At 37.4% G+C, this 144,179-nt stretch overlaps 6 protein-coding genes across 15 annotated transcripts; 3 read left to right on the top strand and 3 right to left on the bottom strand.

Moving 5' to 3' along the window:
- The first annotated feature begins 37,290 nt into the window (after positions 1–37,290).
- fn1b (fibronectin 1b) lies at positions 37,291–74,193 on the top strand. 5 transcript variants are annotated; one of them, XM_053477210.1, is made up of 46 exons: positions 37,291–37,555; positions 39,736–39,861; positions 40,169–40,306; positions 40,887–41,018; positions 42,135–42,272; positions 42,640–42,795; positions 43,544–43,741; positions 44,096–44,278; positions 45,646–45,822; positions 46,478–46,630; positions 47,663–47,791; positions 48,097–48,237; positions 50,402–50,511; positions 51,809–51,977; positions 52,667–52,843; positions 56,372–56,500; positions 56,994–57,083; positions 57,185–57,379; positions 59,708–59,989; positions 60,100–60,366; positions 60,503–60,597; positions 61,153–61,321; positions 61,441–61,527; positions 62,093–62,284; positions 62,898–63,176; positions 64,578–64,766; positions 65,783–65,872; positions 65,963–66,229; positions 66,351–66,467; positions 66,640–66,813; positions 67,368–67,523; positions 67,648–67,764; positions 67,989–68,258; positions 68,351–68,538; positions 68,653–68,740; positions 69,620–69,799; positions 69,890–69,979; positions 70,091–70,279; positions 70,460–70,549; positions 71,226–71,665; positions 71,828–71,966; positions 72,102–72,272; positions 72,580–72,705; positions 72,984–73,090; positions 73,234–73,326; positions 73,435–74,193. In XM_053477210.1, exons 1-46 carry the CDS (start codon positions 37,423–37,425, stop codon positions 73,510–73,512), a joined length of 7,404 nt encoding a protein of 2,467 aa, XP_053333185.1. In that variant the 5' UTR covers positions 37,291–37,422; the 3' UTR covers positions 73,513–74,193. The 5 variants fall into 5 exon arrangements, with proteins under 5 accessions (XP_053333185.1, XP_053333188.1, XP_053333184.1 ...); XM_053477213.1 differs by having other exon boundaries at positions 42,640–42,810; positions 71,538–71,665; XM_053477209.1 differs by having other exon boundaries at positions 42,640–42,810.
- Positions 74,194–74,323: 130 nt separating this feature from the next.
- Positions 74,324–85,468, bottom strand: atic (5-aminoimidazole-4-carboxamide ribonucleotide formyltransferase/IMP cyclohydrolase). The gene is made up of 15 exons (XM_053477215.1): positions 85,353–85,468; positions 82,614–82,740; positions 82,355–82,498; positions 80,636–80,724; positions 80,364–80,515; positions 78,892–79,048; positions 78,607–78,732; positions 78,322–78,429; positions 78,124–78,209; positions 77,836–77,925; positions 77,077–77,202; positions 76,907–76,999; positions 76,568–76,750; positions 75,874–76,029; positions 74,324–75,531 (listed from the first exon to the last, which is right to left on the bottom strand). The coding sequence occupies exons 1-15, from the start codon at positions 85,366–85,368 to the stop codon at positions 75,412–75,414; spliced, it is 1,773 nt and encodes a 590-aa protein (XP_053333190.1). The 5' UTR covers positions 85,369–85,468; the 3' UTR covers positions 74,324–75,411.
- Positions 85,469–96,645: 11,177 nt separating this feature from the next.
- Positions 96,646–101,185, top strand: mnx2b (motor neuron and pancreas homeobox 2b). Its single transcript, XM_053477229.1, has 3 exons — positions 96,646–96,937; positions 99,501–99,661; positions 99,761–101,185. Exons 1-3 carry the CDS (start codon positions 96,646–96,648, stop codon positions 100,070–100,072), a joined length of 765 nt encoding a protein of 254 aa, XP_053333204.1. The 3' UTR covers positions 100,073–101,185.
- A 6,030-nt stretch (positions 101,186–107,215) lies between these two features.
- stk16 (serine/threonine kinase 16) lies at positions 107,216–119,571 on the bottom strand. The gene is made up of 8 exons (XM_053477228.1): positions 119,450–119,571; positions 116,467–116,586; positions 114,769–114,988; positions 113,663–113,796; positions 110,210–110,330; positions 110,022–110,117; positions 109,528–109,649; positions 107,216–108,829 (listed from the first exon to the last, which is right to left on the bottom strand). Exons 2-8 carry the CDS (start codon positions 116,550–116,552, stop codon positions 108,688–108,690), a joined length of 921 nt encoding a protein of 306 aa, XP_053333203.1. The 5' UTR covers positions 116,553–116,586; positions 119,450–119,571; the 3' UTR covers positions 107,216–108,687.
- Positions 119,572–121,170: 1,599 nt separating this feature from the next.
- tuba8l2 (tubulin, alpha 8 like 2) lies at positions 121,171–129,553 on the bottom strand. The gene is made up of 4 exons (XM_053477218.1): positions 129,445–129,553; positions 123,014–123,236; positions 122,657–122,805; positions 121,171–122,342 (listed from the first exon to the last, which is right to left on the bottom strand). Exons 1-4 carry the CDS (start codon positions 129,445–129,447, stop codon positions 121,368–121,370), a joined length of 1,350 nt encoding a protein of 449 aa, XP_053333193.1. The 5' UTR covers positions 129,448–129,553; the 3' UTR covers positions 121,171–121,367.
- A 7,190-nt stretch (positions 129,554–136,743) lies between these two features.
- On the top strand, positions 136,744–143,357 carry LOC128506662 (zinc finger protein RFP-like). 6 transcript variants are annotated; one of them, XM_053477219.1, is made up of 6 exons: positions 136,745–136,955; positions 137,133–137,240; positions 139,310–139,414; positions 139,822–140,279; positions 141,849–141,897; positions 141,981–143,357. In XM_053477219.1, exons 2-6 carry the CDS (start codon positions 137,210–137,212, stop codon positions 142,505–142,507), a joined length of 1,170 nt encoding a protein of 389 aa, XP_053333194.1. In that variant the 5' UTR covers positions 136,745–136,955; positions 137,133–137,209; the 3' UTR covers positions 142,508–143,357. The 6 variants fall into 6 exon arrangements, with proteins under 6 accessions (XP_053333196.1, XP_053333194.1, XP_053333200.1 ...); XM_053477221.1 differs by lacking the exon at positions 139,310–139,414 and having other exon boundaries at positions 136,744–136,955; XM_053477225.1 differs by lacking the exon at positions 137,133–137,240 and having other exon boundaries at positions 136,878–136,955.
- The last annotated feature ends 822 nt before the right edge of the window (positions 143,358–144,179 follow it).

Here is a 144,179-nt window from a genome sequence, read left to right as displayed (position 1 = left end):
TATTTCATGAAACATATCATTGGTATCATACCTACAGTACCTACTTTACTAAGCACTAACCCAACTCCATAATCACAGTGTGATATCTTTCGAATGTTGGAGGTTTAGGAAAGGGACGTATAAGTGCTACAAGAGAGATTAGCATGATTTTGTTCAAAAACGGCCGGAAAGCATTTAGCAGCAAACAGGAAAATTCTGAGATGCAATTAGTTCCCCAGGGATCAGGCATCTTTTAAAATAAACTCACCAATTATCTTTTTTTCCCCTCCTTTAATTCATCTTCTGGTCATGTAACAAGAATTTGGTTCACCAAAACATACAAATATGGTACTAGATCCATCCACCACCTATTGGTGGTTTATATTTCTAAAGTTGTGGCTTAAATATTGGAAATAAAACATATTAATATTAGTTGGTTATACAGTAATAATGTGGTCAAAGTTGCTTGATTGTGATCTTTTTAACCCAGTTTGTATGAAAGCAAGTAATTTTGTGCTAATTATCATTTAGATACTGTAATTCTGTCATAGATACAAATCCTTTGGAGCCTAACAACCTTATAATTAGTAATGCAATTTAAAATAATTAGATTGGAACATTTAAAGCACAATCGCAATGTCACCACACAACCTAGACCAATTTGCAATATAAAGGCCTATGCCAGTTTCATGAATTGTATTGATGCCTTTAAGAGGATCCAATGAAACAACAAGTAGACTGTTTATCTCCTTCACACTCTTTCCTGAAGATGAGGCTGCATTATCTTATCAGTATTGCATTTTCCGTTTTGGACAACAACAAGGCTAGGCTTATGCTACAAGTTTTCCTCATGTTTTTATTTTTTTAATCATGAAAGAAAGTGTTGGACTGATGTTCCAGTATTAGAAAATGTTGTGGGTGAACTCCCACTGGACACGAGGAGAATTAGCAAACGGGTAGAATTAGCAAGAGTTGTAGGAGTCATGTTTGTCCTGCTGGACATTACATTTCAACACATGCACAAATGCACGTACACATACTAACACAAGACCACAGTTACATTTTTTTCCCTTTCATTATTTTGGTCCTTACAGAAACTGTAGAGAGAAATTACAAAGTACACAACAGTATACAGTGCAGGGTCTCAGGAGCCTAAAATAAGCATATTAGTTGCAAAAGAAGGTTATTTTCTATCCCATGCTATTTTTGTTGTTCATACAGCTACCTGCCAGCTATTAGCTAGCGGCAATGGGTGTGAAATGCTGGTAGACTGGACGTTTGTTCTCCTACAGTAAGATTTTTCCGTAATCACAAAAACATCACTTTGTAAATCACGCCTTGTTTTTATCCAAACACGCATTTCACGCCAACTCACTGTAAAATTATAGTAATCATTGTAGAGTAAATCAAGATTAGCAGCTAATAGACTATCCAGCGAAGACACAAGAATCTGTCCACCTGTTTATAAGAATTATATTCGCATGAAATATTAAAGCTAAAAAGCGTATATTTGTTTTGCTAATATTGTTAACAAGCTTGCCTGTTGTTGCTATTTCACAAATATATACTTTCTATGAGACATAAAAAAATTTAGTTCCTATGACACAAATATTAATTTTCATAAAGTCTGCTGCTTCAGTGTTTTTAGATTCTTTTGTCAGACGTTACTATGGCATACTAAAGTATAATTACAAGCATTTCATAAGTGTCAAATGTTTTTATTGACAATTACAATAGATTTATGCAAAGAGTGTTGACATTTCTTATTCAAGACCTTTGCAACTTGCCCTGTCGTGTTGTCAATCAACCTCTGGGCCACATCCTAACTTGAATTTGTGGGTTTTTGTTTGTCCATATGCCTCTTGAGGATTAACCACAAGAACACAAAGAATGGTATGAAACATTCTCTGAGAACAACTTTTCTCAATGCCTTTTCCAGTATAAGGGAGCACCATGCCATAAGGCAAAAGTGATAACTAAGTGGCAATTTTGGGTCCATGGCCAGAAAACTCCCCAGAGTTGTGGTCAATCCTCAAGAGGTGGGTGGACAAACAAAACCCCACAAATTCTAACATTCTGACTTAATGTAATCATAAATAAAAGCATTTGACACTCATAAAATGCTTGTAATTATACATTAGTATATCACAGTAACAGCTGGCGAAAAGATCTAAAAACACTGAAACAGAAACTTTGTGAAAACTAATGCTAGTGTCATTCTCAAAACATTTGGCAACAGCTGTATGTCTGTACTGTTAGAACTAGTCAGAAAATCTGCATCTTCAGCATGTGTGCAATGAAATAAAAAAAAAAAAAAGATAAGGAAGCATTCAGATAGGTTTAGGCTGCTGAAACTGAAACATAGCCGATCTAAACCGAGATAATCAGAGATAGAGGCAGCTGACACAGGTAGGTACAAGTAATGTAGCTGCATACACGTACTATAGGTTTGGTTCAGAATCCCTGACCTGCACTCTGTATACAGCAAGCAGTGCTGAACCAAGGCCAGGAAGATAGTGAAGGACCTCAGCTACCCCAAAATTGGACTGTTCTCTCTGTTGCAAACGGGAAAGAGCTTCCACTTCCAGAAGGACAACACAGAGAGAATGAGGAGGAGCTTCTTCCCATAGGTCATTCGGACTCTGAATACAGACAACACCCTGGTTTAATCTTATATTTGCATGTTACATGTTAACTTGTTTCAACACAACTACCTCAGCTGTTACTGCTCACCTTGTTTGCACTGCTTGGACATATATTTTTGCACATGGACACTCTACCCTTTATGTCTTTACGTCTGACCCATCCTTATGCCATTTATAGTGTGCAATATAACATAATTACATAACCACATATCTCTATACATTTCTACTTTATATTTTCATTCGCACATATTTATTAGACTGGCTATTAGTATTTTTTATTCCTTTTATTCTTATTTGTATTTGCTCATATTATTCTTATTCATATTTTGCATACATCAGTTTTAGTTTAGTGCAGATTTTATTTAACTACCTTACAATTTATTTAAGATTCTCTGGTCCTTGGCAGTTGTGTAAGCATTTCACTGCAAGTTGTACTGTGTGTGATTGTTTTATGTGTCTAAAAAAATTTGAACTTGCAGATGTAATGTCCGAGCTGTCCGAGCTGTATAATTAATGAAGCAACAGAGAAGAATAGCATTTTAAATGACAAATAAATTAGGTGCCGTAGTGTGTGTGTGGTAAAATAGAGAATATGGCCAGTTTAACAATACATGGCACTGGGAATCAGTGGTATTAAAGTAAAATATACAGTAGAGGCCTGTGAGTGAATGAGTGCAAGGAGGAGTAATGAGAAGTGACAGGAGTAGTACAGTTTGTTCAAGACTCCACTGGCTTGCCAGTTCGTTCTTCAGTCGTCCAGTACTGTCTGCTAAACACTTCTTGTACTGGGTGAAATTGAGGTCAATGGTAATTTTGAGAGACTCCCTCAGACATTGTGTATGAAAGATATCCTGTAAGACTGGAAGCTTGTTGCCAATAATGTTCTCATCTGTCCTCAGAAGTCTCTGCAGGGTCTTGTGGTTCGCAAACGAAGCGACAGCCAAACCAGATGATTATGCACCCAGTCAGAATGCTATCAATAGTGCAACTGTAAAAGTTTGTTAGGATTTAGGGAGGGAGACCAAATTTTCTAAACCTTCAAAAGGTAATAGAGTTGCTGATTTCACCTCAAGTCAGGGCAAAGCTAGTTGCAAACCAAGAAACTTAACCCTTCTGAAGCCAGATTTTTGATTCTGTAAATTTTATAAAGTGTACACTGTTGGTCTTATGTAATACTGTGTAGCCAGGTACCTACATTGTACCCTAATATGCACCTCCCCAGAAATGTAACTACAAGTCGTATGAAGGTAAACCTCAACAGCTGAGATTGCTGCATCTGATAACATCTGGCTTCTACGCTTCCATTTTTAAAGTTTTTAAGAGTTAAATGAACATGGACCAATAGATTTGTCTTCACCACACTACAAAGACTGCCAGAGGGATACAAATTCTTGGTCAGTTTTAATTTGCCATTGACTCAGTGGTATAGAAACCCCACCAGCAGCTAGTGGTTTGGTGGAGTAATTGCAAAAGGACACACACACCAGCACATGAGATTAAATGCTTACAATGCCATAAACCACTTGCATAGCCTACGGCATAGGCTTTGCATAGACTTGACTAGAAGCATAAATCAAGCCTAACTCTTCACAGTGGTACCTATGTGGTATAAGGGGTGTGGCCCCTTTCCGTGTCTTCCTGAGTGCAAAATCATCTTCTTAGTTTTGGCAGATGTTGCTGTCATTGGTTTTATTGCTGTCGCATTTGGATAAAGCCCCAACCTTAGATCTGAAGGCTGTCTCATGTTCATTGGTGATGAGGCCTATAATGGTGGTGTTGTTTAACCAGATGACATTTGACCTGTTCATGGTAGCACAAAACAGGAAAGAAGGAGCTGAGAATGCATCCCTGTGGAGCTCCTATTTTTTGTTGGGGAAGAAATGCATTCATTATTTTTTACCAAGAAATGAATTCATTCATTTGCATCACCTAGGGTCTGCTTGTCAGAAAGTCCAGGATCCTAGATCATTGAGCTTAGTGAAGAGTTTTGCTGAAACTATGGTGTTAAAGGCAGAGCTGTGGTCGTAAACAGCATTGTTATATACAGCTTTGTGTTTATCTTATCCTGTGAGAGTAGTGTGCATTGTCTGTGGTATGAAAATTTATTACGGTCCATGCTGGCCATAAGGGAGGAACAAATGGGGGTTTTGACTAGCCCCTTTAAAGCATTTCATGAGTGTAGAGCTTAAAACTATAAAGTGCCAGTCATGCTGGGATCTGGCTGCAGAGATTTTAAAGACTGGTGGTTTGAAGCTTGTGGAAATTACAGTCACACTTAGGAAGAGATTAAGGATATCAGCAAAAACCTCCAGCAGATGACAGGTACATGGTTTGAGAACACAGCCAAGAACATCATCAGGACTTGATGCCTTGCTTGAGTTGAAGGATTTGATAACATCAGGCACAGAGATGGTTAATGTGCAGCTGTCATAATCCATCTGTTGTTTGACTGAAGGGAAGGTCTTGCTTGCCTCATACTAGAATAGAAAGGTAGTAAAGCAGATATCGCCCACAATAGATTTTCCCACTTAACTATAATAGAGTGAAACCATTCCAAATATTCATCATATTCGAGGGATTTTTTTCTAGGATTTTTGTGCACAATTATATTCCTGCAGCTTCTCTTTGCAGACTTTCTGGTTCCTTTAAGGCTGTATCCTTCTTTCTGTGATCTACCAGGACCACAGAGTTGCATGCTATAGTTTAAGTAGTAGTTTGGAGAATAACAATAATGTGAACACTGGCCATTTTGAAAGTAGGGAGTGGTAGAATTGGGGTATAAATCAACCGTGCCTAGTGTAAAACCATGCATAGTGTTCTGGGAATGTGAGACCCAGGGAAGAAAGGTTCTACAGAAGGAATATCAATAAATAGGAATATATCTGAGAATCTGGTTTCAAGCTCTGCCCTTGGTGGGTTGCTATATCCCTTACTACCCAGCCACTGCATGCAGTGCTGGTCCCAAGCCCAGTTAGGAAAATGGGAGGGTTGTGTCATGGAGGGGAATCATCTGTAAAACCTGTGCCAAGTTGTTGTGCAGATCACGTGATACCATGATGGAAGCAACTGAAATAAAGTATATAGTTCTGAGTTTAGTTCTGTTTTTGTAGTGTTGCATATACTATATTTAAGGCTCTGGAAATATTGTACCCTGGGTATACAAGCCAGTAATATGAAGGTATGCCTCACAATAAAACCACACCACATTATAGTTTTTATGAATTGCTTTCATGCATTAGTCAAATCTGAAGTCAAAACTTTTCACAGTCAGCAAAACAGCAGTCTATGTGGACCAAACTGTGACTCATTTTTCATAGTTTTCACACAAAATGCATTCAATGACCACATCTTCGAAAATGCATAAATTCTTGTTTCATGCCTTTCATACCAGCTGCAAAACAAAATATTTTCGGCACATTTTTCTTTTAATGCAAACACATTTTTGTCAAAACTGTTAAAAACAGAATGCTGATAAATTTTGGGCAGCTCTACAGTAACCATATGAAGAATTATAGAAAATCTTAGCAAAATATTTGCAACAAAATGAAAAAATATATAATTCCAAACACATTTAATTGTAATTTCAGCTGAAAGATTACCCAGGTGTCCTGGGTTTAGTCTTGTTGTCAACTGATAACTGATTAGCTATCAAAATGAATCAAACTGAAAGCTTAAGACAGCTTATAGTAGAACAGTGTATGTTTAAAGAGCATTTTGACATGTGAAGAGAACTCAATGGATTGGAACTAAACAGCTGTGTACCCTTAAGAAGGCTTCAATTTGCTAGGGAACATAAAATGGACTGAGGAGCATTGGAAAAACGTCATGTGGTCTGATGATTTACCCTGTTCTAGAGAGATGGGTACATCAAGGTAAGAAGAGTGGTGAATGACGTGACCTGAGGAAGTACCTACCTTACAACCCTGTGGGGGCAGTGTTATGATCTGGGGTTGCTTCTTTTGGTCAGGTCTAAATTCAGCAATGTTATGTATCAAAAAATGATGACCTGTTTGTAATGAATAACCACGTTTTTGCATCAACAGATTTTTTTTCTTTTCTGATGGATTCATTGGGCTTAAATTGTGAAAGAGTGGTTCTGAGCACTTGGGACAACATTTTCACACGTGGCTTAGCCACCACAGAAAATCATTGGAGTGCTGGACAAGGCTTTACTTCCGACTCTTCTATAATCAATTCATGCTTGTGGAGAGAAATTAAAACTCTGGATGGAAATAAATGTTGTGACATTGCATAAGGTGGCATGGTGGCTTAGTGGTTAGTGCTGTCGCCTTGCACCTCTAGGATCAGAGTATGATTCCCATTACGGGTCTGTGTGCATGGAGTTTGTACAGTACAGTATGTTTCCTCCCACAGTGCAAAGACATGCAGATTACTCTAATTGGTGATCGAGAATTGCCCATAGTTTGTAAATGCACAGGTGAATGCTGATCAGAGGTCCTACTACAGTCATATTGGTAATAAATACAATAGTCATGGTCTCTAGTTGGACTACTGAGGTTTCTAGATGAATGGATGGATTATGCATAAGCTTATCGAAACGATGCCATGGCTTTAATCAAAGCAAAATGGGGTCTAAAGAAGTGGTTTTGTTTGGTTGTTTATGTGTTATGAGTGACAGTGTACGCCTTCTAAATGAGACCTGTTGCCAGTTTTATGGTGAACAACCTTATTTTGGAACATGTACTGTATGAAGTGCTTTAGTGGTCTGAATACAGATCACTAAATCCCATTTCCTTTCATTATTGTTTATCTTTACAGTAAGACATTAAGCGACTGTATGATTATAACCCCTGCTACTGGATATCTTCTCCATCATCACGGAGCAGTTTGTGTCTGGCAGAATGAAAAAAAAAATGCTATCAGCTATTTAAGTTGGGGATTAAATTGTTAGTGATAAAGAATAAATGTAGGTCCTGAGGCAGAACAAGATGAGAACTGCTGATCTAAGGAATTTCTAAACAAACACACTTTTTTTAAAATCTATAAAACTTGGTGCTCCGCTTCCATTACTGTGTGGACAGTTTGTCTCATGTCCTTATATGTACCGCCTCACCAACACACACACACACACACACACACACACACACACACACACACACACACACACACACACACATCATTCATCATGATTAGAGTGACTCATAGGGGCAGCGTGTTCTTCTTCCACAGACTAGTTTAGGAGACATCATCACAGTGACTGAGTGTTTAATACACTCACTATATAAATATATATGTGTGTGTGTGTGTGGTGAGATCAGTTTGTGCAATTATGGCTATATGCTTCAGGAAGTGTTCCTGGGTCTGGGCTTGTGTGTGTGTGTGTGTGTGTGTGTGTGTGTGTGTGTGTGTGTGTGTGTGTGTGTGAGAGAGAGAGAGAGAGAGAGAGAGAGAGAGAGAGAGAGAGAAGAAACATTACCTCATAACTTTTGTCATGTAGAAAACATTTTGTTTTGGACACACACACACACACACACACACACACACTTATATGCTGATTAGGCAATTCAAAACACGCCACTAAACTAACATTAGCTGGCATAATAGTTAATTTACTGTGCATCATCCTTCCTTTATCTTTACAACTATTTTTTTTTGTTCTTGTTTTGTTAATTCATTTATGTTGCTTTTTTATTGTTCTTACTTTTTTGTTCACTCAATTATCCTTTTCCTTTTATTCTTTTCTTTATTTCTTTTTATCTATTGTATTCAGTCATTTGTTTATCGTTGTTTTATCATTTCTTCTTTCTTTATTTCTCTTTTCCAAATATTGCTTTTCCTATTCCTTCATATTTACCCTTTCCTCTCTTTATTCACATTTCCTTTCAACTTCCTTCCTTTTTTCATATTGTTCCACATATTCTTTTATGTTTGTACTTTTCAATTTTTTTTTCTTTGGTAACAACCTCAAGAAATGGACTATTGACCACCATAAGTAGATGCATCTGCTGCAAGGTCTGAAAGGTAAGAGTGAAAGGAGCCTAAAAATCCATTAACCAGAACCTTCAAGTGCCAAACACTCCAGGTCCAAGCAGGGTAGTCCCACATATCAAGTGACCTCCTGCAAAGCAGCAAAAGCTGTGGCACCAGTTTGATGAGTTTGAGAATCATCAATGTAACAGCAAAGGGTAAGGTGGAAGAACGACTCTTAAATCTGAGCACAATCATCACAAGTTTTGCGACTGAGAGGTTCGTCATACAGGACCCTAAGTTGAGCACCTATACCAGGATCCGTAGGGCAGATAAGCTCCATCAACTCCGAAACGAGCAGCAGATTCTGACGAAGCAGTTCAGGGGTGCAGCTGAGGAGGAGAAGCCACCTCTCATTGAGCTTTGGCAGGTATTCAGGAAGAAGCTCAGGACGCTTCACAGAGCAGAATGTTCTAGGAGACGTAGAGTTGAAAAATAGACAGGAAGAGAACCTAATTTGTAGCTGATCCATTTGGCTTCACAAAAAGTCTGTTGGGGACGAAGGGCAAGCAGACATTTGGATTGTCCTAAGGAAAAGGTAGATCACTTCCTGCACAACATCCTGAGTGATAGAGACATACAGACAGGGACAGAGAGACATAGCTAGTGCCACAGACAACCCTCTTGGAGGTACCAGCACCACTAGTGGAGTTCATTACTTCAGAACCCACCTGGCAAGAATTTCAAGAGGTGGTAAGAGCAGCCAGAGCTCTGCTCCAGGACCCATTCAAGTACCGTATAAGGTGTACAAGCACTGCCCACGACTCCTTCTAATTCTCTGGAAGATTCTCAGAGTGATTTTTCGAAGAAGGATCATTGCAGAACAGTGGGGGCAGATCGAGGGAGGAGGAGAATTCAACCAAAATGGAGCAGTTCCAATTCATCCCACTCCTCAGTGTGGAGGGCAAGATATAATTTTTTGCTAGAAGAATGACAGATGTCCTATGGAAAAATAAGTATATCAACACATCGGTACAGAAGAGCACCATTCCTGGAGTGGCAGGGTGCCTGGAACATACCTCACAGTCTGAAGATATCTCAGATCACTGTATTGTCTCAATTAAAGTGTGTCATAGTAATAATGTACGCACAGTGCAACGCTACCATGTTAAACGTATACTTGCATCAACTATAACACAAGCCTTATCGGTAATCTCACAGAGTTATCGACTTTGATTGGATCGCCGTCTGACCCCACAGAACTCGATCAAGCGACTAAGTATTAAGAGGCAACATTCCGCTATACCTTAAATAATATAGCTCCAGTTATAAGAAAAATGACTAGAGATAAGAAACTCGCTCCCTGGTATAATGACCATACACACACTTTAAAACAGACAGCTTGAAAATTAGAACGTAAATGGCGTCAAACTAAATTGTTAGAATGCCAAATAGCATGGAAGGAGAGCCTCCTGAATTATAAAAAAGCTTTTAGTCACTGCTAGATCAATGTATCTCTCCACTCTTATAGAAACTAACAAAAATAATCCTTAATGCCATAGCAAAATTAACTAGAAATAAGACCAATACAGAAATCTCAACAACATCATACAATAGAGAGGACTCTATTAGGCAAAAAGTTCTAAAAAAATATTAGGCAAAAAATTCAGGCTTTGAAACCAGACAATTTAATTGATGCAGATGATAAACTAACCACATCAGATCAGAACCTAGAATACTTCACTGAATATGTGTATGAAGTGTCTGAGTATGAATTAATTTCACTCATCCCTTTAGCAAAATCATCAACCTGTGAATTAGATCCTATACCAACCTCTCAAACAGATAGTACCAGCAATAACAGAACCCCTGTTAAAAATAAATAACTCTTCACTCTGCAGTGGTATGTTCTAAAATCGTTCCAAAATCTTTTAAATTAGCAGTTATTAACCACTAATTAGAAAACCTGACCTCAACAGGTCAGGTCAGTTCTCCAATTACAAGCCAATATCAAACCTCCCCTTTATCTCTAAGATTCTGGAAAAGATAGTAGCACAGCAGTTATTTTCATATCTTCAAAAAAATAGCATACACAAACTGTATCAGTAAGGATGTAGGCCTCATCACAGCTCAGAGACAGCATTTAAAGTAGTAAATGACTCCCTATTGGCCTCTGATCAGGGTTGCATTACTATGCTAGTGTTATTCGACTTCAGTGAAGCTTTTGACACCATTGATCATATTACTCTCCTTCACAAATTGGAAAATGTAGTAGTAATTGAGGGAATGTCCCTCTTCTGGCTCAGATCCTATTTGACTGATTGTTATCAGTTTGTAGATTTAAATGGTGATTATCTGCATGTTCTCAAGTGGAGTCTGGTGTTCCACAGGGTTCAGTTTTAGGCCCACTGCTTTTTTCTCTTTACATGCTTTGTCTGGGCAACATAATTCGTAAGCATGGTACTAGTTTTTTATTGTTATGCTGGTGACACACAGTTATACGTCTCAGCAAAACCAGATTAGAAAAACCAGCTTAATAAAGTTGAAACTTTAGATACCCTTTCTGTTCTATCAAGTGCAACAGTAAAAGATCTTGGTGGGATTATAGATTCCAACCTTTTATGTAAAGCACATGTAGATAATATTACCAGGATAGCATTCTTTCACCTCAGAAATATTGCCAAGATAAGTAATATACTGTCACTAAATGATGCGAAAAAACTAGTTCATGCTTTTATCACCTCTAGGCTGGACTATTGTAACGCCTTACTGTCTGGTTGTTCAATCAGGTGCAGGATTCTCACTAGAACCAGAAGATATGAGCACATCAGCACTATCTTATCCACACTGCATTGGCTACCTATAAAATTTTGCATAGATTTTAAAATACTACTTTTGACGTATAAAGCATTAAAAGGTCTTGCGCCATAGTATCTGAGTGAACTGCTAGTCTCAGTGTTTAAGTCTAGGCTAAAAACCTATTTATTTAGCCAAGCATTTTTGTAAATAGATTAGCCTTAGGTAAAGGAGCAGATTTGGGACTCATGGATGTAGAGTATTATGGTTAACTGGTATGTTTAGATGCTTTCTTCCCCACTATTATTGATCACTCAGGTTTGTTGACAGTAAAGTGATTGATTGCTTTACATCTCAGGTAGCCCTCATGTCAGTGTATCCTTCTGGCTCTCCCTTTCAGTTATGCTGCCATAATTAGTCCTGCTGGAGTCCCTGCTTGCACTCTGTGCTATACGTTTACCTTATACATTGTGTGACTATGACCATACCTAACTGTTATCTTTCCTTCTCTCCTCTCTCTTCCTCTCTCTGTCGAGCTACACATGTCACTCCTTAGCTGCCAGTTATTCAGACCCCCTCTGCACCTGGCTGAATCATCCTGGTGCCCCGCTTCTGGTTGGAGACCTCGTCGCATGGATTCCCTGTGTGGTCTTCATGGGATGCGTGTGGTGTCTGGGGACGGTTCCACTTTATCATGAAGACGGTCCTGGCCTCGGCTGATTCTCTAAGGACTTGCGACTACAGTTTTGCTTTGAGACTGGACTGGAATTTTCTAAAAGTCTACCTGAGCCTCCAATAACGAACTGGACTTCATTCAAACTTAAAGACATCAACTGTTTTATTTATCTGCCAGCCACCTAACACACAGAATGACTGCAGATCAATCCCTGCTATACCTTATCAACCAAATGAGGATGGGTTCCCTTTCGAGGCTGGTTCCTCTCAAGGTTTCTTCTATTTGCCATCCCTTGGTTTGCTCATCAGGGACAATTTTATCATTTTGATTTACACACATTCACATTTCATACAAACTTCCCAAATTTTTTTGGATTGTGTAAAGCTGCTTTGCGACAATGATAATTGTTTAAAGCAGTATACAAATGAAATTGAATTGAATTGAATTGAACTAGTGTAGCGTGTATGTCAGGAGCAATAAGATTTAGCTTCCGATCAGCAGCCTGGAGGAGGAGTTCAAGGTTTCTTATATAAGAGAGGCATTAGACTAACAAGGCTCTGAAGATTCCAGAGTGAGAGCCGCAAGTACTGAAATGCGAACAGGAAGGAAGTGGAGCACACAAGAGGGAGCTGGCAGAGTCTTGACTGAGACACAAGGCACTTGTGGGCACAGTGGCAACAGAGCAAGCAGGACTGGGAGCAATCCCAAAGCCAAAGTACAACAAAACTCAGGGCAAAAATAGATGCCACTTGGTCCTTGAGGAAGTCTGAGCAGGTATCGAGGAGGTGAGGACCAGCAGGGTGGTAAGCATATAGCAGCAGGGGGCATGGATGAGGTGGTAAGGTGCGCTGGAATAAAAGCTCACCTGGAGCGACATCTGGAAAGCAGAGTGACAGCGTATTAAATTCCTGGTCTAAGCTGTTTACAACGTGCTCTCCAGCCCAAACAACCAGCATGTCTGGTGCAAGAGTGAAATTCCAACTTTTCCACTCTGTTCCAGACAAGAGTCCCTGGAGCATATTCTGAGTAGCTGTCCATCTGCACTTGAAGAGAGTACCTACTTCTGATCAAGTCTTAAAGTATTGTGAAGAACAACAAATATGTTGGCAGCCAGAGGAGAATTGTCTTTGTAAGGTCTGGTGAGCAGACCTCGTTAAGACCCAATGTAGTTCTAACACCTACATCTTCCAAGCAAGTTCTTTTGTTGGAACTGACAGTCCTGCAGGAGGAGCGCATGGAAGAGGCAAATGAGCGCAAGTGGCTCAAGTACCAGGAGCTCATAGAGGACTGCCAGAAGAGGGGCTGGAAGGCTTGCTGTGAGCCTGTAGAAGTGGGACGCAGAGGTTTTGCTGCTCGCTCCCTGTGCAAGATCTTCGCCAGGCTTGGCATCACAGGAGCTGCAAAGAGGAGGGCCATTCATTCCATCACAGAAGCCGCAGAAAGAGCCTCAAGGTGGATTTAGATCAAGATATCGGCAAAGTGAGCCACTGCTGCAGAGACACAAGTCGAGGCATGATCAACCCTGGCTGGGTCATCTGAGAAAGGGTGTCTGATGTTGTGAGACCTGAAACACCCAATAATCTCAGAAAACAATGATGATGTGTCCCAGCCAGAGGTGGGTAGTAACGGGTTACATTTACTCCGTTACATTTATTTAAGTAACTTTTTGAATAAAATTTTGCTTCTATAAGTAGTTTTACTGCACCATACTTTTTACTTTTCCTTGAGTAGATTTGCGAAGAAGAAACGATGTTTCACTAATCAGACATATCAACAATAATCACATGACTCCATTTGACCAGTCATCTGCAATAACAATAACCACATGATCACACAAACTGGCTGCATAACAGGAAAAAAAAACTTTAGCCGTGGTAGACAGAGAATGAAAACATGAAAATGGCATAGACGTCTCCAACGCTACAACAGAAGAGGATGAACAACCCAGGCATCATATACAAAGCATGTTTTGCTTACAAACAGATAGACATTTCAGCATATAAAAACTCGACGTCTAACCTGAGGAAATATGTCGCGATAAGTTTAGCTGTTTTATTTAATGTCGCAATGTTAGCATATATAATTAGCAAATAGAGGTTAGCTAGAGGCTAAAAAATATAAGTATCTTACATTTGTTCTACCGGTTTATGGTAAAGTGAGGCCTCTTGTACCTGTTCTAATGGTATTTTCTATCTGCTGGGCCATTTGGAGGACAACTGAATATACAGTATAATCTTACACTGGAAATACACTGTTTAAACATACATTCAGTATGTTACCTACAGCAGGAATGTGTTTCAAAAACTTTATGTTGTGAAAAAATTTTCATTAGGAAATTTGTGTTTCTTGTTCCTTAATTTGCTATTTTGTAAAGATATTTATTTTTATACTTTATACACTTTTCTGTCATTGGTAATTTTTTTATGTTTTTATTTCCCATTTATCTGTTTTATATTCCTGCTCTTTCTTCCTTCCTTAATTCTTTCTTTCTTTTACTTTTTTCTTTTTTTTATCTTGCTTCGTATATCCATATATTTTCTCGTAGTTTCAAATATTTTTCGTGTTTCCTATTTCCTTATATTCTTTTCTTTTTTTTCCTTCTTTTTTGTTTCTTTCTTATAGTTCTTTTTGCATATTCTTTTATATTTTTTCATTTTTTCTCCCACTCATTTCTTTCATGCCCCTCTTCCTTTTTGATTTGTTCCTAAGTTCTGTTTCTTTCTTTCCTTCCCTTTTTTTTTGATATTCTATTTCAGTGTTCTTTCCAATAGTCTTCAAATATTTATTGAATCTTAAACATTTTCATATACGTTTTTTACTCTCCTCCCCACTTTTTTTCTTTGTAACTTTTTATTTGCACCTCTCCATGGGGATTTGCAGATGCAGTGGTTAGGATCATCAGTTGTATCAGTTCTATTGGCATGAATCTTGTGTGTGAAGCTGGAAAGACCCTATCTCTGTGAGACAATGACATCATGATGTAACATATCACTCATGTGATTAAATACACTCTCAGGTCCTCCTGCTCAACAAATTAAATGTGTGTTGGGGTTTAGTCTGTCTTTGAGGAAAAATATAAGGATGAGTGATAAGGGTTTTCTTACTGTAATTTTACACACAGCATCTCAGGTGGATGATGTCACTGTTCCTGGAAGTGTGGTGACAGGTGTGTGTGTGTGTGTGTGTGTGTGTGTGTGTGTGGTTGAACCCAGGAAATGACCCGTCAACATGTTCCGGCATTAGAGACACAGTGTGGTTTTCTGTTTTCCAGTCTGGGGCTTGTCCACTGCACATGCACAAAAATAATTTGTTCCACTGGGGTTCACTCCCACACCCCAGCATTAAATCCATTCATTACCAGACAGCATGCACTGGTGACTGATTTGAGATGTTTGTGTAGTGAGTTAAACCCATTTACCAGAAACTGGAGCACACGAGACTGAAACACTACCGGACTTTTGCCACAGGCATCAACAGATGGAAGAAAATGAACCATGTTTGAAAAAGGGGCTACATTCTCCCTGTCAATCAAACTGAATCTAGGGAATCTCTGAGCTAAGGTCTTTGGAAGCAGGCAGATAGCTCTTTCCACAAAATACAGTACAGTATGTTACACTGCCAACTGGAGTAGAATCGGCTTTGTGCGTGTGGCTTCTGAGAAAATCTAAACAGGGAGCAGATTAGTCCGCTTTATTAATATAATCTTAAAATTAAAGCTAAAGGTAACGGTTAAAGGTAATATACTTTCTGGAAATTCACACAATTTGATGAATCAGCAGTTTCCAGGTGAAACAGACACCACAAATACAGAAGTAGTTAGTTTTTGTTAATTTATGTTGTAATTTATGTTAGATCTCTCTGTCCTGTCTCTGCTAGCCAGTTAACTAGGCCTCTTGGTTAGCTAGTTTAGTGTCTCTGTTAATTTATGTTGTAAGTTTATGTTGCATGTAGCACCTTGGTCCTGGAGGAACGTTGTTTCGTTTCACTGTGTACTAACTGTATATGGTTGTAATGACAATAAAGCCTACTTGAACTTGAACTTGAACTTGAAGTATAGTGTATCTTCTGTAGAGAGCTTTGTGTATACATGTCACAAGGCAAGTAACTGGAATTTTGTTGATTTGTACCTGGACTTGCACCAGGCATTCCTGCTTCTTAAAATAAAAATAAAAAAACTAAGTTATATGTCAGTTTCAAAGTACAGGATATTTTCGTAGATATCTGGTAACTGTTGGTGAACTCAATGAAGTGAGTTCAGGGCTGGTTTTAAAGGGGTTTAATATTTTTTATTTCATTATTTTATTTATTTAATAATTTATTTTAAGAAAGTAGCGATATTAAATATTTTAATATAAGTTTTGCATCTAGTCCATATCTGAAAAGTAGGAATGTTGGGAAAACTGTTGCTTTTATTTCTTAGAAGAAAAGTAATAGTAAGCCATTCCCGCGGCGAAGAGTGCTCCGGTATAATAACCTGCATTAAATGTAAAAGTTTCTGTAATATTAAAAGTGAAATAATACAGACCTTACTAATTAACAATAAAAGCTACAGGGGTTGGACGATAAAACTGAAACACTGGCCAGTTTAGAGTTGGAGGTTATATGGCTAAATTTGACCAGCCTGGTGGCCAATCTTCATTGATTGCACATTCCACCCGTAAGTGTGTGGAGGTTTATGTAGCAGAGTAATAGCACAATTTTGCTTAAAATATTGCAATGCACACAACATTATGGGTGCCATATCAGAGTTAAAGTGAAACAAAAGTGAACAAATTGTTGGTGCGCATCTGTGACCAAGACAGCAAGTCTTTGTGATGTATCAAGAGCAAAATTAAATGTGCACCTCAAGTCTCCTGTTTCACCAAAACTGTTAGTCAGGAGCTCCACAGGGTCAATGTACATAGCCGGGCTGCTATAAGCAAACCTTTGGTCACTCGTGCCAATGCCAAAAACGTCGGTTTCAATGGTGCCAGCAGCGAAAATCTTGGGCTGTGGACAATGTGAAACATGTCTTGTTCCCTGATGAGTCCACCTTCACAGTCCTTCCCATATCAGAGAGATTTATGGTGTGGAGAAGAAGAAGCTACCACCTAGACTGTTGCATGTCCAGAGTGAAGCCTGGGGGTGGATCAGTGATGGTTTGGGCTGCAATATCATGGCATTCCCCAGGTCCAATACTTGTGCTAGATGGGTGCGTCACTGCCAAGGACTACAGAACCATTCTGGAGAACCATGTGCACCCAATGGTTCAAACATTGTATCCTAAAGACAGTGACGTATCAGGATGGTAATGCACCAATACACACAGCAAGACTGGTGACAGAGTGGGTTGATGAACATGAAAGTGAAGTTGAACATCTCCCATGGCCTGCACAGTTACCAGATCTAAATATAAATGAGCCACTTTGGGGTGTGTTTTGGAAGAGCGAGACAGGAAACATTTTTCTCCACCAGCATCACGTAGTGACCTGGCCCCTATTCTGCAAGAAGAATGGCTCAAATCCCTCTGGCCACTGTGCAGGACTTGTATCTGTCATTCCCAAGACGAATTGATGCTGTATTGGCTGCAAGAGGAGGACCTACAATTATTGTGGTCTAAAACCAGGCGTTTCAGTTTCATTGTAAAACCGCTAAAGTTAATTGATTTGCTTTAATTTGTGCTCCATTGAGTTCCTTTAGAAATTTAGTTAAACCTTAAATAAAACATTTACAATGTATGAAACAATGTGAAAAAGTCGTCCCTGAGGTACAGTAAAGGTGGCATGCATATCAGCAAAGAACGTTTAACGTGCAAGCATTTTTGCTTCTTCATTTTATTACATTCTTGATTTATTTATTTATTTTATGTTTTTATTACAGATGGTTACGTAATGTTCAAAAACATCAGGACCTCTTTAAATGTAACATTTCTTAAATGTACTGTACAAACAGATTTTGGTATTATTAAAAATGATCTTACTAACAAGTGAACAAACCAGAAGTAAACATTTTCTAGCTTGGTTAATCCTAATAGAAACAAACAGCACTAGGCTAACTGGTCACTTTTATCTGCAATTTAACTAATGTTTATAGTTAGCTACATTTATATGCGTTCATATGCTGCAGGCTGTTGATAATTAAACAGTAATATTAGTTTAGCCAATTTAGCTAGCAAAATTGATGCAGATTTCCTGGGTTGACCACACCACACAACCAACTTAACATGACCAGATGGAAACATCGGTAATGAAAGGCAAACCCAAACAAGTCTGTGCAGATGCTCTGAGCTCAAGCTACAGCTGCTGAGAAAACAACTAATTGGCCATGGCTCCATGAACAGACAGTGAGTCACACAGAAGATGATACAGATGATACAGATGATTCTGCTCTGATCTAGAAATCTATCCAAGTTTGTGACCTCAGTGTTTGTATCAGTTCTGTCTTTTGAAGTATCAGTACTGTTTAGGCTTGTTTGCAGTACCTACTGTACGTTGACTTCATATTGGTGTTAACCCTGGAACAGAACCCATGTCACTAATTTAAAGTGTTTAAACAAGGGGAATGTTTACTAGATGATCCCTTGGGGGCTTGAGAGGTTAATACAACAAGAATATAAACTTCAAAACCTAGATAATAAGATCTCGTACAGGAAGGGTGTAACTGTGATGCTACTGTGTTTCCTTGAAAACAACTAACAGAGCTGTTTCTACATACAGTAAGAATAATAGAGTTAAACCCTTCAATGAATTTCTATTTCAATCTAGCAGGCTAATTATCATTCTAGATCAATATTCTTATGTAAAAAAAAAAAGGTACTGCAATAAAATTATTATTAATAAAATAAATGCTTTTTTATTACATTTTCTTATGAGGAAACAAAATGCACAACTTTATAGTAATAATAACAATAATGATTACTTCGTGATTAATGTGCTAGCTTGGCCAGATAAATCAAAATATTAAACAAATTGTGGTGCATTCAAAATATCATTTGTAAAATTTAGATCAATAGCTGAAAGCTAGTTACACTTGTACTAAAGTTGCAGTAGGAAAATATCTAGTTAGCTAGCTCTTACTAGATAAAACTATAAGTAGCACATCCTCCATTTTCCACCCATGGACAAAAGACCATGGACACAATGGCCACTATGCTACTAGTTAACAAAGCAAATTCCCAAATAAACTCACATCCTAAAGATGTCTCCATTATTATTCTATATTTCTAATATTTCTTTTTGTTTCCTACAAAATTTTCAGCCACATCTGTTCCTGAACAAAATTTTCTGCCACATCTGTTCCTGAACAAAATTTTCTGCCACATCTGTTCCTGCATATTTTACATTTGCAAATGTGTAAGGCAACTTTAAGGTTAATGACTATGCTTCAAGCCACAAAGCTTTAATAAGCAGTAGCAAGAAATCATAATGGAAATATCTTAAATTGAACCAAATTCATAGTTTTTCTTATTATAAAAACTATATAAAATAATGGTATGATTATATCTATCTCTATATTACTATCTCTATTCAAGCTTGAAGTCACCTTAATGTATTGTTATAGAATTCTGCTAGGTATGTACTTTTATAACAGCAAAATTATATACTTTCAGTTTCAAAGTACATGTTTTTATGTAGATATCTGGTAACTGTTGGTGTTAGAGCATTGTTATTTTTTTGTGAAATTGAGAATTGGTAGGTTAGAAATGAAGGTAGTTTTTTTTGCTGACTCACTTTCATTTCATTATTTATTTATTTATTTAAGTAAAGATGTTGAATATTTTGATAAAGGTTTTGTAGGGATGCATGCCAAATTGAGGGAGATATGGCCATCTAGTCTATATCTGGAAAATATGAACGATAGGAAAATCGTCGCTCTAATGTCTTAGAAAAAAGTAATAGTGAGCTATTCCTGGCGCGAGGATTGTGCCAGTATGATCACATTAAATTGTTCCAAAATTCCAAGTTTTTTGGAATATTAAAAGTGCATTCATACAACCCCTACTAATTAACAATAAAAAGCTAGTAAATTTAATAGTTAAATTTTGTACTCTATTTAATTCTTCTATACATTTTGTTAAACCTTAAATAAAACATTTACTATGTATGAAACAATATGAAACAGTCGACCCTGGGGTAAAAATGGCATGCACCATTTCATCAGCAAAGAACGTTTGATGTGCAAATCACCTGATTGACTAATTCTCACTTTAATGAATCGGGCAAATAGATCAATTTGGGCTGCTGGTGTGAAAATTTCATTCAACCATATCCATGTATCCATGTACACTTTTTGTTGGATAAATACAGAAACTGATACTAATATTTTTTTTAATTGCTTGCAGGAGTACCATTTTCGCTCGTTCTCACACCTCTTTGCTAATAAGAGTAAGGAATTCAAGCTAATTGCACTAAATGATCCCTGCTACTCACTGCCATTTTCCACAAAAGTCCTACCATCAGTGCTGTGGGAAAATCTCCAGACTAAATTACCCGAGCGCTGACCGGGGAACTAGGCCATGGCCTATCCAGCCTTGCTCACTCTGTCGTTAATGAAGTGTGGTATTTCTCGTGGAAAAGTGCGACGGCCGTTTAAGGAGGCCTGAGAAATACTGTGTGGCAGGCTGATTTCCTTTCTTTCCCTCTACGCCAGCAGACTATTTTATTATGACTACGAGAAAAAGATCATATGAGGGAACAACCGTTCTTGGAGGGATCCGGGCTTAGCGATGGTATGAAGGAGAGTAAATATAGTGTGCCTGTGAAAGAACAAGATGACAACATGGAGGAGGAGATGAAAACATGGAATTGTCTCCGTTGTTGAATCACCTTGTTATGGGCTGGTCTTTGTCCAGCTGTACTATGGGTGTGTGTTGACCTAAGACAACCTTTTTCCACTTTTCACATTTTTTGTCTGCATTGCATTCACATTACTGTCTAGGGTTTATTATCCTAAGTAGATGTTTGCTTAATATATTTTTTTTAGCTCCTTTATGTCTGGTTGTCCGTCTGACTCGAAGAAATTCTAGGGTTTTAGTCATGCAGAAATTAGAGATCAGCATCACCTTGTACGGTACTCAAATGTGCAAATATGCAAGGGACGATGTAATGTGGTCAAGTCTGATTATAAACCAGGCTTTGGTATGCAAATGGCAGCATGCTTCCATCACTTGGCTGGGTTTGTGCGTTTAGCTTTCTTAACTAAGCAGACACAAGCGTCCTGATTCTGGCAAGATTTATTCGGGTTAAAATGGCCATCATTTGTGACCTTAAAGATAACGTTCATGTGGCTAATTACAGCGTAAAGCAACTGGTCTAGTTGCTTTTTTTCTTTTACCGTCTTATAAAAATGCCTCAAACTAGACAGTAAATTGTAAATCAGATTTTTAAAAGTGTTATTAAATCATAATTCAATTGTAATTGTAGTATATGTACTGTAGAATTTTTATTTAACTTACTTTTCTCTGGCAAGTTGATCTGTACATATGCTAGCTGCTAGCTGCTAGTCATGTTGATTTTAGCTTTGGAGAAAAGATGAGAATAAAACCTTATAGCTAACTCATAGTTAACATGAAATAGATATTGTATTTTCTGTAACTAATAGCACCAAAAACACATTAATACGCAGAAAATTAAAATCTTAATTAGCTTAGCTACTGATTACACATTGATTGTCCTTGCTAGAGCTTGCTAATTGGCAGGCTAGGGAAAAAGCTGCCATCAGATGATACATACAAAAGGAACATGCATTATTTCAATCAATTGTAAATAGATTCATACAGTATTCCTATTTTTGAAATAAATTACAGCTCTGTGCTAGTTACCTAAATGACATCCTACTGAAACCTAGCATGTTACAACTACAGTAACTATTAGCATTTCTTAATCTTATTTCTCTTTTCATTGTTGAAATGTTTCAAGATCTTTTTTTAAACAGAATTTTTATTTTATCAAGTCTTATTCTTTCATGTATATTCAGTTCAATTCCAGCTCTTTTTGTACAATTGACTGTCTTGCATTGACTTGATGGCATCTTACTCACAAGCAAACCATTAGAATAAAAAAAATCTATTATTATTATTATATACAAAATAAACAAACTATACGTTAAATAACTGTTTATGGTTTAAGGGAAAAAAGGGAAATGCTAACTAGCTATCGGTTCTAGTTTTTATTTTAAAATACTGCTTTTTTATACTGCTACATTTTCAATCGCATTACTTTTTTGAGCGAGTATTCCTTTAAAAAAAATTGCAGACATTTTCCAGCTGCTGGTCTGAACATCTGTGACGTGTAGGAGGAGAAAAATTACAGCATGTTTTATAAGTTGCGTTTAGCAAGGATGACTCGGGAAATTCTGGCTAATTCTTTGGCCAATTCTCAATGAATAGTCAGCCAGAATGCCTTAAAATCACAGCACCATCTTTGTTTCTGGGAAGCATGCTTTTGAAATTACCCTGTGTGTATAGGTGTGTGTGTGGGGGTGTGCTCTTGTTGGCTTGAGTATTGATTGTACACTTGGCCTGAGGTGAACAGTTCTCAGTTGAATTCCAGTTCATTCATGGGAGCTTCCTCGCCCGTTAAGTCAACTCTGAGTGGTCGCACACACTCGGCATCATGGTCTGGACGTCTGGACGTAGCCAAACACAGGAAGACCACAGTCGTCTGGGGCCTGTGCAAGAGAAAACAGAGTGTGTTATGTTACCAAAAAAAATGGGGGGGGGGGGGTGAAACACTGGTTTCTTCAAGAAGGCTGTGGCCAGCTAGCCAGATAGCAATTTTTTTTTGCTGACTCATCATCATCTTAAAAAAATCTATAATGCATGAAGTTGATATAATTCATAACTACAAAGCTGAAACCTTTTTGGTTCTAGTTCAATTTGCACTGTCACCTTCCACCTCCAGGGTCTGGGTTTGATTCCCAGCCAGGTTCATTTCCTCCCTCTATGTGCATGGAGTTTGCATGTTCTCCCTGTACTTGTTGGGTTTCCTCCGAGTATTCCGGTATCCTCCCACAGTCCAAAGACATGCAGATTAGGCTAAATAAGGTCCCCAAAATGTGTGAATGAGTGTGTGAGTGTGCATGTATATGTGTGTGCCCTGTGATGGATTGGCACCCTGTCCAGGGTGTACCCCACCTTGTGCCCTAAGTCTCCTGGCATAGGCGCCAGCACTCAACCCCACCCCCAAACTACAGGAGGAGGATTATATATGATACGATGGATTGGCACCCCATCCTGGGTGTACCCCGCCTTGTGTCCTAAGACTCCTGGGATAGTCTCCAGGCCTCCTGTATACAGGATAAAGTGGCCTAGACAATGAGTGAGTAAGTGAGTGAGATTGATGGATTTTTTTACCAAGCAAGTTAACACATTCAATCTTTTAAGTTGTGCGCAATGCTAGCGTTTTATAACTTACAAGTACAAGAAGTAGTAGATTGTGGCATTGTACAGTATATACACCAATATAGATGTAAACAATTTCAATCTGGGATTAATATAGTACTCTATCTAGTGTATATAGCTTTTAAAGGAAAAGGAAGATACATTTGCATTGTGCTATTTAAAAGTTGGCTAAAGAAATGTACCATACTGTATGTTCATCTATGGACGTTGTCAGCACAAACAGGTTGAATCAGATTTTTTTATAAACGACTTTAACTTGAAACATACAGTACAGAAAGGCATTCAGATCGTAAACTGACCATCTAGCCATATATGTTGGAAATGTCTCTGCATAGTCACCAGTTTCCATAGCTTTAGACCATAACAATTGGAAAATTAAGTTTTTACAATAGCATTTATCAAAAGCAGAGGTTTACTAGGCTGTATATTTAGAGTTGTTTAGGGTGTGATGTTAAGTCGCAAGCAGTTGCAAAAGGAATATAATACAGTATATTGTAGAAACACTTTGATGGCAATAACAACGTTTACATTTATTACATTTGGCAGACGCCCTTCTTCTTCTTCAGAGCAACTTACAGAAGCAACACCATAGCAAATGTGCAGACACCTCGACAAACAGAGCACTCAGGACAAACTCAATCCATTACTCTGTGTGTGTGTGTGTGTGTGTGTGTGTGTGTGGATGGGGGCTGGGGGAGCAGTGAAAGTTTCCAGACGCTGTTTAGACTTTCCTCTGGTATTGCCCTACACAGTAACACAGGCTAAGTCTGCTTTGTCTTTAATTTTAAGTAATTCCTGCTTGTGAACACACACACACACACACAAATATGTAGATATAAAATGAGAGTTTGGCTTGCTAATCGCCCAGTTAACCCCGTTTTCCCCATCATTTAAAAATGTAGACACAATACAACATGTGCAACTATTACAACTATATACAGACCAGTGGTGAGCCAAAAGTGAAATTCAATGCTTTAATGGCTGATATAACTATTAAAGAACCATAATTAAGATAAAATAACCATAATTAAGTTTTAATAAAAAAATTATTTTATATTTGTTATACAACAATAATTATTTAGAGTGAAGTCCATCATGCATCAAAACCTGCTGGATCTGGCAGGACATAGTGTCAAAAGGACATCTGCAGTACTCTGGTGTCCCTCTTTTGTCCCATGCATGCTTGATTGTTTCCTAAAGATCATGTACAGAAATTTTTCACAGAAGTAAAAGACCTGCCACAAATTTGTTACATACATTAACTTAACCATGGCTGATTCTAATTAGCACGACTCTGCAGCCAGATAGGTGAGAATATATTAGTGACATCACCTGTTTTGTGTACAGAGAGAACTATAAATCATACTGCATGTTGCCTTGATACCTTTGGCCATAGCTATACACTCTCTGCATCATAAAAAAATGGAAGCAATAGAAATCAGAGCGATGTTGAATAGTGAAAGTAAAAGCATTCCCACACACACATTTGCATTTACAATTACACCTAGGCATTTGGCCATATTTGGCATTTGGCTTATCCAGAGCGACTAACAAAAAGTGCTTTGAAGTTTCTGTCATTGGATAGATACTTACACTGGGTTACTAGGTTACTTACTAAGTGCCATCAATCAAATACAGTTTGTAAGGGTTTTTTTTATTATTTTTTATTTTTTTTAATAAAGAATAGGGGTGGGATTAGTCCAAGTACTAAAAAAAACACATCACACAGTGTGATGAAAACTCAGATGTTGTTTGGCCATAAGGAAACCACAGAAAAAAAGACTTAAATTTGCATTCATGACATTTTGCAGACATCCTTATCCAGAATAACTTTCACTAATCTCAGCACACATCTGAAGAGTTGAGTGGCAGTTTGGTGCTGCAGTGGGAGTTTTGAGCCTGTGACCTTTTGATCTGTAGCCTAATGGCTCAACCACTGATCTACCCCTGCCTAAATTGGTAGGGAGCATATGGGGAAATAAAAGTTATGTGGTATGATGAGTCCAGATTAAGCCTATTCCAGAGTGATGGATGTATCAGGATAAGAAGGGAAGCGCAAGAAGCCATGCATCCATCATGCATAGTGGCCACTGTACAAGCCTCAGAAGGAAGTAGGCAGTATAGTTTGGTTTAAAAATACACTCAACAAAATTATAAACGCAACACCTTTGTTTCTGCTCCGATTTCTCATGAGATAGACTTAAAGATCTAAAATTCATTCCAGATACACAATATTACCATTTCTCTCAAACATTGTTCACAAATCAGTCTAAATGTGTGATAGTGAGCACTTCTGCTTTGCTGAGATAATCCATCCCACCTCACAGGTGTGCCACATCAAGATGCTGATCTGACATCATGAGTAGTGCACAGGTGTACCTTATACTGCCCACAATAAAAGGCCACCCTGGAATGTGCAGTTTTTTGCTTTATTGGGGGTCTGGGGACTTGGAACCGGTCAGTATCTGGTGTGACCACCATTTGCCTCATGCAGTGCAACACATCTTCTTCGCATAGAGTTTATCAGATTGTCAATTGTGGCCTGTGGAATGTTGGTCCACTTCTCTTCAATGGCTGTGAGAAGTTGTTGGATATTAGTGGGAACTGGTACACGCTGTCGTATACGCCGGTCAAGCACATCCCAAACATGATATTTAATTCTAGCCTGTTTAGTTTTTTTCTTCTGTTTATTACTTGTTAATATTCATTTTTAAGGTCTTTTTAAAAAGTTTTTTTTTTGTACTTTGATTGACATTACCCATCCACCTAATAGCTTGTGGAAAAATCCAATAGGTCCTGTCTCACCTGGAGGCCGAACTTACCGTCTAGACAGAAATTCTTGGGTAATCCTTTCACTCAAATTAGTGACTCAGAAAGTAAACCATTTTATTCATAGGAACCAGCTTTTCTTTTCATTCATTTAATTATTTAAAACTCTTTTCCAAACAAATTTATCTGGAGCTCTGTGACGTGAGCTCATACGGTCAAAGTGCACAGTTGAACTGTAACCCGTTCTCTCTCTCTCTCTCACACACACACACACACACACACACACTAAAGTGGCTGTACTTAAAACAAACAAATATTGGCATATTAATCAGTCTGATTAGATACATTTAGAAAAAAAATGTTTAAAGGTCAACATTATCTCAAGAAAACAGAGTACACAAAATGTACACGCACATCTTCCAAGAATTCCTTTTGTTAAACTAAGGAGCATAACGTAGTTTAAAAAAGGAAAAATCCAAAAAAGCAAATAGAGAAAATGCAGGCCAAATTTAAAAGATTTTGTAAAATATGAGAAATATAAAATATTGCTAAGGAAAATCTAAAAATAATAATTTAAAAAAATGAATAAAGCTAAATTAAATCAGACACATTAAATAAAAACAGTATATTTAACAATTCTAATTAAAATAAATCATTAAAAATATGTATTACACATTATATGTTACATACTGTAGGCCTCTGTACTAAGTTAAAAAAAAAAAACGTGTTTCTAAGTTGTGTCAAAATTTGATTTATTGCCACTTACTGGTTTTTCAGTTTGTCATGGTGTGTCATGTGCCAAATATGAAAGGAAGCTCTTGTTTCTAAAACCCAAAAACAAATATAGCTAAGAAACGCCTCAGCACTAGCAGACGCAGCGTGGTCCCAACACACGTCCCTGACACCGTCCGGCGATTAAAATGGACGTCACCGCCTTGTCTTGACCTCACCGACACCGACACCTTACCGACAAACTGTCAACCTACACACACACACACACTCACTCATCACCCCAGCCATTGATCCAGAGCTAGCGGGGTGAGTTAGCATCACAGCCTGACACCTCGTTCAGCATTTCTGCAAACAGGAAGTCAGCTTTGTGAGAAATGTAACACCTTGCTGAAAATCTGACTGCGAGGTGGCAAAGTGCTGGTCTTTTAAAATAATTAGCAAGTAGATTAAAGGAGAAGAGTAAAAAAAAATAACTTCTGTCATGTCATGTGCTATCATTAGAAAAGCTTAGCAAAGAGTATTAGCAGGAATAACTGCTTAGCAAAACAATATTTAAAACGCAGTTGCTTGAAAAAGCTCAGTGAGGGAGGAAAAGTAAGGATTAGAAAGAAATACATTTTCTCTAAGTAACTGCCTTGATATTGCAATTTTAAAAAATGTCAAACAGAATGACCCCTTAAAGTATTACTGTATAATATATACTCACAAAGTTAGATAAACATATATATTATATTATATTATATTATATTATATTATATTATATTATATTATATTATATTATATTTTATATACACTGCCATTCAAAAGTTTATATTCTGAGACAATACTGTTGTTTTTTGTACTATGAAATAACACACATGGCATTAAGTAATTAAGCACGGAGATCAGCCTTTCTGGAACAGTTCCTGCAAGTGCATTTGTAAAACCCATCAAGCTCCATGATGAAACTGTCTCTCATAAAGACCTTCCCAGGAAAGCAAGACCAAAAAGTACCTCTGCTGCAGAGGAGAAGTTCATTTAGAGTCACCAGCCTCAGAAATCACTAATTAACAACCAGTACCTTAGATTAGAGCCGTTATGAAGGATTACAAAGCAGAAGTAACAGACAGAGAAGATTATTGCATATTTGGGCTAGTATAAGAGTTTTTGCAGATAGTTTAAAAGGTTAAACCTAAAAATATGCTGATCAGCTTTGATGTAATCAGTGATATTATTATTTCACAGTTCAAGTTTGAGTACCTTACGCCTTGTTTATGCTGTTTTACTTCTTTCGTCATCAGCCAAATACTCTCCTGGATTAAAGTAGATTATTAAGTACATCACATACAGGTAGCTGTCCATAACATCAATATTTTTATTTTATTATATGCTGATATGTTTGCTCTAATGACCCACTATTTCATAGTGGCGCTTCACATCACTACTTCTTATTAGCACCACAGTTTTAGAAAATATAAAAATCAAATTTAAATTTAAATCTTCCCACAAAAATTTTCTTGATTGTTTGAATATTCTTAAGTTTATATGAAATCAGGTTCAGAATAATAATTTAAAAAACATGATAGCTTAATTTTCTGTAATCCAACCAAAAATAGCTAACTATCTGAAAACTTTATCAAAGTTCTTTAATTTACAAACAAAATTATGTCATATCAAATCAGGTATTAAGTGGCACAGGTTGGTTTTTGTGAATTTTTTATGGATAGTAGAGAAATCCAAGTTTCATAATGAGGATGAGGGGTGCCTCTTGGTCATGGAATCCTCTTTTAAATATGCTAAAAATCATATTTTGAGGGGGGGGGCCTCATCATAAGAAACGAGCATTTGCCATATCCCAGGAAACAAACATGATACAGTAAAAAAACTTCAATGAATTCAAATGGAACTGAACCATGAATCCATGAATCTAAAACGAATATCGCCCAAAATTCCACTTAGTTAAATTTCTAGTAGTAGTTACAGTAGGTGTCTTTAGATTGATTCTACCACATTTTTCTTGGTTTTTATATTCTGATCTATTGGAAATTATTGGCCATTGCATGTTTATATGAGGGTGAGTCAAAAATTACCCACACTCTGGTTGTAGAATTTATTTTAATTAGATTTTAGAAAAGACAAATACATAATTTTCCGACCCAGGCTTTTTGTTTTTCGAATATACTACCACACACAAGTGAATCTTTATCCTTGTAGGGCTGCTTTCAGGGGACCAACCAAGTGAGAGTCAGCCTCATAGTGCTGAATCCATGTCTCTTAATGATTCTTTTTAAGAAACTTTCCCCTTCCTTAGAGTATCAGTGCAAAATTTTGTTTGCAGCTATCCAAACACTTCTGTTTGTGCTCGCCTGTGTGTGTGTGTGTTTTCAGCACCAGGTTCACCCTTAAACTATAAAAAAAATAATAATAATAAATCACTGTGCTTTTTTTTTTCATGCAAATCATATTATTTATTAGTATAAAATATATTATACTAGTTTCATCTAAATAATCTTAACCCCCAAATAATTTCAGCATCAGTTCACTGCACAAGTCACTGAATGCAAATATATTTAATCCAGTTGTCAAAATCTCCAAAAAATAAAACTAATAATAACGTGGATGAGGCAGGCTTAAGTCTGAACAGAAGCAGAAGACGTGGTCAAAATGTCATCAGCCACAGAGCTACTGTTGACTTGCCAGGCCAGCGGGGAGGAAATATCACTATGTGTGCTGCTATTTCAGAGCATGGTGTTCTAACTCATATTTCCCTTATGGGCCCATACACACAGCATCTCCTCACCTTCCTAGAGACCCTCTATAGGGCTCTCATCCCTGATAGGGGTCCAGTTCGAGATGATTCAGCCAAATATGTGATACTTTGAGTAATGTGAGTTTTCATCACTCAAACACCATCCGGCAATGGTTTTTGACCCATAACAGAATGTTGATGAAATTCCTCCCATCATATTCCCCATTCCTTAACCCAATTTTACTCATCATGGAAATGGAAGGTCTATGATCGCCAGCCACATACACAGATGTCCCTTCTGGCTGCTATGGATGCAGCATGTGAGGATATCACCGTGGAAGCATGCAGAGCCTGGATTAGATGCAATGTCATTCCGACAACATGACTAAACATTTTGACTTCACTGTATATAAACAATGACAAAAGGACTTGTCATTCTGATGGTGATGACATTTTCATTGACACAAACAACTTACTTTTGAGGGAATACCTAAGGATTTTGAGTAAAGTACATGCTTTCGCGAGAAATCCAATGCGTTCGAGAAATGCTCCAAAGCAACTGTGGTTTTAGTCTTTCAGTCTTTTATTTTAAGGTCACGAGCAGTTGTCTAAGCATTTCACTGCATATCGTACTGTGTATGAATGTGTATGTCACTAATAAAATTTGAATTTGAAAAACGAAAAAATTTAATAACTTGTTTCATGGATGTTCAACAACATTAAATGTAACAATAAAAGAATGTAATTAAATATGCCATCATTTAGTAATAAATAAAAATAGTTATTGGAAAATTGCACTAAATTAAGATTAAAAAGACATCAAAGTGCTGTTATTGGACAATGATCATGGTAAAAACAGTAACTACGTTTCATTACACCATCCTGTTATTGATTGTTTTTCTATAACTATATGGCACTAAGATTTTCATTCAAGTTCAGCTGTTATATACATATACTATAAATCTAATGACAATAAAAGAACTTGCAAAAATAAAACAAGCTAATAACAAATAAATTCATCATAAGATGTTATATAAGTGACAAGATGCCAAAAAAAGGATCATGATGAGAAAGAATGCATCGTACTGCCGTGTTAAGTCTAGGAGGTGGTGTATAATTTAACCAAAGATTTCAAATCATTTCATTCAGTCATGACCTGGTCACACCTAACAAGAGTCATGCTGGGTCAGCAGACAGAGATAAAAAGAGAGATGGAGAGAGAGAGTTAGAGAGAGAGGTGTTTCTATGCTCCACTTCACTGTGGTTTTAACAGTCCTATGTGAATTCAGCTGGGAAACAGAGATGAGAGTGCACTACTGGTGCACTGCACTTTTTTGCTGACAGTGTAAATCATATTTCTATTAATATACAACTGCATATTTGTTCATAGCAACTGAGGTAAGAAGACTAAAAGACAAACCAATAAATGTGTGAAAAATTCTAATCTGTGTGATAGATTCAAGTGTTACAGGAAAAAACTTGTAGCCATGCACGTTGCCATCAATGGATGGGTGAATGGAGGGACAGTTAGATGCACTGGTGGACAGACTGAGAGATGAATAGATGGAAGGCAAAATAAGCAAAAAAATTGTTAGATGGATAAACCAGACACATGGACATTAAGTGACTATAGTTGGACAAATTAGTAGTAAACACACAGATGGGTGGATGGATGACTAGATGGATAAACCAATAGAGAGGCAGGCATAGATGGACGGAAATTGAAGTACAGGTGGACAAAGCATGTATGGGTGGGTGGTTGGATGGAGAGATGGACAGTTGTATAGACAGATGGACAGAGAGCCAAATAAATAGGACATACGGATATACAGTACAAAGATATATAGATTGATCATAGGAATGAACAGATGGATATACAGAAAGCTGCTCTGTATGCTATGGTTGGACAGAAATGGATGGATGGATGGATGGATGGAGAAGATGGATTGGATAGTGTAATATGTAAACAGACATAAATGGAATTAACTCTGATCGACAAGTGGAGGATGGATAGATGGATGGATGGATGGATGGAAGGATGGATGGATGGATGAATGAGAGTCATTAGGATAGACCAGTACATGAAATGATGGGAGGGATAAACAGAAAGATGTTGTGCAATGTATTGTTCGACAGATTAGTGGACAGAGACATGGGTGGATGGCTGACTAGATGAATAGTCTGAAAAAGATGATGGACAAAAATGATAGATAGATAGATAGATAGATAGATAGATAGATAGATAGATAGATAGATAGATGTCAAGTTATTTAAACTTTTTATAATAACTGAATATTTATTAATAAATCATTTATAATTTATAATATTTAAACTGATATTAAAAGAAGGAAATTTGATGGCCAAAAACAGTAGATAGGTGGATGTAAGGATAGACAAACCAATATAAAAAATACGTTTGGTTAAATACTTTTATCCATTTAAGTGTGTGTAGGTGGATGGATGGATGGATGGATGGATGGATGGATGGATAGATAGATAGATAGATAGATAGATAGATAGATAGATAGATAGATAGATAGATAGATAGATAGATAGATAGATAGATAGATAGATAGAAAGATAGAAAGATAGACACAAATGGATGACTGGATGTAGAAAGAAATGGATGAATTAGACAATGGGTTAAGTAAAGGAATGAGTTCTCTAACCTTTTTAAAATCATGTACATTTTAGTAGGACTTTTTCTTTAACACTTGTGCATACATCATCCTCCCAACATCTCATTTCTCAAATGTAGTGGTTTTCCCACACTTGATTAGCAGGAAACAAATCAGGGGAGCACTTCGGAAACCAGACTTAACAATTACAGACAAAACCACTGTTTAATCATGTCACTGTGGCAACAGTCAGGTAGATTTAAAGCCAGAGGGATGTTTTATTAATGTAGTACGAGAATCAAAGTACTGCAGTCAGACAGCGGTAAAAAGTGAAAACCCAATTCTTTAAAAGAACTTACCACATTGTCTAGTCAAACAAAGCTCTACAATTAGAGGGCAAAAAAGCAGGCAAAACATTTGCTGGTCCCTGACTTCCTGCTTGCAGAGGATGTCTGTAATGCAAACATGAAAGGAACATTTTAAAGCTCTTTAATATCAATTGTCCACGTACATGTCACATCTTATTTAAATGCAGACACACATAAAATTCACCATATTTGCTGTATATACATCACTTAATAGAGTTGATGTTGTTAGACTTTGGGCTGCTCCTATTGAGGGGTCACCACAGCAGACCATTCGATCTGCACAACTGGACCTACAGTACCACTGAGCCAACAATGCACGCACAAAGAGAACTTTTGTAAAATATTCAACTCTAGTATAGCCATTATGCTAATGGAATAAAGTTTTAGCTGTGAAACTAATTATTTTCTCAGCAAAGCTGGTCCGGAAGTGTATTTGCCAAAGTCTTTTCTTGGGTTCCCTTCTTGAAGTTCAGGACAAAGTAATAGAAGCCATTGTCATTGGCTGACACTGGAGACTCCTTAAATAAATGTTAAATAAACTTCAACATATAAACAATTCTAATTATTAAAACTCACTCACTCAGTCATTTACTCATCTTCTACACTGTTAATCCTGTATTCAGGGTCACGGGGGGCCTGGAGCCTATCCCAGGAGACTTAGGACACGAGGCAGGGTACACCCTGGACAGGGTGTCAGTCCATTGGTGAGAACACCAATTAACCTAACCTACATGTCTTTGGACTGTGGGAGGAAACCGGAGTACCCGGAGGAAACCCACCAAGTACGGAGAGAACATGCAAACTCCATGCCCACAGAGAGGAGGGGAATAGAGCCTGGCCAGGAATCGAATCCGGACCCTGGAGGTGCAAGGCAACAGTGCTAACCACTACACCACCGTGCCACCATTATTAAAACAATTATAATAATTAAAAAAGAAAAATAAATTATCATGTAATTTCGACCAGCATGCCATTTCTGCGTGCTTGAGGATAAGGAAAGCGATGGTGTGTGCTTCCTATGTCTGGATCCACTTCAGTGTTCTTAATACCTCCGCCACTTGTTTTGCTTTATTGCTGGAAAATGTGGCACGCTCTTGGCAGACCCAGCCTTTTTTCCCTCCTTCTTGGCCAGCAAACGACTTGGTGAAGCATATAAAACAAAAAGAAATGTCTTTACAATTCCAATAGGAATGAGAGGGGAGCTGTGTTCCTGGAACTGTTGTCCATCTGGATGAGTCAGAAAGACGGTGAGAAAGACAGAAAGACAGACAAACAAGATCTTGTTCATGGCTGGAAGTAGTATGAGTAGTAGTGGAATATTTTCTTAATATTACTGCATTGCATTATACTGGGACAACTAAAAAGTATCAATTTGTCGTTGAACAACAAAATATTGTAGGACAATATAATTAATTAATGACCTCATTTGGTCATATTAATTTATGTTTAATGTATACTTCAACTGAAGATTTAGTTCTAAATGAATGTAGTGCCACCATAATAATAGCTAATTAGTAAAGATCATTTAGTTCCACAGATCCTCTTACAAAGTGTCTCATTTGGTCAGAAACACGTCTGTGGGTAACTTGTGATGTCACTAGTTGATTAGCCTGAAATATGTGCAGGCGTCTCAGACATACCCGTAACAACCATACATCAATCAGAAACTGGTTAAAATGGTTGTCTGCTGATGCAAAATTCACATCGCAAATCTGGAGTTGGAAGTAGCATGTGCAACACATTTAGTTTATTCAGCATTCATCAGAATAAACACCACAAAGTCGAGACTGTAACAGTGTGCCTCGAATGGCCTTTGAACCTGTAAATATGTAAGTGTACAGGTCCGTCATTCTAAGAGGGACATGAATCAGAGGCAAACACCCACACACACAAACACCCACGTGACAGGCAGTGACTAACACGTCCCCAGACAGGTGAACTCATCAAAGTGGAAATCATATAATAAGATAAATGGCTTCTAGGAAATACATGTGTGATTTAGTGGTACTGTGCATACACACACACACACACACACACACACACACACACACAGTCGCACACACACTGGCATGAATACATCTGCTCATACTCATGTTTCAGGGTTTTTTTTTTTTCACTCTCTAGTCTCCTTTATCTCTTTTAAACATTTCGTAACCGTTTTTTGGAAGCATAGAGGTTAATAACCAAACAAAATGTCATGCTAAGAGCTCTAATTATGTATAAAAGTGAATTTGTTTAGAGTTTGACATAAAGACAGAGAGACAAGATGAGTCCTCCTCTCGGGACGGTGAACTTTTCCACTCGACTTTTGATGGAGCGCAGGAGTTCGCTGACAGACGCGAGCTTATCCTTTCCAAAAACCTAATATCCTCAGAGAAACAGCGCGTATCCGAGGCCATGCTAATGGGCTCAGACACATCATTTATCATCTCAGTAAAGATTTACTCGGATTTGCTCGACTGTGCCGTACTGACGTGCTATTTTGTGTCATGTAGACGTAGAGTGACGATCTGAAATAAGGAAGGCGTAAGGGAACGTGTTTTGAAACACATGAAACGTTACGTATTAATCAACGTTTACACAAATGAAGTAATCATGAAGTAATTACTTTAATAAAATTTGTTGATTTAATTTATAAGCTTTTTAGCACTTTTTTATAATAAATTCAACATACAACTATCCATTGCTTGCATTGGCATTGTATATGATTTTATGAGAATTAAAGTTAAAGATTAAAGATTTTATGAAGCCTTCCTGCAGTCAGGTTGAGCTCAGACCTTAACTAAGGATAATGAGATTTTAATAATGTTAATTTGGTGGGTTAATGATTAATATCTTATATTCATAGAACTATATAATAAATAGTGCAGTTAGGTTGAGAATGTCCCATCAGGGCATTATATACATGCCACTTTGTTAGGTACACCTGCTCAACTAAATGTTAAGACAAATAAATAATAACCAATCACATGGCAGCATTTAGGCAGGTAGATGAGGTCCAGACAATGTCTTGTTGGTGCCAGAGGTTGGCATCAACAACTGGTTAGACTGGTTACATCTAGTTACACCCAAGGTGTCCCAAGAAGCATCTCTGAACCTTGAAGCAGATGGGGTACAAGCAGCAGAAGCTGAACCACAGAAGACTGAAGCTACAATTCACATGGGCCCACCAAAAGGGGAAAAAAACATTGCAGTTTTTTCCAATTTTGGTGGGCTCATGTGTAAGGCTCACCAAAATTGGAAGGCCGTTTTCCATTTCCATTTCACATTAGCATATCTTCTGTTTCACTGGGCCGATTGTGACGAAACAAAGCCTACTGTACATGTTACCTCAAGCTCATAAATTTTCATTTCATTTTTCTCATTAGTTTTTATGTGATGCATGCACAAACAAACAGACAGACAAAAATTCCAAAAACATCTTTGTGTTCTAGTGCTCATCTTACGTCCCTGCAAATATTTTTTCCGCAACTCTCTTCAATGTACAGACATGCCAACTTTACAGTTTTATTTTAAGTATATATATAATATTATATACACTACCAGTCAAAAGTTTGGGGTCACTTTCTAACTCCATGATGGTTCCTGATTTTTATTTCTTTCTACATTGTAAAGGAATGCTGAAGGCGTCCAAAAAAATGCATTAATCTCCTTTGAACAGTTGATTTTGAGATGTTTCTGCTACTTCTGCTCTGTAAAGACTTCATAACGCCTCTAATCTGAGGTGATGTTAATTGGTCATTTTTCAGGCTGATAACTCTAAATGAACTTCTCGTCTGTGGCAGAGGTAGGTTTTGGTCTCCAGTTTCCAGTTGAGAGCCAGTTTCATTATGGTGCTTGACGGATTTTGCAAATGCACTTGACAATAATGTTCTTGCAAGAACTATTACAGAAAGGCTGACCTCTGTGTCTTAAAATAACAACTAACTGTTGTTTTTGTTGTTGTTACATAATGACCTAATTCCATATGTGTTATTTTATAGTTTGGAAATCCCCAGTATTGTTGTAGAATGTAGAAAATAAATCACTAAACAAAAGCAAAGAAATTTGCAAGTGACCCCAAACTTTGAACGGTAGTGTATATATAAATATTATAAGCATAATACTGTACATTAATAATACTTTAGTTGCTTTAATTGAGAGTAAACAACTTGCCTATGTACTGTATATGATGAGAGATACAGTATGATCTCAAAAGGTCAACATGTCTTTCAGAAGGCCCAGGTCCAGCGGGATATGACTTTTTGTCACTTTTTTTTTTTTTTTTAAATGCAGTAAATAATTTTCTTAACAGTAAAATGGGGATTTTTAAGGGGAATTGTCACTGTCGTCCTCCACCCTCAGATTGATCAAATGAAAGTTAGAAATTCCTTTCGATCAAATTAGATCATAAAACTGTGGGGGTCTGTTTACTTACTGGTTCAAAACAATGCTTTTATTCAACAGTGTGTGTGTGTGTTAATCTTTTCTCCATGTGCCTGTAACAGCCAGCTGAGTCATTTATGGTCATGGTGGGTACAGAAGATACTCTCGCGCTCGAAGAAGAAAAGAAAAAAGGCCACCAATCAGAGAGCATGGTCCGATAAACCCCGCCCCTTTACAGTAGAGCGCGCAGGTTTGTGGAGTATAAAAGCCGGACCCGAGGCTCTCCGAGCGCACGGTGCTGCTTGGACGTGTCAGGAGCGCAGCCCGCCCAAAGAATACACACCAAGATTTTTTTTTTCCACGTTAAATAAAAGTCCATAAATAGTTTGTATTATACATTAGATTTTTTTTTTAATTAGTATTTTTCTGTGCGCGAATATGAGGCGGTTGGTGCTGCTGGCGCTGTGCGCGTGCAGCGCGGTGGTGTGTGTGCCGAAGACCGGCAGGAATAAGCGACAGGGGCAACAACAGGTGGTCACCCTACCGGAGGAGCTAGCGTACACACACCAAGGTGAGGGTCCAAACGGACAGACTGGAGAGTGTTTCCAGTTAAATATGTGCAATAAATGCCGTTTAAAAAGTCTAAAAACTTAATGCAATATTATAAATACTGTAGGTGTTATACTGAACATATGGACACATCTCCAGCATTTATAACATTGGAATACCATTTAAAGTCTGAAAACCTAATGCAGCAAATCTACCTTTCTTTAAACATTCTGTAATGTTTTGCAGTATATTTAACAGTTGCACTGTTAATAATATATGATTTGTTTGATGTGCTAATATACATGTATCTCTGTGTGTGTGCGCGCGCTTATCTGTTATATGTACTGTTATGAAAGACCAAAATTATAGCTATAATGCATAATGCATATATATATATATATATATATATATATATATATATATATATATATATATATGTTTTTCACCTATTTTATTTGTGTGTGTGTGTGTGTGTGTGTGTGTGTGTGGTACTATGTATATGTGTTAATATGAAACACCAACCATGCAGCTACAACACTTTAAAGTTGCTTAAAGTAGCATGTCCCTCAATCAGGACATGTTTTATGTTTGATTTGTTTACTGTAGTTTAGCTAATTATGTTCTTTAAAAGTTATAAAACTAATTCATGTAGATGTTTTATTTTATGTAACATTGTTAAGGCACAAAATCTAATTTTATTGCTAAACAGTTATGCAACAGCCAGGGTGGGTATTTGGACAATAAGTTAGGGTTTCTGTTTGTCAAAAGTAATAAAAATTAAATTTTATAAATTCAAAATAAACAGCATTTTTGGTTTTAGAATGTCATTTTATCTTGGTAAAATATCTAGGTAATTGTGTACAATACCAGAGACTGGTCATATTTGCACATTGAATTATGACTTCTTTCACCCCCAAATTAAACACAAATGCTTGATTTAAACAATATTGTTTAGCTACAACATTTCATTTAAGGGTAATAAAATGCTATTGCACCTAAAATATATTCTTTATATTAACATTAAACAGCATTGTTTAGCTACAGAATGTCATTTTTTCATGAATAATGTGTAAAATAACAAGGAGAGTCCATCTATACACAGTAATTTATGACATATGTTGCTCAAAATCGTTAAAGCTCATTTTATTCCAAAGAAAAATGCCAATATTTGCTACCCAAAATATCACTGTGTGGATACAAATCTTATTTTATTCATAAACAGTTGTGTAACAACAGGGTCGAGTCAGTATTTGCACACTATTTTGTAACTAATGTTACTCAAAGACAGTCCTACTTAACCCCCTCAAAAATCAATACCAGTTCTTGTTGTAAACAACATTGTATAGAAAAAATTTTTTGAAAACTTTGCTACTTGCACCTTGACATGAAAACGCTAATTCAATTAATTTATAATGAAATTTCTTTGCCAGCTATTTTTATTATTGAATTTTATTGGGTTTATTTTGTTGCTGCAGCCCTACTGTAATTTACACAATTTGAAAGCTAATCAAACATACACCACATGAAACTTTGTAGAGAAAAGTTACATGCTAAAGGTACAAAAGTGCACTTTAAATGTTTATATGAGTTTATGTGCTTAACACTTTTTGAATTGTTCTTGAAATTTTGACTTATATTGCAGGAAAAATTAAGCGTTATTGGGATTAAAACAGTTTGTAGGCAAGACTTTACTCAATTAGGTACCACAAATCTCATAGATACACTTGATACCCATGGTAGGATCTCTTTCAGACATCAGTTTTCCTCTCCTCTAAACAACTCTTAATCTGTATTTCATTAACATGTACAAAGCTGCACAAAAGCACTCAGAACTCATTATTTTTAATGCTGATAAAATTTGCTAAACAGACACTTCTATATGATTGCTGACTCCTGGGATAGATGAATAGGTGACTAGTGACTAGTGTCAGTCATAAATCAGTCATGAAGTTAGCAATATAGCAATATCAATATCTTTGCACTAAAACATAAAATGTAACTCATTAGAAAATCTAATACTTAATTGGAAGTGGGCCCGCACATAAACAATAACTTAATTGATTTACAAGCTGTTACAGAAAAACAGTCCAAGCTTGGACCATGTTCTGATTCCTGATCACCTATAAAGTTGGCAATGAAATAAAAAACTAGTGACTAGTTTCAATCCTCAGTGGCTTATGGGTAATTTTCTTTTTCACTCAGCTGGCTGTACGGAAAATGGGCGTTTTTACAAAGTCAATGAACAATGGGAACGACCCTACATGGGCAGCACTTTACTGTGTACGTGCAAAGGATCGTCCGGCGTCCAGTGTGAATCCAAACCTACAGGTGATAATAAAAACAACACTTTCTTTATGTTGCTTTGAATACAATCCTTTTGGAATTACACTGAACATGAACACATGGACTCAGATCAGTTCTATCAGTTCTAACTGATCAGTCTATCAGTTTCTTTTTGTGTTAAAAAATAATGTTATTTAAAGTAACATATGTAGCTTTAGTGGCAGCCATTTTAAATATGTATATTTTTATTGATGGTGCTATTGTAGTTGCATTACCTTAGCAAATAAATAAGTTAAACAAGGTAAACTGTGTTCCATATATTCCTTTAACCATGCTGTTTCTGTTCATTTAGCTGAAGAGATGTGCTTCGATAAATTCAACGCTAGGTCGTACCGCGTGGGCGAGACGTACGAGCGGCCAAAGGACGGGATGATCTGGGACTGCACCTGCATTGGCTCAGGTCGAGGCAAAATCAGCTGCAGTATCGCAAGTGAGTCAAGTTTGTGGCAAATAAATGAAAGATTCGTATTTAAAACAATACTATCGCAAAATGAAATGAATGAAATCAACCGAAACAGCCGAATGGTTGTTTTCACAATGCCTGTATACATAGTAATGTAAAAACATTATTTTACAAGCTAGACTTAGAGTAAACAGTCTAACTTGAGCTAGCTATATATCACACAGAGTAAACTAGACTTATAAAAAACAGAATAACATGAACTAGCATTTAAAAAAAAAGTCTAAATTATGACCTAGTATTAAATCTAACAGTATAACCAGTGAACAGGCTTAACTTTGAACTAGCCAGTACAACTTGCCTTATTATAATACTATTCTGATTAACATAAAATACCATGAAGAAACCAGGCTAACTTATGAATTACATTAAAGTAAACATGCTAACTTACAAACTATTTATTGTTCATTAGTCTGTAAACACACTAATCCATAAATCATTAATATTATTATTATAATAATTTAGTTTTACATTAAAAGTTTTTAGTTACATGTTGAAGGAGTTTTTGGTCTGTCTCATGACATGGTGTCTTGTTTCATCTTTGCGACAGATCGTTGTCATGAAGGAGGTCACTCATACAGAATCGGCGAAACCTGGACTCGACCCCACGACACAGGCGACTACATGCTCGAGTGTGTGTGCCTCGGAAACGGAAAGGGAGAGTGGACCTGCAAACCCATTGGTAAGCATTTAAGAAATATCTCAGGTCAAAGGTCAACATGGTCTGACTGGACAGATACTGTTATCATCAAACTTTAATTATCACTGGGATAATGTAAGGAAATGTGAAACACTTACCTGCAACTAGACAATCTCTCTCTCTCTCTCTCTTTCTTTCTCTTTCATGCTCTCCCTCTCTCTTTTTCTCTCTCTCTCCTTTATGTATAGACTGATATAGTAGTGTTGAGAATTTAGGATTCCACTAAAGCAGGGATAATGTTTAATCTCAGAGCAAATACTGAGAGGACAGTGGTCAGCATCAACAGTAAAACAACCACAAACAAACCCACTAACCTTGTGGGTGGAAAATAAATGCTTTATTGAGAATTTTTATACAGAATTTAAAATATAATAGATATATAATATTATGTTTATGTTAACATTGAGTTAAATTAATAAAAAGAAACATGTTTAATTATATACTTATATTACTATATAAAGTACTATATATGTACTTTATACTCAATTATATACCTATTATATAACTAATATAATTGTTTTATTAATATTGCCCAAATACTAAAATATATAGATATTATATATAGTCCAAATAATTTCTAAATGTTTACATAATTAGCATTTATGTACTTTTATGTATTTATTCAATTAGAGTGAAGTCTAAAGAATAAATTGGGCCTTTTAATAGGTCTCAAAAATACAATCCCCATCAAATAAAACTTTAGACCAAATCAAATCAACTGTGAAAACAATTTGTACTTGTGATTGGCATTAAAAATTCTTTTTGACATGGCGATTCGATCTTATCTAGCCCAGTTTACCTGACTTCACCCTATTTTTATTAAACTTGGAAAAATTATATTTGGAGCGTTTCGGGAATTTTATGTTTTTATTTATTGTTATACATCATGCAATAATTTGGCATGAAACATTTTTTTCGTTCAAATTTTAAACTTGATTTTTTTTTTTATTAAACTTGTGTAACTTGACATGTGTAACCATATGCTTTAGATCATAATATTACCAGTGTATCACAACATACACTATGAATTTATTTCTCACTAATATGTCAGTATTAAGACACAATGATTAATCTAAGTTACTTGTGTTAATTTTCCAGCCGAGCGCTGCTACGACACGTCATTGGGCACGTCCTATGTGGTGGGGCAGACATGGGAGAAACCTTACCAGGGCTGGATGATCGTCGACTGCACCTGTCTGGGCGAAGGCAACGGACGCATCACCTGCACCTCCAGGAGTGAGTGATGCATCACAACTTATTTTTGAATAATAATAATAATAATAATAATAATAATAATAATTATTATTATTATTATTATTATTATTATTTATAATAATAAATTGTAGAGTGAGCTTTATAGTCAGTAACTACAGTATTTAGATATACAAATGTATTAGGAAATTACAAGCTACTGTATCTATACTGACACACTCTTGCCTATCACAATTGACTGACGGCAAACATACAGTATATTTAAATAAGGATTTGTTATTGATATTACTTTTTTCTTTTAATTTCACAGACATATTTGCAATTCAATAGGATAAATGAGTAAAGAGCATCGGTAATAATGATAAAAATTTTATTATCATGAATGTTTTAGATCGTTGTAATGACCAGGATAAGAGAAAGTCGTACCGCATCGGAGAGACATGGACTAAAGTAGACTCACAAGGCCGCACGCAGCAGTGTTTATGTACAGGAAACGGCCGCGGCGAATGGAAGTGCGAGATGCACTCGTCTGCGCATACCACCCTGGGTGAGTGCGATACAGGTAACATAGTGATTTATCAAAATCTTTCTATCACAATCATTTCCTCATTAATCCCTCAACAGTGTGCTCATTGACTTAACATACACTGTATTAACGATCATGACATTCATTTTTCATAGCATTAGGAGCTTAAGAAATGGGGACTTATTAGCATTTTGCTTCTTTAAACAACGCAAGAATTTCGATTTTATAATTGTACTTTGGAATTAAACAAATTTAAACTAAATGCAAAGTAAGTGCATTGTTTTAGTATTTGGTATGGAATGAGTTGTTTAATCATTTAATAAATATTGTAAACGAATTTAATTATTAAAAAGCTAAATTATAAAATGGTTGGTAATATAGATAATATGATTTTAGATATATAAAATAACAAAATAATTTTTCAAAATTGACTTAAAATGTTCGTCACACATGGGTTTTCAAATTTTGGAAAAAATATCTTATATCTAATGTCTAAAATTTCTAAATATCTGATTAAATAAACAAAAAATTAATTTAAGTTTACTTTATAATTGTGAAATAATGTTGATTTTTTTAAATTTATATTTCATAAACTTAACATTTCTTCCAAGCCTAATGCATGTACAAATTATTTACAGAAAATGTTACTTTCATATTTTCTCCCCTGATTCCTATTAATTTATTGTTGTTAATTCACCTTTTATGGTGTAGCTCTACAGTGCATCGCTAATATTCTCTGGCTTTATACCCCGCCTTTATTCACTGACAGGTTCAGGCTCAGCCTTGTCTACTGAGGTCAAACCCGTCACTCACCAGCTGACCATTGTGCCCGAGCTGCCCGAGATCGGTGCGTGTCAAACCAGATCTGGCACCGTCTACTACAACGGCATGCGCTGGGTCCAAACGCAGGGCAGCCAGCAGATGATCTGCACCTGCATTAATGGAGGCATCAGCTGTGAAGAATGGGGTACGCATACATTTTAGCTTCCCCTTAATCATCATAACTCATTTATGTCACAGAAACAACAACAATTTTCCTTTTTTGGCTGAATTTCACTATATAACATAACTTTTACAGAGATGATGTTTAAGTCGCTTTGAAATGAGAATAACAAGGGGAAATAAAAGTATTTGAGAAATGGAGCAGTAAACACTAAAAACCTCTTTTAACCTCAGCCAGAAGCTTGAATGATGTTCTGATGTAGAGAAATTCACTGAAGTTTTATGACTTGCTGTTATGGAAGCTTCAACATTGGCTCACATTTTGAATTCCTCCAATTCTTCTGTGTGTGTGTGTGTGTGTGTGTGTGTGTGTGTGCAGACGGCCAGGCACATGTATACGGCGGGAACTCTAACGGCCAGCCGTGTGTGTTTCCCTTTGTGTATGGTGGAAAAACACACTACTCATGCATCTCTGAAGGCCGATCTGATGGGCAGCTGTGGTGCAGCACCACCTCCAGCTACGACACGGATAGCCAGTACTCGTTCTGTACTCAGAGGAATTGTAAGTAAAGCTTTGATTTAACATTTAAACATCTATTAAACTAAAACTAACCTCAACTTGGAGCTGTGGGTTCGATGCCCTAGACTTGATTCAAGACTGAATGATTGGGATTTAAGACGTTAGGTTAGGGATTTAATCCAAACTTGTACTGTTTAGTATTGCACTAAAAATTGTTCTGTTTTTAACCCAAAACCAATTTAAATAAGTACATAGTTGTTTGGGATTTAAATCTTCATAGGGTTTGGGTTAAAGTTACAGCTTTGTTATTGTAGATAAGAATTACTAATGTTTATCTAAGCTGTTTAATCAAAACAGCAAGAACAAGTTTTGGAAATATGTCTTAAATCACAACTGTGAGCACCTAGATTGAAAGGTGAGTAACTGGATTGCACCTAAACTCCCAGCATTGGAATGCTACCCAAACTCTTGATTTAAACCAAGGTCATGGATACTGTAGGTATAATGGATGTAAGGATCATAGTTTTGTGATTGGATCTAAATCTTTGGAGTTTTGGATCGAGTCCATGGACCATAAGATTAAATCTTTAATTGTAGCTCTGGGATTGTACCTAAAGTCCTTTCAGTTAAATTGGAGTAAAAGCCTGTGATTTGGGATTGGATCTAAAATCCCCACTGGGGAGATGGACTCAAAGTCCCAGTTTTGGGACTAGATCTAAAGTACCAACTTTAGGATTGGATCTGAACATGTAATTTTATCGCAGAAAAAATGCTGAACCAATTTTTATTTGCATTAAATGAAAGGTGCTAGGTCTTCCACAAGGTCTTTGAGATTTTTGAGATTCAACCCACATCTCATTTTGTCCCCAAGATCATATCTTTGGAATTGAACCTAAAGTCCTATCCTAAGAACAGATTAAAAAAAAAACCCAAATAACAATTATCATTAGAGCTGTAAACACTTAATTTTTGGAAAGGTTCCATTTTCTTAATTTGTTTTATATCAATGCAGCCAGAATAGGTTAAATGTAAAATATGTGTGTTATTAAATCATTAGAATTGGTAAATAGCCTTTTTTTTTTAAATGAGCTAGTTCTGTCACATGTGCTACCCAGAAACACCACCATTTTGGAAATGAGGTCAAGGGGAAATAAATTCATAGATCGTCACTTTACTGCACCAGGATGTTCATTAAATGTCACTTAGGGACTTCATGACTTAAAGTTAAGGGAAAAGCTGAATAAGAAACTTTTCAGAACATTTAAAGCGTTTATGACACCAGGGTCTCCATGGGTACTTATGGGCTACAATCAAAAGCCACTTTTGGTGCCAGTAGGGCTCTGATCGCTAAGAGACGAGGACTTGCTTGAAGCAGCTGTTTTATATGAGGATTTATACTCTGCCTGCAGTGATGGTGACGACTCGCGGTGGAAACTCTAACGGTGCACTGTGCCAGTTTCCCTTCCTGTACAACGGTCGTAATTACACGGACTGCACAGCCGACGGCCGCCGCGATGGGATGAAGTGGTGTGGCACGACGTCAAACTACGATGATGAACGACGCTACGGATTCTGTCCCATGGCTGGTACGTAGAGACCACACTACCAGTCCACTGCTGTTTTTTCATTAATTATGGGGTAACAGTATACGCTAATGACTGACTAAACATAGTTTACCTGCACAAATACAGTATATTTGATTTGGACTGGTTTTAACTACGCACTATAACAAGCATGCTGGAACAGAGTTGGTCGGCCAGAGGCTTGCACTGAATCATCCTTTTTGTCTGAATCTCTGCCATGAGGTTTGGTTTTATAGACGCGGATAGCTTTTTTATGAAGCCAGCCATGCCGGAGTCCAGGACGTCAAAACCCAAGTGCAGTATTTAATGGTCATTATGTCATTATGAGGGGGAGTCTTTATAAGCGCATAATAATAATTGGCTATAACTAGTCACTGATTTGTATATATCCTGGCTAGAGCTACGTAATCCACCCTTTTTTAAAGAGAACATGCTAAGATTTTGACACCACACACACACACACACACACTCAGGTTTGATTGAAAGCAAATTAAACCTTGACTGTATTTTACCTAAATCCTTGATAAACCTAAGACTGACTATACACCAGACTAATGCCTAATAAGACTTAAACTCAGACTCAGAGACACATTAATCTTTGAGATATACGTAGGACTTCCTGTCCTCGGATTTCACTGTATTTTCTTGTGTTCTCCAGATCATGAGGAAGTCTGCACAGTAAACGACGTCATGTACCGCATTAATGATGAGTGGGACAAGCGCCATGACACCATGGGTCACATGATGCGCTGCAAGTGTTTGGGTAACGGCCGGGGAGAGTGGAGCTGCGTCGCCCACTCACAGCTTCGAGGTGCAAACCCAGACAGATTCTGTAGCTATCATAAATTCCAATTTCATAATTCCATTAGTATTTGTAGCTACCTTAACACAAATGGTATATATGACTCAATCATCCTGCGTCTAACTAATTCTATCTAATACATGTATAATCTAACATATTATTTTAAAGCTATTTTAAACATAAACATTTTCTTTAGTTTTTTATAACCATAACTATGGCTACTGTAACCAAACTTCATATATATTTCTATAACTGTAGCTACCATAACCTGAATTGCAAAACCCATTCTTCATAATTTAAAAAACAATTATTGTATTGTATACAACTCTGTATGTATTTCCATAACTATAGCTTTAAACGTACAACAAACTTTGAATTTATTTCCATAGCTATAGCTACCATAAGTCGAACATTCTAAATATCCCACTAACAGTAGCTACTTTAACCTAAACTTCATAACAATCTTTATCAATATAGTTTCTGCAGCTCAATGTTTATAATTATTTCTTGATGCCTTCCATACCTGAAACTTTTACTTACTATAGCTACCAACCTTGGTGTTTGTTTTTTATAACTAGAGATTCTGTAACTCAGTCTTTTGTATTTACTTTTATACCCATAGCTTCCATAGCCCAAACTTCATGTTTATTTTATAGCATTAGCTACATCATATTATTTTATATAACTCTATCTACCATACCCTAAAATTCATATTATTTTATTAATATAGCTTCTGTACCTCAAATTTTATACATATTTCTAAAACTATAGGCTCCAAAATCCAAACTGTGTATTTCTGTCTGTAACTGTGGTTTCCCGTAACCAGAATGTTGCATCTTTATTTCTATAACCATAGTTTCCATTACCTAATCTTTGTATTTAATTCAACAGCTAACATTAATCATATGAATCAATTAATAAGCTACATAAACTCATAGGTCTGGATTGTTCTGTAGATATTTCAAATCAAACGTTAATCACAACAATGAAAAAACTGTTTTGCACATCAAGAAACCATGACATCATGTTTTTGTTCATTAGATCAGTGCATCGTAGACACACTCACATATGAAGTTGGCCAGACATTTGACAAGCGCCACAAAGAGGGCTACATGATGAACTGCACGTGTTTCGGTCAGGGCCGTGGCCGATGGAAATGCGACGCTATCGGTAATATACACTTTCTCCACATGTGTTTTTTTTTTTTTGTGTGTGTTTAAAGTCTGATGACATTTTTATACAGATTATAGTTTTCTGGGTTGAAAAAGTGCCTCTTTAATTTTTTATTTTTTTTTTAACTAACAATCTAGAGAATAAAAGCTCACAGCTGTCTGGACTTAGACAGGAGGTGAAGTTTAGAGCTTCTCTGGAAATGAAGCCAGCAAGCCAGATGTTTCCCAGCCAGTTTGACAGCTCGAAAAAAAAAAAGAAGAACATCTGCACTTTAGTAATATAAATATTTTCTTCGCCACCAGATCAGTGCCAAGAAGCTGAGACGAAAGTGTTTTATCAGATCGGAGAGACATGGGATAAAGTGAGCCACGGCGTCCAATATCGGTGCACATGTTACGGAAACTCTATCGGAGAACATGCCTGCGAGCCTCTCCGGGCCAGGGGTGAGTTACAATGTGTACCATAAAAAAAAAATCAATATCATCTAAAACAAATAAAAGTCCAATTCATTGAAAGGTCAATGGTACGAGAGTTTTTAAAGCAAAGTTAGGAGTTTTGCACAGATGATTAAGATTTGTCTTTTTAAGATGTGTTAGATTTTTTTATCGCGTTTTTGCTATTCTGTGACAGCAAACACACACACACACACAAACACATACATTTATACTGCAAGAGTGAGTGCTTTCATTTCAGTGCAGTGGAGTATATTAGATCACATAGCAGCTTGTCAGTCTTGCTCTTCCTAAACGACGGCTGTAACTTGGTGTATTTAATCACTGAAGGCAAAGACCAGAGTTTGACACTTCAAAACAGAAAGTCAGAGTTTTCTTCAATATTCCTGAGGCAGTGTGCTTCACGGGAAGCTTGATTCAGAGAGCAGGGCAAATATTTTCTTGGGGTTAAAGACTGGAAAATGTTACGTAAACATGTTTGATCAACAGTTTGGACCTTAGTCAGGTGTTGACGCTGTCAAGCCGCATCCGATCATTAGTCTGTCGTACATAAAAAGGTTCCGTTGATTAATCATCCTTTTTTTTAAGCTCTCCTTCCCAAAATTCCTTCTTACAGTTAAGCACTTTGAAGTGTGGCTGCTTCTTTCTTCACATCTTTCTCCTTTGCTCAGAGTTGTGTTAAGAGAACACTTCCACCCTTCTTATTGATTGAGCAGATCTAAAGATAATTTAAGATTGGTTTATTCAACAAAGTAGACTTTGTCCAGACTTAGACTTGCTTTGAAGTGTCTGAAAAAGGCGTTATCCACTTAAAAGTCACTTTTTTCCTCTCCATTTTTTTGCTTTTAAAGTTAAATCAAGTTATTTTAGTTACTTTGCCAAAGTATTTGCCAAAAAAGTAATTATTTGTGATAAAAAAAAAATAAATGATAAAGAAGGAGCCATGCAAAATGAAGTGGGAAAGAGTGGATAGGTGACAATGGAATAGAAGAGCAGGTTAGGATGAAATAAATAAATAAAATAATTTTTTAAATAAAAATAAGAATTAAGTAAGAAATAGTATTTAAAAAAATAAATAATGATGGAAGTAAATAAAGAAAGAGACCAGAAAGAGGGAAAGAATGAAAGGAAAAAAATCTGTTGCCTGATTAAAAATGGGGAGAGTTTTTTTTTTTTTATTTACAAACAAATGTAGCAGGGGATTATATAGAGAAATAAAAGGAGTTTTTACTCTTATAACTATTCTGTTATTCTGGCCCAAGTCTCTGTTTGACTTGAACACCCCTTGTTAAAAAAAAAAGAAAAGCAAGAAATTAATTTTGACTGAAGTTTGGATGAATAAAACAAAGAAGGAAAGAAAGGGGTGTATTAAATAGAGCAGTAAAAAATAAAGATAAAAACGTGAATTTTATGACATAAAGTAAGTCAGAGCAGAATTGTATGTTCATGTAAACCTGTGTGCTGCATTTGCTTGCCGTACCCTGTGCTGTACTTCGCTGAGGCGAGGCTCACAGGCATACAGAGACGCTGGCGGTGTGTAAAGTGAGTGTGTAAAGCGAGTGTGTCCGAGCTCTTCAGAGTCTACAGTATGTAGTCTATCTAGGCTTTTAGATTATGTTTATATTTACAGGCTGAAACGCCCCCGTCTGCTCGGACACAGGGGTGTGTGTGTGTTGTAAATGACTTATAAGTGCATCAGGCTAAGGTGAGATGACTTTGAGTCTTTATTTACCACCTGCAGGGCAAAGTGTTTTAATCCATATACTGTTGGGGCTCCTAAGGAAATTCTTGTGCAGCATATTACATAAATGAAGGTCTATATAAAATTGAAATAAGCATTGTATAATTACATGTGTAAAAGAAGGTACTGACAACTGCAAATTAAATACAAATAATAAAAATAAAATCAATGTGCAAATAATAAAAAATATATAAAAAAGTTAATTTACATATAAAAACAAAACAAAATGTTAAAATTTAACACAAAAGTATAAAAATGACATAAATATATCTTTTAATATAAAAATAATCTATAAACATATCCAGATTCTTTAGATTAAATTAGATCTAGGTCCAGTTTAAATCTGTATTTAAGACATACGGCTAGGTTTGCTGTACCCTGATAGTAACCCTACTGATATCTTTATCCCACTAGTTCCAGTACGCGTGACCATCACGGAGACAGGAAACCAGCCCAACCAGCCCATCCAGTGGAACCCACCAGCCTCTGCCCACATTACTCAGTACATCCTCAAGTGGAGAGTGGTAGGTTCACACTAACATGTTTTTTAGGGTGGTATACCTCAGGGCTAGATAATGGGGTGGTTCTTGTTCTATAGTTTGCACATATAAATGGTGCATTATGAACCGCTACGTTTAAAAGAGTTGTGATGTATATGAGATATGCTAGCAAGTTGGTTTTAAATGACCTGCATAAGCTACATTAGCTACATCGGTTAACGTGCATTGAGGGTTGTATGTTTGGAATAAAAGCCTGATAAAAAAGGTTACATTTAATGAAATTTATTAACAAGCCCATGTGATCCAATTCAACCTTAGAAACTACAGACAGTGATGTATTTGTAGTTACACAACTGAGCTGTGGGATCCATCAGGCGTCTGCATTAGGATTGCATTCTTCTTTCTATTTGTAAATTTGCAGTTTAGAAGAAAAACACTCAAGTCTGATTGGTAAATCTGTACTTTTGCTCAAACTGAACAGGGAACATTTGGCTTGTGTACACAAACCTGCGGAAAAGATATTTGCACGAAGGTACACGAGTGGAGGACACAACGTTTAGTCACAAGCAAACACGCATACAGTCCTTGAACTTCACACACAGTTAGGCATTTGGATATTTCACTAGAGAAAAAGAGGATTTTGCATGTGTAGAAGTTGGTTATTTAAACCAATGATGTCTGTCCTTGTATTCAGTGTGAAGTGATGTAGGCAACGAGTGTTTAGAAACTTTCAGCTGTGCTGATTTTAATTTAAGTTAGTATTATTATGTTTGCTGAAGTACCAAGAAGTAACAAGTTGTTAGAGAACTATAAAAGTGATAAATTCACGAACAAAGAAAAAGGTAAAAAGAATGGATATTGGTTAAAAAGAAAAAAAGAATGGTAGGATAGGGATAAAAGAAGAAGGTAAGAAGAAAAGAAAAAATGTGATAAAGAAAAGGAAATAAACAGGATGGGGTTAAGAAAGAAAGAGAGGAGAAGAGGAATGTAAGAACTTGGCTAAAAGAAAAAAGAGAGGCATACTGGGGTTTAAGAAAGAAAAAAGAGAGATAGGATGGTGTTAAGAAAGGAAGAGAGTCAGTAGGCAGTTAGGAAAGTAAGAAAGAAAAAGAACTGATGTGGTGACAGATGAAGGGTATAAGAGGTAGGATGGGGTTAAGAAAATAGCAGTCAAGTATGAAAGAAAAGTTAAAAGGCAGTGGAAGTAAAAAAAAACAGTAGGAAAAAGTGCAGAAAAGTAAAAAAAAAAAAAAAAAAGCGAAGAGTGAAGTAAAAACTTCCAAGCCACTTCTAACAAATCTCATGCTGTTATTTTTAACAGAAAAACACACGGACCCCATGGAGGGAGGTCGTTATTCCGGGTCACATCAACTCCTACACCATTGCAGGCCTCAAACCGGGCCTGACCTACGAGGGCCAGCTCATTAGCATCCTGAGCTACGGTCAGAGAGAAGTGACCAGCTTCGACTTCACCACAATCCACGGCTCGTGTACGTCCTCTCATCTTATACAAGCAGTGTAGCATACAAGCTTATGCTTAAACTAACATAATTGTAAAAAAAAACATATCTTGTAGTAATTAAAAAGCTAACCCTTAAGTTAGCATTACATTAAATGGGCTAATGCTAACCCTAAATATTATAGAAAAGAATCTAAACACTCAAACTAGTGTTACAAGAAAAGGCTAAATCCAAAACTAGTATTATAGGAAAGAAGCTATCTTTTAAACTAAAACTATTGGAAAAGATTAAACCATCAAATTAACGTTATAGTAAACAAGTTAACCCTCAAATGAGCGTTATAGTACACAGGATAATGCTCAAACTAGCGTTGCAGTACACAAGCTAGCCCTTAAACTAGCATTATAAAGAAATAAGCTAACATTAAAACTACAGTAGCAGTACAGGGAACAATCTAATCTCCAAACTAGCATTGCAAAAAAGTAGCTCTCAGGCTAGAATTATCAGAAACAAGCTAACCTTCAAGCTAGCAGTATAGGAAACAAGTTAACCCTAAAATTAGCATTATATTAAAACAAGCTAACATTCAAATTAGCATAAAAGAAAATAAGCTAATATCAGGAATAATATTATAGTTGAACTTTCAAACCACAAACTAGCATGTCTGTAAACACGCTAGCATGTTAACGAGCTTTTCCATTTTATTTGTTCATTTGCAGTGGTTCCAACAGAGGGCGTGACCAATCTGCCCACGCGAGTACTCGACACGTCTGAATCCGTCACCGAGATCACTTCCAGCAGTTTTGTCGTTTCCTGGACGTCAGCGTCTGAGACCATCTCTGGATTCAGAGTGCTGTATGAACTCTCTGAGGATGGAGCCGAGCCCACGGTGATCGGTAACCATCACGCTTTCAAAGTCAAAAGATTAACGCAATACAAACAAATAGTGTTATAGTTAACACACAAGCTAGAATTATAGTAACTGGCTAACATGCGAACTAGCACTGTTTACACAAATAAACAAAATGTTTAGGAATAAATGTTAATGATTCCCTGACACAATTTTTTACACATTTATTAGTGGTGCTTGCAAAGCATCACTACTATTCTCTTGCAAACTTATTATTAGTGGTGCTTGCAAAGCATCACTACTATTCTCTTGCAAACTTATTATTCTTTATCTTATTCTTCTTCTTCCGTATGAAAGTTCGGCGCGTAACTAGTCCCGCACCGTTTGTCGTAGACCCATGAATGAGGTGTCAAATCGTGCGGCCTATACGGGAATGGGGTGCTATGACTTTTCTAAGGGGTGGGTGGTTAATTGCCCCCGCAGGGGGCAATTAACCGCCCCGAAAAGTCCCATAGACTTAACATTGAGGCCAACTTTGACGGATTGTAGCACAGAGAGTGAATTTTGTAGAGACGTCAGATTTACCACATTTGAAGAGGTTTGCAGCCTGTGTCAGAAGATACCCGGCACAGGGGGATAAGTTCGACCCCCGGGGCAAGAGAGGTCCCCAAAGTTGCCCCATAGAATTTGAATGGGGAATTTGGTGACTTTGCCCATTGACTTATAATGGCAATTTAAAAAAATTATTAGTGCCGCACCGTTCGTCGTAGACCCATGAATGAAGTGTCAACCCGTGCGGCTTATTCGGGAGTAGGGTGCTTTGACTGTTTGAAGGGGTGGGTGGTTAATTGCCCCCGCAGGGGGCAATTAACCACCCACAGACTTAACACTGACAACAAATTTGACTGAGTCCCGCACCGTTCGTCGTAGACACATGAATGAGGTGTCAAACCGTGCGGCTTACTCGGGAGTAGGGGGCCCTGACTGTTTGAAGGGGTGGGTGGTTAATTGCCCCCGCAGGGGGCAATTAACCACCCACAGACTTAACATTGAGACCAACTTTGACCGAGTACCATGAGTAAGGTGTCAAACTGTGCGGCCCATTTTCGGGAACAGGGTGCTGTGACTTTTCTGAGGGGTGGGTGGTTAATTGCCCCCGCAGGGGGCAATTAACCGCCCACAGACTTAACACTGAGAACAACTTTGACTGAGTCTTGCACCGTTTGTCGTAGACCCATGAATGAGGTGTCAAACCGTGCGGCTTATTCGGGAGTAGGCTGCTTTGACTGTTTGAAGGGGTGGGTGGTTAATTGCCCCCGCAGGGGGCAATTAACCACCCACAGACTTAACATTGAGACCAACTTTGACTGAGTCCCATGACTGAGGTGTCAAACCGTGCGGCCCATCTTCGGGAACGGGGTGCTGTGACTTTTCTAAGGGGTGGGTGGTTAATTGCCCCCGCAGGGGGCAATTATCCACACACACACTTAACATTGATTTAACTGTGGAACCGACTGTCGTAGAGACACTCTTTTGCATATATCATCATGCTCATAAGCCACGCCCCCTAGCACCCTCATTAGCATGCTGTTAGCATGATGCTAACGCGATTAGCATTTTGCTAGCATGATGCTAACAAAATTAGCATCTTGCTAGCGGTATGCTAATTTCATCAGCACATCGCTAGCATGATGCTAACGCTATTAGCATGTCGCTAGCATTATGCTAACTTTTCGCTAATAACGTATAGAATGTTCCTAGCATCATGCTAGTGTAATTAGCACAATGTTTAGCTGATTAGCATGGTGCTAGCTTGATGCTAGCTATATTAGCATGTTGCTATCAAGATCCCATTGTCGTGGAGATATGGAGGGCCAGAGTTTCGCCACGGCAAGCACCACTCACATTTTCTTCAGGAAATGTACCTCTCTAGTTCTTTATCTTATTCTTCTTCTTCCGTATGAAAGTTCGGCGCGTAACTAGTCCCGCACCGTTTGTCGTAGACCCATGAATGAGGTGTCAAATCGTGCGGCCTATACGGGAATGGGGTGCTATGACTTTTCTAAGGGGTGGGTGGTTAATTGCCCCCGCAGGGGGCAATTAACCGCCCCGAAAAGTCCCATAGACTTAACATTGAGGCCAACTTTGACGGATTGTAGCGCAGAGAGTGAATTTTGTAGAGACGTCAGATTTACCACATTTGAAGAGGTTTGCAGCCTGTGTCAGAAGATACCCGGCATAGGGGGATAAGTTCGACCCCCGGGGCAAGAGAGGTCCCCAAAGTTGCCCCATAGAATTTGAATGGGGAATTTGGTGACTTTGCCCATTGACTTATAATGGGAATTTAAAAAAATTATTAGTGCCGCACCGTTCGTCGTAGACCCATGAATGAGGTGTCAACCCGTGCGGCTTATTCGGGAGTAGGGTGCTTTGACTGTTTGAAGGGGTGGGTGGTTAATTGCCCCCGCAGGGGGCAATTAACCACCCACAGACTTAACACTGACAACAACTTTGACTGAGTCCCGCACCGTTCGTCGTAGACCCACGAATGAGGTGTCAAACCGTGCGGCTTATTCGGGAGTAGGGTGCTGTGACTGTTTGAAGGGGTGGGTGGTTAATTGCCCCCGCAGGGGGCAATTAACCACCCACAGACTTAACATTGAGACCAAGTTTGACCGAGTACCATGAGTGAGGTGTCAAACTGTGCGGCCCATTTTCGGGAACAGGGTGCTGTGACTTTTCTGAGGGGTGGGTGGTTAATTGCCCCCGCAGGGGGCAATTAACCGCCCACAGACTTAACACTGAGAACAACTTTGAATGAGTCTTGCACCGTTCGTCGTGGACCCATGAATGAGGTGTCAAACCGTGCGGCTTATTCGGGAGTAGGGTGCTCTGACTGTTTGAAGGGGTGGGTGGTTAATTGCCCCCGCAGGGGGCAATTAACCACCCACAGACTTAACATTGAGACCAACTTTGACTGAGTCCCATAAGTGAGGTGTCAAACCGTGCGGCCCATCTTCGGGAACGGGGTGCTGTGACTTTTCTAAGGGGTGGGTGGTTAATTGCCCCCGCAGGGGGCAATTAACCACCTACAGACTTAACATTGATTCAACTGTGGATCTGACTGTCGTAGAGACACTCTTTTGCATGTATCATCATGCTCATAAGCCACGCCCCCTAGCACCCTCATTAGCATGCTGTTAGCATGATGCTAACGCGATTAGCATTTTGCTAGCATGATGCTAACAAAATTAGCATCTTGCTAGCGTTATGCTAATTTCATCAGCACATCGCTAGCATGAAGCTAACGCTATTAGCATGTCGCTAGCATTATGCTAACTTTTCGCTAATCACATGTATAGAATGTTCCTAGCATCATGCTAGTGTAATTAGCACGATGTTCAGCTGATTAGCATGGTGCTAGCTTGATGCTAGCTATATTAGCATGTTGCTATCAAGATCCCATTGTCGTAGAGATTTGGAGGGCCAGAGTTTCGCCACGGCAAGCACCACTCACATTTTCTTCAGGAAATGTACCTCTCTAGTTTTTTGTTGTTGTTGTTGTTTTTTTCAGACCTCCCGCGCACCGCCACATCAGTGAACATTGACAAGCTCCTGCCAGGCCGAACGTACCAGGTTCAAGTTTTTGAAGTCGAGCCAGAAGGAGAGACTAACCTCATCCTGACCACCACTCAGACCACTGGTACGGAACGAATATCTAGCTGACATTTAGACCACTTTCCACTGGAGGTGGATTTACTTTAGATTTTAAAAAAATATTGCCAAAACTACCTACTGGCATGAATATTACTAGACTATCTGTTAGCTGATTCACTAACTACTTTGTAAGCTGTTTAAAACAAATTTTCAAATCTTCAGGTCTGGGAAGTTTCCTGTGCATGAACCCAAAATTTTGTTGTTATGTTTCCTGAGCTCCTTAGTTATCACGTTTGCCTTAATGGCCATCATGCTGGAAAAGACATTGGTAAAAAAAAAAGTGTTCTTGGGTGTTTGGGAAAATTTGCTCTAAGAAGATGTTTTTGTCACATTCTTGATTTATGGTCGTGTTCTTAGGCAAAATTGTAAGTAAGCCCAGTCCATTGGTTGAGAAGAAACCCCACACAATAATGGTGTCAGGATGCTTTTACTGTTGGCACGACACAGGACTAATGGTATACATGTTTTGTGATCCTCAGCTCCTGATACTCCAACCGGTCACAGAGTTACGGATGTCGGGGAAACGTCCATCGTGATCTCCTGGACCAAACCTCAAGCGCCGATCACCAGTATGTTCCAGACTTACAAGTTACGCCGCTATTCAGTACGTCTGGATTTCTTGACTGAGATCTTTTCTACCCTGTGTGTGTGTGTGTGTGTGTGTGTGTAGGTTACCGTGTGGTGTACACCCCATCTATTGAAGGCAGCAGCACCGAGCTCATCCTGCCCGAGACGGTAACCACTGTGACCCTGGCTGACCTGCAGCCCGGACAGTCGTATAACGTTAGCATCTTCGCCGTGGAGGGAAACCTGGAGAGCGAACCGGTAGTGCTACAGGTGCACACAGCTGGAGAGTCGCGGCCTGGTGAGACACAAACACAAGCCCACGTGGTAAAGGTGCAATAGGCAACATAGGGCAAGAGGTCCAGAACAGTTGGATGGTTGGAGCTTAATCATATTTAAATAGTTTTTTTCTCCTTGAGCTCTTCCCCTCATTTCCACTCATGTATTTTTGTTTGTTTTGCTTTATTTTTTATCTTCTATTTTTGCCATTCTTTCTTTTGCCACGGAACACTATTGGTCTTTGTGTTCTTTCTACACGTTTTTCATTCGTGGTAGTTTTGTTTGCTTCATCTACATTTTCTCTTTCTGATTTATTCATCTTCTTTCTTTCTTCTGTCCCTGGTTTCCTTCATTTTTTCAATTAATATGCATTCTTTCTTTTACCCATTTTTTCTTTTTTTTTTTTTCCTTTTATTTCCTTACTTCCTTTCTTTCACTCCAGACTATTTCTTTTGCATACTTTATACATTCACAATTTTTTTATTCATTTCATTTGCTTTTTTTTGTTTGTACTTTTCTTTAATTTTCCTACTTTTTATATTCCTTTCTGTCACTTTATTTTTTCTTTTATTTTGCCATTTCTCCTTTCTTTCATTCCTTCCACTTTTCTTCCTTTTTCTTACTTTTTTTCATGCATTTCTTAATTAATTGATTTCTGCCACTTTTTGTCGGTTAAATTTTCTAGTTTTTTGGGTTTTGATTTTATTTTTTGTTTATTATTTATTTTACTATTGCTGTAACAAAAATTTATCTTTTTTTATTTATTACTTTTTACTTTCCTCACACTTTGTCCTAATCCTTATAATATTTTTTTGAATTATTAAATTTTTTTATTTACTTTTTCTCTTCTTTCTCTCACTTGATTAGGTTTTTTTTCATTTGTTCCTTTCTTACACTCTTTTCTGTACCATAATGCATTTCTCTGCACAGGTTTTCTGAGCTACATACTGTAATACACACAGTGCTTATGAAGCATGATTGTGTTTTACACACACACACACCCACACGCACACACAAACACACACACACACACACACTTTAAGGCTATTTGTTACTAATAGGAAAGAAATTCCTTTGAAGCCGAGCTCTATTAAAGCAGCGTCCTGCTCCAGGGTTCGGTTTACATGCAGGAACATTCATAAGAGGAAATCCCCAGATCCTGAGCTTCTGCCTCGGAAAACATGATGTAACCTCGGTATAAACCGCTTTTAAATCCCACAACAATCACTGCTTATTTCCTTTAAGGCATAACAGTTTTCTCCCAGCATGCACTGGGCTAACATACGCTCTTAGCCAGGTTTCCGTGTGTGTGTGTGTGTGTGTATGTGTGTGTGTATGTGTATGTATGTGTGTCCTACCGTGTTCATTTTTTTATGTTTTCTTTTTTTGATAATCCTGCCAACTGGCAATTTTGCACTTACACACACCAGACACACACACACACACACACACACACACACACACTTGCAGAGCACACCTCTGCAAGCAAAGCAGCCTCCCTGTTCGTAATTCTTCCTCACGTAGAATGAATCTGTGTGTTTGCGTTGTGTTGGAGAAACTGGAGAGAGACTCCTCTGGCTAAACAGGGTGCTAACTGGACATTATGAGATTTAAACTTTTAATAACTATGAGATTCAAACTTCCATGCTTTGATTTAATTTTATTCATTTACTTGTTTATAATTTAATTCTTTATTTTTATCCTTTCTTTCTTTGTTTCTTTCATCTTTTCTTTCATTTTTTCTTTCCCTCCCTGTCTTCATACTTGCTTTCTTGTTTTTGTATATAAAATATATTTAAAAACAATATTTTACTCCGTTCTTTCTTTCTTTCTTTCTTTCTTTCTTTCTTTTTCTTTTACATTTATTTCCTTAAACATCTTTACTTTCCTTTCTCCTTTCTATTCATTAATTCATTCATTTTCATTGCATTTTTGCTTTGATTCCTCACTTTTTTCTTTGAAGTCTTTTATTTTATGAGACTTTCAGTTTATCATTTATTTTTATTCTTTTTTGTTCTTGTTTATTTTTTACATATTTTTCTTTACAACTCTTACTTTCTTTTCTATTCGTACATTTCTTACTTTTTTCTTTTTACTCCCTTTCCCTGTATTCTTTTTTTGCTTTTTTTTGTTTTTTGTATTTCGTTTTTACTCACTTCTTTTTGTTCCCTTCTTTCTTTCCCGTGTTTTCATCGGATAAAGTCCGTGCGGTACATCCTGCATACTGTGACACATAACATATAAACTTTGAGAAAAAAAGTTTATTCCTCTTTAATGTGATGTTTAATCTGTGAGTTATTTGGATCATTTCAGTCCATCGTAATATGACCTTATGTGACTCCGCCCTCAGAGGAAGTCCAGGCACCGACCGAGCTGCAGTTCTATGAGGTCAGCGATGTGAAGATCACCATCACGTGGACAGGGCCACCCAGCGAGGTGTCGGGCTACCGCGTGACCTATGAACCTGTGGGCTCTGACGGCCGTGCAACGCAAAGGCCACTAGTGCTTCCCACTACCTCCAACGCCTACTCTGAGATCACACACCTTCAGCCTGGCACCTTGTACCGCTTCTACATCTACTCTCTGTACGGCGGATCTGAGAGCCAGCCGCTGGTGGGAGAGAGGTCTACCTGTGAGTCCACACGTATTTGTAAACAGTATTAATCCAAGCAACATGCAATAAACTATTAATTTATTATTTAGCTGGCCACATTGTTAACCTTTGCCCTCTTGTTTCTTTAGTACCTGATGCTCCTACAGACCTGCGCTTCTCAGAAGTTACAGAAGACAGCATTGTGGTGATGTGGTCCTCCCCGCAGTCCCAGATCACCGGTTATCGGCTCTTCGTAACCGCAGAGGACTCCACCCCTCCGAAGCAGCTGAGGGTCCGACCTGAAGAGACGCAGTACACCATCCAGGACCTGCAACCGGACACGCTGTACACCATCTCACTGCACTCGGAGCAGGGCACCACACTGAGCGAGGGCATCTCTGGGACCGCCACCACCTGTGAGTTTACAGTAAAACTGCAACAAAACCAAGGAGAAGCTGTGTAGCTAGCTATTCTGCTCACTTACTGTACAATGTTGTGTAAATTACTCAATCGTTGCGTTACAAACATGCCTCGTGTTTCTGTATGACTTAGCTGTGCCATTCGGTAACGCTCCCCGTTTCTCCACGGACGTCACCGACACCTCCATCATCATCTCCTGGACGCCTGTTCCGCGCTTCAGCTACAGGGTAAACACACGACGTTACAGTAATTATTGTGTGATTTTTTTTGTTGTTGTTGGTGAAATTGTTAATATTTTTTGATTTCGTTGTTTCTGGTTGTCTAGCCACAGCGTTCTCACGACGTTAACCAGTGTTTCTTTCAGTCTTTCTGAATTCTTACAGTAGAAAAGGTGGAAATCATGCAGGTTTGGCTAGCAACTGATGCTAAATGTAATTTTAGTTGTCCAAAGTTGTTGTCTTTTTACAAAGATTCACAAAAATTTTGTGAATGATAATTTTTTATCATTCGTTGACATTGAATTTTCTGTCATTGTCTCCTTGTTGCCTAGCAACAGTGCTCTCACATCTTCAACCACTTTTGCTGTTCCTGTTATTCTCAGAATAATAGAAATCATGAGGGTTTGGCTGGTGAATAACGCTAAATGTAGTTACGGTTTTTTCAACACATCTGAGGAAAACGTGGACATTCTCTACACTTTCGTCTTCCTATCACTGTGTCTTCACACTGTCTATACAGTGTTACTGTTATAACTATAACCACTTTTTTGTCTTTTATATCAGATGTCGGTGAAACCGAGTCAAGGTGGCGAGGCTCCCAGGGTCGTGACCTCCGATTCAGGAAGCATCTACATCAGGGGCCTGACCCCCGGAGTGGAGTACACCTACAGCCTGCAGCCGTTATTCAACAACCGCAAACAGGGCAACCCCATCACGCACAAAGTCGTTACACGTAAGAACCCCAAAACAGTGGGAGGTCTAGGACCAACACACAGAAATGTGTAGGTGTGTATGTGTGTGTGTCACGGGGGAATATTAACAGGACTCTTTGTGTTCTTGTTTGTTTTGTAGCGCTGTCTCCACCGAGTCATCTCAATCTGGTGTCCAACCCCGACACGGGCGACCTCAACGTACGCTGGCGCGAGACCCCCACCCCTGGTAAATAATGAGTCTGTGTGTGTGTTAGTGTTACTGTGAATGTTGCAAACACTGGTTTGTTGTGGAAATGGTGAGAACTTTTTTGTTTAAAATGCATTTTTTTTTTTTTTTACAGATTATGACTTTTTAGATTTTTATTTTTATAGTAAAGTTTTGATTTTAAAAACATGATTAGATTCATATATAGGTTTTAGCAACGTTTGAGGAATCTATTTAAAACATTTTTTAAAATGTTTTTTTTTACCTTTAACCAATTATTATATTATTATTCTTGATCCATATACATTTTTGTAAATTATTTGAATTAGGATTTTTTTCACTTTCTTTCCACTTCTTTAACATTTTTAATTCATAATTTTTCATTTTATCTATGCAATTTTTTTCTTGTTATTCTCATTTTGTTGGATTTCTCTCTCTATTTTTATTTTTTTATTTTTATTTTATTTACAAAAATTTTCATTATATTTAAAAAAAAATAATAGATGTATAAAATATAGAAATACTTAAATATATTTCTTATTATCCTGTTTATTTCCCTCCTTCTCTCGCTCTACCCCATCCCCAGACATCTCAGGTTACCGGGTGACATGTACACCCACCTTGGGGCAGCGTGGGAATTCCTTGGAGGAGTTTGTGCCAGGCGGGCAGACATCATGCACGTTGGAGAACTTGATCCCTGGTGTTGAGTACAACGTCAGCGTCTTCGCCGTTAAAAACCACATGGAGAGCGAACCCATCTCCTCCGTGATCAGACAAGGTAACCACCGCTGCAGAGTTTAATTGAGTAAATAGTTTAGCTAGAAATAGCTTGGAATTTTAGCATAAATTTTGTATATAATATAAATGATTTGTTTCCATTGGGAAGTTAGTTTCACTTTTCTTAACTTTTACCCTACAAATGCCCGTATTAATATCTAAAACGTGGAAAAAGAAACAAGTTTGTGGATCAAGTCATCTCTCTACGACTGAACGATAATGCCAAAATATCCGATCTAAAATGGCGAGAACTCAACAGGCATTTTTTCTTCTCTAACCCTTATCGTTTCCATCTTGGCTTCGAATATCATTGCTAATTTATAGCTAAAAGAAAATCTAGCGTGGTCAATCAATTCTGGTATCTGTCTGTAATTCTGGCTGCCTCCATATATCGTACAATTTAAGAATTAATTGCTGGTCAGTTGTTCATCTCATGTAATCCATATTTCTAGCTATAATTTGTGCATCGCTTGTTGAATTTTGTTGCATGTCATATTGATTTAATGCTGTGCATTCAGTTTTAACTTCCTCCATTGATCAAATTTCTAACCACGCATGATCACAATCTGTTTGTTTTTTTCCTCTGCTCGCGTCCCTAAACAAACTCGCTCCAGACATGCCGAAGGTGAAAGACCTCGGTTATGTCAACGTGACCGACACCACCATCGGGATTCACTGGACGCCTATAAACCACCCCGCCGTTATGGGGTACCGCATCACGGTAATGGCCGCCGGAGAGAGTTTGCCCATCTTAGAGGATTCACTGGATTCCTCCACCAATTATTATACGGTTCGAGGACTGGAGCCTGGTGTCGACTACCACATCAGCGTCATCGTACTAACGGAGGACAACGAGAGCGAGCCAACAACCATCACGCAGCAAACACAAGCTGGTGAATTGATTTTACGTGCTAAGCGGCTGTACAGCGGGAACACTCGGTTCATTTGGTTTAAAAAATGCTAAATGAGTGTCAGAATTTAATGTAGAATATGCACACTGCATTAGTGGATTAGATGTTTGAAATAAAACAGTATAAAGTTAGTACATTTGTAATTTAGATTAAACAATTTAAACTTATTCCAAAACACAACAACAAATAAATAGCAACAAAAAATATATAAATAAAAATAATTGATTGATGATTAATGATCATAAAAATAATAATTTTAAATTATTAGGTTTAATCCGTAAATAATTTTTTCTATATATATTTAAAAGTAAGAACTTAAGCAATTTAATAAATAAAAAACAAAACTTTGTTTAATATAGAAATACATTTAAATATATAAATAGTAGGTAGAAATAATTTTAAGCTTCCTTGTATTTTTAAAACATTTTCAGCCCAAAAAAATCTTAAAATACTAATATGATATAAACATTTAATTATATAATAATTTTTTTTAAAATTAAACTTAACATAAAAGTGCACACATTGGCTTAGTGGATAGCACTATCACCCTGCACCTGCAGGGGCTGAGTTCAAATCCCGCCTCAGATCTGTGTGCATGTTCTTCCTTCCTTCCACAGTCGAGTGACATGCAGATTAGGCTAATTGGCATTACCCAAATTGTCCTTACTGTGTGTGTAAGTGTGTGTATGTGGAATTGTGTGTGTGCCCTGCGATGGATTGGCACTCCATCCGGGGTGTACCGCACCTCAAGTCTGCTGGGAAAGGCTCCAGGCCCCCCGCCAGCCCGTATACAGGATAAAGAGGTATAGACGATAAGTGAGTGATAAAAAATTGGTTTGATGTAAAATGAAAATTAAAGAGTATCCATTAATAATTGCAAAATGCAGATAGAATTTTCAGAAACAATCACTAACTTTTAGTTTGAGATCAAATTAGATCTTTAAAAAAATATTTTATGTCATCAAATTATTTTTTTAACAGCTAAATTTTTACATAGTAAATATTTATGCATAAAAGTAAACACATACATTCATGCAAAAAGTTAACGATTATGCATCATTTATTCATCTGCATCATATTTGTATGCATTCTAATTTCCCAAGTATGAAAAGAAATGGAATTATTAACCCATATGTATTAGTATTTAATCAAGCTCCAAAGTGCAGTTACATGTTATGTATTAGTGCTCACTTAACTTAGCACATAAATACATAATATCTGTCTGGTTTGTAGTAATTGTTTGTGTATTTCTTGAGCTGAAAATGAAGATTAGTTTACCAAACTTGCACTTCTAATATGTGTATAACTGTATGTGTGTGTGTGTGTGTGTGTGTGTGTGTGTGTGTGTGTGTTGTGCCCCCTGTACATGACCCTTTTTTTTAGGCATTCCGGCTCCAACAAATCTGAACTTTGGTGAGGTCGGTCCGGACTCGATGCGTCTCTCATGGACCCGCCCCTCAGTCCGCCAATCAGAGATCAGCCGTTTTGTGATTCGCTATCACCCAAGCAACAATGACGACAATATACAAGAAGTTAATGTGGGCGGAGCCACCACCACCTACCTCCTCCAAAGTATAATAATTTTCCTGTTTGTATAATAATAATAATATTAATATATTAATAATATAATATATTATTATGTGTATCATTTTTTGTTTATTAAAAATATAATTTTAGATTTTATTTTAAAGAAAATTCCATGTTTTTATATACAATAACAATTCTTTTACAGACAAAATAAATACAATGTATAAACTAAATATTAAAATTCTAATTATATTATAATAAAAAATTATTATATAAAATTATAATTATAATATATTTTTTAAAAATGTATTATATATATATACTAAATAAGATTAATGTAAATAATTTCATAGTTCTCTAAAAATTTTTAACAAAATATAGTAGAACATAATTTAGTTTGAGCAAATAATAATACACTAGTATAGCCAAACATTAATTAGAAAAAGTGCGTACCTGATCATAATACAATATCAATATTTTTTAAAATAAATAATAAAATGTAGAATTTTTTTTACATAACATTTAACATAAACTGAGTAGGATGTAATAATAAATTAATTAGAGAAATAGCAGTATGTTTGTTATGTATAGTTTTAGCAAATGTTTGTGAAAATAGATAAAGATCAATAAAGAATGTATACATCATTATAATATGATAAGTAACATTTGCATATATATTTTAATTACATTACTATTCGTAATGTATAATGTAAAAAAACAAAACGTGTATTTTTACCATTTTTATTATTTTATTATGTGATGTGTGACTTCTGTGTAACCAGGCAGATGTTTTACATTAATGGAAATGCATATTATACTGTACATAAACAAACAAACAAACAAATAAATAAATACGGTTAATATATTTCGAATATAGAGAATAGATTTAGATCCACATAAATACAGTGAATTTAATCAACAACAAATAATCAGCTTATATGTTAGTTTACAGTATACTGTATGTCAGATTGTAATAATAATAATAATATTGTGCTGGATGTTCATCACATTGTGGATTTATTGTACAGTTTCGTGATCTTTTCCCTTCTCGCTTCGTGTAGACCTGCTTCCCGTCACTGAGTACGTGGTGAGCGTGTTGTGTGTATACGGTGAGAGAGAGAGCACCCCGGTCACGGGCAGACAGACCACCAGTAAGTCTCTATATTTTCAAGGCAGTTTTAATCATTAAAATATTTACTCCTAACTGAGTTAACGTGCGCTGATCTTCATCCCTCGCGCAGCACTCGACTCTCCCAGCGGCCTCGTCTTCTCCGATGTGTCCACCAACGGGTTCACGGCACACTGGCAGCCCCCGCGTGCGCAGATCACAGGCTACCGCTTGGTGTACATGAAGGCCAGCGGGGGGCGCCGTCAGGAGGAGCGTCTGCCACCGAGCCGCACACGTTACGCCCTGAACAACCTGGAGCCTAACACACTGTACACACTGTACATCTACGCCCTCAGCGGCCGCCAGGAGAGTCAACCTCTCACTGGCACACAGTCTACCAGTGAGCAAACACTCATCCTATATATATAAATATAAAAAATATCGCATAAGATTGAGGTGGACTAGTATTGGCAAGTTATAACTTTTTTTTAAATGTTATATAATGTTTGTAATGTTTCTAGTCTCAGATGCTCCCACTGACCTGGAGGTGACCTCATCCAGCCCGAACAGCATCACCCTGACATGGGAAGCTCCTGCCATTCCAGTGCGCTACTACAGGATCCAACACGGACAGACCGGTGTGTATTCGTGTAGTTCACAACGTCTTGTAGGAAATTGGGATTAAACGAAATCGCATCCCAGAATTAGGAGGAAATAATACTAATCAAGGAACATAAATAACAGTGATCATCAAATGATTTAAACAGCTGAATTTTTACATAGTAAACATTTATGCATAAAAATCCACAGGTGAAGGCAGCCCTGGGCAGGAGTTCACTGTGCCTGGCACAGATACATCGGCCACCATTCAGGGACTGCAGCCGGGCACCGATTACACCATCACCATCTACGCAGTGACCGGCAGAGGAGACAGTCCAGCGTCCAGCACACCGACCGTCATCACACACCGCACCGGCAGCCAGCGTGAGTTAATGAATAATACTAAACAAGAAACGCCATTACCACTAGCAATATAAATAACCCATATTACCGATATAGGAAAGGGTTTATAATACATAATACTGATCCAGGAACAGAGCACAAGCAGAATAATGTGACGGTGTTCAAGTCAAACTGGGACATTTTGCCTCATGAGCACAAGAATTAATTTCTTAAAAGTGTTTGATGTTTACAGAAGAACAGTACGGTGATGAATCTCTCTATCTCTAACTGTACACACAATTATTCATAACCACCTGCTTTTCCGGGAGGTACAGAGAGAGCTTTCCCCCTTAATCAGCACAGAGAATCCCAAATCTGCAGTGAATTAAAGGACCGTTTTGACACAAATGGGCAGAATGTCTGAGAAAACATTCTTGCTTGATGTTGTCCCTGCACTAGCGAAACTCTGCGATACTCTCAGATAAATGTGTCAGGGAAGAAGAGGATAATATAGAATAATCTTTATTCAAAGAAATGGCTTGGCACGTTCTTAATAACAAAAAATCAGTTATGTCTCTTTGTCTCTTTTCTTCCAGGTGTTCCAACTCCAAAAGAAATAGATGTAACTGATATTCAGGACCAGACCATGTGGGTGCGCTGGACCCCCGCCAGAGGCCCAATCACTGGCTACAGAGTCACCGGGAGGCCCAAAAATGGAGCGGGACCCGATTTTACCAAGAATGTGGGACCTGGTGAGTCGCGCTGGATACACCGCAAAATACTTTAAAAAGTATTGAACAGTACAAAGAAATGTACAGTAACAATTATTTAGGAAACTTGCAGTTTTCAAAAAAAAGTCCTTCTGTTTGTTATCAGATCAGACAGAGATGAAAATAACAGGTCTGGTGCCGACAGTCGAGTATGTAATCAGTGTCTTTGCCATCGGCCGTGACGGAGATACCACACCAGTGGTGCAGAGAGCGACTGCAAAGTGTGAGTAAACTACATTAGTGCTCTTTCTGGCCAATAACCCAGAAAGCTTTAGGTACATTAGTGGTAATATCGACAACTACAAATGCTCCAAAAATGTTTGGCTCAGATATAGTTGTTAATTAGGATACCACTAGCTTGGACTAACCGAAATCATCACATATCCAGGAATAGTATCACATTCAGTTCGGCCCTTTACCTTATCATTCCCCTGTTCTGTTCTTTAGCACCAGATATTCCCAGCGATCTGACGTTCTCTGATGTGGACAGCAACTCTTTGCGCGTGTCCTGGCAGCCTCCGCAGGGTCGTGTCACCTCGTACCGTGTCTTCTACTCAAGCCCAGAGACAGAAGAACGCGAGTGGACGCCAGCTCCGAGCCGGAACGATAACAACGTACTTCTTCAGCAACTGAGACCCGGAACTGAATACAGCGTCAAAGTGGTCGCCACTACCGACCGCGGCGCCACCGCACAGTTGGCGGGAACACACACCACCCGTAAGAGACACAAATATTGTCATTAGGTTAACTTTTTTAAAAATGCACTTCCTTAAAAAACAATATTTTTGTATCTACCCGACCCTGTACAGCTGTTCCCGCCCCCTCCAACATTCAGTTCGGAGACGTGGGCCCCTCGTCCTTCGTGGTGCTCTGGAGGGCACCAAACGTCAGGTTGAACGGCTATCGTGTTCTCGTGACGCCGAAAAACAACATTGCAGAGCCAAAAGAATTTAATGTCGCGCCTAATGCCATGCAGGTCACCGTCACTGGACTCCTGGTAAAATCATTATTTTTTATTATTATTACTACTTTAATCTACCTAACAACCTGCTTCGAAGTGGCTCTACTTGTTTACTTGTTGCTATAAGTGTTTACTCTTTTTCGTCTCCAGGTGTCCACGGTGTACGAGGTACATGTGTATGCCCTGAAAGATTCCGTTAGCAGCCTGCCACTTATTGGAGAGATCACTACAACTGAAGGTGAAGATGTAGACTACTGGTTATTATTAATAAAACCGGGGTCCAAATCATACTTGCCAATCTTGAGAATCATAAATAACAATAAACAGCTCGGCTACAGCAGCGTGCTTTATTAATCCGACATAACTGTAGATTTCAACCAACATCTCTGCTTGACTTATGTGACTTGTCTGGAAGAGGGGAATGTGTAAAATTTTCATGAATCACGAGAAATGCAGGAGAATTTGGACTGTGGGAGGAAATCGAGAGAAGGTAATGAAAAACGGAACTCTCCCGGGAAAATTGGGAGTGTTAGACCAAGCACGGTCCAAGCACTGGTTTGCAGTTAGACTTTAAGTTTGGCAGCTTCCTCTTTAAAGTAAATAAATAAATACATAAATATCAATTTCATGATTTCAGAATCAGGGAAATTTCAGTTTTTCGAGTTGTAGCTCCCCCTAGTGGAAATGTTTCCTGAACCCTTTTACATGTTAAACATTATATCGACATGCTGTGAGGTGTGCACTCGTAGCAATTTGAAGTGAACCCAGTAATACAAACATGGGTGACAAACATGCAGTAGGGTTAGGTGTGTTGATTAGTCAAGCCCATACACAAAGCCTACATGCATGCCCTTAACCAGAGCGACATATGTTTTTATCCTATTATACATTCGAGCAGTTATGAGTTAAGTGTCAAGAGTCAAGGGCTTTACAGTGACAACTTGGTGGTGGTGAGGTTTGAACTTGAAACCTTCTGCTCAGCATTCCAATGCCTTAACCATTGAGCTACACCTACCTGTAGAAAGACAGAAAGAAAACAACCAATGGGAAATGACGAGGGGACATTGGCAAGGGTAGACCATTTTAACCGTCATCCTGTGTCTGATTGGCTTGGCAGACATCAGCCCTCCCCGGCGCACTCGCATCAGCGAAGTCAAGGACACAAGCATTACACTCTCCTGGCGCGTCAAGATCGAGCCAATAACAGGTTTCTTGATTGAGGCTAAGCCTGTATCAGGAAACTATCCAACCATCAGGATGGAGATTCCAGCTGATCAGCGCACTGCCACGATAACAGGTAAAGTTTTGCTCATCAGGGGTTTAAAGGGGTGACTGGAGGTGTAAATAACAAGTATTCAATGTCCAAACTGTTTTTTTTGTGTATTAGGTCTTCAGCCTGATACTGCTTACATCATCAACATGTACACATTGAACGGAGACCGACGTAGCGCACCCTTCACCCTCAACACCAACACAAGTACTCTTCTAAAAAAATCTTAACTTCATTATTTAAGTTTTTGAAACCCAAACATTTTAGCATTATTGTATTTGTTCTGTGTTCTCACATGATCTTTTTTTTCCCCCACAGTTGGTTCGTCTCTCCAGCCTCCCACCAACCTCCAGTTCCTAGCTCTGACGCCAAATTCCATCTCCTTCAACTGGCAGCCACCCACAAGCCACATAACAGGATATTTCATCACTTACGAGGAAGAAAATGGCAACCCACGTGAGCTCACGCCGCGCCCACACGCCGGCGTCAACTACGCCACCATCTTAGGTACACTGACTCAACATGGTTTTACCAGCACCTAAACAGACAAGATGTATAATGCAACATCTTTATGCTAAATACTACTTGTACTTTTAATATTCCCACACTCTTTCCCACAAAGAGTGTGTGTGTTGATGTGATGGAGATGTTGTCTTGTCAGTGTATTCACTCTTGATGTGATTGTAGGTCTGAAACCAGACACCGTGTACATCATTAAGATCATCGCTCTGCAGAACTCACTGAGAAGTCCAGCTCTGGTGGGCAAAGCCAGAACACGTAAGCGCGCACACACACACACACATATTCCATTGTGTCCTATTTGTAATAAAGGTGTACTCCTTCAAAACACTCTTTTTGTTGCTCAGTGGTAGGAGCAGACAAAAAGAAGTTTTGAGCCGCTAGCATGGTGACTGTTAGCCTCTGCATTATGGCCGGCTCTGTTCCGTTACAGCTAGCAATCACGTCTACTGTGATGCTAATCATTCTGTGTTTGCTACTTCATGTGCAATGCTGTTTATTTTTTCAGCTTAAAGATTTGTTGCGCCTTTACATTGAGGCGAGCTGCAGGAACTGATGCTTACGATCCAAAAAGGAGAAACTTCTAAAGCTTTGCTCCTTTCAAAGTTTAACAGTTTCACTGAGAAAAATATTAAAGTAATAAATAGTGTTCATATTCTGATTTTGTCCTCATTGTATTAAATGGCAGAATGTTCCATAAGATCTCACGACATACTTCCTGTGTGTCACTAAATTGAGAATAAATAAAAAAAATAAAAATAAAAGACTTACACATTACAGTATTTTTTAACAATATATACAGTATCCCATTTTATGGCATTTCTTGAACCATTCTTTTCTCCTTGGATGGATCTCTGCTAGCCATTAGCCGCTGTCTTACTGTATCTCTTCATTTATATTCCCGCTTTGCTACTAATGGCTTTTCTGCTCTCAGAGGAAACGGTGCTGTTTCCGCTGCCTGTACATCCGCGCCCCAACAACCGCGGCCCCTTGGACGTGCCTGAGACGGACGTGAACGTGGCGGGTCCTACAGTCCAGCCAATTCCAGGTCACAATGGCCAGGGCATGGAGTACACCGAATACAACAACCAGCCAACTCTGCCTCACAGCGGGCAACAACCACGTCCCGGGCATTACGTCCCGGGCCAAACTCTCATCTACCTGCCCGCCCCGGGGCCAGATGGCTCACGGGTGCCCAAGGTTGTGCAGGTGAGCGACAAAAATGCTCACAGTGTCCTTTTTCCAGAAAATGAGACGGGGGCGCCTCAGGAGGCTCAGACTCAGACTACTGTCAGCTGGCAGCCCTTTAGGCAGAGCCAGTCTTACCTTGTGACCTGCCATCCAGTCACACATCGTGATGAGAAGATGTTCCAGGTGAGCAAGCCAATAAGAATTTCTGGTTGTATGTGATGTACAATTAAAAGAAATTTTTCTGATTAATCAACTTGGACATGTTCTGCATGAGCTAAAAAAGAATCATAGGCTTTTGGGTGTTACGAGTATTTGCACCAATGTGTCGAACTCGTTCGGTTGCAGATTCAACTTCCTGCCACCTCCACCAGCGCCACGTTGATCGGCCTCACGTCCGGTGCTTCATATCGCGTCCTCGTCGAGGCTCTAAAGGACGCACTCAAGTACAAAATCGTTGACGAGGTCATCACCGCCGGTAACACAGGTAAAAAAAACCTAAATAATACAAAATTTCTGTTAAATATGTCACTGTTTGAAATCCCTTATTCTTTTGTGTTAATTAAACTTTTTATTTTAAATGTCAAATTATATGAAATGATAGATGAAGTTTCTCTATCAGATCCAGCACGAGTTCCAGGAGTTTCAGACAGCGATGATTCCTGCCACGACACTTTATCTGGTACTCGTCACAACATCGGGGATGAGTGGGAGCGTATGTCCGAGACCGGCTTCAAGCTGTGGTGCAGGTGCCTGGGTCTGGGCAGTGGCCATTTCCGATGCGACTCCTCCAGTATGTACATTAATTCACATCAAAATAAGATAAAATTATGCTAAAAACATATAAAAATAATTTATTACAAAGATTTTAGACAAAAGTAAAAAAAAAATTAAATCCAAATCATGCTTTCTTTATACATGCAAATTAGAAAACCCTTCGAATTTCCTTTTTTTAGCATACAGAAACTTGATTGGCTCCTATATATTGTCATTTTATCACATTTTTAACGATTCAAGATGTCCTGTTGCATCCAGAGCCAAAGTCGAAAAAGTAGTGTTACGTTTGTTTTGTGTGACATTGCCTTTCTTCTAACACACAGAGTGGTGCCATGACAACGGCAACAACTACCGCATTGGCGAGCGCTGGGAGAGACAGGCGGAAAACGGTCACATGATGAGCTGCACCTGCCTCGGCAACGGCAAGGGAGAGTTCAAATGCGAGCCACGTGAGTGACAGATTCTTTCAAAAACACTTACATTGTGATAAGTGCATTAGATAAAATTTGTATTATTGCAGGGGAAGCTTTCTAATGGTTAGTTGTGTTGGACATTTTTATTTGCGCTGACAAATGGATTTGTTGCTGCATGTTAAGGAGAATGTCTATAAAAAGACTAACAGAAGTTTTTCTTAACAGCTTAGTAGACCACATCTTGATGCATTAAATTAATTTCAAGTAAACACCAAATAAGCAATCTTGATTGAATGCTTCTCTTTTGCCTACAGACGAGTCGACGTGTTACGATGATGGAAAGACGTACCAGGTGGGAAACCAGTGGCAGAAAGAGTATCTCGGAGCGATCTGTACCTGCACATGTTACGGAGGACAGCAGGTGCGCATATTTCTTAGCACCCTGTACTGCATTACTACAATTGTGTTTTTGTCTCTCGATATTCAACAATACTACAATTGTTTGATACAGTAGGTCTACATTCTCATTAATGTCTGTATTTGTGTGTGTAATCTCTGAATCAGGGTTGGCGTTGTGAAAACTGCAAAAAGCCAGGAACAGAGATCAACACTCAACTGCTGAGGCCGGTCCGTTACGGAGACGGCACCGCCAGAGTGGTGAGTTCTGGATTTTCTTCTTTTTTTTTCCACTTCAGGACAAAGATGGCTGATTTGTTTTCTATCGCATTATACTGTATATAACACCAGGCATTCGTTTCATTCCAGAATATCCACTGCCCAATCGAGTGCCTCCGGCCGGATATCCTAGCCGACGCTGTAGCCAATCCCAACAGGAGAGAGTGAAGTGATTCGTGACTTTACCTTTCCCCCCTTCCTGCCAAAACCTTGTACCTGTTAACATGGCTCTGATCTAAGACGCAACATCTGTGAGACGAACACCTCCCTAGTGCCTTAAAGCCTTCCTACTGGTTACTGCAATCACCGCTGCTGCTTCTCCGGCCAATCAGAAAAACCCACATGACACCATAGTGATGCCATAGTGATTTCTATTGCTTTTAATTGGTTGTGCTGCCGTCCAGGCATCTGATTGGCTTTGATCTCGTCTTTTGTAAACAAAGATGATAAAACATTTAATACATAGAATGTTATACAGTTTAAGGATAAATAAAATGAATCAAATGTTATTTAAATAAATAAATAAAAAACCCTGAACAAAGAATTTTAAAAATCAAGCACTGATTTGTGAGAATGTTGGCTTTTAGCAAACTGAGCTTTTTTAATTGTTTTTTTTTTCCCTTCTTTTTTTCTTTCATATGGCACGAGTTTACTCAGAGCCAGCACTGTTTTTTAGATCAACAAATGATTTTGTCCTGATTTGTCTAATGCTTTGTGATTTATTTATCAATTTGGCCCTACGAGTGTTTTCATTAAATGCAGTAAAGAAAGTAATTTTGTACTGTTGGTGCCAAAGTCATCACTACTGTCAAATTCCCATTTTTAATAAAGTTTTAAAATGAACCAAAATATCTGTGTTTTATTTAATAAACATCCAAGTAAATGTACTTAAATATATATGAATTTCCAGGGCATTTTAGCCTGAAGCTAATTAGTAGTTTAGTATGCCAAGTAACAAGCTTATATACACCACAGGCCAGTTAATAAATTTTAATACAACCAACAACTGCCAACTTATGAACAAATGTATATTAGAGACAAACAGCTAACAAACCAGCTAATTATAAGAAATGCCACCTTAAACACCAGCTACTGTAATACAGGCTAAAAATTACCAGAGAGAGTTTGGTCACTAGCTAGCTCGTAAAGAAGCCAAAATAGACAACAAATCTGCTAATGTGACTTCACAGCAAAATACCAAGCTAAAAGAAAAAAACATCAGCTTATGAAAAAAGAAAAAAACTAATTTAGGCAATACAATCATGGGTAAAATCATGAGAATCACTAGCTAACAAGCAAGCTAACATAGCTAATAAACCCACTAACACCTAAGCTAACAGACAACAGCTTAACATAAGACTTGTGAAATATTTCACCATGCTAAAATATATTGAAAAAATGGCCAATCTTGAGAGTAGGCAGTTATTTACCAATCAGAGACAACTCATCTAACAATAAGGCTAACAAGAAATCAGCTCATCACCAAGCTACTTGTTTAAAAAAAAAAATGGCCATCTAATTACCAAACTAGCACAGACAACAAATTAAGCTAATTATTTGGTTAGCTAAATATACCTAATTCTAGCTACTCAGTGAATTTTAAAATAATATTTTAATTACTTTGCGTCATCATTCAAGCTTTTGAGATTTTGGGGTAGGCAGTATGATGCTAGCTAGCTAAATAGCAAGCCATTATTTTCCAAATTTTTTCAAGAAAAAAAATTATATTTTTTGAGCACATATTTTAATCTCCTTTATTTCAGACAGCTTCCACAGGCAGTATAAGGGAATGTGATGAAGTTGTAGTGTTCAGTAACCGTACATTTAGAGCATGACTTGTACCATTTAATACAGTGTAAACTACAGTCATTTAAGGTGAAATAGTACAACATTTTAAGCTGTTATTAGCTACAGTAAAAATGGAATGTTTAAAGAGCACAAAAGCAGAAAAAAAAACTAAACAGCATGCTAATCTGCTTAGCAAAAGAAAGGCAGTAATGTAAGAGGTGGTGCAAGGTCTTGGTCTAAGAACTCAGGAACTGGAAAGCTGGCGAGTAACCAGCGTGTTCAATGATGGAAGAGGCGAAGGTTGGTGTGCACCAGAGTGATTCCCAGCTCGTTACAGGCGTTGATGACAACCTCATCAGCAGTGGAGCCTGACGGAGCGGCGATGTACTCGACACCGCTCTGAAACATGTACAGAAAGCCATGAATATACATCCAACGAGGACGATAACCACCTAGCTCTTAACTCCCTAGCTAGCTTTATGGCTATTTACAGTTACAGCTTTTTAATGTAAACTCTAACAAGCTAAACCTTTTTCTTATTTTGTGGAGCGTAAAAGCGTTTTATGTTTACTAACTTTAGTGCAAAGTCAGCCATTTAGAGAACCTTAGCTTAGCTAGCCTTTTGTCCTCATGTTCAAACCCCAGTTTAATGCTAGCCCGCTATAAATTTTTACTACCGTGTGTTTGATGTTCTCTCTCTCTCTTTTTTTACAATTTATTAAAGTAAAACTGAGTCTGTACCCGCTTTGCTCGGTCGATGTTGTCTCTGAAGGGGAAGAAAGCATCTGAGCTGAGGGCAACGGCCTGCAGAGACCCGAGCCATTGCTTTCTGTCAGATTCGCTCAAAGGTTCAGGAATCTCCTCAAACAGAGCCTTCCACACGGCCAGATCAGGACCCTGACAAACACAGACAAATATCCCAGTTGGCAATGAACTAGCATGAATTGAGCAAGTTAGCGATATACATGTTAAATTCTATGCTATTTGTTTTGTTACGAGTGAAAAAAGACAGTATTAAAAAAAAAAAAATCCTTTCTCTATAATTTTGTAGTCAGTCAATTTGATTTACAAGTAAACATCTTTTAGAAAAAGTCTAATTATGCTACTTTCCCTCAGGTCCGCTAAGCAAAACCTCAAACAATACAAATCCATTTGATTAGCATCCTAGTAAAAATCTTTCGTAGCTAGTCTTTTATTTCCTAGACCACACTAGCTTTTTACTTATTCCATGAGCAAAAATGTAGAAAACAGCTAAACTGTAACTGCTTTAAACGAATATAAACTGACGATAAAATGGTAAACGGATAAATTGTTAGCCTAGTTTTTGTTTAAATAATAATAAAAAAAACATGTAGCTTTAAAAACACTAAAGAAAAAGGTGCCACCAGTTGGTTATTGCTCTGAATAACTTGCTTAACTATCATTACACACTCACCTCTCCGATGGTACTGCTGACATACTGGTCAATAGCATTAGCGATCTCGGCACGTTTAACGTTGGCGCGGAATTTCATGCCCAGAACTTTCGGGTGGCGACGCAGCCACCAGTTATCGGCCTTGTCGCCTGCCAGGCGAGTGCAGTGGATCCGAGACTGCTGACCCGCACCAATGCCGATTACCTGATCACACACACACACACACACACACAATTCCACAAAGACATACCGATATCAGACATTTAGAACTGAGGACTGTGGTCGTAAATTGAAATATGCATTATACACACATTATTACATGGATAATGCCAAAAAATATGTAGAGAGTGCTGCCCTCACCTGGCCATCCTTGGCATAACACACAGAGTTGGACTGCGTGTACTTCACGGCGATGCTGGCTACAATCAGGTCGCGCACGGCCGTCTCGGACAGCTAATAAAAACAGAAGCAATTTTTTAAAAACGGCCCCCCCACACAGTCAGGACCGATCATGTTGCGTGTCCACTCACGGTGCCGCTAGAGACAACATTGCTGAAGAGCTGCTTATCGATAACGCCGTTGTTCCTCTTCTGCTTCATGTGCAGCCCGAAAAGAATTCTCACCTCCTGTTCGTCGGGCTCATAGTCGGGATCCATCTGATGAGAAATGCATTTTTAAAAAAATTCAAGCGCATAAGGGGAAGTTAGATGCATGAGGGACGTTCAGGTCAAACCGGGGACTTTTTGATTGTGCATTTCTCTATATAATTCCTTGCTACACTAATTCCCCTTATTCCTGCATATCACTAGTGCTTGAATACCATCAAGCATGAAAAAGTTTAAAGGCCCAAACAGGTGGAAATGTCTTGGAGCGAGATCAGGACTGTACGGGGGACGTGGCAATAACTCCCAGACGAGTTCCTGTAATGTGCAAGTGGTGTTGGTGAACGATTGCACGTACAGTTCCCACAGACAGATGCGTCTCTTTTGTATGAATCGGTGAAAAGTTATCCGTTGATTTTCATGGATCAGGCGTTCAACTCACCAAATGTTCACGGAAACGACGGCAATGGGCTCCGAGCCACCTCGGCTGGGATCGTCATTTAAAGAAAGCATGTCCTCTAAAACGTTTGCACTCATCATCGTACTGTGCTTGAAGTCTTCTAAAAATGTCAAATTGCTTTTATCCCCTCATGCACCAGAAATGCCATTACAAGTCCCGGTTTGACTCGAACACCCCTCATAGTATTAGCTGTAACGTGTCAGTGTGTTAGGTAATGTGTGTATTACCTGAAGCACGCAATAATTTCCATTCTTCTTTTTGCTGAGGATACGGAGAGCCTCGGGGTCATAACCTGGAGCGATAATCCCGTCTGAGACCTAGCAGTAGAACGTCCAGAGATTAAACTACATGATTAAAATAATAAAAATTAAATTTAAACATCATAATAGGTGTGAGATTAGCATCCAGGCAAAAGATTCCAGCTGTCAGAGACTGGCTAAGTGATTAGCACTGGCACTGGTGACAAACCAAACAACAAAACTGGTACAATTAACAGCTATTACACACACACACACCTCTCTGGAGATGATCTTAGCAGTGGGAACGTCACAGGGGTCGGAAAGTGCAATGAAATCCCCGAATGAGGACATCCTGTCCGCTCCTGAGAGAAATATCCGAGCCATTACACACTTCATGATCAATAATGAGAACATTTATAAGATCAGTGAAAGGTTAATCCAGATGTTGAGTGTGTGAAGTGTGCTGTACTGTACCTCTGGCACGAGCGTAGGCCATAGCGAGGGGTGTAAGATCTTTCAGGATGTCGTGCACCATACACACTTTAGCCTCCTCCTCGCTAAGTGCAACACCCACAGCCGCACCTGAAACACACACACACACACAGCAGCAAAACTGTTAATCCCATCACAATCATAGTTGTCTATATGTAAGTGGATGATCATATGGCCGAAAAAATACCTTCATTAAAATTTGTGGATTATAAAGAAGTGCGTGTGTTTAAGAGAGAGAGAGAGAGAGAGAGAGAGACAGACACTTACCAGCAGGACTGACGTGTTTGAAGGACGCAGCAGCAGGCATTTGCAGTGCACTCTTCAGCTCCTTAACCAGCTGCCATGCGTTCAGCGCGTCACACAGATTAATAAAGCCCGGAGCTCCGTTTAGCACTAAAACACACACACAAACCACACACACATCATACACATAAAGATTACAGCAGCAATAAAGAATAATTTATTTAGATCAATGCAGATAATAAGGAAGCTTGTGTCGTGTGTGTGTGTGTGTGTGTGTGTGTGTGTGTGTGTGTGTGTGTGTGTATTAACCCTTTATGGGCAGGGCGGGCCTCAGTGTGTAAATCTGCGCAGGACTCTGGTGTGGGTTCATGCCGTAACGCAGCGACAGCTGAGACACTCCACTGCTGAACTCGCGCCGGAAATAATCCGCGATCGCATCGTCGTACTGAGCGGTGTGTGTGAACGCCTGGAGAAGAAAACACACACAAAATCACCAAAGCAGACAAATGCAGATATACCACAGACTTGTACATATTACTTTACACTACAAGACGTTGTTCTGTACCAGCAGCTCTGACCGCAGTGCAGCTGCCGATCACAGGAACGGAAACTTAGTTTTAAACTTTGACTACTCTGGCGTTTCTATACCAGCTGGCGATGCTCTGTATAAACAGATTTTTTAAATTGTTCCTTACCGTTATTGAGCTTCCGCATGTGATGTCATGAAATCAGGCCGCCCTAATCCCACCCACTTCCAAATTGCCTTGAACCGCTCATGTTGTGTTTTTCAAGCTACACTGGTATCTAACGTCTTACAGAAGTCTGAATCCCAAATCCCTCTGATTAAGGGCACTTGATCTGGAACAAGGGATCGTACATACTTTCCATCTTACATTATTTGAGATTGAACCCCGGAACGGTTTAGTTAGCTATTGATCAGAAAACGTGAACAAGGACAAGGGTTCGAGTAATCCGGTAGGCAATCAGGTAATATCACTGTTATATTTTTGCCTGCGAAATACACCTCGAACATAGTTATCACGGTAACCCGAACCCTAGGTTAGATTTCTGAATTTATTAATAATTAAAATATTAAATAATTGAAAATATTGCATTAAAGGTCACATGTATTTGCTGTTTGTCTTCCGGCAGGTTAATGCCAGCAGTCACGCGTCTGCAAAAGATCAATAGCGGCCTTTATGGTGAAATCACATTCCTGCGCTTGATTGAGTTTCTTTGCTGATTGCACATGAAGGGTCAGGAAGCCAAGCGCGAGGCAAACAGAACACACACTGATAAAAAGGTCCGATTTCCTCCAAGTGGACTTTAACACTTAAGCAATCGCAGAGGACACCGGGGTCCGAAACCGGGGTCTGAACGCATGACGAAAGTGTTTAATCAGCCCGCTAAAACCTACAGAAGTGCCCAATCTGAAACTGAGACTAGGTTCTTACACAACTCTACATATCTGATCAGGCTGAAAACCTTAATCTTCAGGCAAGAGTTTGACTTTTGGACTTGAAAACGCATTCAAACAAAAACAGAACGAAGAATCCCTCACTGATCTGACGATTCGATGCCTCTTCAGATTCACTCACTGGCCAGATTTCAGCACAACATGTTCAGAGCAACAACAACTAACATATTGCGCAATAAAGTAATATTCACAAACTAGATAATTAAAAACAAAAAAAGTGGGTGGTGGCTAGTAATTAGAGCCCTCCAGTGAAGCGACCATCATGGGGGCGGGGTTTATAGAACAACAATCAATCATCGCTCACCTTAAGAGCAAGAGTTTGGCGCATCTGGACTGACGTGTCCTTCTCGCTCGAAGCCTCCATCTCCTTCGCCACCTGTTCGTAATCAGCCGGGTCGCAGACCACCGTCACTCGGGCGTGGTTCTTAGCCGCGGCACGGAGAAGAGTAACGCCACCTGCACAGGAAGTGGGTCATCATCTCACAGGAAGGCATCCGTCAAAAAAACGAACAAATTACCCCACCTTAAAAAGAAGTTACAATAATGATAATTTAAAAGGGTTGCAGTCCTGCTCACCAATGTCAATCTGCTCCACTGCTTCAGCCACAGTCACATTCGGTGAAGCGACAGTCTTTACAAAAGGATAAAGGTTACACACGACCACTCTGAAGGGAAATAAAAAAGCAAATGTAAAAGGAAAAACATGTATATACATTCGAAAGAAATTCTTGACAGAAATTCCTTTATAGTGATTAACAAATAAATAAATATATAAAAATGTATTTTCCATGAATACAACTCATCTCTCTCCTCAAAATACAGTAGGGCTAAAACAACTCCTCGAACTCTACTACAAAAAAATGATCGAGGCAAAATCTTCTGACCCGAAGCTTCTTTTAATTCATTTTAAAAGCTTGCGTTATGTTTTTGCGCGATTATTTGTTTGGCGTGACACGGCGCGCTTCCAGATGCAAGCCGCCACTAAACACCGACGAAGAAGAAGCGCTTACGTCCTCCACAAAGCGGAAGGAGACGCAAACAGTTAGTGTGTATTGATTTGAGGGAGCGTTCTGTTGCGGCTGCAAAATGTAAAGGAGGGATAAAATTATCAATAGAAGACGAAACCAGCAAGAGAAAACCACAGAAATGATCAGTAAAGGCTTACGTTATGTCTGAGATGTAGATTGAAACTTTTAGTCCTGAAAGTTAAGTTGCACAACGTAGTCTTTCTGTTTAACTATTTTTAGTGTGTGTGTGTGTGTGTTATGCGCTAAAATGCCCACCTGCCACGGATTGCCCCCCCATAATCTCTATCAAACATATTAGGACACCACAATCAAAAATTCATATTATATCAAATATATTATTACTATTATATTGAAAAATAATTAATAAAAAATGTATTAATACAAATTAAGGAACATAATACAAATTCTCATATAATGTTTATTTTGTGGCACGTTTATTTTGCAGGGGTTTGTCATGTAATACAAAAATGTTTGCACTAAACAAATATTGTTTATGATGAAAAATTACAAAAATTATCATAAAATAAGCAATAAAAATATATACATGTATATGAAAAAAATATATAATTTATATATTTTTTCCCTATACAACATGTCTTGCATCAAATGCGTTTGGTGCAATTTGTAATTCATAAACCTATAAATTTATAAAATATAATATTTGATAGGGAAAATGTAGGGGCATTTTAGCGCATAACAGTGTGCCTTAGTTTTTTTTATACTTAAATTCATTTAAAATACTTTTTTTTTTTTTTTTTTGCATCTGAAAAAAGGCTTTAAAATAAGAATGTTTGGCTGTAACTTTGAGCTATTCCTCGTATTGTGAATAATGACAATGTTTATTTTTGATAACATGCTGTATGCATTTAAAAAATAAAAGATGACTTTCCTAATAGAAAACCAATTAATCTTTGTTTCTCTTATACATTTTATATTGCTGTTTAATTAAGCAAACGTACATTTTATCCGATTACGATTAATTGATTAAATTTTTTTGGTAAAGTACTCGATTACTAAAATATTTGATAGCTACAGCCCTAAACTACAGTATGTTGAACTTATGCCGAGTATGTTATAACTTATACAGTATGTTGAACTTATGATCATGTGATGTGTCACATGATGTTACGGCAGGGAGACGTTCATTATTTACCCACCAAATCCTGTCGTCAAAAAGACTTCTTTTAACGCAAAAGCTTTACAATTAATTAGTATGTAGCCAGCGTGCAATGGCAGTTTAGCACAATTACGCAGACCTTCACCTCACCTCACGAGACTAAAGCCCAGCTTTTCCATGTCGGCCTGGTCAGACGGAGTGTTTCTGGCCAGGATTCCTCCATGAACGGCGGGGTGGAGAGTTTTAACTCGACCGCCGAGCATCTCTGGGAAACCCGTGAGCTCGGACACGTCTCTGAAAACACACAGGAGCAAAGGACGCGTCATTTATATTCATAGGTTACACAAAAAGCAATAAATAAATAAATAAATAAATAAATCAGTGTCCTGAGTCCTGCAGAGTTACCCACCTCACTGAGAGTCCGGCGTCTCGCAGAGCCTTAGCCGTGCCACCCGACGCGACCAGCGACAACCCGGTGGACACGAGCCGCTTCGCAAAGTCCAGCAGCCCGGTCTTATCGGACACACTCAGTAAAGCTGAGACACACAGATTGGAGGAATGTTATCGCTCAAAAGTTTATATTTTGCAATTTGACCAGTAACACTGTAAGACTTAGTTAATGCAGTAGCTACCAGTTGGTATCTGAAGAAGAATAATCACTAGAAAAACACCAGTGTCGTACTCAAGGACAAGGATTCCTGGCCCTAACTCACTACAAACATTTCAATAAATAAATTCTCATTTATAAGGAAGCCTCTCCTTCGTCATAAAAAGAAACGGACATGAAAAAGCATTTTAAGATCAATTATGTACTTGAGTTTATTTTACCGTGTCGGTCCAATTTCTTTGCTAATATCAAACTAACATCAAGTCCACTCGCTAACACAATAGACTTGCCAGCTAGTTAGTTTCTAGCTGCTTTCCAGTTTAGCGCCCCTAGTGGACATAACACCATAGACATTTCAAAACTGCATCCAAAAGGGTGATACACGTTGTATTTAAAGAAACTTATGAAATGCAAAGTTCGCTTGTTTGACACACCTTCAGTCACTTATGTAGAGAATCTGCAGAGACTTAATTAGATGCCCAAAAGAAATTATTTATAAACACTAGGGGGACAACGATTAATGAAAAATGTTAACAAAAGAAATCAATAATTAAATTAGTTGGAAAATACTTAAATTGTTAATTAGTTGATTCTAGTGAAAACTGAACGCTCTGACGTGTCGGCGTAGGCGTACTGGAGTGAAGTGAGTAACATCGCAATGACGAACACCTTCACACATAAAAATCTCCTAAGAGCGGGAATGTTTCTCTGAACTTGAGCAAAACTGCTGCTAGAATCAGTCAGAAACCTGTGCTGGTGGGGGCGTGGCCGAGCACCGCCTTGTGAAGGATGTGAGAGTTGGGTAAGCGGGAGAGAATTCACACCTGAAAAGAATGTGGATAATTACTGACTGTGTTGCTGTGAGTCGGATTGTTGTTCCAGTTATGATCCATTTTAGATGGAATTCTCTCGCGCTCTCTCACACACACGCCACATTATCCTTAGGTGTGTGCGGTTTTTCTCCCCCACTTACCTCACCGTCAAGCCCCTCACATGGCACTTCGATTGACCCCGCCCCCCACCACTTGGCCACACCCTTTTACCAGAGACTTAAGCTGCGTTCCATTACAAAGTGTACTTCACAGGGTGCTCCCTACTCCATTTGCAGGCAATGTTGGTAAAGCGAACTTCCCTAATCAAAATTCCACCACCTTGCGAAGTCGCCTGCACAGACGTCACTTACTCTGTGCGTTACCATGGTAACATAAGCACCTTGGATACCTGCCGCTGCTGTGGAAAATTCACACTGCGGACATTAAATATTGAATATATTTATAAACAAAAACTGATTATTTAACATTAGATTATATTAAGCATTATACACATTTCAATAGCATATGTTTTATAAAAAATTTATCAATAATAATAGATTAAAAATATACTGAGATTTCTTTTTTATTATTACTTTCACTATATTACACAACAGATTTCTTGATTAAATAAAAAAGTAAATTATTGTGCCTTATTGATATGATGTCATCCTTAATTTAATAATAATAATAATAAGTGTATAAATCCTTTGTTGGGCTCCATTTTTCAAGCTTATGGAAAATTTTTCATTGCTTTCATGGTGAAGTGAAGACCTGTTGTTCAGTTGTTTCCTACACTATTCGCAGTTCCCACTGAACATGGCTGAACATCCTGTGAAGTGTACTTCGCAAGGTACTTTAGGCCGATCGTAACGCACTTAGAATTTCAGTTTCAACTCCCTTAATTACCATCCACCATCTTCAAGATGTAATTAATAGTTATATTCTATAACTGCTACTTTGCTTTTCCTGGTTTTAGTTTTTGTTTCATTAGGAAAGTTCATAAAATATTTAAATGAAGTATTCATCTTTATAATTTTGATCGTTTGCTTGTAATATGTGAATGTTGACCGGAGGTCCTACCACAGTCATTTAAGAAGAGGGGGGGGGGGAGAGGGGGGGGGAAAGGGGGGGGGGGTTGGGGTGAAACTTAGGGGTAGTAACTACAATGGTCACCTGCAGGGCCACAAGTTGGACTACAGAGGTTCGTAGATGGATGCATTATTTATAAGTAACTGCTAAAAACAAGCACTTATGTACATTTAAAAGTAGCAAATTATAGATTTAAGTTATTTATTTATTAAATTTTGTTGAATTTCTTCCTCCATCTAATTCCTTGTGTGACAATAAACCTGCTTCTGATTTGATTCACACTTTGTCTCACTGTCTTTTCACTTGGGTTACAGGTATAAATTCATTAGTTTTCATACCTTCTGATCTAAACAAAAACAACAACAAGTTTCCACCTTAAACAATAAATAACAGTCACTGTGTCTGCACGCGCGCACTCACTTTCACCTAATTCAAAATGCCACATTGTAACAACATTCAAAGAAAAACATCAAAGCCGACATGTTCCCTCATTACCTCCTGGTGGCCTGGTGAGCACTAACCAGCATCATGGTGCACAGAAAAAATATATTAAACTCCAAAAACCCCTAAAATCCTGCAGACATGAACAGGAGAAAAGCTCGTGCCTGATCAATAAAGTGACTCTAAAAGTGATAGTTACCGAGTTCAGTGGACATGGTGCTGAGATCCGGTGTTTAACCTGCAGAAAGGGTGAGACGACGTGAACTTGGTCAGGGCTGAGCAGCACAAACCGCGCAAACTAAAAACACGTGGATGTAAAAGTCAGATCCGCCGAAAGGTCTTCTGGGAAATGGATTTCATCACTTGTCTTGTTTTTTTTTTTTTATCAAATGTTCTTGTTTGCATGAATGGTCACAAGATGGAGCCAATGGGTTGGAAAGGTGTACACGTCAGTGCAAAGACAGCTCGAGTTATTGAAGTGTCCGACAGATGGCGCCCTTGTTATAATAAATCAGTAAATAGCATTAACAGTGGGTTAGACTGAGAAAGAAAGGAAGATAGAACACTGGATTAAAAAAGAAAGAAAGAACACTGGATTTTGGAAAGAAAAGTCAGGAGGGATGGAAGAGCACTTGGTTAAGAAAGAAAGAAATAAATAACGAACGAAAGAACTAATGAACAAACACTGGATTAAGAGAAAAAAGAAAGAAAGAAAGAAAGAAAGAAAGAAAGAAAGAAAGAACATTGGATGAGGATAGAAAGAGATGAAGAACACTGTGTTGAAAGGAAAGAAAGAAAGAAAGAAAGAAAGAACAAATGAACGAATGAACTAATGAATAAACACTGGGTTAAAGAAAGAAAGAAAAAAAGAAAGGAAAAAAGAAAGAAAGAAAGAAAGAACATTGGATGAGGATAGAAAGAGATGAAGAACACTGTGTTGAAAGAAAGAAAGAAAGAAAGAAAGAAAGAAAGAAAGAAAGAAAGAAAGAAAGAACAAATGAACGAATTAACTAATGAATAAACACTGGGTTAAAGAAAGAAAGAAAAAAGAAAGGAAAAAGGAAAGAAAGAAAGAAAGAAAGAAAGAAAGAAAGAAAGAACATTGGATGAGGATTGAAAAAAGAAGAACACTGTTAAAAAGAAATAAAGTAAGAAAGAAAGAAAGAAAGAAAGGAAAAAAGAAAGAAAGAAAGAAAGAAAGAAAAAAGAAAGAAAGAAAGAAAATTGGATGAGTATAGAAAGAGACGAAGAACACTGTGTTAAAAAGTAAAAAAAAAAAAAAAAAGAAAGAAAGAAAGAAAGAACAAATGAATGAATGAACTAATGAATAAACACTAGGTTAAAGAAAGAAAGAAAGGAAAAAAGAAAGAAGAAAGAAAGAAAGAAAGAAAGAAAGAAAGAAAGAAAGAAAGAACATTGGATGAGGATAGAAAGAGACGAAGAACACTGTGTTAAAAGGAAAGAAAGAAAGAAAAAAAGAAAGAAAGAAAGAAAGAAAGAAAGAACAAATGAACGAATGGACTAATGAATAAACACTAGGTTAAAGAAAGAAAGAAAGAAAGAAAGAAAGAAAGAAAGTAAAAAAAGAAAGAAGAAAGAAAGAAAGAAAGAAAGAAAGAAAGAACATTGGATGAGGATAGAAAGAGACGAAGAACACTGTGTTAAAAGGAAAGAAAGAAAGAAAGAAAGAAAGAAAGAAAGAAAGAACAAATGAACGAATTAACTAATGAATAAACACTGGGTTAAAGAAAGAAAGAAAGGAAAAAAGAAAGAAGAAAGAAAAAAGAAAGAAAGAAAGAAACCCCCTGTCACACAGAACCTCACAAACATTCACTCACACCTAGTTAAAGTCCACCATCTTTATTTTAATTAATTTTCTTAACTGATTAGAAGGTCCCGAGTCCAATCAAAAGCTGCTACTAACATTTAATGTTCCATCAATATAAAGAAGAGAATATTAGTGTATTGTGCTTAATTATGTAACAGTATGTGAACAAATAAGCTGAAGAAGTTGTTTGTTGATTGTATGATTTCAACCATACGTTGAAAGATAATAGCTCTGTCCCACTAGTTTCTGTTTTTTATTTGTTTTATTTATTTTTGTTGCTTTAATTAGGCTATTAAACTTCTTGTGTGATTTTTATGTTGTTCTTATTTTGCCTCTATGAAATCTTACTGACAGTCTTATCTGCCTGCAGTAGTAATAGTAATAGTTTTTATAGTAACCCTGTTATTAACTGCATTGTCACACTCTTACTGTATATGTGTGCACGTGACATAAAATATTGCTCCAAAGAAAGCCACTGTGCAATTTGAACCCTAACCAAATACATACAAAAAAATAATAATTAACAGCTTATTAGGATTGTAAATGTCCATATTTGTGAATCATCTTTAACAAACATTTTACCCAGTGCTGTCTATCTGAAGTGTTATTGAAAGTGAAACATTTTTAGACTTTGTTTCATATGTGTAAAACAATTCATTAGATGATAGTTCAGTAGTTCAGTTAAAATGCTGAACAAGCATAAGGCCAGCTCTCTCTCTCTCTCTCTCTCTCTCTCTCTCCTTCTCATTTATACATTTTGTTTTTGGAAACTTGTCCCCTTTTGTTAATTTAATTAAAGTGCACAAGCAACCTGTGTAAACTACGCTCTCAGAGGCGATTAAAGTGGGGCAAGCTAGGAAGGTGAGCGCCGTTCCTGCCAGTTACACCTGATTTCATCGATTTCATTGATTTGTAACAGCTCTCGGGCTAATTTCATCTTTTAAAGGTGAACCCATAGTAGCAGGGTAACGACTGCCTCCTCCCTACTGCAGGCTTAATATTTTCCCGTCTACCTATTTATATTTTGCCAAGTGATTAGATAAAAGTGCAGCAACAATAAGTCTTATTTGGGGATGGGGAAGGTGAGAGAATCAATAACTTTTTATTTGCTTGCAGGTCGGAAAAGGTGGGTAGTTACAGACGCTCTTAAACGCATCATGGCTCTGTTCAGACGAGGACAGGAAAAAATGCTGAGGTGAGCAAGACAGTGTGCGTAAACTATATCTCGCTCACACACAAACACGTCCAGCAAGCCATAAAAAATTATACGGATTGTAATAGTTGATGGATGAACTTCGAATGAATCTGTCATGGAGTGTTAATCATGGAGCGTTAAAGAGCCCGAAAACTTCAGAATCATCCAGGTGACTTTGGGAAAGACGTGAGAAACCAAAATGAAAATTGAGATCAAATAGGGACAAATTGGACAACGCTATAAATCTATACATTTCTTACATTTGTAAACTGTACATCCATAAGTTTTGTTTTTGAAATGCTGCTTTCTGACAGCATCTATTGTTTAAATAAAAGTTAATTAAAGAAGAGAAAAGGGAAAATGAAACTTTATATGTAAAACATTGCAAGCAATCGATTATATATCTATTTATTATTTAAATTGATAATAAAGAATGAAAAGTTTACTGCAGATTTGTATCAAGAATGAGTTCTAATAAATAAATATGAAAAATGTCTAAAATATCTAAAAAAAAAATTTTTTTACTGCTCCAAAAATATCTAGCTATATACAAACATTTTTTGGGAATATCTCCACCTGCACAAATAACATGTTTGGAATTATTCTGTGCTCTGTAAACAACTTTACAAATACTGATAGCCACATAATGTTTTTATAAAACATCTTCGCTCAGCATTTTCAAAAATATTTTTCCATATTTCTTTAATTATTCATGCAAGCTAAAACAACTTTTTATAATACGTCTCTGTCTTTGTGAACAATATTTAAAATATTTATTCAATCTAGCAGCTTTTTAAAACATATCTCATGGACTCATGAACGTAGAGTATTATGGTGAACTGGTATGGTTGGATCCTGTCTTCCCCACTCTTATTCATCACTCAGGTTTGTTGACGGTGAGGTGATTGGTTGCTTTACATCCCAGTTCCCCCTCATGTTTGTTTTTCCTTCTGGCTTTCCCCTTTAGTTATGATGTCAAAGTTTGCACTCTGCTCTAAATATACATTCACCTGTCTGACTCGTCCTTGTGCCCCGCTTCTGGCTGAAGATCTTGTCGCAAGGAGGCCTCATGTGGTGACTGGGGACAATTCCATTTTTCCATGAAGACGGTCCTGGCCTTGGCTGATTCAGACAGTTGTTCTCTGAGGACTTGTCACTGCAGTTGCTAAATAGTTCTAAACTAATCTGTAACAGAGCCAACAATACTGAAAGCAAACTCCATATTGACTTAAACATGTTTCTTCTTATACTGAACTTCCAGCTGCCCAACACACAGTATGACTGCAAACAATTTCCTGCTATCTGTTATCACCCAAATAAGGATGGGTTTCCTGTTGAGTCTGGTTCCTCTCAAGGTTTCTCTCTACTGCCATCTCGGGGAGTTTTCACCTCAGCACCATCATCCTCGGCTTGTTCATCAAGAACATTCAAAACGTTATAATTTATTTAAATTTCCTTACACTTATTGAATATTTTTTATTCTATAAAGCTGCTGTTAGAGAATGATCATTGTTAAAAGTGCTAGATAAATAAAACTAAATTTAATGGAAAATCTCCAGCCAAGTTTTGTTTGTTTTTGACATTATTTTGTGAACATAAAATCTTTTCAAAACACTATCGCAATCCACACAATCATAATTGTAAAAAAATATCCATATGTGACAGCAGTGTTTAAATTAAAATTATCCCTGTCCATGCAAACTCTTACTAATTTACTTCAGTTTAATAAGCATTACATCATGATCAGGGTTGCCATGCTTCTCTTCTCTGTTCCCCATGTATCACAAGTCAGGAACACATTCTGGATGTTCAGGCGCCTCCTGATACATACAGTATTTACCCCTTACGCAATTTGTATTAGCCAATCCACTACTGGAATTTATTACAAAGAGGGCCAGAGGCACCTCCCGGTGCTATTACCATAAATTTGGGAATTCTAGTATTTAGTTAAAAATTGACAGAAAACTGTTTTGCTATTTAAAATGTTTATGTGGCTGTTGGTTAAAATATAGCTACACTCACACAACTTTTACAGGCCGTGGTTGCGAAATGCTAGCTGTTTAAACATTGCTTAGAGAAAATTTCAAACAAGTACGTAAAATAGTTAGATACAGTATTACAAACTTTTTGGTACAGTAGGTCTGTATGTGTGTTGGAATGTGTGTTTTAAATAATTTACTGTTAAGAAAACATGTTACTTAAAATAAAGATATAAGCGCTGGCTACAGTCACACTTGTTGTTGTTTGCTAACTGATAGCCATTAGGGTTCAATCCCAATTAAAAAAATAAACTTAGCAAGACGCACTTGTTAACTACTAGATATTTAGTTGTAAACTTGATATTGAGCTAATATTGAATTAACTATTTATGACATTTAAATTAAATTTAAATCTGATTGACGCCATCGCTAAACACTATCTCTCAATTTGCAAACTTGAAAAAAAGGAAATTAACTGAATGAAAATTGTGATAAAAAGCAATCAATATACAGCATGTATCTACTTAATTTGTGATGTTACCAGTCCCTGCTTCAACCTTGCTCATCTTAAGGTAGCTCTAATGTATTAGCAGCAGGCTAATAACTCTGTGTGCTCGCAGCAAAAGGTGCTGTATTTATCCCCTGGCCTGAAGTGATTAGGTTTAATTTGGTAGATCAGGACTTCATTAGAGAAGATTAGGTGTGAGGATGAATGGGGAGGGAAAGAATTAGCTGATTGCAGTGTGTGTGTGTGTGTGTGTGTGTGAGAGAGAGAGAGAGGGAGAGAGAGAGAGAGAGAGAGAGAGAGAGAGGAAGTGAGAGAGAGTGGAGGAGGAAGACGTGGATAAATACAGTAGATAGATCATGACGGTAAAACCACATCAGGTTTCTGCTGTAGTGTCAGAATCTTGTTCTTGGTTCTCGAATTGATCTTCTACTGCTGTAGCTCTTTCACTGCAATCGTCGACATGCTGTACTGTCTGAGATGCTTTTCTGCTCAACACAGTTGTAAAGAGTATTTATCTGAGATTTTTCTCTCCCGTTAACTCAAACCATAAACTCATACCATATCAACTATATACACCCTTTTGTATATGTTGTATATACAGTACAATATATGTGTTTTGGTGCTTTAATGGCTGTTTAATACATTACGAAATAAAAAAAACTGTTTACAAAAACAAATAAATGTTTACAAAGACACATAGTTTACTGAAACAAACTATATGAGAACAGCCTGTTTATCGGTACAAACTGAGGATGAACACTTTACAGGCGGAAACCTATTTGTCAAAACAGATTGTTTATAATTTGCTGTACATGTTAAAACAATTACAAGAACAGTTTTCATACAAGAACAAACTGCATACAATAATCTCCTCTCTAAAAGTTAAAATTGTTTGCAAAAACAAACTATTTATACTGTAAGAACTAATTGTTTATGAAAAGAAATTCTTTAAGACCACAAAACTTTCAAAAAGAAACTTTAAAACAATCTTCTAACAAATAGTTTACAGGAACAAACTTCATGAGAACGAATTGTTTACAAGAACAAACGATTTATCAGTGCAATCTGTTAACAGGGATAAACTGTTTACGGAGCAACATGTTTGTAAAAAAAAAAAAAACTGTTTAAAGAAACTATTTATGAGAACTAACTTTTCAAACCACAAACTTTACATGAAGAAACTAGTTTACAGAAATAATCCCTTTAAATAAGAATAAATTATTTATTTAAAAAAAAAACAGTTAACAACAATTTTTTTATGATAACATACTGTTAAGTATTGTTTACAAGGACAAACTCTATGAGGATAAACTGTTTACAGAAACAACTGTTCACGACAACGGACTGTTAATAAGACAAAAATTTTTACTTGAAGAAATAGTTTAGAAGAACAAAAATGTTTACAATGATTTACATCAGACCAAACTGTAAATTAGAAAACAATCTTTTTTTAAACACTTTAAACATAATAGACTTTCATTGTTAAGGGCTTAGCATCATAGTAGTTAAGGTACTTTGACTGTAGAACTTTAACTAACTACAAATGTAAACTTTATTGAGTCTTTTTTTTTTTGTTACTGTACTGTAATTAACATCCCCCTATACAACAGACTTGTATTGGCTTTCAGCTAATAAGAACACTGTTTTTGGACATTAAAGCATTAAAGCATCATTATAATGATTTTTTTTTTAATGACTACTTTCTTGGGATTTCTTTTGCCAGTGGAGTCAGACTTTTGGACTCTTCCAGAAGTCTGAATAAATGTTAGTGCTCAACCGTTGGATGCCTGTTGTTCACATGACTATAATCATTCTCAATCACACCATAAGCTGATAATGAGCCACACATCAAAGGTGTTCAAAGATACATTATGCCGCTGATTGGAACCGTAATGAGTGAATAGCGGGCAATAAATTCCTGTATGACAGTAGTTTCATTGTATACTTATAATTACATTGTGCAGCTATAAAGACATTATTCTGAATGAAAAGGATTAGCAAAGGTTGCTGTTCGTGGGAAAGTAAGAAAATAAAACTAAAAGGGATAGAATTAAGCTTTGCTAATTTTTGTAAAGTAATTAAAAAAAGATTGCCAATTAACCAACAGCACTGATGTTTTGCTACTTTTGCTAAAAAGTCCAACATTTTATAGACATTTTCAAAGTATATACTTATATTTTATGAGATGTTAAACTCCATCCCTATATGCTAAACAAACGTTTTCTCATCATCACCATTCTCATCTCCTTTCTTGCTTCTTAACTCCAGCAAGTCACAAATACAGTAAATATTACTCTTTATCTAGCTGTTACATAGCCATGAAGTCTTTTTATACGATAAGGTGACTCTGAAAAATGACACAAAGTCCCCAAGAACATTAATATTTTTCTCAGATGTGGCGGTAAAATGCTGAGAAAAGACTGAGTGGTTACAAAAACTGCATTCGTTTTACAACATGCAATATGCTAATGCTACATGCTAGCTCTTTTCCATGCAAGCGCTGATGTTTTTTTTTTTTAAACCTGGTTGTTATTTCTATTAACCAGAATTGTAAAAGCACTTATGACAACAAAATGTTATTAAAAAAATAAAACAATATTGGCCATTACAGATTACTGTAAAAGACAAAGTTTTAATCGTAAAATACAATATATTATTTCCGCCCAAAGAACGAGACAACTAAAGGTTTTACAAGACACAGTGGGATGAAAAGTAATTAGACCTCATTCAGTGTGATAAGAGCGATAAGCTCTATTCATCAGCCGACACACAATGACGCTGTTGTGTGAGGATTGTAAAGAGTATCGCTCATTAGACAGCCATAAAGGTTAATGAGCCTAACAAAGTTTTGTTACCTGTGTGGAAAAACAATATTGTTTTATTTTTTACTTAAAAAAATGTGTTTTAACTTGTGTTATATTCCAAAAATTAATTCTTTACTAAATAAAATGGGGAAAGACAAAATGTTTACTTTCTCTGTTATAGAATTAGCCCGGGGGCGGTAATAATTATTGAAGAATATGCTTGTAATTGCTGTTACTGTACTAAAAAAAGTTAGTAAACACAACAGGCACTAAAGTTTACAGCCACACCATTTTCTGATAAACCCAGACTTTGTAGTGCAAGAAAGACAATGTGTGTGTGTGTGTGTGTGTGTGTGTGTGTGTGTGAGACAGATCCTTGAGACATTATGCTAAAGTGCTTCATGGACTACTTCCTGTCTAAGATTTTTTTTCCAGAACATGAACTACACAATAGCTAGCATTATAATAGATAAAGTAACACACTAGCTAGTAAGAGAAGAAGTAACACTCTAACTAACATTAAATAGAAGGGCACTTTAGTTACAAATGGAATCTACAACAGTTTACATAGCTAGCATTATATTAAATAAAGTAACATACTAGCTAGTAAGAGAAGGACTAATACTCTAATATTAACATTATATTAAACAAGAGAACACTTCACCTTAAAAAATACTGGGTTAAAAACAGTGTTTAGTAACCCAGTGTTAACCCAGCTGCTGGGTAAATATTGGACTAACTTGTTAATTTAACCCAGCAAAATGAGTTATTTGTTTAACCCAGCAAGATGGGTTAAATATTCAACCCAAATGCTTGGTCGTATTTAACTATAATGCTGGGTTAATTATCCCACATAAATTGGTCAAATGTTCTACCCAGATGTTGGTTCATATTAACTGGAATGTTGGGTTAATTCTACCTCACAAATAGGTTCTTATTATTTTCATGTTTTACAGTGAAATGGGTAAAACATACCCATGTCTATTAAATAGTTAAATTACTTTGATATACTGGTCTATTACAAAAAAAACTTTCAAGTTTTGCAAACCATACAGTACATATATGTAATAACCAACATCCTATTAAATGTTCATAGAAAAAAACATTTATTTTTCAAAAGCACAAGAGCAGATAATCCGAAACAAGTTCAACAGCGACATCATTACTATACTATTACTCACAAGGGCAGAATGGAGTAATTGAATAAATAGGCTGAGGCAGCTTTTACAGAGCAGGATCTCTCTGTGACTTCAGATATCTTTTCTGCAGAACAAAACTATCCAGCCCTGGTCTCATTTTAACATACAAACACTGTCTATGACTTTTCAAGCAGGCTCTCTAATTCATAGCAACATTACACATAAATACAATAAACAGTTAACCATTAAACAAACAATTTAGTGGTTAAAACCATAGATAAGATACATGGAACATGTATCATGGAACATGTAAAGGATCAAGTCATCTAGTCTCTACTTGCAAGCAGACATCAACCGCCCCAAGTAGTGTGTATTGCTCCAGAGCCTGTCCCACCAGAATGACGAATGCCTGAGAGCAGCGCTGGTCATTATCTTCCAACGTCAGGATGTAGAGGTACAGCCTTGACACTTCAGCCTGCTGGAGGTATTCCACCATGTTGGTTTTCACCTTAGAAAGAAAGAAGTGAAAGAAAGTAAAGAATTTGTTGAAAAGCCAAGATTAAACTGAATTAGACTATCGTGTAATACGATTGATACAAATGAAAAATGACAAATCTATCCATTAAGATAGCAAAATAAGCATGGCTTTTAGTAAAAAGCTCCTAAATATATATTTTTTAAAAGTTGATTTTGAGGTCAGCATTGATTTTAAGCTAAATACCGAGGAAATCATAGCTGGGGTCATACTGGCACATTACAATCACCCAAATATTAATACTTCCATCTAGTAGTTATCTGTAAAGCTGAACTTCGTAGTTGGCGCGTTGACTGATAGTTAATTTAGCCTGAGTCACAAGCAGCTTTGGTTAAAGTGGGCTACCTGGTTAGCTTACATGTAGCAGTTACTGGTGACATATTTGCATACTTGCCAAATGGGGAAAGATGTAAAATATTGTTATAACTCCGGAGAAACGCGGGAGAATTTTAACCGCGGAGTAAATTACTAGCCAGTGAAAAACGGGAGTCCCCAGGGAAACTCGGGAGGGTTACATTTGCATTCTGCAAAGAACGCTAAAAAGCTCAGACACCTTAGCCGTTTCTTTCATTAGCAACACAACCAACAAAGTAACACACGAGCTAGTAACAGAAGAAGTTATGTAACATGCAAGCAAGACTTATAGTTTACAAGGACAGACTCTACTTAGCAATATAATGAACAATTTAACAATTGCTAGTATTATGAGATGTAATGTTACATATTAGCTAGTAATATAAGCATTATTGTAAAGTAACATAACGGCTGGTAATATAAGAAGTAAGGTAACACTCTTGCTACTAACGTAAGAAGTAAGGTAACACATTAGCTAGTACCATAGTAAACATGAGCACATTCTAATTGTCTGTATAATGAGCAAGGAACCCCTTCAGAGCATTGTAAGAAGTTACTTATATAATGAACTAAGGTAATACAGGATATAGTAATAGAACACACAAGCTAGTATTTGACTAAACAAGCTTGCATTTTATCAATTAATTCAAAGCCACTGAATGAACAATGGAGCCATTGTGTGAGAACTGTCAAGTGTATAGCTTATTACAGCAATAAAGGCTACAGGAAACAAACAAATCGAGAGATTGAAGAGGACAGGAAAAGGAACTAAAATCTGAGGTAACTGAGGTTTTTTTTTTTTTTACACTTTATACGTCAGTTTTATACAGCTGCGTGCGCGGTCAGGTGAGAGATGTGATTGGTTAATTAGAGAGCTAACCGGCGCTCTAAGCCAATCAGCAGTTTATGTAAAGCGGTTATGCAAATGAGCATGACGGCAAAGTTTACCGCGCCTTCAGAGTGAAGCGCATTACGGCCACAGAAACTCTTCTGTAACCCACACCCTGAGGGTAGAAGTGATTTTCTAAAATGGAATATCATTGAATGACCAAGTGAAAATGTAAAGTGAAGAAGTTTTTATTTTACCTCGGTTAGGTGTAAATCAGATTTTTATTTTATTTTATTTTATTATTTTATATATACGCTTCTCATGCGGAGCCCCGCACCTGAACCCCGCGTCTCCATGGAGAAATCCAAGAACTTCCGCATTGAGGCTCTGCTGGGGGAGCGCGCGCCGTATCAGGACCCGCCTCCAGGTGCTATTCAGGGGCTGGGGGCACGCGCGGGTCCGTTCGCGCTGCCGCCGCATGGGGTGTACGCGAGCGCGCCGCTGTTCCCCGCCGTGCCCGCGCTTCACTACACCGGGATCCCCCACATCGGCCACGCGTACGAGCCGTGGATCCGCGCGAGCCTGCTTCTGCCGCGACTCCACCCGTACCCCGGTCTGTTCACGGCTCTTTACTTATTTTAGTTTTTCTTATTATTTCTGTTTTTCCTTTTTTTTTATTTTACTGTATTTTATTTATTTTTATTTTTTAATTTATTTTTTTTATTTACTTTTTAACTTTTTTTTATACTGTAGGCCTATATGTATATGAGTATTATATATTATTATATGATATATTTTATTTTGTTTTATTTATTAATTTTTGTTGTTGTAATGTTTTAAAACGTTAGTTTTTAGTGGTTTAAAGTTTGTTTGTTTTTGTTTGTTTGTTTTTCTTCCAGGTAGGTCAAACAATTCTAGACGAGCTAATTATTTTTTATTTTATGTTATATGTTTTTTTTTTATCACTCCATGGTAAAGTCACTTTATGTATTCTTAAAAGATATGCATTTATTTATTTTGTTTTTTTATTTTATTTTGCATGCTTGTTTGTTTGTTTGTTTGTTTACTTTTTTTTAGGTGTAGGCCTAATTTAAGACTGTTTAATTATATGATTTTTATTGTATTTAATTTTAGCCCTGGTTTTAAATTAGGTGATGTTAATCTTTTATTTTTCACTTGATCACATTTCTTTATTCATTTTATCATTTTTATTCTTATTTTAAATACAATCTGCAGCATGTTATTTCTTACATTTCATATTTAAAAACTGAATATAAGTTGATTAAAATATAAAGCATGTCACAACTAATAAAATACACCATCAATTATATTTTAAATAAATATAATAAATTAAAAAAATTCAAACGTTCTTTAATTTATGTAAAATTTATTAAAGTGCGTAAGAATTATTTTTTTCAGGAATAAAAAATATTTAAATAAGTGAATAAAAAGGTAAGCAAATTTATTAATAATAATAATAATGTTTCAGTAATAAGTTAATATAACATAGTAAAAGTGCCAAGAATTTACAAAAATATTTAGTTTTCTTACTAAATATATATACAAAAATACTTTCTACTTACCAAAATAGAAATGTCCAGAAATGTTGGGAAAATTGTCAGGAAGAATTAATAGGGCTGGATTATGGTAATACAGTCAAAGTCATGTTTTATTTTTAAAAAAGGAAGATAAAAAAAGAAAGCGATATCTGTAATTTAAGGTAAAAGTTTTTAATCTTTTAAAATCAAACATCTATTTGGCAGTAAACATGTGTGTGTGCGCGTGTGTGTACATGTGCGTTTATGGTGTTTTCATTAAGTTAATGGTGTTTATAGCCATCACATCAACAATAAAAATGAAGAATTATAATAAAAATAAAGCCTTCATTTTTAATGATGAGCTCGTGCGTGTTTGTGTGTGTGTGTGTGTGTGTGAGAGAGAGAGAGAGATTCTTGACATTGTTATAATAATTATATGAAAATAATTTGCAGGTGAATTACAGCAGTCATTTAATCTGTTAGTAAGTTTTACTGATGAGCGCTTGTTAAATCATCAACACGACAAACTGCGATTTAATTTAATTATAGAGCAAAAAAATCTAGTCTCTAATACTTTTAATATTGTTAAAACATTATTTCAGTAAGGACCAGTTTATGTTCTCGTGTCAAAACAATTAGGACGGGAATCACCAGGGACCATGCGATACTGTTATGATACCTTGGCGTTCATTTTATCAGTATTATAATTATTATAGTTATATAGTTGATTGTATAAGTATAATGATTATATAAATATACAGATTCGATATGCACATATTTTTTAAATTTTGTAAAAATAATTTAATAATATATATATATATTTAGATGCTGTGCTGCCTGCCAATTTGTGAATAGTTCAGAGTGCACTATTTTTAGGATTATAGAGGAACTGAAACATTTTACCACCTCAAACAATCATACTTAAAAAGATAAATAAAAAATCTCGATTTTGGAGTCATTACATGTTTCACGACACAAATGAATCACAATACATCACTAAATCATTCTTTTCCCCCATCGCCAATAAACACATCTGCAGCGTTGCTTAATTAACATCATTAAAAGTCTTGGAATAAGTTTTGAAAAAGGTGCTTTTCTAAACTACACACAGAACTTTATTATTTTTCTATAAACACACGTTCTGAGGTGTTTTCTTCCTTTTGCACCACCAACCACGCCTTCGGCTCTGTGTGTTTGTGTGTGTGAGTGTGAAGGTTTGCATGTTCTTCCCATGCTTGGCAGGTTTCCTTTAGGTACTCCAGTTTCCCCTGCATTCCAAAGACATGCAGTCTAGGTTGCTTTGCATTTTCAAATTGCCCGTAGTGTGTGAGTGTGTGCATGGTGTATCCCGCCTTGTGCTCTGAGTTTCCTGGGATAGGTGTCATGATTTCTACGACAGTGCATGAGATAAATTTGAGTGATTGAGTAATATTTAAAAACTGCATCAGTTATAGAGATGGATTACAACTGCATCAGTTATAGAGATGAATTACAACCTTCTAACTAATCAAAAACCAGAAGTCAGTAGTTCAGAGCTGTAAATATTGTTATTCTATTATATTTATGTCATTCTATTAAATTATGTTGTACTATTATGCAAGTATAATGTAATAATAATATAAATGGGTCTGTCCACAGCATCTCCACAGTCTGGGTTGATGGGAAAATGTCGGAGGCCGCGCACAGCTTTCACCAGCCAGCAGCTGCTCGAGCTCGAGAACCAGTTTAAACTCAATAAATATCTCTCACGACCCAAACGCTTTGAAGTTGCCACCTCATTAATGCTAACAGAGACACAGGTGAGTGTATAATGCACATTTTAGTGTTCAGAACATTATATTATTAATTCTCAAATCTTCTACCTCTGCGTCTGTGTGTGTGTGTGTGGGTGAGAGCAGGTGAAGATCTGGTTCCAAAACCGCAGGATGAAGTGGAAACGAAGTCGTAAAGCCAAGGAACAAGCGGAATCGGCCAAACAGCGCAAATCCGCCAATGAAAATCCAGAATCTGAGCCTCGGGGGGTGGAGTTTGAGAAGCAGGTTGTAGAGGAAGATGACATAGAGGAGGAAGAGCTGGATGACGAAAATGATTTCAACTCGGACATGAAACATTCAGACTTTTTACAGGAGGATGTAGATATACGATACACTTCCGATGACGACGTGGATGAAATGAGAGGCATGGACAGTAAGATGGGGGCGGTGTTATAAAGACGAGACCAGGAAGCACTCAGAGACAAGGATCAGTCTGTTTGCTAAGAATCACGGAGGTGACGTGACGAGAAGGGCATTTCAGCCTCCTGGTTGAAGATACTGTAAAATAGTAAACTGAGTTTAACGTTACACCTGATAGAGTACTGAACACTCAATAAACACCAAAAACAGACATGAAGGGAAGGTACATTTAAATTACAAGTACATTTAATTTGTTACTGTATGTAACTGTACAGTAGTTTTCATATATATGTACTTTACTCCACTACATCCTACAACAAATATCTGTACTTTCTACTTCATTACATTTGTGCATGAAGTCGTGTTACATAATCCCAGTGGTGTGCGGTATGTTAAGCGCCAATTGCTGACAATTATGTGATTTGCGTTTCTCTTTAAAACGATCAATCTTGTAGCAAGTGTTTGAAATCAGAAGTGGAGGTGGTTTCAGAGAGCGAGGTAAAACAGCAAATTAGCAATTTGAGAGAGAAAGAGAGAGACTCTTTTATTTGAGCTTAAAGGCTACAGTGGGCTAATACAAACTCAGTGTGTTTGATACTTATGTAAGTTTGAAGGTAAGTACTTTTGTACTTTTTCTCAAGTAGAAATGTAAATGAAGGGCTTCTACTTTTACTAACTCTACTTTTACTCACTTTGTCCACCATTAAACATATATTCCTCAAAACGTATGTAGACAATGGGAAAAGAAACACCACAGGAAATACAAAAACCAAATATCTAAAAATGAATTTAGAAACAAACAAACAAAAAATAACATAAAATCCTGTAGCACATCACCATTCGGAAACAGCAAAACTACAGTGGATAACAGAAACAGAAAACAGTGGCTAATTTTCCTCGTGACAGTGGCACCCAGTATCCAATTCCATTTGGACTGAACACGGTTACAAATTTGCTGTTGTGTTTCTGTTTTGTTGTTAAAGTCACAACCTTCTTTGCTAGGCTCCACAATGTTTACTTCTATGCTAATGACCTTTTTCGTATTACTGATAAAACTAAACTCTTCAGAAAAAAGAAGACTCAGATTAATTTATAATCCCAAAATACCAAAGCTAAACTAAACGAGAACCAGGTGTTCTGGCATTTTGAATTTTGTTAATTCAATTCAATTTTATTTGCATAGCGCTTTAAGCAATTTTCATTGCCGCAAAGCAGCTTTACACAGTCAAAAGAATTATTTAAGTTTTTGTTAGCCAGCTAGCTCTCAGTATAGTGTAAATATTCTGTTGGATTAGGTTAGCTAACTAGCTAAGAAAATATCCGTTTGATTTTTGTTCTTGTTGAACAGACGGATTATTTTTAAACATTTTCAGTGTATCTATACAGATTCAGATTCAGGTGTATAAAACCATTTCAGATTGTGACTTGAATTGTGAAATAAAGTTCATCATCTAACATCCTTTCTTCAGCTCGACATAGCACTTAAACAGGTGGTTTTAATGATGCAATATACTAGCTAAACTATTTTATTCCAAACTAATTATTAACTAAAGATACACAGCAATGTGCAACGTCACGCTTAAAATGCAAAAAAGTTTATCTCTATTTTTTTTTCTTTTTTTTACTTGATGTTTTTTAAATGTTAAGTTCTAATTTATCGGCTTTAAAACAAATTTGAGGCCAAAAAAAAAAAAACCCCAAATGATTGTAAATAACATGAAATAAAATGAATCATTTTGTAAAACGGTGTGTGAGGTCTCATTTATGTAGCTATGCACAAGTATAAATTAGTTTTAGAAAAGGTTTATGGGTTAGCTAGCATGTTAGTAACCAAATCCGATGATGTCCAAAACTATGTGCAAAGCTAGGACCTGGCTTTAGGAAATGTTGCTTCATTCAAAAACAAAACAAAACAAAACAAAAAAAAAAAATATATATATATATATATATATATATATATATATATATATATATATATATATACTAGCTACACATAAAATGCTAACTCCAACCTACAGGTTTGACTTTTTGGCATCAATTTTCTTTCAAAAAATTAGTCTGATCATTTTTAATCAACTAGCTTGTTAAATAGGAAACAGAATTGTATTATTTTGTTGAAAGGTATTAGCATAACAGCTTGGGGGAAGAAATAACAGATGAGGGAAAATTGGATAAAGTGATGTATCATGATTCTTTTGTGTGGCGATTCACGTATCACCACACTGACCCCGAAATAATTTTTTTTAAATAAATTTTATTTCATGTGTGTTTGCATTTGAGGTGGTGAAATGTTGCAATTCCTCTAAAATCCTATAGGTGGTGCATGTTAAACTATTCACATGTTGACAGGCAGGAGCGACTTATTTGCTACGTTTGTTTAGAATTAAAACAAAATCGGAGAAAAAATGTAATATAGAATTGGGATATTAATTGAGATACTGTAAGAATTGCAATACAAATCCAATCAACACCTAGGTGTCGTGATAATATCGTATCAGGAGGTCCCTGTTGATTCCATAGGTATTATAATAAAAAGAAAAAATATATTTATATTTTTCCTTTGTACAGTTTCATTAAGCCTAGTCTAGACAAGTGAAGAAGTGTCTAGATTTCAAGGTCAGTTCCTGAAGCAGGATGAGTGAGACTTGAGGACTGAACATATATCAATGCCTTTAATGGAAGTTTTTCAGTTCCAATTCCCTCTATTTCTTTAAACTCTCAGCTTGATTAGCATGCTAAAGAACAGCTGGAAAATGGCGACGCATAATAAATCTGTTATTTACATTGTTTACGAGCTCTCCTCTCAAATATGAATTCCTCCCGTCACCTATTCCCAATGGTCGATGATTAAGTTAATGAAGGTGAAATAAAGATCGTTGGCCGCAGGTGACGGCAACGGTACAGAGTACATTTCTTTTGCATGACTAATTAAAATCATAGCCGGTTGATGTAATAAGGTGCTCCAGGACGTGATGAGACCAATGAATTTCAACTGGAACTTTTTCGGACTCATCAAGTGACGCATATTAATTTAGTTTTGTGGTAAACATAAGGGCTAGGGGTAGCTCAGTGGTTAAGACTACGGGTTGGAAGGACCCAGGTTTAAACCTCACAACCACCACTGTTGGGCCCTTGAACAAGGCCCTTAATCCTCCTCTGTGCAGAGGTATAGTGAGATAATGTAAGTTGCTCCAGTTAAGAGCGTCTGGTAAATGTGGTGAGTATTTGCTAACTAGCAGAAATCTAATAGCCATGGTACGACTTGAGGTTTGTTAAATTGTTGCCAAGCAACTGGAAAACATGGATGGCCAATCACAAACTAGTGACTCACTAACGCTAATTATTTAGTTAGCTAGGTTAAAGGTTTGACAGTAGAAAAGGGACAATATTATCAGGAACATCAACATTTGGTAAATTACTGCTAAATCACATCGTATGAACAAAATTACACTTAGCACTGTCACCTTGCATCTCCAGTGTCCAGGTTTGATTCCTGACTTGGGTCTGGTGCATGGAGGTTGCATGTTCTCCCCGTACTTGGTAGGTCTTCTCCAGGTACTCCGGTTTCCTTCCATAGTCCTGGCATCCATGGTCACTAGTTGGACTGCAGAGGTTCCTAGATGGATGGATGAAAGCGCAACATGGCTACTCACAGCCAACATTTTAATCTTACATAAAAGAACTTGCTTTAAATAAAAATATATTAATAATAAAAATTACAGATTGTTGTTTTGAGAACGAAAATTTACCTTTTTTTACCTCATAATTAGCTTGCTAGCTTGATGCTAAAAATAAATGACCGATATGGAGGCATCCACGTCCATTGCAGCATCATCATATACTGTAGTATAACATATTATTCAATTATTTGTCACATGTAGCTTACAGCACAGTGAAATAAATTTTTTCACATATACTTAGCCAGGCTACATCGCCTTTGGAGCTCAAGTTCTCAACTTGGTGGTGCTGGGGTGGTGCTTGAACCCCCAACCTTCTGATCAGTATCCCAACAACCCTCGGCCTTAACCAATTGAAAATATATATATTTAAAAAATCATTTAATAGCTATTATTCTTCTTCTTATTATTTAAAATTGATGATCATTTTTTTTTTTTTTGCTTGTCAAGTCTAGCTTGTTCATATTTCATAGTGTAGTAGATGTAGGGTACAAGCAGTGGCAGATCAGCAAGTGCAGAAGATCAGCATGTACGTTACTCACATTTTTAACAAACAATTTAATTTATTTGAATGAAACGTGGCTGAAATTGTGCTCTGCAGTTCAACAGCTAATATGCTAAATTGTAAATATGCTAAAAGTCAACATGAAGCACAAAGCAAAAAAGCAATCACGTTATCCGACTGTATATCACTGATGTTTTTTTTCCCCCAAACGCGCCTTGTTTCTTAGTTAAAAAGAATAAACACTCTTCTCAGCGTATAAATCTGGCGACCTCGTGAAGCCTTTACACTCTGTGGTTCAATCAATCAGCCAAACGTCTGCGTCCTTACGGGAATATGAACAGATTGCGGGATGGTTTAAAGTAATCGCCCATATTGCTGGAGATTTTGCCTCGGCCTTGTCGTGTCACTTAAGCTAATGGGGTGGTAAAAAAAGAGCACGTCGCAGGCCGTATTTCACACATGTCCTGAAAAAAAGGGCTAAGTTTTGAGGTAATAAAGTGTATTGAAAGGGCAGGGCATTTCCTCTGACAGAGCTAGCAGGATGTTTAGCATATAAATGTGTGAATGATGAAACTCTGGTTAATGAAATACTTTCTCAAAGCAGAAGTGATTTAGGTCCAAGAAGGTGACCCGCAGAAGATATACCGTTTGTATTTAATCACAATACAATAAAAAAAAAAGTTTTACATTTTGTATGCTTTTTTTTAAATATCCATATGAGCATCTTAATTTAATGTAGGTTAATTTTATTTTATTTGTTTATGCATCCATCCAATGGTTAGACATACCATAAATATGACCCGCCTGTGTTGAAAAAATCAGCTCTGACCTTCTTGGACCCTATGAAACCTCTGAAGGAGTGTGTGGTTACTTGCACCAAATCATGCCCAATCAGACCTGTGCAGTTTGAAGGATGTCTAAACACCTTGACTCAAAGCATGTTCCTCAAACATTCCTGAACAATGTGTGCCAGTGTGTCAAGGTGCATTATTATTATGTTTAGGTACTGTAGGTGGTACATGTCAAAGTGACATTCTTGTGACTGTCAGGACCGAAGATTTCGCAGCAGAACATTGGCCAAGGCATCACACTTCTCTCACCAACTTGACTTTTTCCTGTAATGCATTTTGGTGCCCTCTTATCCCCTGGTATGTGGCGCACACGCAGGCAGCAAGCCATCCGTATAATAAAAGAAAAAAGAAAATGTGATCCACCAGACTAGACCATCTTCTTCCATTGCTTCGTGGTCCAGTTCTGATGCTCATGTGCCAATTGTAGAAAATTTTTGAGCAGTCTTCAGACATGACCCCATAACAAACCCTGTAATCAAATAATTTTCATTCTGAAATGGTGACTTTTTTTTTGCCAGGCAGTATAGTTTTTATTGTGTTAAAACTTTACAAAAAAGTTTGTTGCTAACAATTCACATAAATAATTGCATAAGTGGTATTTAAAACTGGTAGACATGACAGTTTTGAACTCTCCATTTAATGTCACTTAAACATTTCTTATATGCAGCTAAAGAAACAACTGAATCGAGGAAATTGGTTGTTGATCAGCTTTGACAAACATTTTAATCTATCAGTGTTAATCATTAGTTGTTTTTATACGTTTACATAAAAAAAATACTTGCTGTGTTTAGGATATCCTTTTGGTACTGTGTGACCAAATGAACTGATGGTGCATGTAAATTATAAATGTGGTTATTATTTGCTGTTCCTGAACAAAATCACTTTTAAAACAAATACAAACTGTACACTTAGGTCTGCTCACATAAAAACAACAACAAAAAAAAAACAACAACAGTTGACTGGCTAAGTGTTAGGCGCCCTCTGCTGAACAAAGTGAGAATTTCAGTGAAACCTTTGAAATCGGTTACACAAAGATCTCACTCATCTTCTATACCACCTCATCCTGTATTCAGGGTCGCAGGGACCTGGAGCCGATCCCAAGAGGCTTAGGGCACGAGCCAGGGTACACCCTGCACAGGGTGCTAATCCATCGCAGGGCACACACACATTTGCACCCATTCACACACTACAGGCAATTTGGGAACATCAATTAACCTAACCTACATGTCTTTGAATTGTGGGAGGAAACCCATCAAGCACAGGGAGAACATGCAAACTCCATGCGCACAGAGATGGGAATTGAGCCTTGCCGGGAATCAAACCCGGACCCTGGAGATGCAAGGCGACAGTGCTACACAAAGATCTCAATTATATAAAATTATTTTAAAAGGACTCACCAGAGTTGAAAGCATGAATTATTTTTAATCATTGTGAAAGTAAAACGAGATATTTACAGACATGTTTCTCACTTGAAATACATACAAATAAAATAAAAATAGAATACAACCTTGAAAAATTTACTAACTATTCTTAAATCTGCTTAAAAAAAAAAAAAAGGAAGAACAAGAACAATAATAAAAAGTCAAATTATAAACAAGGTACCAAATGCTATTTGGGGAGATACAGTATATGCCGATATGCAGTTATAAACAGCAAGTTGTAATCATCAGCACCGAAATACACATACTAATCGTCATGATGGTAAACAATGGTAAAAGCTATGTTAAAATTAATCTCCAGAGGTAATTCTGTGACTGAGGGAGAATTTATTACCAAACAAAGCTGGTGTGATTTTAACTTAATCACTAGAACAAAAACAACAAAAAAAAAAAAGATAAACCCAACAGATATGTAACAGTAGATTAGTTTATGTAAAAAAACAAACAAAAAAAAAAAAAAAACATGAAATGTGCTGTAGGATAAATTTTTTTAAATTAAATTCACTTCAACCTCAAGCCTAATCTTAACCAAAATAATCTTTTGGTAATAATTTATGTTAGAAAAGTAGATCTATGGAAGCCTAAAATGGGCAACTTGAAATTTAAATATTTTTCCTATTTTATTTGTGAAAATCATTGGTTACTACATCCATTATGATTACAGGTAAAAGCATTACCTTTGCCGTTTTTTTTTTTTTTTAAGTACTTGCAAACTAAGATTTTCCGTGTCCTCACCACTTCAGGTTATAAAGTTGCCCGATGAGACAAAGTTGGGGTGATGTTAGTGTCATCAAGAGGGACTAATAAAAGAAATTATAATGATATGATTTTACCTTGTACCACATTAATTCAGTTTCGCAAAATTCAAAACAGAAAACAGACACGCACACAATGCAGCATTTAAAAACGCAATGATACACACTCCAGAGTGAATGACAGAATCGTCACTGCTCACAATTAGGATAATATTTGCCCTTTATAACAATACTTTACAAATTAATACTGCGGCCATAGTGTTGTGCAACACTCGCTAAACCCGTGAGGATGTTCTGAAGAGAACACGGGACTGAACCTGAAAACTACGAACAGTGGACGAAGGGGACGGCAATACATTATGTAGTGAAGAATTCTGGTGCGTATCTAATAAAAATAGCTAACTAACGTTAACTACATACTTGTTTAAAGTTAGCTAATTTTAACATTTGTTTTCCGTTTTTTTTTTTATCATGAAATGCAACATGGGCTAAGGTGGCAAATGTCCACTAGGGTTATTGGATGCTTTCGTTTAAAAGCGGGTTCGTCTTTCACGCATACACACTTTTAGCATTACTGTTTACAAACGTACTTTAACCGTTGATCTATAAATAAAAAAATAGAACAGACACTGCAACTTAAAGTAGAAGACACATCTTTTATCTTAATTATCTTAATTGGGGCTTTCTTTTAATGTACAGTTTAGCATAAAATAGTCACTGGCCATAGTCAAGTATAAAAACTAACTTTTTATACAAGTCCCTAACATTAGCTAGCTTGCTAATAAAACTTAACTGTTAGCCTTATAATATTAAAAATTCTACAGCAATTAAATTAAATGCTCACCATCTTTAATCATCTTCACCACAAAAGATAATAACTAGCCTAATTTTAACCAGTACGCGAGCACTTCTTAAATTTTTTCTTTTTTTTCTTAAATCCTTAAAAAGAAAGCGTTTTGCTAATTGGTTCTTACTTGAGGTAATTACACAGCGTAATAGTTTGGCTAATAGCAGTTAGCTGGCGACAAAGGTAATTTCAATTTCGGGTAGTTGAATTTAGCTTAATATGCCTACTTAATATACACTAAATAAAAAATAAAAAAAATAAAAGGCTTATGGTGATGTCACATGGTCAGCTGTGTGATCTATGAGCCAAATAAATTTAAGCTCCTCCTACCGTCAGGTGCAGAAAAGTTGTTAGCTTTAGTGCTAACAAAACACTGAGAATCCAGATTCGCAGGGTCCAGCTTTGACAACGTTCAACACAATCGATCAATGACGTTCTTCATCATGGCTGATGTGGGTGGATTTGTGTGCGAGTGTGTGTGTGTGAGAGGGAATGTGTGTTTGGAGCATGTATTCTCAATGTGCCTACTAAGAAAACAAATCAGTCTAGATAAAAGATTAAAAGCATGCTCTCTTCGTCATACTCTGTCAGTTTCGATTGCTCCTCTGTCCGATCTCTGGAGGTTTCTGACGCGGTCGAGCACCCAGTCGATGTTAGGCCGCTCCTGAGGGTTCGTCACCATGATGGAGCTCAGGAGCGTCTGGAGTCCTTCAGAATAGCTGTTACAGAGCCAACAGAGCTACATTAGCATAATGGCTCACTAGCATAACGGCAGCCAAGCTAATTGTACAACAACCTAAAAAGATAATCAAGTAATTCCTGAATCTTCATAATTTTCACTAACACTAGCTAGCTATGATGATTCATGATATTAAATATAATTATAAATAAAGATTTTTTACTGGTGATATAATAGGATTTCTGAAGTAACAGTCATATTCCCTGCTAATGCCTGACAGACAGGATTTGTTATTCATAAACATTCATAATCTACACTGCTAATGCTAGCTAGCACTGGTAGCCTGACAGACATTTGAAATAGTTTTCATAATGCTGTAATACTGCTAATACTCGATCGCTAGGTAACGCGACTGGATTAAATTACTGTCCTCATATGCTAAAGCGCTAAAACAAAAGATTTCTGAGAGGATTTATATGCAGGTAAAATTAGCTGGGTACAATAGTAAAATGTACAGGAATTGTAAGAGTCCTTTCAAAAATGTTTATGACCTTCTTCGTTAATGGCACGTAGTTAGCATTTAGTGGCTAATCTGACAGGATTTCTAAGCGTAGCTTGCTAGCTAACATGACAAAATTTCTGAAAGAGTCTATGTGTACAATATACAAAGAATTGTTTTTCCATTTACAGTGATGACACAACCTAGCTAACTAAAGATAATCTGACAGGATTTCTGACCTGCATGGTTGTGGAATGGCGACCGGGTTTTGGACAGCCAGAGCGACGCTGTCTCCTTTCTGAAATATCAGATCGTACGGTCCTTCCAGCATCATCATAGAGTACAGCACACACCCTAATGACTGACAACACACACACAGTCAATGAATGTCAGAGGGAAATTGAGTTGAGTACAGATTACATGTAATAGACGCTTACGGTTAGCAGTTTAGCATTGCTGTGTAAACTGCATTTCTACATTATTTGAAAGTATTAAATGTTTGCTAACGATTTGCTTATACGATTTCAGACAGTATTACTCTGTAAAGCCATGGCACAACTAAAACTAGAGAAAACTTACACTACTTTTAGCCACTTCATGCTTCATTTATGATTATGAATAGAAAAATCGCTAAGCCGTGCTAAACTGGTAGCCATTTTCTCCCATTATTCATTAGCTACATTAGCCTCACACCATAGCTCCAGGAAATAATTACTTTTCATAGCTCTCTCACCCAAATATCTGTCTTTTCGTCAATGATACAATGACTCTCCACGTTGAAAAGCTCTGGCGCCCTGTAGGAGATGGTGCATCTCTGAGCTGCCCAGTCCTGAGCAAGAAATAAAAACCAGAACAAAAATAAAAGTGAGAGATTTTGAACAAAACTGACCATTTAAAAGAACAGATGATTTGTTCTCCTACCTGTACAGTCATGGCCTCTCTGGAGCCCTTAACTTCGATCCGGGCTTTGTTCATAGAACCAAGGTCCATCAGAACCGGCTTGTCGTTCTCCTCCAGCAGCACGTTGGTGGGCTTCAGGTCTCTGATCATTACAATCAATTAGTTACAGTGAATTAGATGAACAAATAAGTTTTATCACTTAGGCTAATATAACTTTGTAGTTTTTAAATTTAGCAATTTTACTTTCTTTAATAAATTAATTTTGTAAGAAGAACCAAATGTTTAATATTTAAATTTTTACTATATTATAATTTTCACATTAGCAATGGGAATCAGGAGCCAATTTTATTTGTTTTGCAATTTTTCTTCTATTTATTGTTACAATTGTAAACAAACTTAGCAAATAATTTGCTCCCACAAAACAGGATGCTGTGCTGCTAATGTGTGGATAATTTACAGTGTACCACCTACTTCCTTATGAAGGAACTGCAATAATTTACCACTACAAATCGATTTTTCCGCTATCTCTAAATCACAAAGTAAATTAACATGGCTACCTGTTACATGTACTAAAATGTAATACGCGTTTTGTACATAATAATTTCATGTTTCCAAGATGAACATGAATAAATTATGCTGTATTTGCATAAAATGCAACAACTTAACATGTATTAGATTCAATCATTTTGAGATAAACCAAAGAGATCTTTGGTTCAATATCAGAGCAAACATTGCGAAAAGATATCGCGAGAAGAGAACACTGTGTTGAAAAGACAACGTTTGGCGGGCGTGTGGAAAAGGTAAGCAGGAATTAATTCCCATCTTTCTAAATAGAAACGAAATACTGAACATAAATGTCACCTGCTGTTTAGCGATGTTTAGTCACGTTATTTTGGTTTAAGCTATTTCTTGTATTTTTAATCACACTTAAAATACCGACGGTTATATGCGCGTGCTTAATCTGCAGTTCGGTTCTGGTTTCGGTCTGTTCTCATGAATTGTGAACCGAGAGGAACAAAGTATAAATATTTTAATTTGATAAATTAAGTATCATGAATTTTAATTGAATCTATCTCTGTATTTTTTCACAGCAGTTTGTGACTGAAAAGTTTCCCATTAATACTCATTTGTGGCGTTTTATGTTTTGTACATCTTTTCAAATTGAGGCTTCATTTGTAAGTTGGTGTAAAATAAAAAAATCTGTTTTATCCCGTTTGTCTTATGCTTCCTTCCTTCACAGAATTCTGTTGACCAGGGCTTGAAATTTAAATTTACAGTGGAACCTCGGATTACGAGCTTAATTTATTCCGGAAGTGGGCTCGTATTCCAAAACACTCGTAAACCAAATTTAATTTTCCCATAGGAAATAATGGAAACTTAAATTATTCGTTCTACAGCCCAAAAAAATATATACATAAAAATAATTAATACAAAATATAAAGTAAAAATAAAACAAATTAACCTGTACTTTACCTTAAAAAAATGTAAAATTAAACCCCGACAGATAAGGGTTTTCGTTTGTGCATGCAGAGTGTATGTGTGTAAAATGTGCGCGTGCGCGCACACACACACACACACACACACACACACACACACACACACACACACACACACACTAACGTATAGACCGTTTTTAAAACCATTTAAAAATTAGCAAGGAACATTCCTAGTCACACTCACGTGAGCGCATACTAACAGGATCACTGCTGTAAGTAAAACAACAACAACAAAAAACAAATTAAACAGCTCCTCACCTTTAAAAACAATCGCGACAGAGAAGAAGTTTGTGTGTTTATTTGGCAACCTGAGAGGAGAGGGGATGAAGGGGGGCTCGCTCGTGTTTACAGCCCCCTTCTCTCAGGTTGCCAAACAAACACACAAACTCTCTGCCTTACACAGACACAAACACACACACTCAAAAACACTGCAGGCACTAAGACCCAGCAGGGGAGACGATAGGTCTCGGCTTTACAGCTCCCCTTCTCTCAGGTTGCCAAATAAACACACAAACTCTTCTCTGTCGCGACTGTTTTCAAAGGTGAGGAGCTGTTTAATTTTTTGTTGTTGTTGTTGTTGTTTTACTTTACAGTAGTAATCCCGTTAGTATGCACTCACGCGAGTGTGCCTAGCAATGTTCCTTGCTAATTTTTAAACGGTTTTAAAAACGGTCTCTCCGTTAATGTGTGTGTGTGTGCGCGCGCATATGCACATCTCACACACACACACACAGCGCGTGTGTGTATTCACCCAGCAGGAGAGACGATTACCTACAATTCTGCTGCAAGAGAGAGAAAAACCGTTGGCTCACTTGTGATGACGTAACGCTTGTTGTTAAAACAAGAAGCGCATGCGTGAAACATGATACTCGGTGCTCGTTAACTAAGACAATGCTCGTTTTTCAAGTAAAAATTTATTAAAAATTGTTGCTCGTCTTGCAAAACACTCGTAAACCACGTTACTCGTAATCCGAGGTTCCACTGTACTTGAGTTGGATCAAATTAATTTACAACTGAAAATTGTGTTGTACCAACGCTATTCATTTATGTTAACAGTATTAAATTATGTTGGACGCAGCTGTAGTAAATAAGATAAATGAACCTAATAAAATTAATTTGACTAAACCTAAGAACATTAAGTTGGGCCAACAAAATTGCTTAATGCTGAAAGAGAGCCATTAAATCAGGTGGAAATTCTTTCCATAATTTAATTATGTTCATTCAACACGTTATTTTTTTGTGTGCATCTTTAAATGTTAAGAGGCGGAGAATGTCCCTAAATGCCACCACACTGTACACCCCCCCCCCCCCCCCCAAAAAAAAAAACAAAAAAAAAAACGCTGGACTGTTACCCAACATGTCTACCTTCATAATTTTACACTCATGTATACCTTGAGTTAATAATTGGTGAGTGTGCTTGATACCCTGCTAGCAATCCCCTCAGGCAGGTTAGTAAGCAAGGCAGGCTACCGACAAACTCCTAATGTAGGACATGCTTGTTAGCTAATCCATGCTGAGAACTTTACCTGAATTCGTAACGCTAGCAAAATATATATATTTTGTGTTTTTTTGCCTCCACTGTCGAATTGCTAACACAATGCAACAGTTAGAAGTGAATCTACATGTGTTACATGGTACAATTGTCTATTATTTATTTATTTACAGTTAATGTTTCAGATTATCAGTCAACCTAGGACTGATTTAGCAACTGAAACTACCTCAAAAAGTGGAACAGCGTACAAAAAGGTTTCGAGAATAAGCATATCCTCAACAGGCTCAAAAATGAGTCACTGCTAAATTGCTAACAAACAAAATGGCAAACTTTTGTTCATTACAAGCTTTACAACCATTACAAATTACAGTATGCTGCAAGGGGACTACAGCTCACACCATAAAACATTTACAGAAAATGATGTTGGATGACTAGACCCTGCTTTCTTGGCGACATTAGCCTTGAAGCTAGCAGTGTAAAACGTACCTGTGTGCGTATCCCTTGTCATGGATGGCTTTTAGACCTTCACAGATGCCACGGAAAATGTGCAGGATCTGGCTCTCAGGCATGGAGTTACCTTTATCCCTCAGCTTCTCCAGGACGGACCACAGACTTCCTTTCTGCAACAGGACGGAAAAAACACACGTCAAACCTCAACTCTTCTGAAGCAAACATTTTAGATGGTAAACTTTCCCTTAGACTGCCCTGTTTAACCAATATTAGCTATTGTACTATTATCGATAAGTGAGACTGCTAAACTTGGCAACAGTCAACATGTGCTGGTAAAAAAACTGATCCCAAGCTAGAAAGGCTATTTTTTTTTTCAAATCATATTCAGACAGCACTGACTGACCTTGTGGCTCTCTATACATGGTTTGTAATGAATCAAATTCAAAAGTTCAAAATTTGAGGTATTTTTAAAGAAAAGTGGTATTTTTTTGTACATTTACAGTGGGGCAAAAAAAAAAGTATGTAGTGTGCCACCAACTGTGCAAGCTCTCCCACTTAAAAAGATGAATATTAATATAATTTTATATAGTTTAAAAAATATTTTATATAATAATATTATATAAATTTTCATCATAGGTATACCTCAACTATGAGAAAAAAAAATAAGAAAAAACATCCAGAAAATTACATTGTAGGATTTTTAAAGAATTAATTGGCAAATTCTTCGCTAGAATAAGTATTCGGTCACCTAAAAACAAGCAAGATTTCTGGCTCTCACAGACCTTTAAGAGGCTCCTTAATACTTTTTTTGCCCAACTGTATACATTTAGTTAACATTATGCTAGCTGGCACTACCAGCTTTAATCCTCCAGATATCATCATTATGCTAACAGACTTGATCTAGTTGTAATTTCAATAACTATCCAGTTGGCTCTCATTTTTCAGATCATCATCATGACGCTACTTGTCTCCATGCTAGCCTAATTTTCACAGTTTACATTATTGCCATTAATGGACCTGGTTAGAAATGTAGTGATGAAATATTCTCCTGTTTTTAAGACATTGAAAAACTGAGTGTTCCTGTGTAAAGTCTTCTATTAAGCCGGAAACTGCTACAAGCTCGTGTGGTGAACAAGACGTACACTGATATAAGGCAGGAGGAGCCAGGCTTCGCTCTTTCCTCCCCGCTCCATGAAGGCGTGGCCCGTCAGGCTCAGGATGTTGGGGTGGTTGAACAGTCGGTGCATCTCCACCTCCGTCTGTGCCTCCTTCCGTCCCTCGCGGTCATGACACAGGATTCGTTTCAGAGCGTAGAATCGGCCATCCTGTGCTCCTTCTACCAGGTCGACGTAACTGAAACCGCTGAAGGAGGAACATGAAGAAAGAGGAACGTGAGAAAACTGTATTAAACATTTAACCAGACTAGTATGTGTTCTACAAGACATAATATACAGCCTGATACCCAACTTAAATTTAGTTAAATGATAAGTTGAGTTGGAACCAAGTTATCGTTTTTAATTTTCGAAAATTCATCTAGGAGTAGCTGAATATTCACCATTACCATAGAAAGTTTAAGCAACCTCCATCTTTTCATCGCTAACATTAGGCAACATAGCTAGCCAATTCACATTTCACTGTCAGTTGCTCAATGATTTACTGAACATAGCTAAAATTTTCATCTTTTCATTGTTACAGTAGGTTGGTCTGACTGACTGGCTAGCTTATAACATTGGTTCTTTCACTAGTTTTTAGGTACGCACTATTTCACCTGCTCATATCAGACATGACTGGATCAAAACCAAAAAGTTATTATTTTATTTTTTACAATTTTAAGAACTTAAACATACTTAAAAAAATTTAAACTGCACCATAACACCAAAGTTTAATACCTTAACTTTATTCAATAGCTTCATTGAACATTAATTAAAATGTAGCTTACACCGTATAACATTACTCCTTTTAGCATTTAAACAATAATTTAACCTTTAACTCATAATTAAATTAAATAAAAAGCTAATTTTTTTCTAAGCATCACATATCCGTCACTGTACCACCTGTAGGATTATAAAGAAACAGTAATGTTTTACCGTCTCAAACACCTTCAGAGTCTTACGGGGTTGAGTGGAGCCTCTAATGCGAGGATGTGCGACTTCCAACGAGACACATTAGCACATGTGTTGTAAAATTGGTATAGGAGTGTGTAACAAGAGGGTGCAAGTATAATTCATTTGCAGATTTTGGATAAAAAGGCAGATCGGAGATTTTTAACCTGCGCGACCTTTGATTATGTAGTGCCATAAAGAAAAAAATGCATTTCTGTTGTGGAGAATTTCGTGCACCTGGTATAGAATTGGTTATACCTGAGGCTCATGAGAGATCAAGCTGACAAACAGTCAATTCCGCACATGTCCTGATCTATCCGGACACTGTATTATAAATGTAATAAATGTTTTTTTAAAAATTAGATAAACGCAAGTTACATTTTAAAATAGTACGCTACGAAAGCTGTTTTCCACTGTATTGGACTGTGAACTCTGTTGAGGATTTTCCGAAATTAGGATTATTCACCCTCAGGACAGCTTTACAGGACAGACATTTTCTATCATCGTGCTCCTGGACTGATTCATTGAAACCAGTGAGGCGACTCATTTCTCCCGCCGGTTCATAACTGAGGAAATTCGCAACTCGAATGTTCTTCAATCGGGGACTAACTGTACATTTAATCTTCTCTTACAGTGTTCCTTCGAGACCTTGTTACAGAGACAAACACTGCCTGGTTAATAATTAAAACACACACAAACAAATAAATAAATTAAACAATTTGCTTAATTTTGCCTTACCCCTCATCAAGTTTCTGGATGAAGTAGTATCTCTTGTCGTCGATGGTGATGGAACTGCGAGAGCAGATACACAGTGCGTGTCCCATCCTCGACCTAGCATTGCTTACTCATCGGGAAAAACTGCCACACACAATACAACACACACACAAAATTCAGTTCATCAGAAATTACTGTACATACTTATAAGCAAGTATGAACAAAAAAAAGTTTAAGTTTATGCCTTTTTTGAAAAACTGTTAATCATCTTTTTCTTTTTTTTCTTTTTGTAATGCATTAGCAGGTTCTAACTCAACACTTTCACTACAGTCTGTTTAAGACTGACAAATTTTTCCCTTTTTTCCATAAATACCCGTCTGCACTCGAGCGGTGTCCAGAAAGCTGAGCTTTAAGCAACAAGAATTTTCCAGTCAGGTTAAAAAAGAGAGAAAGAGAGAGAGAGAGAGAGAGAGAGAGAGAGAGAGAGAGAGAGCGCTGCTAAATTATTTAATAGTGTGGACACCTGCCTCAAGTTGCAGCAGGTAGATAGATAAATATGCAAGGTATGCAGTACTTCGGGTTGACGTTAAAGCATACACAGTATACAGGACTCTTCTGTATACAGAAAAAACATGGATCTTGAGGCGAATGTGGCTCCTAAACCAGGCAAACCCATGTAGCCAAACAGATTTAAACTTAGTTTTAATTTAGCCAGATTAACATTATCTGATAATGATGACTGAAAATTGACTCAGTCCAGCCGGATTGGCTGTATCTGAGAGCTTTCACTGGTCCATGTAGAGGAGGCAGATTTTGTCAGACAGGGAATGAGGAAAAGTCAAAGTTTTCGTTTGGCCCTTTAGTTTTCTTGTCGGTTGTTGATGTTCGCTGAATAATGTCAACTAACTATAGCTAGCAAGCCGGCTAAACTATGTCACACCCGTCAATTACCGCACAACTGGACCAGTACTGGATAGTTGCAACTCTCTGGATAAAACTAGTTGCAAAATAAAAACATCAGGTGCACTGGTGGCCATTTCAGTCGCCATCTAGATTCCTGATATCTCTGTGACTAACCATGTTAACATTTGGTTTAATTCAAGTGCAATTTTGTTTTAAAGTAACAAAGCTAGCAAATAAGTAAGTAGGCCAAAAATAAATAAATAAAAGATTGAGCCTAGACCAGAGTGATGGGCGTGTCAGGGTAAGAAGGGAAGTGCATGAAGCGATGCACCAATCATGCATAGTGTCCACTGTACAGGCCTCTGGAGACAGTGTTATGATCTGGGGTGGCTTCAGGTGCTCAGGTCTAGACTTAGCAACGTTATGGGGCAATAAAATAAAGTCCACCGACAACCTGAATGTACTGAATAAGCAGATTATCAGGTTATCTGTGAAGTTATTTTTAATCCCTAATAGGATGAGCATTTTCCAGGATGTAAACTGTGAAGTGTGGTTCTGAGATTGAAAATTGTGTGTGTTTATTATCATTATTATAATTATTGGTTTAACTCAGGGCTCACAATAACCATGAACAAAATCTTGGGGAAAAAAAATCAGACCACACAGATGTGTAGTAAACCCTCCTTATCACCGACCTTTCTGCGGTGTGTTCTGTGGGCTTCATGACGCTGTTTGTTTACTAATGTTCACTAACAAACCTCTGAGGGCTTCACATAACAGCTGGATTCAAACGGAGATTAAATTACACACAGGTGTACTCTATTTACTAATGAAGTGACCTCTGAAGGCAATTAATTCCACTGGATTTTAGTTAGAGGTCTCAACATAAAGTGGGGGGGGGGGATGAGGAAACAAATGCACACCACACATTTATTTGTATATAAAAAAAAAAACCATTAGAATTTTACTTCACAGTTAACTGCCCCTTTGTGTTGGTCAATCACATAAAATCCCAATAAAACACATTTACGTTTGTGGTTGTAACGAAATGAAAAAAAATTTGGGAAAAGTTCAGGGGGTGTGAATACTTTTGCAAGGCAATGTTGCATAAAGCTCCATCAAGTAAGACAGTTCTTGCCTCCTACCGTTTTGTTAATTTGATTGGTTCAAGTTTAAATACATTTTACAGCAGCTCACTTGTACACATCAAAGACAAATATCATGTCCGGATTTTTCTCCAGGATCAATAAAGTAAGTATGTATCTATCTATCTATCTATCTATCTATCTATCTAGGTTTTAGAGTTGTACCAGTGTTGTCTTCAAATTAATTTGTGATAAACTCCATAAAAACAGACACCCATGCTTCTTCCTCAATTTTTAACAAGTCAGGTGACTGAATATGCCTTTACTGGAAAATTTGCATGAATTTTTGAACTTTAAGGCATGTATTTATTTTGATCTTCTTTATTTGAACTACTTTTTTCAATTCTAGGTCACAGGCAGTCATGTAAGCATTTCACTGTAAATCATACTCTGTATGGCTGTGTATGTGACAAAGGGGTGTGTGTGTAGGGGGGGGTTGTCATGCCATACTAATTATTTTAACTCAATTCATTAATACTTACTTAATTCTGTGCTATTAAAATGATTATATATTGATTGTATACAAAATTCCGAATTATATATATATTCTGAAAATCCGAATATATATCATTAAACTAAGTGCACTAATTAGTTAAAGAGAGAGAGAGAGAGATACAGATGGATGGAAACGCAGACCCAATCGATTTGGAACGCACCCTTTAACGTTAGCTGTAAGACAGTATCCATGTTAAACACAACATATTCCAAAATATACCATATAACCTAAACACTCATTACATTCATGATTTACGTTTTTTTTTATGTTTCGCCTTAATCTATAAAATGGTACTAATTACTATATATCGAGCGAAAACCGCTATTACTGGCCATTTCGCTTTAAAAGAAAAATAAACCGTTCATCCTAAAAACGACAAGCGTTGAATCTGACGTCATCAAATAGAATAACGACTATATCGTAGGTTTTTTGTTTTAACCCAAACACACACGCGCGTATTTACCTTCGTGGGTCAGGATTCCAACCTCCTCCGCTGTGGTGCTACAACAAGCACGAGACTTCCGCGTACACTACGAGACGCACATCCGGGTTCTGCGTGACGTGGCCCTGAATCTCAGCGCGCCTGCGCATCACGGTTAACCGGTTCAGTACCTATTATATACGTTTAAAGCTTCGCGCGCTTTTAAAGGCGCAGTAGTCATTACGTAATCGTACAAAAAGCCCGGAAGTAAAACATATACTTCAAGGCATATTAAGTACATTATTAGTAATATATTTCCTTTAAAGATCGTCAGCCATCGCACCATTATTGACGCTATCGTGTGACTGTTATTTTTTGTGTATATATTTTGTCATGTTGAAGTGTGTACACATTTTTTGAGAAATTTACCTACAGCCAGTGTATACACACTTAAACATAAAAAATATAAGCAAAAAAAAAATAACAGTCATGGTGGCATCAATGATGGTGCGACGACTGATGTTCTTATATACTGTATGTCATATATATGTATATATACAAGGTTTCATCAAAAAAAAAATTCAAGATTAGTTTTGTAATCCACCAACCAATAGCAGCATAATGCTGCACTTACTGTCACAGGGAGCACCTAGCTTTGTGAGTCAGTGAGTGTGCCAAAAGACATTGTCCTGTGTACATCCAGTGCGACTGGTGCTATTCTGACCATGTGCGTTTCCACATGTGCTATTTTATAATGGACAGCAAATTAGAACAAAGAGCGAACATGAAATTCTGCATGAAATTGGGCAAATCTGACAGACATTTAACATGATTCTGCAAGTTCATGGCGATGCTGCAACAGGTCGTGCGAGGTGTTTTGAATGGCACGTGCGCTTCAAAAGCGAAAGAACATCTGAAAGACGATGAGAGATCAGGAAGATACTTCACTTGTAAAGCTCTCCACAAACGAGTCTCTCACCGGAAACATGATCTCACTTCCACACTTACCAGATTTAGCTCCTGTGGACTTCGCCTACTTCTTAAAAATGAAGAACCAGTTCAAATGTCTGCATTTTGACACTATCGCGGAGATCCAGCGCGAATCACAGAAGGTGCTTTGAAAAGAAGACTTCCAGGACAGATTCCTGAAGTGGCAGGAACGCTGGGAGTGCAGTTCTCCCGTCAAACCTTTTTAATACCACCACATATAGTTTAGAAAAGAATGATTTGAAAATCTGTTGTCCAATCTGCAATGTTTGTGTATTGATGCAGCTCCTGTGTGTTCTGTGCCATTGTATGGATGGACGCTACTCTACAAGCTAATGTAAATTGTAGGGCTGGGGTTCGGTTGAAACATGATACCTAATGCTATGTGCTACAAAGCTTTAAAACATGTAGCCAAAGACACTGCAACATTTTCTTTTTCAAAAAAGTGTAATTATTGGCATGTAAATATGTTTTTTTTCTGCACACCACTGAAGTCCTTATATATTTTCTTTGAAACAGTCAGATTTAATTAAATGGACTTTGGCGCATTAGTGGGTCTACAGTAGCAAATTTTAATAATCTTAAAATCTAGCAAAATGTTCAGGGGGAATAAATCAATACTTAAGTGCAATTTGAGTACATTGTGCTGAGAATAAATGTTGCACCTGTTCAGTGCATATTACAGTATCTACCTAGAATTAGCAATGAAATGTCCTAGGAATTATGCTATATATGCAAGTTTATCTAAAAAGAAAAAAATCAATCAAACCATAAAATAATTATATTTCAACTTTATTTTAAATTCAAACTAATTTGGACACTTATGGTTAAAAAAAAAAAGACCAAATGACAAACAACATTTAATAGCTGTATGTTTCTATTTTATGACAAATATACACAAAAGATTGCAAATTTGTGCTTTCTTTGGTAATGATGGCAGGATGTTGGTGACCTTCCATCAGTCGCTTCCATCTCAGTATTCTTCTCCTTCTTCCTCTTCCTCAAAAGAGTCGATCCCAACCTCTTCATAGTCCTTCTCCAGGGCAGCCATGTCTTCTCTGGCCTCAGAGAACTCACCCTCTTCCATCCCTTCACCGACATACCAGTGCACGAAGGCCCGCTTGGCGTACATCAAGTCAAACTTGTGGTCCAGACGAGCCCAAGCCTCGGCAATGGCGGTCGTGTTGCTCAGCATGCACACAGCCCTTTGGACCTTGGCCAAATCACCTCCCGGCACCACAGTGGGTGGCTGGTAGTTGATTCCGACCTTGAATCCAGTGGGACACCAGTCTACGAACTGGATGCTTCTCTTGGTCTTAATTGCAGCAATAGCCACATTGACATCCTTGGGTACCACATCACCACGATACAAAAGGCAGCAAGCCATGTATTTGCCATGCCTTGGGTCACACTTGACCATTTGATTGCTTGGCTCAAAGCAGGAATTGGTGATCTCAGCCACTGACAGCTGCTCATGATAAGCTTTCTCAGCAGAAATCACAGGCGCATAGGTAGCAAGAGGAAAGTGGATTCTGGGATATGGGACCAGGTTGGTCTGGAACTCTGTCAAGTCGACGTTTAAGGCACCATCGAAGCGCAGAGAAGCGGTGATGGAGGACACAATCTGACTTATGAGACGGTTGAGATTGGTGTATGATGGACGCTCGATATCCAGATTCCTACGGCAAATATCGTAGATGGCCTCGTTGTCTACCATGAACGCACAGTCGGAGTGCTCAAGTGTGGTGTGGGTGGTTAGGATGGAGTTGTATGGCTCCACCACAGCCGTGGACACCTGAGGCGCAGGGTAGATGGCAAACTCCAGCTTGGACTTTTTGCCGAAGTCTACAGAGAGACGCTCCATCAGGAGGGAGGTGAACCCAGAGCCAGTGCCTCCTCCAAAGCTGTGGAAGACCAGGAAGCCCTGAAGACCTGTGCACTGGTCAGCCTGTACAGAAAAAAGGGAGATGTCTATTTCCTGAAATACTCCAATGAGAAATCACTAAATAATTTTGTCTATTGACCTATTTTTTTCTGGTTTCTTGGATTTGTTAAGATGGACTACTGTGGAAGTCTTACTACCCATTACAATTTTCAGATAAGCCAACAAAGCACCTTGGATGAGTGAAGACCGTCCAGTCGCTATGACTTACTAACATTTAAGTTTCTTGCGTATGGCGATATGTTCCTTCAAAATGCCAACGTGACTATTAATAAATAAAACGTTTATGCTTATCTACTGTAACTTATTCACTGTCTTACCAGTTTGCGGATGCGATCAAGGACAGAGTCAATGATCTCCTTGCCGATGGTGTAGTGGCCACGAGCGTAGTTATTAGCTGCGTCCTCTTTGCCGGAGATCAGCTGCTCTGGGTGGAAGAGCTGGCGGTAAGCTCCAGTACGGACCTCATCTGAAACAAGACATTTCCATGAAGCAAATCTTGTTCACCATAGACTGGGTGTAAATATGACTTGAATATATAGGATAATGATGTTGATGTGTGCCCTATTAAATATCTGTCTTAATATCCCTATCTCACAGCTATATAGCTGGATATACTTTACTGACTCAAAAATTTGGTCTGTTGTGTGTCCAGTCCAACATAAGACCTAATTTACCGATAACAGTTGGCTCCAGGTCCACAAAGATGGCACGAGGAACATATTTGCCAGCTCCAGTGTCACTGAAGAAGGTGGTGAAGGAGTCATCATGGCCACCAACGGGCTTCTGGCTTGGCATCTGACCATCAGGCTGGATGCCATGCTCTAGACAGTACAGCTCCCAGCAGGTGTTTCCCATCTGGACACCAGCCTGGCCAACGTGGACGGAGATACACTCACGCTAAGGGACAAAAGAAAGGCAATAGGTGCGATTAGCATGATATCGATTAGATGCAATGATTCTGAAGTGGTACACAGAACGTTTTTTTTTTTTTTGCTTTTATAATTGTGAATGACGTTTGTCTGAAACGTTCTCCTGCTTTGAAAGAGACATTGCCTCTGTATCTGTAAATGTGACGCAAAACATAACTCGGTAAATATGACTCAAATTTTTTTTTATGTAATATTGACACAAAAAAATATTTAGAAGAGTCCAGTAGTGGACATTTTAAGGACTTTTTGGTGTTTATTTAAAATCTATTACACTCAGTTCAGTGAAAGATCCAGCGTTTAAAAGTTTTAAAGATGTTTTGGAAACTAATACTTAATTTTGTCATCTCTTGATACATTCAGCATATAGACACCATTATCCATATACGTCTAAGTACAACAACATGGTTTCTTTATGCAAATCTGCACTGCATACTTGACAAGCGCAAACACATACCACTTTCTGACTGGCATTTACTGTAAAAAAAAATTTATGTTATTATTACTGTTACCACCAGGTGGCAGAGTCAAGTCAAGTTTTACAACATGACTGACATTTGCAGGTGACAGTTTAGGTTAGGGAGAGAATGTGGAGCAAACACACACACACACATGCGCATTCACACTTTCCACCCGGGTTGTGAAACCGCCGTCCATTTCCACACGCCTGAATTCCACACCAGCTTCGAGCCGTAAATTGTTTTGAAAATAGAGGCTGCGGAAAGGTCATCGCTCTTTGAAGATTTGCCAACCACGTTTACTCATACAGTTCCAGTTCGGTTCCTCTGACTCGCCCGCGAGGGCAAAAGAAGAAAAAAAAAAATGTCAATGTGAGTCTCAGCAGGTTTGGGTGAGAGGTGAATAGTAAGAAGCCCACGCCCTTACATGGAATCTTCAGCATGCCCTTGTGGAAAAAAGGGAGCAAGCTGCAAATAAGCTTGGAGTGCAAAGAGCAACCAGTTGAACTTCACTAAACGTTTATTCTTTTAATTATTATAAAGATCAAGTTTCTAATAAATATATAACACAAAAATGTTGTTCATTATAGTTTTTATACACAATATGTTTCTTTAAACTGAAATGTTGAATGGTTTTAATGAGAAACTCAGAACAAAATGAATGAAACTTTTTGAGAAACTGGTATTAGGATAGAGAAACAGAAAATATAAAATATTTAAGTCTGTAATTCCATTACTATTATTATAAATACACCACATATGACCTGCTATATGTCCCATCTATGCACTTATACACATATGGATTTAAAATCGTACGTGACGGACAGAACGTCATATGATTAAGAAAGATTACAAAATGTCCAGTAATGATTTAAGAATCTGGGACGGTGCTCCAGAGAACCGTCCCACTTTAGCGACTTTCCCAAAACAGTGCCTGCATTCATCTCTGAGTCAGCTTCTCATCTCATCCGGGTCATCCTCTATTTTTACCCTCCTGCCCCCTGCAGCTGTATGTTACTGTGGAAGGGTTGTGGTCGTGGACATGGAAACGTCCTAGTTTGGTCAGGAAGCTATTTATGGCATGCTATAACTATCCACTTTCTCATATGCAGCACCTTCTCCACCTTCACTACGGCGAAGATATTTGTTAGAATGAACCTTTCCTTGGTAAGGAGACCAAATACCCTGGGGGAATTTATGGTTGATAAAATGTTGAGGTTATGTTATTTCATCACCGTTACAGATGCTGGGACAAACTTTAGGGTTATAGGGGGTTTGTGAACAATGTTGGCACCATGACGATGGGATAACATTGGACCAATGGCCCCAATGTAATGTTGCAACAAAACAACATTAACACCAAACTGATGACCTGAATGGGGTTTAGACTCACCCTGTGGTGAAAGTGATGCGTGCTTACCACTGGACCACTAAGAAACATGCTGTTGGTGCGAGTAACAATGAACGCCATAAAAATATCCAACAACAGCATTTTACCGAAACTTTAAATAAGAAAGCAGCTAAACCGGTAAAAAAAATCCCTGCTTATCGTCTGAGATCTGTCCTGTGAAAGTGGACATGATGCAGCTTGAACGCTGTGCAAACACCATGTTACAGTACAGTGATTTGCGAGCCGAGATGCATTTCATGATATTATTTATATATATACTGTATATAAAAAACACAGCGGTCCATGACACATGCGGCTTTGTCCGTCCCAATCTCCGATCGGAATTCGAAACCCTGGATGAGGACAGACGTTGTGTAAATGGATGTTAATCAGCTTAAATGCTCGGAACAAAGGTTAATATTTCATTGTTCTTTGTTTGTATTATTAATAGAAATATTATTATTATAACATTGTGTGTGGATTATTCATTCTAGTTATCTCAATTTCAAAAACAACATTGTCCTGATGGTGGACGTCAATGCAATAGCTTTATTACAAAGGTCATGCTGGGTAGGTAGAATAAAACAGAACCTGTTCACAAAGCTAAGACTATTATCAAAGAACGCTTGATGAACCTGTTTCCAGTTCGAGAGCTGTTCCATTACTATAGAACTATAAAATGTCTCTATAAGTAAGATGCCTTTGGATGGGTTTAACAATACAGTACCTTTCCTGATCCATGTTTATGCTTCCGTCTTTAGGAATATATTTACCATTCAAAGTCAAATCCTTTAGCAAAGAAATGACTATAGCTACTGTATGGAGCTTGTGTTCAGATAAATTATTCACAAAATGGTAGTTTCATTCCCCACACCATTATTCAAAAGGGTGCCCTTTACCCAACCATTTGATGTCACTCATTTGCATTTTGTGATCTACAGGAAAAGCTGGTCCTGAAACTGAACCGATTTCGCCAAGTAAAAACCGGACCTGACGTCATATCAGTGGCTGAGTAAGACCTCACTTTACAGCTTGCAAAAAAGATGGTTGTGTTGGCTTCCACAATTTTTTTTTTTGTATAAGGTCATAAATGTCAGATCCAATGTCCAAAGACGATCTGCTGGTTAACTGTGTTACACGACATCATGCTATTCATATTGCACAATATGGGCCGACTTATTGACACAGTAAACGCCAGATTTAGTCAGTGATTAACTTCTTATTGACATTATACACACAGGTCTTTTCTACTTGTACATGAAGAACAATTTTAACACTATATGAGTGAACGTATTACATAAAGAAATAATGATTCTTTAATTTAATTTAATTCTACTACAGCAGGTGCCTTTAAATAGTTAAATAATAGTGTGTTTAATAGCCTACTGTGTGGAAATCCAGCAGTGCGCAGTGATAAATGACAAAAACGTCGCGTGCAAAAGCTATGTGAAGACCAAGCTATTGCTGCGAGCTTACTAAGACACATCCTCTTTGCATACCACTTGCATATTATTTGCATAAAAAATTATTCAAGGTCATCAAGGTCAGCCATCTTGTCATGAGCAATGACAAGCTTAGTTGCATTGCATTTTTATTACTTATTTTTAACAACTATAACTTAAAGCCTTGAAACTTCCATACCTTATCCCTTTGTTGTCTTTGGCACATTATTATTTGCGAAAACTTAGTGCTGTAAATCACATGTAGCCTCTCAATTTGACTTATTTCTATTATTTTCATTGCACTGTTTTAAAACAGTTCAGTATTACTATTTTTTCTTGATTTGTCATTTATTATAAGTTTTAAAGTATTAAAAACTAAAAAGTAATAAAACTAAAGATTAATGAATTGCAATCTGCTTCATACCCCGGTCCAGCAGGTGGCGCCAGATTGCACCCCATACATGCAAATAACAAAATTCTCACGATCAATACTCTGCAAAAGTTGCGCAGTTTTTAAAGGATTTTTTTTACTTTAGAGCATTCAATGTTTTTCAGTTTAAATAAATAATATTAAAAATGTTATCGTTAATTAATGAAATCGACCAACAAATAATCGCTATGAGACCCTACCCAGGATAAAGCAGCGCTTCAAGATGAATATATATACCGTGTGGATGGGTGTGTGCGTGTGTTTATGGGTGTGGGTGGGGGTGTGTGTATGCTTATCAGTGGTTATTTGCTGTGCCTCTCGTTTAACTGGCAAAGTAGAGAAACAGCTGCTGGCGACATTAAGCATGTTGACACCAACAGCTTACAAATGACAACCTTCACTAGATGTTAACGTGAGGAAAAAAATAGGAAAAAACTACATCTGGCTTAAGAAAGTTGTGAGAAATGTTAGTCTTGTATACTTCCTGTATCCACACAAGTCTCTGTGTGTCACTTCTCAAGATTAAGGACAAAAAATGCTACTTGGAGATAACTGAAAGTGTGTATTTATCTGTTAAAGATTTTACTGGTTAGCCTTATAAAGCAGGATGCATTTGATTTTTCTTTTTACACACACACACACAAAGACAACTGGTCATAACGCTGGAAAAATGAATGAAAAAGCAACCGGTTAAACAGGACGCTGTAAAGCTAACAAACACACCCGCTAATCACACACAGCAGCTCAGAACCTAATGAGTATAATTAGCCCTAAGGACCAGATCATTTCTGACTGTGGTAACACTAAGTTCTTTGATACTACTTGTGTTTGTACTGTAAGTCCAAAGGGAGTAATTTTGAACTATTTTAGCTAACTGCGTTGCAAAATCGCTTTAACATGGTGTGTCAAAAGGAAGCAATCTGGGTGTTGCTCGCTGACCTACTGAACTGAATTTGTTACTTTGGAATCAATGGATAAAAGTTTATGAAGAAAATCAAGGACACCAACTGAAAACACCCGAGTATGTTGTTATCAAAAGCTTAATTATTTCAACACTGAAAGCCGCCGCTCAGTCATTCACGCCGTAAAGCAAAAAAAAAAAAAAAAACATCCATCAACTCTAACAAAACAAAAACCTTTGATTAAGGTAAGATCAATGATTGTTAATTGAAACCGCCCACTAGAACCCAACCACTAATAAGGACTGAAAACGAACCACTCATTCCCAGTATTTATTTATTGACTGGTCCAAAACAATTCTTACCATTGCACTGGTTTGGTAAGATCATTATCTTACTACATGTCCACCAGCATAAGGAAAAAATGTGGTTGGAAACGACTGTTCAACATGGACAAAGGACATGGAATTTATGCAGCGTGAACCGACTTGACGTTGACGGTAAGGCAAGAGCTTATCTGCTTAAACTGCTTAGGACGGAGGAGTTTGGACGAAAGATGTTCAGGTCAAATGAACGATCAGTCAAAATTAAGGGAAAAAATTCGGATTATGCTTTTCACTTTAAACTGCTTGGACTTAGAATACTAGCACTAGCATTAAAAATACCCAGTCATTGACCCCCACTGAAAAACAACCTGTCATGAAAATGCCTAAAGAGGCAAATATCTGATTTACAGCATTTATTATGAAACACCACTGGTACAATAACCTCAGTGAAACATGTTAGTCCATAATAATCGGGCAAGGAAAAACAAACCCCCACACAGTTTGTACAAAACCCCCAGTCATCCCCTCCCGCCTGTTATATAACACCTTGGACACGCAAATATTATTAATAGGGTTGAGTTATGTGTCCTCATTTGATGTTTTGTACACACGTTGAGATATAAATCTTATTTTACATAATCGTGACATGTGCCTACACTTAATCGTGTGTGGTAAGAATTCCATACGGAGCATGTATTACAAGCTCTACGGTATCGCGGCATTTTTTTTTTTTTTTTTTTGTCCAGGAAGTTTGAATAGCGCTCAGGCACGTGAATGCTCATGGTTTAGTTTCTAAATGTTTCGTTAACGAAAGATTTAAATGAAAATAACTTGTAGCGTAGAAACTGTCCGACTGATTCTTCATACATCGAGGCCGAATATGCAGGAAATCCAACATTTATTATTTAAAAAATAAATACACACACAAAAAAAAGCGCGAAACTCATGCGCCCCCGTTTTCGCGCGTGCGCACGCCGCTATTTGAAGTACGTAGCAGGATAAAAATGTATACATCTGGCAAAGGACATCGGGAATAAAGATTCATCGCGCAATTATCGTTTAAATTTAAGCTGAATTTAAATGAAAACCGTCATATTGTTAGTTTAAGATACCGCGTTATGCTTTTCCTATCACTAAAAAAAATAGGACTGTTTATTACATAAGAATATTTAATACATATATTTGTAAACATATATTATAAAACATGAACCGTTTTCTTTATTTCTCTACTCACCATTTTGCTCTTGTATGTTCTCACTGTGTACCTACAATGGGGTAATAGAGTGAGACAGGAACGTCTGCTGCTGCACACACTGCCTTTTATACACACGCACGCACGCACACCCGGACACACATAACACGCGCACGAAAGTAGGAGGAACAAACACAATGACTAAGGCTAAAATGAACACACGCGGCAACCAAGTCATTAAAAGTTTTTCTAAATATATAACTAAAATAAACTATTAAAAAAAAAAAATTGCTCTATTTATATATATGTTGTACAAACATCAAATAAAAAGGTAAAAAAAAAAAAAAAGAAATAAAAATAGTCAAATAGGAACACTATTTTAGTTCATTCCCTATTATTACTATGTAATTTAATATATCATTAAATATTATACTATACAATATTTTAATTAAAAACTACCAAATATTAGGCCATATACACTGATCAGCCAGAGCATTTTGACCGCCAGCCTAATATAGTTTACCCCTTTTTGCCAGTATAACAGTGATGCACTGTTTGTCCTGACACCTTTGTAGCACAACAAACATTAACATATTCATCAATTTAACCTACATTAGCACTTCAATCGGTTCGGACTACGCCTTCGTTTCCCATGTGCATCAGTAAGCCTTGGCCACCCATGACCCTGTTGGTTTTTCTTCCTTGGACAGCAGACCTAGAACATCCCACAAGACCTGGAGTTTTTGGAGTTGCTCTGCCCCTCAGTCCTCTAGAGATCACAATGCAGCCGAGTACTTAGTTCTTTAGCGGATACATATCAGAGCACATTACTTCTTTCTTCCACTGTCATCGCAAACAATGGTTGGATGCACATACTTATGAGCCAGAATTCCATAGAAAATTTTAATATTACTACTACTTACTATAATATTAAGACCAATTTTTGGATTTTTGGACAAACGTTGGACTACTGAGAAGTATGAACATGTACAGCACTCAATAATTGATCAAGGCTGCCTTTGCATTAATTACTTTAATTCATTTATTATATATATATATATATATATATATATATATATATATATATATATATATATAGAGAGAGAGAGAGATGTATGTGAAATGTATATTTTTAAAGATTTTTTTTAACTTTCCATTTACAATCATTTCTCTTCATTCGGTACCTAGGATTTATGTACACGCACACCTCAGTAGTGCATTACAGTGTACATTGTATCCTCTTTGTAGTAGGAAAGTGCACTAGGTTACAAATGCATAGAGTACAAATGAATAGTTTTCCCAAAAGCTATTGTCAGAATAGAGAATGAATCACTCTTTTTTTTCTAACAGAAAGTAATTTAGGCCTACACGCCCTACATAAAGTATAAAAGGCCTGTTTAGTCCTTTATATGTGCAACATCAAACAATTTCATAGCTTCATCTACGTGCCACCCAACACATCTGTGATATTCTGTGGCAGTCATTTACTGGGTTAGGTTGCCCGGTTTTATCTGAGCACTTGGGGGGTAAACAACCAAGGGTCCAGCAGCTGTAATCCGGCAGCATCATGGCTTGAACCGGGGGACCACCTGATTAGCAGTCCAACACTTTCAGCACCGAGCCACCGCTTCCCCATCAGATGATTTAAGTTTTAAGTTCATTTATTACATATGGTCCACAAAACGTGGAATTTCTGTAATGTTTTGCAGGGTCCAATATCTATCTATCTATCTATCTATCTATCTATCCATCCATCCATCCATTCAGGTCAGGGGTCAATGCGCTTGTGGCTCTTTCATTCCTCTCATGCGGCTTTCTGTGGCTTTGGAAAAAAAACAACTAGTATTTAATTGAAATTTATTTTATATTACCAGTTTTTTTCATTTTGAGTTCAAAATGTTTTTGTTGCATGCAGAAATAAGATTTAGTTTTTCTTTGTAGCAAGAAACTCACTCACTCACTCACTCATCTTCTATACCGCTTTATCCTGTATTCAGGGTCGCGGCGACCTGGAGCCTATCCCAGGAGACTTAGGGCACGAAGCAGGGTACACCCTGGACAGAGTGCCAATTGATCTCAGGGCACACACACATACACTCACTCACACACTCATTTACACACTACAGGCAATTTGGGAACGCCAATTAGCCTAACCTGCATATTTTTTGGACTGTGGGAGAAAACCGGAGTACCCAGAGGAAACCCACCAAGCACGGGGAGAACATGCAAACTCCATGCACAAAGAGACGTAAATCGAGCCTGGCCGGGAATCGAACCCGGACCCTGGAGGTGCAAGGCAACAGTGCTAACCATGTAACAGTTCATTGATTTTATAAATGCAACACACTGTTTTTTTTATACACAGCATATATATGCAGTGTTATCTTTATTTAAGATTTGGAAACGCGTCCAAATAGCTTTTAAATGTTTAAGGTTGCTGACCACTGGTCCATGCGTTGACGTTTGAGATTCTTACACGACCTTACTGCCCTCTAGTGGCGTTTATTTTCCATTACAATTCCTTTACAAGGTATGATTATGCAGAGGAATTATCTGATTATTTGTAGTCATTTACTATGACTATGTAATTCTGATTAAATTTATTTCCATGCCAAGAATAACCAAAGTTGCAATTGAGTTGACATGCCTTTTTTTCTTTTGCAGGAACTACAAACAGTAATCATTAATACAATGCTCAGTAAAATAACTCGATTGTTAAAAAAAGCAAGAATTCTTCCAACCCTTATTATTTTGGGGCGCGACAACAATACAGTTGGTCCGTAAGCAATATAGAGGCAGGATGGATGTGGTGTGAACTCTGCGGATGAGCTCAGAGTGTGTGAGTGTGTGAGTGTGTATGTGTAATTATTCACTATCATGAGGAAACACTCTGCATGTATTTGCCTTATTGATATTTGTGAAGACATTCCTATGTTACATCATATATACGGAATACAAGTTCAACTCATGCAGCCGTTATTACAGTCAATTACTATATAATAGACTGAGTTTAGTTTAAACCATGATCAAAGGCGGGTCAAAAGAAAAAAAAAAAACTAATAATAACAAATTTTTTAATAATAAACTTACTGTGGCTAAATAGTAATTATGGCTATAACACTGAAAAATGGAGAGAAATTGGTAGAGTGGGGTGGTGGTATTCTGTGGGCCCCTTCACTCCCTAAACATTCTGTTAGCCATGTGGTCAGAAGAGCCTACTCTCCTCGAGGCCGATACATGCGACACACCTAGAATCAAACAAAAAGCTTTGAATTAAACAATTAAGCAGCGACTAACTTCTCTAATATTCAAAATAAAAAAAAAATTAAATCAAGAAACCAAAGTTGTTGTTAACCTTTAGGCTGCTCCCGTCAAGGGGTCGCCACAGCAGACCACCTGATCCACACACAGCTTGGCTCAGGTTTAATGCCGGATGCTCTTCCTGACACAACTCTCCCATGTTACCTGGGCTTGGGATCGGAATTGCATCCAGTGGATGAGATCACTTTAATGCTTAGTGAAACCCAATATACCCCCCGCTCCCCCCCCCCCCCCCGCCCCCCAAAAAAAAAAACAGCAAAACTCACAACTAAGGGACTAAAAAGCTGTGTAGCCATAAACAAGCCACATATCAGTGAGGTTAATCGTAAAAAGGCTTCAATTTTTTCTGGGAATGTAACAAATGGACTGTGGATCAAGGAGAAAAAGCTTATGTGGTCTGATAAGTCCAGTCCATCATCATGCCTAGAGACCATACCAGCCTATGGAGCAGTGTTATGGTCTGAGGTTGCTTCTTTTGGTCAGGTCTAGGCTCAGCAACTCAGGTTTGTCCATTAATGGAGTTTTTCTTTCCTGATGGTCATATTCCATGTTGGCGATGCCATGCTTTATCGGCTCAAATTGTGAACAAGTGGTTCGGGGAGCATGAGACATTGTTGTCACATATGGATTGGTCACCAAAGAACTTCACCACACTGAGAATCTTTGGGACGAGCTGAAGAAGTGCTTCAATTCTCATATCATCAATACAACATATTAGAAATGAATGTGACTCTCACTGGAAATAAATGTTGTGAAATTGCTAAATTATTATCGAACAATGTCACGGTTGTAATCAAAACAAAAAGGGGTCCAATGAAATATAAAAAAATATGATTAATATATATATATATATTTTTTATTTTATTTTATTTTTTTTGGGGGGGGGGGGGGTCGGGCAGTGTGTACGGTACTGACATATGATAAAATAATTTTTGTAGATGTGAAAACTAACAGCACACAGTTTATTTTTAGATATTTACTGTAAGTTATGATCTTAACAAGTAATTCATGGCTCTGATGTCAGTCTGTATCTACTGCTGGGGAAAAAAGGGAACTGAAAGCTTCAAGCAGAATCAAAAACAATCTTTTTCATTTTTTTGTCTTATAGGCTGCATTCCTTGTCATTAACCTCATTCAGATCACTCATGCAGAAAGCACCATGATGAGTTTCTCTGATTTGACATGTATACACATGTTTCAACAGCTACAGTACATTAAATAAAAAAACACAGTTTAGGAAACCAAACTAAAATAATTGAAATAAAAGACCAAATGTCTTTCGTTTATTTCAATGCTGGAGCATTTACACAGCTAGCCTTTGTGAAACAAAATTAAATTAGAGCAGTTTTTTTTATGCATATGAACATTATTATAGACGGATTTTTCTCTCAAGTACTGCCACTGTCTGATCAGATTTTTATTAAAGCTTATTAAAAAAGAAACCACACCTGCAGTAAATCCTGTGATTAAAATTACAATGCAAAGTCATTTTGATAAAAGTTTCATTTCATTTTTTTTCAGCAATGTACCATGTATTCTTCAACCATTTGCAGTTCTGTTTATCGGCTCTCAGATTAATCTGATCTCCATTCTGACAGTGTGTTCCAGTGTTAATGGAAACTGTAATGTACAGTACCATGCAAAAAAAAGTCAATAATTGGTGTGATGACCCTTTGCTTAAAATATAGTTTTAAATACAATATTTGAAGTTTTATATATATTAAAAAAACTTTCTTTATTTTGTCTAAAAAGTTTTTTTTTTTTTACATAATATTCTGCTTTATTATCTCATAAGATTAAATATTTTTGCTATTTTTACACAAGATACAGCGTTATAGGTGATAAGTAAGTGAAAGAGAGAGTGTATGTCATGCTATTAGAGCCCACGGCAACCATTTTGGGAAAAAAAAACAGCCTACACAAGATAGGAAAAGTTTACACATGGTCACTGAAATATGGTGTGTGTGTGCACAAATTATGGGAAAAAAACCTCACACACATCATAGCTGTTTGTTCTTTAAATTTGCATATTTTCGCTTCAGATTGATGTTGTTGTTGACATTTTAATTTTTAATGATGCATAAATGATGTTTATGCCACGCCGACACAGACAACCCAAACGTGACAGCACTGCGTATTGTGACAAATAAAATTTGAATTTGAATTTGTCTTTTTACTTCAATACAATACAAACTGAAAACTGACACTTTGTTGTGAATGTTAACAGCTTGAATATTTTGTGAAATGTGCATTGAAAAATTCGCATGTAGTTTTCTAATAACATCTTGTTCATAACTTATACAGTTTGAACCTACCTGTAAAAGTAAAGTCTTCCACTGCCGGTATGTTCTTAGCAGATTGGGACAATGTGCAATTACCACTTTAAATCAGTGATTTAAAATGAAAACGGATAATTTGCATGACCATTATTTAATGACACTGCATCGTAGATGAAGTTTACTTTATTTGCAGGAAAAAAACATTAAACACAGAAGAGATGTGGAAGACGGTGCTGAAGTGGAGAGACGATGGCGATAATAATAAATAATTGTATAGAAATTAGGAATTTATTAAGGTGATATAAAAAAAGACTGATTGTTGCTGTTTTCTATGTTATATTTTATTTAAACATACATTCTAACTCCATGGTCTTTCCATATTTTTATTTCTTTTTTATTTTTTAAAGATTTAACTTTCAAGTTAAGTTATTTATTTATTTATTAATTTCATATAAAATATGCAATAATCTAATTTGAACAGTTGATATTAAGATGTATATCTGCTACTCCTCCTCTGTAAAGCTTCATAACGGCTCTAATCTGAGGTGCTGTTTGTTAATTGGTGATTTCTGAGGCTGGTGACTCTAAACGAACTTCTCGTCTGCAGCAGAGGTCAGTCTTGGTCTTGCTTTCTTGGGAAGGTCTTCATGAGAGACAGTTGCAAATGCACTTGACACAATACTGTTCTTGCAGGAACTGTTCCAGAACAGCAGACCCTAATAGCCTAATTGTGATAATAACTGACTGCTGTTAATTTCATATGCATTATTTGAAAAAAAAATAAAAAATAAAAGAAATCTCCAGTATTGTTCTGGAATGTAGAAAATAAATCAATAAACAAAACAAACAAACAAAAAAATTTAATTAGAAGGTGTGTTCAACATTTTGACCGGTACTGTACCTTGTTTGAACTTTGGGAGTGTATCTGCCCTCACATGAATCAAATTCCCAGTGGGAAAACTGAACCACGGGGCTGCAAGAGCAGTGACTCCAAGCATGAAGAACATTGGAGAGATGCATCAAGAGGGCCATCTGGTATAAAAACCTTAGCCAATTTAAGTATGGGGACCAGATTATTCACCGTGGTGACCCTGACAGGCTGATTTTTTTTTTTGGAATGTTCATGGTTATTTGTGGTTTTCTATTCTGATAGAATTACTAATTAATAATAATAATAATAATAATAATAATAATAATAATAATGTTGTGGACTCATCCCCCCAACAGGTATGCAATAGTTATAATACTTGACCGTGTAATGTATACACACAGACACATACAATGGATACAGTATTATTGATGATAAACGCTTCGTGTGATTGCAAGCAGGAGAAACAACAAAGCTGCAAACAGTACGGTGCCAAAGTCTTTTCTTTTTTGTACAAGCTTTGCTGTACATGCTTATTTTTTACGACTTCATTATTAAGTCAGTGCCAATAAATAAAAAAATAAAATAAGATAAAAATTCAGATTTCCAAATGGTATTCCAGGATTATTATTATTTTTTTTTTTTACCTTTTTAGGAAAAAATTGTAAAGAAAGAAAGCAGCATATTATGTTAAAAAAAAGACAAAAAAAAAAAAGTTTCTGAGTTTTACATGGAAAAAGAAGAGCAGATAATTTCCTTATAAAACTGCACACAATGCACCTGAGATTATAATTTGAACAAAGAGTTTTCACACCAATTATTGACTTTGTTTTATTCATTATTGTTTACTGATATTTATAGTATTTTTTGAATGTAGGAATGTTTTTTGGTTATTTGGATGTACCAAAGACTTTTGCACACCACTATGCACACAAACAACCAACAGACCAACAAGGCTTCTTTAGATCAGGTTCCTGTGTTCCCATTGGCTGTGTTGACGCAGCTGATTGAGATTGGGGCAGGGATCCACCCTCAGGATATCAACCAGAGATAAGAAAGCAAACAAACAGTATGAGCGAATCAAGGTAAGGTAACACAGAAATGAAAACATTAACGTGTAGCAAGGTCTTACATTTTACAAAGCAGGGCAATGTGTAAATCCTCAGTAGGGGGGATTCGAGAAGATCTGGCTGTCCTGAGCTGAACTTCCTCTTTAATAGAGGTGAAAGCGAAAGTAACTGTGCAACTTTTTTTTTTTGTAGGTGTGTTTGTTTGTGAGAAGGAAAATACTGAAATCTTGAGCTCCTAAAGAAGATAACGGTGTACAATATGATTAATCATGGTCTCATGTTGTTGTAAACTATGCCACGGTAAGATTTATTCCATTTATAATGTGTCATTCAGAGTAGAATACTGTTTTGAATTTGTACAACACTGTTGTTTAGGTTAAGTGTAAAATCAGAGTGATTTGCATGAAATATTGTAATGTTTAAAGAAGTTTTCAAATAATTCATACTTTAAGCCATGCACATGAGTAACATCGAATACTAAAAGCTATAAATAACTTGACATGTACTGTACTGTATCTGGTTGCAGCTGTGAAGTGGACAACAAAACCTTGTCTCTAGGACATCTACAAGAGACAGTCTTTAACTGTAAAAAGCTTTTAAGGTGTTTTAACTTTTCAGACAGAAGTTGCACAAACGTAGGTTTACTCAGTTAATTGCTAAATGCTAGAGTGTTGATTTAACACTTTCACAGTCCACTTTGGGCTTTAGTTCAACAATAAGAACTTTGCTGTGGTAGAGAAAACATGTCCTTCTACCTTTTGAAGAATCCAAACAGTCATAATTCAGTGGTCAAGAACACTAGGGGTAACAAGGTATCTAATAAGATAGCAGTATAGACATACTGTAAGGCAGTTTGCTTTTCAGTCAGCGCAGAATGTTGCAGAGCACATAAAGAATCAAGAGTCATAGGAGGGGTTATATTAGACCAGGTGAGTGGTGGTACTATAGGAGTTCGATTATTATACCAGATGATTGTTTCCATGCCACTAACAATATAGTGGTAGTGGCATGGAAACATTCAGACTTTCCTCTGATAAGAAGTATGTAACGGTTATTTGGAAACATTTCAACGGTTCCTCCCAGGTACCACCCTAATGCTAAGAGAGAAGGGAACCCTCCTTTTTTTTTTATTACCTTTTAATGATCGTCTACTCTTTTATTTACATTTTCAAATGACTACAGGAACTATTTGCTGGTAAGTGGCGCTTCTGAGTTTTTCCATAAATTGTGTATGTGATTGTGGTAAGGATGGCAGATATGAAACCTTTTGAGCTACATATATATCTTTGTTGGTCCTTTTTGAAATAATTAACATTTTAAACTTGTGTAATAATTGAAGTGATTAAAGGTATACTGTACCAGATTAAAGTTTAATACGTTGAAAATGATGTTCTAATTAAACAAGGAATCAAAAAAACACACATACACACTCACCCATGAGACGTGCACATACACTTATTATATGCACTTAAAGACATAGTACTGTACATGATACATGATTCTCAGTGTAAATGGACTCGCCACTGCAGTTGCCATTTTTAAACAGCCTGTTATTGGACAGTTTAGAAGACGGTAAGCGATTTATTTATAACCACCACAGAAGTGGGTGGCATGGAGGGTCGGAACAATGTCTGAATTTCCGATTCCACATTATATTCTATATTATTCCAATATTAAGGTGCTTTTATGAAATAATATGTTTGAATATTAAAAAAAAAAAAAAAAATACTGATCCTAACAAAGTATGCAGTCAAGGTAAATAAATAAATAAATAAATAAATAAATAAATGTGCGGTCAGGTGGATAATTTACAGTGCACATTAAAGATTTTTTTTTTTATGCAAAATTCACTTTTTGTTGTCTATATACACTTAATATGAGAAAAACTATTTTTTTTCTTTATTAAATTGATGACATTTGATGTAGATGACAGTTTTGTTTTGATGATGGAAAAAATGTGGTACTCTGCTCAAGTTAATCACTGCTCAGCTCTTTCCCCTTTTTCTTAATTGCAACAGGCTAAAAAGAGACCAACGACTCTGTAACAAAAGACGTAGTCTTTCACAACTGTGATAAAAGTGTAAAATTGTGATTGATTATGAAAATGTAATAAAGATGGTACAGTATGGTCAGATTCACTGCTTTCATGATCAATTCAATACTTTTGCATTGTAGAATAATAATATTTTTAACCCTCGATAAAATATTAAAAATATTAAAATTCTCTGTTTACATTTCTTTGTACTTTTGTAAGAAACATGACAAGGACTTACCTACAAATTTCCTTAAGTATCAAAAGTACTGAATTTGTATTAACTGACAGTAGACTTAACGTCACAGTAAAACTCTCTCTATCTCTCTGCTTTCAGACTGTGAACTTGCTTTTTCATCGCTGTCTGAAAACCCCTTCGCTTCTGATTTTAAACACCTGCTACATGACTGCGTGATTCACAGAGGGAAGGCAAGCAATTCCTGTACGTATAATGCTCAGCAGCTGGCCACTTCAAATGCTGCACACCACTGTGGTTATGTAATGCAACATCAGGCACAAATGTATTGAAGTAGAGATATTTGTTGTAGGATGTAGTGGAGTAAAAGTAAAAAACTTTTCACTAATAAAGTTACTCAAGTAAAGTACATGAAAACTGTACTTAAGTGCAGTAATAAAGTAAATGTACTTACCCACCTCTGCTCTTTTTCAAGTTAATCATATATTAAGACATATCTTAGAATAATCTATTACAGAGAGCCACAGAATCTAAAGAATTTGTCTTGACTGGTTAAAGCTGAAGATCAGGCAACAAAATCGTCTTCTAGAACATCTAGACAAAGCAGCCTTTCCTAATCTTTTAATATTGTTTTTTAAAATCTTCTGACTTAGTGTGTGAGTGCATGAAAATGGCCAAAGCCGTGATTCCAGTAGAACTCTTCACCGTGGAAAATTTCAACTGTTCAGTGTGTCTGGATCTCCTGAAGGAACCGGTGACTACTTGCTGCGGCCACAGTTTCTGTAAAGTGTGTATTAATGGCTTCTGGGATCAGGAGAACAAGAAGGGCTGCTACAGCTGTCCTCAGTGCAGAAAGACTTTCACTCCGAGGCCTGATCTCTATAAAAACAGCATGTTGGCTCAAATGGTGGAGAAACTGAAAGCTCTGTCTGCTGACTGTTACGATGGAGCTTCTGAATCCCGTCTGACCTCCTTGTGTGAAACTCATCTACAACCTCATCTTGAAGTTCCTATTTTGAAAAAACAGACTTCAATCGAATCAAAACTGCAGTTGGATAAACACAAAGGCCATTACTCTGTAGCACTTTCAGCAGTGAGAACTGAGAAGCAGGTAAGCACAAGAAATCTTTACAAAACGAGTTCATCTGAATTAAATTTCTTACTTAGACTCAGCTGCTTGAGTTCATTATTAGATTTAAACGCCGACTGCAATGATTCAGTTCAGCCGAACGATTTGTAATACGATGCTGTATTGCATTCCATTGTGGTGTTAAATAATGAAATGTGATACCCACAAGTGTTACATAAATTGTTCCTCGTGACTTACTGTCGCATTAGACATAATCATGTTACAGCATTCAGGACTTTTGAACTTTAACCATTTAGCTGCCATTAATATCCACCTGCATATCATTTGTATATGAGTCAATTTCGTATGTATGTAGGTAATGTATATGCACTCAATGGCCACTTCATTAGGTACACCTGTTAAGGTAAATAACAGACTGTATAATCAGCCAACCACATGGCAGCAAGTCAATGCATTAAGGCAAGTAGACATGGTCAAGACGACCTGCTGAAGTTCAACCCAGGCGTCAGAATGTGGAAGAAAATGAATTTGAACATGGCTTGCTTGTTGGTGGCAGATGGGCTGGTCTGAAAACTTCCAAAACTGCGGATCTACGGTAATTTTTATCCACAACCATCTCAAGTGTTTACAGAAAATGGTTTGAAAAAAACAAACAAAAAAACAGTGGTGGCAGTTCTTTGGGCAAAAGTGGCTTGTTGATGCCAGAGGTCAGAGGATCATGGCCAGACTGGTTCCAGCTGAAAGGAAATGCAACAGTAACTCAAATAACACCTTGTTGCAAATGAGGTATGTCGAGAAGCATCTTTGAACACACAACACACCGAAACTTGAAGCAGCAGAAGACCACACCTGTTGCTCCTTCTGTCAGCTAAGAACAGGAAATCAAGGCTACAATTCACATTGGCTCACCAAAATCAGACAACAAAAGATTGGAAACATGTTGCCTGGTTGGATAGGTCTCGATTTCTGCTATGACATTCGGATAGTAGGGTGAGAATTGGGTTTAAAGAACATGAAAGCATGTATTGATGGTTCAGGCCATAGATGGTGGTGTAATGGTGTGGGGGAGATTTTCTTGCCACACTTTGGGCTCAATTAAGCATGGGGAAAATTTTACAGCCTACCTGAGTATTGTGGCTGACCATGGCCATCCCTTTATGACTACAGGATAACGCGTCAAGTCACAAAGCTAAAACATCTCAAACTGGTTTCTTGAACATGACCGTGAGTTCACTGTACTCCTTAATGGCCTTTACAATCACCAGATCTCAATCCAGTAGAGCAACTATTGGGATGTGATGGAATGGAAGATGTGCCTCATGGACCGTGCAGGAACTGTGTGAAGATTTCATGTCAATATGGATCGGAATCTCTAAGGAATGTTTCCAAGACCTTGTTCAATCTTTGCCATGAATAATTAAAGTTGTTCTGATGGCAAAAATACTGTCCATCACAGTAACTTGTGTGCGAGGTGTACCTAATGAACTGGCCAGTAGGTGTACGTCTGCTGTATATATATAATTGACTTTAAACTGTAGAAATCTTTCACAGAAGCTTGTGATTCATTTTTTCCTTCATCTCCATTTTCAGCAAATGGTTTCCACCTCAGAGCCAAAGAGCAGAGATGATTTTCTGAAATGTATGTACACACACACACACACACACACACACACACACACACACACAAATACAAAACTAAAATTTGTTTGTCTTTTATTTTAGACTACTGTTATCTGACACTGGATCCCAACACAGCGCATAAATTACTCGTTCTGTCCGAGAAGAACCGAGTGGCGTCAAGCAGCTGTATCCTGCGTATGTACTACGATCATCCAGAGAGATTTGACTCCTGTTATCAGGTGTTGTGTAAGGAGGGTGTGATTGGGCGCTGTTACTGGGAGGTAGAGTGGAACTGTCAGGCGGCCATGTTCATCTCAGTTTCATATAAAGTGATCAGGAGACAAGGACAGGGTGTAGAGTGCGAGTTTGGAGGCAACAATCAGTCTTGGAGTCTGTGTTGTTCTTCCTCATCTGTCTACTTCTATCACGACAACCTTAAAACTGATCTCAAAGTTGCACCATCCCCCAGAATAGGAGTGTATGTGGACCACAGCGCAGGGAATCTGTCCTTCTACAGCGTCTCCGATGCGATGAGTCTCATCCACAGTGTCCACACCACATTCACTCAGCCGCTGTATGCTGGGTTTGGGGTTTATGGAGGAGTTGTGAGGTTGTGTGATGCCAAATAACGGCGAACCAAAAAGTCCTGCATGTTCCCTTATAATTCTGCAATTTCTAATTGAAACTGTAAACGTTAAAGCACTGGGTTTAGAGTTTGGGAATTTTTTTTTTTGTGATATCTGCTGTGTATAAAGTAAACTATGATGTGAAATATTTTCAAAAAAGAAAAAAAGTGCTGATTAATTAAAAACTAACGTTTTTAGTTGAATTGTATTTAGAAATGCATGTTTTTTTTTTAATTAGCTACTAATTCTGTGTAAAAAAGAAAGAAACAAAAAAAGAAGTCTAAGCCATTGAAATGAAAGTGAAAGATTTTTTTTTTTACACACACAAATTATCCATCGAAATCACATAACTGTAACACAAATACCTTTACAGTATATTACAGTTGGTGGCTCAGTAATAGGTGGACTGGGTATCCCGCGGAGGCGACCCCTTGCCGGGAGCAGCCGAAAAACCAACAACAACAGCTCCCACTGAAACCCTAATGGCTGTATTAAAAAAGAAATCTCCATCAAAAGGATTTTTTTTTAAGTCTACTGATTTTGAGTTTAAGGTGTTGGATCCTCCAATACATCAGTGTTTGATTGATGATACTTATAGTTAGTAAATTAGTAACCAGTATTAGGATCACACCAGTAACGCACTTTTGTAAGTCGCTCTGGATGAGAGTGTCTGCCAAATGCCTAAATGTAAATGTTAAATTTTATTATTTCGTTTGGAATTTGTGCCTGTAAAATAACGTATATAATATAAAATAATGATAGTCACGTTATATGATTGTGTGATATAACTGTATTACATGATGTGCCTGTACTGTAACACATATGAATTGTTTCAGCATGAAAACAATAAATGTATTCACACACACGCACAAGTGTCAAAAGCTGGTTGTGGAGACTTTGATTTCTGCGGAGGGGAGAGAACAAACAAGCAAGCAAAAAAATAAGCAAGCAAACAAACAAATAAACAAACAAATCCAATAACAGCATGCCCTGCTATGTTTTAGGCGTATTTTACCATCATATTGAAAATAGGAGGTACAGTAGGTGGGCTTGATACAGTACACTGAGAGACTCTTACAGCACACAGTACTGACGTCACTGACGTGAGTTGTCATTTAAACTGACAATGGTTGTCTTTTTGAGATACAGGGACAATGTTGGCTGACTTCAAGCAGAGAGGGATGATGGCTTGTTGTAGGAAAAGGCTATTGTAGTTATTTTAATTTACCTTAACAAATTTGCATGTGCAGATCGGCTTATTTGGGTCTTAGCAGTGACAAGGAAATGGCTACAGGCAGAGACGTATATTCTGACCCACAGTGTTCACGAGAAAACTGATGAAGAAGCTTTGATGTAGATCTTTGGAAAATGGCCAAGGTGGAAATGGCTGGAACAGGTAAGCAGGCTGCTATGTGGTGCACCTTCAAAGACAGTGCTTCAAAGGATTTCAGATGGAATGAAAACTTTTGGCAAGTCTAGAGAATCATTAGGGCAAGGGGGTAGCTTAGTGGTTAAGGCATTGGACTACGGTTCGGAAGGTCTTAGGTTCAAACCCCACTACCACCAAGTTGCCACTGTTGGGCCCTTGAGCAAGGTCCTTAACCCTTAACTGCTCATGTGTGTAATAAGATAAAAATGTACTGTAAGTCGCTCTGGATAAGGGCGTCTGCCAAAT

The sequence above is a fragment of the Clarias gariepinus genome, chromosome 18 (genome assembly GCF_024256425.1).
Source record: "Clarias gariepinus isolate MV-2021 ecotype Netherlands chromosome 18, CGAR_prim_01v2, whole genome shotgun sequence".
Taxonomy (NCBI): Eukaryota; Metazoa; Chordata; class Actinopteri; order Siluriformes; family Clariidae; genus Clarias; species Clarias gariepinus.
The sequence above is the reverse complement of the archived record's forward strand: the minus strand, read 5'-3'. Positions and strand labels throughout refer to the sequence as shown.

Coding starts and splice junctions, on each gene's coding strand:
- fn1b (XM_053477209.1), top strand. CDS start 37,423: ATGAGGCGGTTGGTGCTGCTGGCGCTGTGCGCGTGCAGCGCGGTGGTG. Junction 44,279..45,645: donor GTTCTGTACTCAGAGGAATT/GTAAGTAAAGCT, acceptor CTCTGCCTGCAG/TGATGGTGACGACTCGCGGT. Junction 45,823..46,477: donor CGGATTCTGTCCCATGGCTG/GTACGTAGAGAC, acceptor TGTGTTCTCCAG/ATCATGAGGAAGTCTGCACA.
- atic (XM_053477215.1), bottom strand. Junction 79,049..80,363: donor GCCAAACTCTTGCTCTTAAG/GTGAGCGATGAT, acceptor TTTCTTCTCCAG/GCGTTCACACACACCGCTCA. Junction 77,926..78,123: donor CTAAGATCATCTCCAGAGAG/GTGTGTGTGTGT, acceptor TTCTACTGCTAG/GTCTCAGACGGGATTATCGC.
- mnx2b (XM_053477229.1), top strand. CDS start 96,646: ATGCGGAGCCCCGCACCTGAACCCCGCGTCTCCATGGAGAAATCCAAG. Junction 96,938..99,500: donor GCGACTCCACCCGTACCCCG/GTCTGTTCACGG, acceptor GTCTGTCCACAG/CATCTCCACAGTCTGGGTTG. Junction 99,662..99,760: donor TAATGCTAACAGAGACACAG/GTGAGTGTATAA, acceptor GGGTGAGAGCAG/GTGAAGATCTGGTTCCAAAA.
- stk16 (XM_053477228.1), bottom strand. CDS start 116,552: ATGGGACACGCACTGTGTATCTGCTCTCGCAGTTCCATCACCATCGAC. Junction 113,797..114,768: donor TCCTCCTGCCTTATATCAGT/GTACGTCTTGTT, acceptor GTCCTGTTGCAG/AAAGGAAGTCTGTGGTCCGT. Junction 108,830..109,527: donor GCCATTCCACAACCATGCAG/GTCAGAAATCCT, acceptor GCTCTGTAACAG/CTATTCTGAAGGACTCCAGA.
- tuba8l2 (XM_053477218.1), bottom strand. Junction 122,806..123,013: donor CCTGGAGCCAACTGTTATCG/GTAAATTAGGTC, acceptor GTCTTGTTTCAG/ATGAGGTCCGTACTGGAGCT. Junction 122,343..122,656: donor TTGATCGCATCCGCAAACTG/GTAAGACAGTGA, acceptor TTTTCTGTACAG/GCTGACCAGTGCACAGGTCT.
- LOC128506662 (XM_053477219.1), top strand. CDS start 137,210: ATGGTCTCATGTTGTTGTAAACTATGCCACG. Junction 139,415..139,821: donor AGGGAAGGCAAGCAATTCCT/GTACGTATAATG, acceptor CTTCTGACTTAG/TGTGTGAGTGCATGAAAATG. Junction 141,898..141,980: donor CAGAGATGATTTTCTGAAAT/GTATGTACACAC, acceptor CTTTTATTTTAG/ACTACTGTTATCTGACACTG.